The following is a 130,210-nucleotide window of genomic DNA, read 5'->3' on the forward strand; positions in this document are numbered from 1 at the left end:
GGTATGAGCAAAACTAAATATATTTAATCCATTATTATGACATTCTCGGGAATCTTCATGCATCAACATATTATTCGAAGATGTCCTTCTCTTTGCGACGGTGCTTCTTAGAAGTGTTTAATTTAGTATTTTTCTTTCTTTTTATACCATCGGAGGGTTCCAAAATTCGATCAATAACGCGAGTCCCAGCTGGGGGGCACTGGATTTGATGGAGTGTCCGTTCAAAAGATCTCTGGCTATCTCACCGCCGGTACGTAATAATTGTCCGCCGGCGTATTTCACAACAGGGGTCACGAAACGACCGAGAGTTTTAAACAAGCTGCCAATGCCAGACCCTGTTTGGTGGCCACCGGCGAACTTTCCAAATCCATTCCCTGATTGATTATAATGGTTGTATACCGAGTGATGATCGCAGGTGTACGCAACTTTTATATTTGCTTCCTGTGACTTGTAATTATTGGTTGTCTATATTTATAGGGTCACCAAAATCATTTCTCAGCGAAATACAAACGGAGTGTATTACATCTTGCGAGATCGGAAAATAATGTGGATTCGTTGATATCCAATTTTGTGAGATGGTGTTATTTTGTAACGGGATGACACGGAGTAAATTGTCTAATGTGTCTCCGACCAATCGCGGGTTGATAATATTACAATAAACAAACAAATATCGGCCTGGTATAGGTTTGGTCAACGTCAGATTCATTTCCGTAAGCGCTATCTCGCGGTATCTCGTGGTTTTCTATCGCTCATTCATATGGTAGCACTGAACACACCCCGCTTACCCTAGTAACAATACCATTTTCGTTTAGAAATATATTTTTTCCCCGAGTATCAAACCCTTTTCGTTTCAAAATATATTTCCGTTGGGTAACAATACCGTTTTCACTTAGAAATTAACCTTATCTCTGAGCAACAATACATTTTCACATTGTGCTCCACCGTTTACCAGAGTAAAAATACCATTTTCCTTTGGAGATCTATCGTTTACCAGGAGTAACAATACATTTTCACTTGGGGGTCTAGCGTTCCTACAGTAACAAACCGTTTCACTTGGAAATAATTTTTTCCCTGGGTAACAAACCCTTTTCGTTTGGAAAACTACCATTTCCCTGAGTAACAATACCGTTTTCACTTCGAAATCCATCTTTTCCTTTTCCCAAAAGTGTCGAGATGGCTCCAAGCAAACAGACTAAGATTGAATGCAGATAAGACCGAGATGCTCGTTTTAAATAATGCCAGTCATAATTTCACTGTGAACATCAATCATAAACAAATCTCAATATGTGGCTCAGCAAAATATCTCGGCGTCACCATTGATTCCAAATTGTCTTGGTAGCAGCATATTGAATGCACAATATCAAAACTAGCTCGGTGTGTGGGAATAATGACCCGTCTCCAATCTTTGGTTTCCAGAATTCGGACCCTGCAAAACCGCGCGATACGGCTGATCTCATCTGTACCTTTACGTACCAATTCATCGCCTTACTACCGCAAGCATCGAATTTTGCGAGTTGATGAACTATACCGCTTCGAAGTATCAAAAGTTGTTCACAAATATTTTTCCATTAGTCTGCCTCCTGTGTTTGATGACTTTTTCATACCTGCTAAACATGTCCATTCCCATTACACGAGATCCTCATCTAAATGAAACATCTACTTACCCCCCTCCAATAGCAACCTAACTAAGAGATCTATCGACTACTCGGGACCTATCATCTGGAATGCATTACCACCACATATCCGTGAGTTGCCTTATAATAAATTCAAAAAAGCCGTACTTCATCACATCCAGAGGTGGTCAGTAACGAAGTACTTCTACTTTTTGGAAGTACTCAAGTAGTTTTCCTCTACTTCTGGTACTTACTCAAGTAGATCTGATTTTCGCTACTTCTACTTCTACTTCTTAATATTTTGTGATCTACTTACTTACTTTTCGCTATTTTCAGTTTGTCAAGTAGAAGTAGTTCAATCTTCCAATCAGGAAGATAGCCTGAGTAATTTCGAAGCTGTTTTCACGGAGTATTAACATTTAATTTTCATAAAAGTTTAGTAAAGCACAGAATTTTCGACGCGCTTAGCGCGCAGTGGATGCGGAGTGGCCAGTATGATTTCACGAAAGTAGCGGTAATATAATTTAGGTGGAGGGTTGGCGGGGTTCCGTTCCCACCACATTGTCGCCCTTCACCCATGAAATAATTCATCCCAGTATGTATATATGGCTCATCATAACATTTGAAACTGATGTTTTGCAATCTAGCATTTTCTTGTCATTTCGTAATCTAGCATAAATATGTCCATGGCGTGTCGTAAGAGTGTTTTAGCATACCACCTTTGAAACTTTCTGGACTGAAAACATGAAATACATATTCTGCTTTTAGAAGCAGTATTTATTTTTCACTTTCAATTCTCAGTATCATATACTTTGAGTTATAATTAATATCAGTTCTATTGTCCAAATAACATACATGTTGAAGTATAAAAGCAAGTGCAGTAATGCCTTTAATTTCTGGAAATAAAGCTACACAATATGACATTTTTACGGTCCACCATATTTTTTATTAACGTTTACTAATCACGCAAACTGTTTACACCGTATCCTATACAACTTTTCCATATTGCTCTTCGACTAAACTACGGGCCTTATATGGGGATGGCGCCATACCATGCTATTTTCCAAAACGCGTTGTTCGAGAAAACAGAGGGCTAGTATTGCATTTCCTTATTAATACTATCATTTTCACCCCATGATGTGGACGAATGCTTATGCTATCGAAAATTGGATACCTGCCGGTATGCATCAATATGAATCAAGATCGTCACCTATCACATAGCTCAATTTGCACCTTTTTATAATCCATCCAATCAGGATCGTTTTCACAACTACTTATTTACTTGAGTACTTTTAAAGTCAGTCGATTCTACTTCTACTTCAAGTAGTTTTAGGTTGCTCATGAAATAAGTACTTCTACTTGTACTTGAGTAGATTTTTTTCGTCGCTACTTCTACTTCTACTTGAGTAGCTGTCTTGACTACTTTGACCACATCTGATCACATCTTGTCGTTACACTAACACTGTTGCCCTACCTCGCCCAGACATTGCTTCATTGATCATTTGCTACCATTGTTTGATTTTTTTTCTATTTTCCTTTCTCAACTAAACATTTTTTTACAGCCAGACTGTTCAGAGTCAAGTGTACCTGTTTGATGCTGGTGTGATCAGACTAGATGACCTTCACGGTCTTATCGATCATTCCTATCTAATACCGAATACTGTGCATGCATAATTTCTGTACCACCATCACTGCCGTTTGTTATGTAATTTGGTTCGATGAAAATAAAGACTCTCTCTCTCTCCCTGAGTAACAATACCATTTTCTTTTGAAAACTGACAACCACACCCGACAAGTTGATATTTTTGTATCTTGCTACAACGGATAGCGACAAATTATACACCAACAACGACTCCGATACATTTGTGGAAGCACATATTCACTTGTTCCAGTGCATCATATCAAAATCATCGGTTAACCGCATGCAATGTGCTCTTGTACATCGACATGTATGTTTTCGGAAATTGGACAATAGGTTGCGGTTTGTCTGTGATGTCCGGGTTCGAGCTTTGGATTTTCCAGAGGCAAAATGTCTGAATAAAACACCTCCTCGACTTTGGTAACTGGTTGGTACACGGGTAATGGTGTTCGGAAAACGGTTGAATTTATGTTCCCCATCGTGTTAACAACCCCGGGTTACTTGTGAGTTTTCTCGCACATGTTTACTATATTGTGTCGTTATTGGTCAATGTATGTCTCTACATTCAGTTTGAAATCAGAAACCCTGATAAAGTATGTACCGGATCCGGATATCAACTCTGAATCGATAAACCAATGAACAATATTCAAGTAAACATGTTGCACGCCGTGATTCTACGAAAAAACATCAATGCACCATCCACACATACTTCGCGCTTGTTTGCCCACGCAAGTAATCACGTAAACGAGGTGCACATTAGGGTTATGACTAGAAAAAAATTTCAAAATTTTGTGTGTCCTGTAGTCACAAATGATGAGCTTTTGTGTCCTGATTTCAAATTCACAAAAGTTAAGACTGTTTGAACAAAAACCTCCCGCACAAAAATTTTCCAGTTTTCACTGTATGGAGGATCGGTTTTTTTTTTGTAGATACAGACTATATAATTTATTTATCTACTGATTTGAATTTAACTGACGCAATTCCAATTGCGAAGATTTAAAATAGTATTTTGGTACATTTTGATCGCCCAGATTGAATTATTCTCATCCTGTTCTTGTTTACAGTCAATATTAAATAATTAATAAATAATTATTAATTCAGATTTTAGATGCAGACTGTATATATCGTCTAATTTCAATTTGTCTGGCACAAATCAAACTTGGTGTTCGAAAAGGCGAACGTAGAACAACTCTAGGTATTTTCAGCGGTCTAGAAAACCGCTCAGAAGAATATGATGTGCAGGAAAATTTGAAAATCTCATATATCATATGTGACACCGTAGCATCTGTTTATACTGGACGGCAGAATGGCGTTGTTTCGAAACTGCGAAATGCAATGATGAGCATGGGTTTTCATATCCCTTGCCAACATCATATTATCGATTCTTAAAGCATATATTAGAGTTCTTCGATCCAACGTCTTCATGAAATCCAACTCTCAGCTACAAATTTGGAGATGATGTGGTAAAACACTACGAAAACTAGGTGCAATCCACCAAGCACGAATTTCAGATGAAAATATTAGATAACCGAGGATGTAGGGATGATTTTAAGTTTATCTATGGCATGTGCAGAACATGCCGTTCTTTCAAAGAAAATAGTATAGATTACCACTGATCAATGGCATAAACTTCCATCTCTACGCAATGCGAGAGGTTGCTCAAGGGTTGCGTTGCGTACTTCCACTTCCCCAGATAGAGAATAACTCTGGAGATGCTTATTTATCGCAAATGCGTGTCAGGAAGACTGGTATTCTAACCAGATGTCTAAGGATGGAATATACTAGAGCCCGACCGATCATTTATCCTCGATAATATCGCGACGATATCACACTTTGAAAGAATTATCGGTATCGGCCATTGGAGTTGAAAAATTAACGGCAATTTACGTGTGACGTCACAACATGGCGGAAGGAAGCCAAAAACTATAATCTTTGATCGCTAGACTGAGAATATTGATACATTTCATATAGCTTACACTTTACAGGTGTCCAGATGCAGCCTGTCTAGTTCATTTCATGTTCAAGTGTAACAATGGCTGAAAAGATGTTCAAATAAATGCCCTCTGAAGATTTGATAATGTGCTGATGTATACATCCAACTTCTTTTGAATATAGGCTGAATGTATTGGGGTTATCGGCTAAGGTGTGAGATATTGGTTTTATCGGTATCGACCCAAAAATCCAATATCGGTCGGGCTCTAGAATATAACAAAGATCATTTGCTGCTATCTTTGCGGTCGAATGTCCTGCAGCGATAAAGTGCCCCAAAACCCCATTGGAAGTCGGATATATGCGTCGTAGATGTCCCTGGCACTAACATAATAACGGAAAGGGAGGTCAAATTGATGAATGAACTTTACAATAAGTGTAAAAGGACATATATTTGAAGATTAAATTTGTAGCAAAGAATATCTTTGAATTTTAAATTTTTTCCATATTTGGACCAGTGTCGAAAATTGATGTTAGTTTGTGCGGGACATTTTTTTCGATTTGAACAAAATGATTATGATTTTATTAATTTATACCAAAAAGTTCATCAATTCCTGCTACAGGCAAATTTTTTTTTTAGTCATAACCCTAGTGCACATGCAATGTGTCGGTATACAAACATCGGGGAATAAGCCGGGGTTCGATCCGTAGACCTTATCATAGACGATCATTTTGATGTAGATCAAACTCGCCCCAGACCAGGGCTTTGGAGCCGGAGCCGGAGCCCGGAGCCGGAGCCCCGGAGCCGTGCATTTTTATTAGAGCTGGAGCTGGAGCCGGAGCTCTACATAAAACTCAGCCGGAGCCGGAGCTGGAGCCCGTTATTTGAAGGAGTAGCTCCTGCTCCGACGTATTTCATAAGATGCTATCATATATCCAACAACCACAACTTGAACAGCAGGCCTGAATTTTAATGCTGTGCGCAGCAATGGCATATAGTAAAGTGCGTTCTAGTGCAACTATGATGTTATCAGCAATTGACAAGTATTCATTATGACGTCACCAGCCGGCACGGTGGGGCCCCTATGTCTTCGTTGCTACATCGGATGTTACTGACGGCTGACAGACTCTACATTACTCTGGATAACTAACCTATGGGTAGATTAGTAATCTATATAGACCAGGAAGAGCCAACCTTTCCGGCTTAAGGGGCACAACGGCACATGCAATTGACGAACGAGTGTGCGGTCCACGAGCTGCGCCAAGAGGGTAAAATTTACAAAGTTAAATATAAACTAGGTCAATAATAATGTTACTTGAGTATATTGCAGGTCTACTTATAGTGTATACCGTCCGCTAGGCTCAGTTTGCAAGGGCCCGACTACCCGGCATCTGGCCACATCGACATCAAAGGTCTCCGATAATATGCGACGATCATTTTGTGCCTACGTTTCACCGTCGACGATCTTTATGCGAGCGCAAACGCGAAAAGACTTTCTCCCGTAATTGCGAATACAGTTAGACTCAATTGGGTTGATTAGGTTTTTTTTAATTCTCAGTAGGGGGTAGGCTACCAAGCAAGAAATCGTGTGACAATTAAAAACGCGAAGAGTGAAGAAAAACTTCACAACTATTTTAGTTTATAGTAATGTATGACGATTTACAGAAAATGTGACTTTACTCTGGATCTGCCGATGTGTCGGAACTGATATTTTAGTCATCAAAATCCCAAGTGTTGCAGCCAGACTTGTAATTTTTGGTTGGCATTGCAAGTTCACAATCTGAGCAATTCATTTTCGATAATATGATAGGAAATTACATCGTGGGCCACGCAAAACCCTCTCGCAGGCCACATTTTGCCCGCGGGTTCGCCACCCCTGATATAGACAGGCCCATTCGGTAATTTCAGAGCCGGAGCCAGAGTTGGAGCTGGAGCAGTGGTAATAATGCGGCTCCGGATCTGGAGTCGTAGCTAATGTATGATAAAAGAGAGCTCCGGAGCTGGAGCAGTTTAAATTTACGGCTGCTCCAAAGCCCTGCCCCAGACACGATGTTCGAATGAAAACACAGTCCGAAGGCACCCAAGACATGATGTCCACACACACCCTAGACTCGATGTCCGAACACACCCTACTACTACTGCGTTTCCATGTGTAAATGAAGTGTGCTACTGAAACTGCAATTTCATCACGTTCAAGTCTCAAAACCAAATCAAACAGCTATGAACGAAGTCTCCTTGAAGGAAACTTTCATTTAAGATCTATTTTCAAAAATATTCTAATATGTTTATGAGCAATTCGCAGTCTTAATCGTGTAACGCCTGACTGATTTTCGACCATTGACCAAATTGGCCCTCAATTTAACCTTTGACCCTAACCTACAGGGCATTAAATTTCTCTTGGAATTATTGGCAACCAGACAAGCTTCAGATAAATCCAACTTCCGTATCTCAACTCAACTGTCGTCTAACATCTAGCTACAACTTCTTGAATATTGCATTGATAAAACCTGAAATATGCAGACCCGAAATGAGCAGAGAATTGTCAATTTTCAAAGTGACGTAACTTTTGACCCCAGAGTCCTATTTTCATAAAGTAAAGTTCATCCTGTTTGCAATTAGCTCATCTATCCGTGTACCAAATTTCGAAGAGGTAGTGGTGGGAACATCGCTTGTCTGTGCAGGGAATTGCCCATTTGCGATATACCAGCAGGAATTTCGAGATCGACGAATTGGCCACCCACGATATCGATGCTCAGATTGCTTTAAAACACTAGCGTTTGATAACAGGATCTCGCGGTAAAAGTACTAATGGTCTCATATCGATTACGAAAAGGAACCGAATGTTCGCATCATTGAATCGCATCCGGACACATACCGTGTCATCCATCGTAATCGACGTTTCTTAAACGATATCGCGAATATTTTATATGGTACTAAAGATACCAGCGATAAACAAGCCATGCAGAGCCCGTCAAACAGCAATCGGGTATAGTAAAGGACCGATGATAAGGTTTTTTGTTTACTTGAATAACGTTATTTTTCAAAACCGTTAGGTGGCTGGAGAAAACAAAGGATTCAACGGCACTCTTTCACGAAAACCATTATACGTTTGCGCGAGCCGCCTTTGTATTTGACTTGGGTTTTTAACTATTGTCTTTTCAACTGCTCGCTCTAGTTCCAGGTTTCGTAATAAATGTGAGTAAATTCAAAGAACACTGGCATGAAACTAAGTAAATATTTTATCGAGGAAGCGCGTGCCATTTTATTCTAAGCATTCTCTTTGTGATGTCACTGACACGCAGGGGTGAGACTTCTGCGATGTCATTGTACAGTACCTGAAACAGTCGAGCATCTTTTGCTGCACTGCAATTGATATGATTTTCATCGGAACTTTTTATTCGACAGGGCGCGCGAGCTCAAAATCACTGAACACTCGAAAATCTACTGATCGTCCCCTAAATGTTATCCCATGTTGCAGAATTTGTTATATCTTGTGGTACTCACTTGTAAATCGGTTATCGCCCATATTTTGGTAAATCACTCATTCTAGTCCGTGACGCACCTGGCCTTACAGGCGAAAAGCGTCACTCGTCTTTTCATCAATGAAAATAATAACTTCTGCGATATATGCATTACCCAGAAACATAAAGTCACCATGGTCGTTACAAACATGTTACATGGGGATCACAAATTCGGCCGTGTCTGTAAATTATCGCAGCACATCTACGCGCCTTACCCCTGCGTCTGGCTCACCGAACACCTGGCGTTAGATCAAACCTTGGTTAAGAACCACTGGAACGTAATGTCATTACGAATAGATGTAGGGGATATATAGATATATTAATCAGCGAATATGGAGTGGCAATTTACAGTGATTGCGTCGATTTCACCAATGCAAATGATCATTGGTATCAAAAGACGCTGCTCATTACTTCAACGATAGTCAAATTTGACAAGTGAATAATTCACTTTAAAAGTGCCAGGGTTGTTGTGGATGTATTGTGCAAGTTTACCCACTCTCAGGATTAACAGGATTTAGGCGATGGTCGTACAATCGAAACTCAATTACAAAACTAGCTTTCATCATGAGAATATCCTATCCGCATAACTCGATCATATACATTCCTAAAGTAACCGATTCCCACTCCTCCTTCGATTCTTTTGTTTCCAATTAAAGTGAACAGATTGATGGACGCCATTCCATTGTATCGCCTGGTATTTGCCGGCAGTTGGTTAGCAAAACTATGGAACGTCAAATACTCCTTCTCTTCGCTCCAGTTACATATCTTCTGTCGCGATCTCGTGTACAGCAATGTTGTTTTTCATAATAGGCGGTGTAATTTAACTGGCGTGTTGTCAACGATTTTCAGAAATCTCCGGGCGTTGGAATGATTTTATTCATAGAAGGGATCACGCTGCTATTTTGGTATTCAATATTATGAAATAAATTAAAACAGTTGGATGAGTGGCGCTTATCACATCGAAAGGATTTTGCGTCACAGACAACGACAAGTTAACGCTACAAAGCATTCATAATTATAACATATCACGCAAAAATAACATACCATACATTTAGAGATAAGCTTAAATAGGATTTATAACGTTCTTTCCGTCGATACAACATTCTAACACAGAGGTCTCAAACTCAAGTGTGCTCGCGGGCCAGTTTTCCAGTTTTGACGATGCCACGGGCCGCAGCATTTATAGGGGTATTCTATATCTTTCCAAGTATGCCATATTGGCGGGAATGAATTGTCCTATTGAAAGTGAGTCGATCCAGCAGACTATTAGTAAACACACTTCGTCAAAATGTGATTTACCCGTCTATAAATTTAGGCCTGGCAAGAAAGGAATCATAACATTTATAACTAATTGAATAGAATTGTTGTTGTACTTGGTATATATTTATTATAACATATAGACACCATATTGGCGTAAAAATGTATGATGTCATCATAAAAGCTATCGGGTTATAATTTTGCAGCTACTATGAATATTTTGAATTTAACAGATTGATGATAATAGAGACTGATTCGACATCAAAACATTTTTTGGTTGACCATTGTAATTCCAATCCAGGATTCGGGTATACTTCTGATAAGTAGGGTATTAATCTCATGGCCAAATATATTCAAATATAGGAGCAGAAACAAATATAAATATAATATAAACATATTAATGAATGTGTCCAAGTGATTGAAATGTAGGAACGCCGAACGGCCCGTTGTTCTTACATCGTTGGAGCGTACCACTACGGTAGGCTACTCGGTACCTGTAAGTGGCCATAATAACATGGTTTAGCGACCAAATATGTAACTGACAGATTGTCAGTGGTTGCCATAACTACTTGCTTAGGTAGCGAAATATCAAGCTGCAACCTTCTGATCCCTGATAGGCGATTAGTTTGTTGCGTGCATGGTTCTAACAAATTCACGGCATTCCGAGTCACCCCAAGTCCACTCGAGTCATTTTAATTTTGCCATCGAGCTAGCCCGAATCTGAGTAATTCTAAGAAAGGTCGCGTCCGAGTCCAACTCACAAATTTCAGTGACGATTCGTCTCTGAGGATCAGGTTGTGTCAGTGTGAATAGAAAATGTTGTGAAATAGAGAATCTTCCACTGCATGGTAGCGTTTGCAATTGATGTGATGGTGAAGTTTGATGAATAGTTCAAGGCTTTCGAGGCAATTTAAGAGGGGATTTTGACTTTATAACCTGAAAAGATATCTGCGAAACTAAACTATTTTAAAATTAATAAAAATATAAGATGTCGTCGCGGGCAGCACAAAATGCTCTGGCGGGCCGCGTGTTTGAGACCTAACAAGTTCACTGCTCAGTCTACAGCCACATATTGCAATAGCTTACGCATATGGATATGCACGGTGGTTCGACAGCAGTAGTCGACAAAACATTGTAAATAGTTGAAAACTTGACCACAAAAGATGGAAATACCTACAATAAGTTATGACGAGTTTCCTGTCCATATCGGGAGGGACAATACAAAAATGCGGTAAATTAGAAACTCCCTCATGTGCCGGCAATTAAGCTAATGAATTCGAATACCGCATAGTGGCGTTATTGACATTTCAAAACGTTTTGATGCCAGTTCACCCGCGCTTTGAACTCACGTGAACTCTCGTATTGCGAGTGACTAAGTGAGTGTTATGTCAAAAGATATGGAAATCGCCAAACGTTCTAAACTAAAAGACGCACGCGATTTCAAATTGGTATTTCTTTACTGGCAAATATTTTTTCTCAGCGGGATGGCATTTGTCCTGTGGGGTTCAGATCGCCAAGACACGAACATGCCGCGCCAACTATTTAGGCGCATATGGGAAATTAAACATGTACGTATAGCCTATATGTCGAAGTTTTTAGTCAGTACAAGGGCATTCTTCTTCGGCCAAGGTCTTTCCTCTGCCGATCGTTCTGGCACACTTCTCGGAGTCGCATGTTACACGGCCTATAACTTCATGTGTTGTTGCGTCGTGGCGCAGTAATTGCTGACGCCGAAGACTCGATATCTATAAATCATGCGTATTTTTTTTGTTGGCAAAGGGTGCCCAATCATCAAGATATTTTGCCGTATTGAATCGAACGCAGCCCAAAATATATTTGAAAAATTTGTATAAATTTTCAAGGAAATACTCCATAATTCATGCTAATTTGCGAAATAATTTTTGCACTCTTCGAGCTCGGGCCCCCCAATTGGGGGGTTTGGGGTGCGACAGTTACGTTCCAGTGAATGCGTACTTATGCCATAATTCGGACTTGAATTAATCCCTGTTATATCGACTTTGTCATGAATATGGATTAAGCCGGGCATCTGATACTTTTGGCTCGCATGCAGTAGAGTAGGGTCTTTTGGAACAGATTTTATTTTTCTCCGAAATTTCATCCGCATTTTTCAAGTATGGTCCATATATGGCCCACGGTCTGGCCTACGCTAATCTACAAGCCTTCGGGGACCCAATTTTCAATGAGTCACACGACAAAAGTCTACCACATGTGTGCATACCGTACGTGCAGTAATCTGTAAGATTGCCAGTAAAGCTACTCATACTCAGGTGGACTTCTCTAGTTCTAGTTCTAGTTTCTGATTTTGAATTTTGAGTAGTTTTAGGCTATTTCCAATCTGTAATCATCAATTTGGCGTATTCTTTATTGTATGCTTGATATACCCGTATTCTTAAATTGTCTCGCAATGTCACTTGTGAGGTTGTAGTTTAATACGTTAATGATTTGTACGGTGCTGAATAAAGTTGTCAAATATTGATGCAACACCAGATTATGAGTGGGACTAATTCTGAGCTTGATATGTTTGAAAGGGACCTTCTATTTTGGGTTTCAAGTATTTTATTCATCCATGTATCATGGGAAAGGAAACATGAAATTGAAAATAAATACATTCACGACTTAGGTCACCTCGAATATGAATGAATATAAACGGATCAATACCCGCCATTTACGGTGGCGGGAACAAGATTGAATTAAGCGATAAATATATAGGCGAAAATCACACACATGAAATGCGATATTAATTATAGAACAAGGTCAGGGAAGGACGGGACCAATTCGCCGGAAGAACATGAAAATTAGGCAAAAGACCCCCACCACAAACAACACGGTACATGGTGATGGGGGCCGACAAATAACAAAAAAAAACAAGAGGCGAACTGGTGAGGTCCGACTGCAGGCATTACAAAGTAGCCATTAGAGTGTTAGTTTTAACATATGAGGGGTGGAGGACTCCTCCCACTAGCATTTGGGAACCGCTATGGTTATCTAGATCAAACAAATCAATAATAAAGATCCCGTTTATGTTAATTTGGGGAGGAGCCCGTGACAAATCTGGTGTCCATGTGCCTGCAGTCGAACCCCGTGATGGCTAGTGGTAATCCAGGCTAAAAACAAAGAGCCACTCAGAGTGAGTGATAAGAAGGGAGAGCGAAAAGCACATGTGCGCGCCTAACGCGGCGCGGCAAAAAAACACAAAAATGACGTGAAGGAGAAGACAAGAAATTAGACATTGAGTGGAAAAGAAGAGGGTCAAGTCCTCTCGTTGCCTCGGAAACTACACCAAGCCTTCCAGACCCGATTTGAGCCGCGCTGAGAAGCGACTACGGCTCGCTCGGAGACCAGCCTGGACTCGAAAAGAGAAATACCCATCGCCCGTAGTGTGGCCAGGTTCCTGGGGTGGTAACTTCCCAGGGACCCGACCGCGAACGTGTGCATCTCCCCGGTCTTGGCCGTAGCAAGACGCAAGGAGTGACAGAGGTTCTCGTACTTTGCGTGCTTCAACTCAACGGCGGCGTCCATGCTGGCTACTCTATTCTCGAAGGGACACACCACATCGATGACCAAGAACCGGCGAGCATCCACTAAGATGAAGTCGGGCCTCAGCCGCCTGTTGGCCAATGTGGCGTGCTCCTCGCAAACGCGGTCCACATCGCATCTGGAAAAGGAAGAAGAGCTTGGTATACTATCCAGGAGCACCCCAAGTACCGAATTGTGTCTGTTTGTGATGATATCCATCACTGGCAGGCAGTAGTTCAGCACGTGGGGCAGGGTCTCGGTATGCTGCCCGCACTTGCAGCAGACCACACTTGGCTCCACACGTTTCCTAAACAGACCCCGGATCGACCGGAGCGGCAGAAGATTCAGACGAGCTTTAAGCATCCAGCTACGCTCGACTGCCGTCAGTACGTTGGAAGACCGGAGGAAGCGGTTGGAGCTCCCGTACCGGCTGTGGCACTCCACAGTTTTGCCCTGGTCGGGAAGCTCCATCCACCGTATCTTCCAACGTTGGTTCACCTTAAGGTGGAGGAATTTGGTTAAACGACCCAAATCCTGACAGCAGTCGGCGCCCAGTGCCAACTGATAGAGCCCGTCTTCGGTCACGAGCCAGCGAGCACCGAGTCGCTTAGTAACGGGTCGGACCTCGGTCCAAAGCCCGTGGGCGTCTCCGTATGCCCTGGAATCGTGCCCTGTTAGACTCACGCAGTTTAAAAACTCGACTGTCAGGGTCTCCGACGCCTCTGAGACTCGGCAAGTTCTCCGGACGACCAACGCCAACCTTCCACGCGCAACCGCCCGCACAGAGGGGTCAGTGGAATTGACCATCTTGATGGCCTGGGACAGCCTCAACACGTCCGCTTCGCAGCAGAGGTTGGGGATTCCCAGACCGCCAAACGTCAGCCCTGCATGGAAGAAAGGCTGACACGCTCTGTTCGGGAGGCGAAATTCCGCCTTCACCAGCGTGCGGATGCGCACATCCAGGCGACGCAGATCGCAACGGAAAAACCTGCGGATTCTCAACTGAAAAAGGAACTTTGGAATAATGAACCTCTTCAGTGCGAGCAGCTTCTGAAAAGAGATGAGGTGCGACAGAAAAAGCCTGTCACAATAGGCCTCTAGAGTTTTTATGGCCTCCCCACCTTTCTCGGTTGCCTGGTACCCCATGTTCTTGCCCAGGTATCGCCAGAAGGAGTCACGATCGAGGACCCGAACCTCGCCATGCACCGTCAAGGCGGAACGGGACCGAGTCCACGATCGATCGGCCTCCCTTGAACCCCAAGGCAAGAACACGACACAGCATGGAGCAACTAAAATTGTAATATAATTGAAGCATGCAAATGAGTAATTGTAATTTCAATATAATAGAATTAAATTAATGTAGTTGATTTAACTCTGCATGCGATAGAAGCCTGTGTTCGGTAGTCAATTTGCTTGCGTATCTCGTATACTTCCTTGAAGCAAGATGGTTGGAAGTGATCCAGGCACAGATATGATTCTGTCCGCACTTTTGGTCTTCACGGTGTTCAGTGTTCACCTATAGGCGTCCGGTCGGATGCCGGCATATGGGTTTGGAAAGCGATGTAAGGACATTTCGAGTACCGCATAATGCGTATTGGAGTAGCCATATGTAGCATATGCCTCCATTCCTCATCTTCTTAACCGTTTTCATGATCACACTGAATTACTCAAATCCTCAGCAAAAGGGATAAGCTCATGCAAACCAGGTAACAAGACTTTTGCTGTGTCAGTAACATGACGTCATTTCATGTCCGAATGATTTCGTATCCGTTTTTTAGGTTTTCGATTTATAATTGTAATTACCTGAAAACTATGCAGCAATTCCAGTTTATAATATTTTATTCATATTCCTATCCTATCCACATGAAGTGGAGTTACAGAAGATGCAGTTGACGTTTGCAATCTGACCAAGGTAATGGCACCCCCTCGAAAAACACCTCAAATCTGATAATCGACCCAATCGCAACCACTCAACGGTCATTATTATGGTCAGTGTGCGGCGTCGCTGCAATTATTTAGAACAATGAACAATGACGATTTGAAGAGCGTGAACGATCTACGCGTTTTCACGAATTCCCAGTTCGTCAAACTCGAGGTCTGGACCCTTTGGTAGGCGAGATAAACCGTCGGCGTTTCCGTGCTGATTAGTCGGTTTATAGCGAATATCGTATTGGTAAGCCATGAGCGTTAGTGCGAATCGCTGTAAGCGTTGCGCTGTAATCACGGGAATTTTCTTGTCTGGCGAGAAAATAGCTAAAAGCGGTTTGTGGTCCGTTACGAGCGTAAATTTTCTACCATACAAGAATTGACGAAATTTAGTGACTACGTGAATGATTGACAGAGCTTCCTTCTCTATTTGAGAGTAGGATTTTGGCGAATCGGAAAGCGATTTCGATGCGTGCACCATTGGTCTCTCTTCACCATTGTGCTCGATTGAGAGGACAGCGCCGATTCCGAATTGAGAAGCAGCAGTTGACAAAATGAGCTGCTTGTTTACATTATAATGAGCTAACTACGTAGCGTCGATTACGTCGTTTTTGATATTGCGAAAAGCTGCTTCACAGTCAGCATTCCAAATGAATTCCGCGTCTTTTTTAAGAAGACGGTACAAGGCAGCGGCTTTATTCGTGAAATTAGGAATAAACGCGCGATAATAATTGACTTCGCCCAGGAATGCCTGTAGCTGGCGAACATCCTGAGGTTTAGGCAACTGTTTAATTGCTTCAACGGATTTGTGAGACGGGCGTTTGCCATCCTTGTCGATTATATGACCAAGGCACTCGATACTACTTTTGAAAAATTCACATTTAGCGAAGTTGACGGTGAAACCGTATTCGGTGAGGCGCTTAAAGAGTAGCGATAAGTTGCGAAAATGATCGCGTTCATCAATGCCAGTAACGATTATGTCATAGATAAAACTAGCAACACCAGGTAAGCCGGCGATCATGGCATCAATACAGCGTTGAAAATTTGCGGGACTACATGCGACTCCGAAACACATGCGTCGATAACGGAATAGACCGAATTGCGTGTTGATGACACACAAATTCTTCGCATCATCATCTAGTTCTAGCTGAAAATAAGCATTGGCAAGATCAATTTTCGTGAATATACAACCACCCTGTAACTTGTGAAGAATTTCATCCAAGGAGGGCAGGGGATGTTGATCTGTGAAAAATTTCATCCAATCAGGGCAGGGGATGTTGATCTATCTGAATTTGTTGATTCAATGCTTTGCAGTCACCACAAATGCGTACTGATCCATTTGATTTAGTGACGGCAACAATTGGTGCTGTCCAATCACTGTAATTGATTGGTTCGAGGATACCTTGATCGACTAATTCAGTGCTTTACAACCTGTGTGACGGTTCGCACTTGTGCGAATGAAAAAATTTGCAGTGCGAATGACGAACATTGTGCGAACGATGCGAATGAAAATTTCTGATGAGGGCGAATGACGATAAGGTGGTGCAAACGGTGCGAATGAAAATCCCGGATGAGTGCGAATGAAAATCGTGAATAACAACTGCTTTTCAAATAAACATAATACGAAATTCAAGGGCAGTGTAACTTTAGTTGTTGCGACGCAATTGTAAAAGCTTGTTCAACTTACGACGCACCACTAGTCCTAGCTCTCACAAGCCGTAGTGAATTGATATTTTCGCACTATAATTATTACGTAACCAAAACCCTGGTTTGGAAGCTGGTGTAGTGACAGACATATAGCAGCCCGTCAGAGGCTGGGAAAATGACGTTAAATTCACTTTCTGCTTACTTTCGCTAAATAATCATCAATACTTCCGTAATACCTGTTCGATTAGTGCTAGGCACGAGGACAGTAGTAAATACTATCATTACAGACTGCCTTTTGCAAGTTTCAGTAACGCAAATTTTACCCTTTCAGGGGTTATTAAAGTATAGACCGCAAAGGGTATAATTTTGGGTCGACACGGTGCCAGGACTATCTGTCTGTTCGGCGTAGCCAGCCGAAAAAAGTGGAGGGTGGTTGAAATAAAAGAGCGGGTTCGATTTTTACCGAATTTAATAATATACATGGCCGTAACAGCACTTCGTCAGCCCCCAAAACGTTGGTCCTCGGCCCCCATATGGTGATAAACCGAACTTCAGTGAGCCAGCGCTAAGCGCGAAAATTTTCGATAATTCATGATAAAATCGGCCAATAAGATCTGGAATTGCATATGTATTGCTATCAATGTCTTGTCCTCTTTGCTCACGTAATGAGTTTTACCGGTAGAGCTGAGTGAGGTGTCTTTGAAACTGTACAGTCCGTAAATAATGATTAAACATCTTCGGGCGGGCGGACCCGTTGGTATGACTTCGTTACATGATGTTATTTCGTGACCCCCTGTCTGCTATATCAAAAATATAGAATCGCTCAAACGTACTAGACTAGGGTTACCATATTTTTGTAATCCAAATTCCGGACGCTTTTTAGCGCCCACTAGCGGATTTCAGAATGTGGTATGAGCACATTGTGGATAATATGACGTCACACCAGCAAAGCTTTGCCTATTGACTAGAGGTGGTCACGATCCGGTTCAGGAGTATGTTGTTCTGTGTTGTAGGTTGTAACCAGGGCCGAAGCCACATTTTCAGCCTCCTCCCGCCCAAATTATCACTGATCTTGAGCCCATCATAATCGATGCAACTTCTGGGGCTTTTACTATATGCATCTGGACGTTAAATGATTTGAATGATTTATGTCAATAATATTGGTTCTTCCATATATTACTATATAATTTTATCCTCTCTACGACCACATGGTCAGAGTTAGCGGCAGAGCAGGTGGAGGATGATGACTTCGAAAATGCAAGGAGCGTAATTGTACATCGTTAACTCATGTCCAAACGGCCTAAACCGACTCTATGATCATATCGTTATCTTGTAATTGCGATAACAATTAGACTCATTTCTGTAACTGAATGTTATTTTTATTTATTTTTGATCGCAGTTTTGCGAGGGTGGTAGTCGTAGTCCCCAAATTAAAAGCAATATACATGTTACTAAATCGCGCGCAGCGCGAAGAGAAATTTCATGTAGCGTAAATCTGCCCAAAAATAATATTGTTTATGTTGATTTAGGAAAAATTATGAGCTTACTTCAAAATTCCGGACATTTAGGCATATTTTAGAAATTCCTCCCGGACGCAGTTTTTACAGTGAAATTCCGGACATGTCCGGGAAATTCCGGACGTATGGCAACCCTATACTAGACTGAAAGATCACACGGTTTCGGATTGGTATTTCTTCACTGGCATATAATTTTTTCCTGCAGGATGGTATTTGTCTTGTGTGTTTGTCTCGCTGCGATCGTTCTGGCACACTTGGAGTCGCATGTTTTATGGCATAAAACGTTATATGTCTTTGTGCTTCGTGCCGCAGTAATGGCCAACACCGATATGCCCATTTCTATAAATCTTGCGTATTTTTTCTTGGGGGAGGAGCACCCAATAATCAAGATATTTGACGACTTGAAATTGCGCCTGGCGCGAAATATGTTTGAAAATATTGCATAAATTGGGTTTGGGGTGCGGCAGTTACGGCCCTGGTAATATAGCATCAATTCATTAGGGTTAAGTACATGCGTAAATAACGATTATACGCGTATGATAAGCCTGTCGACGAGTCCGAAAGAGCTGTTAATTAGCGACTCCCTGATCTGTCGTAAACAATTGAATACCCGCGCTTATCAAGGCATCGAACAATCAAATACGCGCGCTGACCAATGCGTCTTACGTAGCCCCGGCCAAAGTATGGTAGGCTCAAGACGCGGTAGTTAAGCTCTAGCGATATCTTTCGTATACTAGGCCTATTGCAGATGCGATTGTGCAGGCCAGCGATGATATCGTGCGCACCAAGCCAATGCAGATGCGATTGTGTAGACCAGCGATGATATCGTGCACACACGGCCAATTGCAGATGCGAATATTCAAGCCAGCGGAACTAGGCTTGTAGGAGACGCGATACATCAGGCTAGCGACGATTGCCGAGCGCGCGGCAATAAATGACCTGATTTCGCAATTATCTCAGCGGGAGATCGTGTCGCTCGTGTCACACGTTACATTTGCAATGCAATGCGCAATGACGAATCTCGCTAACTGGTATCACGCCTTTCGTTATTTGGCCGCGCGCAACACTGATAATACGACTTATTGAATTGCAACCGAGTATTAGGGTCTGAAGGGTCATTTCAAAATGATGGGGTTTCACGTTTAAGGAGAGGGTTTCGCGTTTCTGAAGGGAGAATAGCACATTTTGAACAACGTCGATAATATTTTTAAACAGAAATGAATTTCAGTACTGGGTGTTCTTCTGAAAACAGATCCCGGGCCGCAAAATATGACATCGCGGGCCTCATGCGACCCGCGGGCCGCATGTTGGTGACCCCTGCTTTAAGACATGACCATCCAAGCACTCGTTAACTAGTAAAAAGGTTTTAGCCTAGTGAAATAGCTGAAATCAAAACGAGCGAAAATAGTAGCATTTTTCATGAGACACTTGATTGCTTGAGATATAATAGTGGCCAATTTGTTGCACATCTGAGCAAATAAATGTTGTATTTTAATCTTCTTTTTTAATATCAATATTCCGTTAGTTTGTGCGAATGAAATTTATTTTACAAAAAAAGTGCGAATGAAGCTCAAAAAGGTTGAAAAGCACTGGACTAATCTATTCAATTCGGTTTGAACAGCGATTTGCCTTGCGAAAGGCAAAGGACGTGGCTTGTTGAATACGGGCTTGGCATTCGGTTTCAAGTGCGAATAGTCACCTTTGTCTTGGTGCATCGTCCCAACACATTTGAGTAAACGGAGGGAAATTTGGACTGAAAAGATACCAATTTGTCGTTCGAGTCAGAAATGTCAATAGTATTACATGATTGCGATTTGACCTTCTGCGAGGAAATTGCATCCAAAGCAGAAGTTCCCTTAGCGGTCATGGAGAAAGCATCGCTCCAATCGAGACCAAAAATGTTTTGCCCACGGTGTTCGTCGAGAACTACCAATTTTAAGCCAACTCGAACTTCAGAACCCACCTGCACGGTTACAGTGCAAATACCTTTCACTTTCAGTGGCTTGTCGCCATACGCTACGAAAGAGCAATGGTATGCTGAGAGTTTAGGAGAGCTCTAAGTTTTGTACCCAGTCAATCCCACCATGGCGGAGGGTGCACCAGTGTCCCACAACGGAATGCCGTTGATGCTGGAGTTGATCCAGAGCCGGTTTCCTACGCGTCGATATAGTTGATCGGTGTCGAAAGAGAGGAGCGGCACGGAGCAAAAATTGACGGATGTGACCTGTTGCGTGATACTAGGTTTGGTAGACATGCACACAGGTTTGATATGACCTTCACGATCACATTTCTGACATACTGAATGTCGATATTGACAGTCTTTTATCTGGTGATCGTCGAAACAGCGGCTGCAGGATTTCAGTCTTTCCGGGAAGTTGCCTTGGATGGATTTGGAAGGTTTTCTCCCCTTCTGATAACTGCCCATAATTTTGTTGACGATGGAAGTGTCTTTACCGCTACTCTCGCCCTGGATAACCCTATCGGTTTCCAGCGTTCTCACGTGTGTTGCGGCTACTTTGAAAACGTCGTCGAGGAATGGATTGGTTTGTGTTACAGACAATGCCGTCTCACATCCGCGTGCGGCGTTGCTTTAATGATGAGATCGCGCATTAGCTCATCAACGTAGCTCTGATCACAGCCATCTCTTAAGCATATGAAGCTGCAGTCCTTGGAGATTCCGCGTAGAGTTGCGATCCAATCGGCGTACGATTGCCCTGGTTGCATTATGCAATTGTAAAATTCGTACCTGGCTGCTTGCACATGAATGGAGTCCTTGAAGTGTGTAGAAAACAACGCGTCAAAGGTTTGCGCACTGACATCAGCAGCCCTCAACAAATTACGTAGAAATAACTATGAATCCGACTTCTGACACCAATTGTTATGTTCTTGATCTTGTTTGAACAATAACTCAATACGACGAGGTTGCAATAAGAATCAGTATATTATCAGCAAAATAACTTTAATACATGCGACACGATCCAGAGTGCAGTTAAACGAAAGACGAAGTAGACAACAGAACACAGGGTATAAATACGAAGCACGACACACGAAGAAATAATGATTGGCGATAATTACTAATCCTAGACAAATAAGATACAAACGATACCAACGTAAAATGCACGAACACAACACTACCATAATTCGTGGTGTAACTGCTGGGCCAGATATTGTTAAAATAAGGTTTTTTCATGTCAAAATTTGTCATCTTGCAGGTCAAAAACGCTTTTTCGTCAGGACAGACAGTCCCTACCAGAAATGAATATAAGTAGTACAAATTTAACATTATGTGCGAAGAAACCTAATTTGCGTATGTGAAGGCAAAATGTTGTCAAAATCAAGTGTTTTGTAGGTCAAAATCCTCCGATTTTTAGGTAAAAAATCGCCCTAGTTATAACAGCTCACATAACTAAAATACTTGAGTATGACGTCATAAATGGTGCAAACATTTTGACCGCCAACGACGTGCGTAGGCTACCATATGTAGGTGGTACGCGAGCACTTCATAAAACCTCGAAGTGTTACGTGGGTGGAAAAAGGTTGAGAACCACAGCCTTATAGTAGTATCGATCATTCCTACCTGTTAACGAATACTGTTCAGGCTCATGCTAAATTTCTGTACCATGTTTTGTTATATACTTCGGTCGGATGTAAGAAATAAAGACTCTCTCTCTCTCTCTCCCTCTCTTGAGCCACGTCTGGAAGTGGACCGTGCTCCAAGTCACTAGATGCGGAATCGTAGTAACGAATATCGGACTAATGTAAATGACCATTGCAGTACAAAAACATCATGAATGCCACAAACAACAGCGACCGAGAAAGCGCGTATACACTCAGGAATTCGTTTATTACATCGAACACAAAGAAGTTATGAGTAGATTGCGTTGCCACGGTTGTTCACTGATTATGACAACAAATCGGGCTAGATTGCTGCGTTTCCCGTTTAACGTTCGCAAAGCCTATGCAGAAAGAATGAATTTCAATCTCATGCATACGCAATAACTGTAGATAACTAACTTACGGATAGATATGCAACACCCGTCGTCACGCTTGCTTGCTCAGAGGAAATCACAGCTCAGAAATCTGAAAGCAACATAGTTTTTAATCCCACAGCTGACGACCCTTATCGCTCAAGGTAAATAAAGTTGATCTTATTAGAAAGCCACAGTCGCGTTGATTCTCAATATATACATTGCAATTTGATCAAGGCAATGAAACCACCCCGAAATAAATTTGATGTAGTACAACGAAATATACTTTCTTACATTCTCTTTGAAAATCAAACGTTTGTGCTCTCAATAACCGATATAATATATCTTCCTTGTACAGTGTTCACGAATGTTCAGTTTATGTCACAGTCCTAGCTTTTACAAATAAAAAGTAATCGTTCTTTCACAAAGAAATCGATAACGATTACGATTACTTCAGAATTTTTTCGAATGTAATCGGTTGCGATTACGATTACCTGAAAATGCTGTAATCGTCGTAATCGATGACGATTACTAATCGCGATTACCCCATGTCTGATGCCAACGTAACCATAACACACCGCGCGAGAGATGCCCAATTGCCCCTACCCGGAGGTCAACACGAGTTTGCGAACGATCCGTATACTGAAAAGGGTTACCAAGCGACCACAAGACACAATAGCCGCATGCGAGCGACGAGCGGTCAATAAGGGTGGTCGTGCGAACACGGGTTTTCGAAGCCGCGGGCGAGCGATCCCTATACCGAAAAGGGTTACTGTGCGAGAGGGTCCATAAGACGCAATAGCTGCGTGCGAGCGATAGGTGGGGTCAAAAGGGTCACCATGCCACCACGAGTTTCGCGGCACCATGCCGCCGCACCCATAAGCCACAATGGCGATATGCAACCGATCATAATGACCACTTTCTGCTGTATAGTTTTTCAGACATTCGTGGTGGTGTCGGTGTTTGCACGCTATACAACACATTCATTGCTACGATACTACAACTTGACGACTAGTGGAAGATGAACGCTAAAGGGATTTGCTGACCTGTTGGCTAGCGCTTCATTGCTGATAAATGACAAATGACTCTTCATTCGAAAATTATTCCTTACAAAAGAAATAAAATTCGATCAAAACGTGTGTTATATGTTTGGGTAAGTGGTATCACACGTATATCGACTGATATAAGTATGTTCGAAACGTTTCTAATGTATAGGGTGATTTCGCGAAATTAAATGTATATTTTTACAACTGTAGAATGTGCTATCGTGGCAAACTATTCTTTGGGTTACTGACAAATGTCATAATGATTTACACTGCAACCTTTAAATTTGGTTGACATAATTTGTAACATGAAACCAACTCAAGCTTCTCATAGACACATGTTCCATATTTACGTAGTGAATCAGTATACCTTTCGATAGTCCGATTAAATTTCTTGATCATACCTCGAATTACTCTCGAAAACACCCTTACGCGAGCACAAGCATCTGATTCGAATTGTTTGGTATTTAGTGGAAAGTGGCTTTATGATAGTTGAGTCGCGGCATGTCTTACTGATTGCACCGCGTCATCACGAAGTCCGACTACAATAACTACGTCGCTTGGTTGATACCAATGTCGTAACACAACAACAGAAAAGATGGCGCACTTCGATTTCGCGTCACCCTGATGTCACGAATCTTCAATATTGACGACCGGTCATTGACATTATTATATAGCTCCGTTGGAATTACAATTGGGAATATGGCTCCATTCACGATAAAGGTTTCCGACCCCTGTACTACAAATTGAGCTTTTATGGCATCAGTGCCCAATGGCCATATTTATCACTATAGGTTGGTTAGTATATTCAAAAAGGATTGCAACAGTACTTTAAGTGAGATGGTTTTGAAATCTCATCTATAGCCTACCATACCCCGTATAGTACTATATTTCTTGTCATCGATTTGACTCATTACACAAGCAAAACGTATATAGTGGAAAAGTGGTGATAATTATGGTATATTGCTAAGCAAATCTACCACGTATGCCATGTCATGGAACTAGATTGATCTTCGCACCAGAAATTCATCTGTCATATGCTAGTTGATGTTTTCTTTTATTGGCCAAATAAAGGTTTCAGGAGGAAATCGGATCCGTGCGACTGTAGATATGGAATCTAAAATTATTTGTGTGTGCCCTTATCATGTGAAATATGTTGCATCCTATTTTAACCATTCACCTCTTTCCTCGTGACAAACGTGCCGTGATCCATTTCCAGCACATGGCATAGTAAATGCTTGAACCGTTTGATTGCGATATGTCAATGTAATAACAATAATCAGACTTGTACAAATTATTGGATTTTCGAAAAGCGCAACTGGAACTAGTTCTAAAACTTATCAATTTTCAAAACTCGCAACTATAACTAGAACAAGAACTACCAACTTTTCAAAATCCGTAACTAGAACTAGGAGTAGAACTACTCACTTTTAAAACTCGCAACTGAAGCTAAAACTAGAACTATACTGACTTTTCAAAACCCGCAACTAGAGCTAGAACCAAAAAACTAACGACCTTCAAAAATCCGCAACTATAACCCAGCAAACACGAGATATATTTAGGACATGTTCGGATATCTTTTTGTTATCCTAATTATCCCAAAATTGTGTTTGTGCATATCTTGTGCGGAAACGTATCTTGAATACATCTTTTTCTTATCCAACAACTTTCGTCAAAATGCCGAAAATATATTTGTGAGGAATCAAATTCGATTATTGTTTCATTTTATGGAATAATTTATCTACTATCAATTTTATAGATGTCTTACTCTTATGGAGTGATATGTCACCATAATTGCCACTATCGAATCATAGCAATTTACATCGTTGTAAATTGCTATGATCGAATGTTTTTCCTTTTGTCACACGCCGCTTTCGCGTGATTTTGCGGATATTTTTATTCTTGGCCATCCCAAATTATGGAATCCGAATCCATAATTACTGCTCCTGGCGGCAATTTGAAAGTCTTATGAATTTCCAATTCTGGATAATCCGAAAAACTGCTGCCAAAATAATGCTACCCGGTATACTATTTCATAGTTTAATAGAAAAATCCTGCTACAATCGGACTGTCGAAGCAAATTCATAATCCGGATCCACTCCAGCTACGCTGAAAACCATCTAGCCGTCTAGCCGTCGTAGCCGAGTGACTAAATGGCTTAAGGCACTTTCTCCCCACGCGAACACCCGTTTCGGCGCGCAGGTTTCAAACCGCCAGACAAAAGACAGAAGCGCTCTGATAATGGCGGCTTGCAGTGCAGATATCGTTGTCGTTTTGGTTTTAGTTGCGTTCAGGGAAATCGCAGTTAATTGAGGCTAATCCAAGCATATTTCTATAGAAGAATACCGAAAACTGCACTGTGCAAGGTAATTTATATATATGCTTCTTATATAATCATAGTTAAGGACTTGACTTGTTGAGGTAATACGATATAACTTCATAGAACTAGTCTAGTCTTTATGGTAATATGGTGTGTAGCGGTCGCTGCAACGGATTGTTGCAAGACACGCTGATATAGTGCTTGATTGGAGTCGACGCTACAGCTTACAGTTCCTGTTGTACGCACTAGTCACTGACTAATGACCGCTCTGAGTACTCTGGCAATCCTGATCACACACGCAGATCCAAGGAGCTTTCTTTACTAGCACAGAACAGCCAAATAGTAGTAATTAGTGGTCAGAAACTTGTAGATTTACCAGGTTCAAATACTACTGTGGTTAAATAAGAAATAGAAAGAATACATGAAGCGAAATGGAGCCAATTGTCTATCTTACGACTGAAGCGCGAGCGCGCCGACCTCAATATGCGGGTTCTGAGAGCACGTGCCTCGCAGATTGCCTGTGCCCGTGTGTGCCGTCACGGTTTTGGTTTGCTTGCGGCCTACTTATGCTTTCGCGCATGACAGGCGTTTACACTCCCCCCTTAAGGACATTTTTGTGCAACACAAAATGTCTTTACAACTATTTTCGTAAACAATGTGGCTCCACGTCGGGGTATCGGACTTTTACAAGCATTGCATCGAACACAAAAGAAATAGACCCTAACAGGCAACAAAGACAGGCAAATGCTAATAACATACATCATACTGCGATAATACAAAACAGACAAGGATAATCTGAGACCAAATCACAAATTATACTATCATTAATCACTTACAGTTTCATGCTCGGACACTTCAATACAATTCGAAACAGCGGGAGCAGAGCACGGATGCAAGCTAGTTAAATGTAACTTGTCACATTTCCTACAAACTACGCGGTTTGGACAATCTTTACCATGGTGCATTCTAGTACACCTTTCCCCACATCCATAACATAAAAACTTGTCACTTATAAACGATATTCGTTCAGAAAACGGTAAATTCTCAAAATCCACACAATCTGGGATATGGTGGTCATTTTTTCCACAAAACATGCAATTATATTCGCCTGACATAACACAAATGACACAAAATACTCAAATGGGGGGTAGCAATTTACATCATTCATCTGTGCCTTGTACTTTGACACTTTACAACGCCACTTATCAATAAGTGACGGAGGTAACTTTTTCACAACGTAAACATGATTTGACGAGTAATCAAGAGTGCCCAACTCTGGCACAAACCTTTTGTTCACAAAAACTTGCTCCAAGAAATCAGAGAATTCTTGCAGCCCAAGTCTATCATTTTCCTTTATATGACGCCAACCTTTTAATTTATCTAGAAAGGCCTGCCCAACAACGACAGGGCTTCCATACCTACTTCGCAAGTCACTTATTGCTTTTCGATAAGATTCCTCGGTACCATGCAAAAAATAACATTTCACAACTTTCAACGGGCCCGGACCTAGATGTTGTTTCAACAAATTCATCTTTTCATGAACACAATACACTCTATCTTCAACTAACGCTTTAAACGAATTTTCCCATTCCATGTAATTAGTTTCATCGCCATCAAATACCCAAACTTTTATATCAGGTATTCGCGTCAACGGTTTCATGTTGTATTGACGATCAATTGGTATGTCAATAGAATGATTAACGGGCATCTTTACAAACGTGTTTTGGCCGGTTTCTTCCGGTTCAACATGTGGGACATTGTTCATTTGCACAGGAGTTTTATCAATAACTGGGCCGTAGGATACGGGTTCACTAGATTTGACATTACATTGCCCTACTTCAGGGTACACATATGGGTTACTAATAACGAAGTTTTGTACCTTCTCTTCCGAATTCAATACGGGAACCTTACACCGTATATCTGTATAACTTGGTTCTTCACGTACGACATCTTCATCGTCATCAAAACCAAAGAGGTTTTCGTTTTCCTCCCTTTCAATTCGCTCGCAAACTGCGATCACGGCTTCTTTTTCAGCAATTTGACTCTTCAGAGCCAATTGCAACAACTTTGCTTCATCTTCAACTAACTTTTTTTTCATTTCAGCTTCATCTTCAACCAACTTTCTTTTCATTTTAGCTTCTTGTTCTGCAAATTCCAGTCTTGCTTTCAAAGCGGCTGTTTCTTTTTGGTGATCATAAATTTGCTGTTTGTGACTGGTGCGACTGTTCTGCGTGTGACGGCTCGATCTCGAGCCGGCTCCAGATCTCGCGCGGCTACAGACGGATCCATTTTCGGATGGAAGCATCACGAAATCCGTAACGGCTTGCCGGACTTTTTCAAATTTCATTTCAACTAACCTCATGCTGTTGGCGAATTCCTTGGTTTCCGTATTCTCGGCGTAGTTCGAAATAATCTCTTCAGTAATTCCCTTCAACTCGTTTCGATGGCACACAACTTTTTTCATTTCTTCACGCACTTCCTCCTTATTTGTGGATAGCGCTATGGCAGTCTCAGTTGCATCAAAACATCTTTCAACTTCTCTTTTTGTTTCACGGAACTGACGTTCAAATTCAACCAATTTCTGATCGAATCCATGGAAATTGCCGTCACTACTGGTTGGAACATCAGAACCCACTGACTTGCTCTTCGCGGGGATCTGGTCCACAATTTCTTTCTTGACACTTCCACGTTCATCTTCAACATTTTCCGAACTTGGTGGAGCTGGGCAGTCAGCACTCGTCCCTGACGTTGCCACAGTTTGACTTTGTACGGCTGAGCAGTCAGCTTTCTCTGGCGTTGCTGCAGCTTCCATTATTTTAAACGTTTCCGACTTTCAACTTTTTGACTGGTAAAGTTTCTGACTGTAGCGGTCGCTGCAACGGCTTGTTGCAAGACACGCTGATATAGTGCTTGATTGGAGTCGACGCTACAGCTTACAGTTCCTGTTGTACGCACTAGTCCCTGACTAATGACCGCTCTGAGTACTCTGGCAATCCTGATCACACACGCAGATCCAAGGAGCTTTCTTTACTAGCACAGAACAGCCAAATAGTAGTAATTAGTGGTCAGAAACTTGTAGATTTACCAGGTTCAAATACTACTGCGGTTAAATAAGAAATAGAAAGAATACATGAAGCGAAATGGAGCCAATTGTCTATCTTACGACTGAAGCGCGAGCGCGCCGACCTCAATATGCGGGTTCTGAGAGCACGTGCCTCGCAGATTGCCTGTGCCCGTGTGTGCCGTCACGGTTTTGGTTTGCGTGCGGCCTACTTATGCTTTCGCGCATGACAGGCGTTTACATGGTGTCCACATCATAACTGGGCGGCTATGTCTGAATATAATTCTTTGATTCATATCAAACCAACTAATAAACTATAGAACTCGTGCGGCTAATCATGAGCACATTTTCTGGATATCAACTTACTCCAACCTTACTTTAAGGATTTGCTGTAAATGAATATAGGTGGGTATTAGTCGATCAATAAATCGAGCAATCATTTGCTGTTGTGCTTTTTGTTTAACAAGAACAATCGGTTGCTGTTGCTGTAATACATAATAGCTGGAAAACCGATGTAGAAGTGATCTCATTGATTTCTAGCTTATATCTTATGAATTGTGTGAAATTGTTTGTATCTATAATAGTATTGCATGGCTGGTGGTTGTGTAAGAATGCAAATAGCACGGTAAGGTCAAGAACGGAAAGCAACCATAATATGATCATCGCAGTTGGTCTCTGTATAAAAGATACAGATGAAATGCTCATCCAGTAAGTTATAAACTCAGAATTAGCGTACTGTTTTCCAAGTGGGCCTACCTTGCCATTTACATTATCCATCTGTTTTAGATGTATGGAAGGTAGATTTTAGTGATCTAATAAAAGCTGCGGAGAGTAGTGGCTTGCTCACATCTTTGTCATTGTCTGGACTGAAAATGAAGCGCAGCGGGCCAGCGGCCAAAACGAAAACGTCAGCTGAACAAACAATTTTTGAATAATTCGGCGTCAACTGATGGTCAAGGCGGTATACCCTTTTTATTCTGTGCAATATGGTATATATATGCAAAACGTTTATAATTTGTAGATGATGTTTTTGCTGCATTGCAAGGAAGAAACATAATCCAAGTATTCAGATACAAGACATGCTAATTTCAAGAATGCGGTCATCTTATGATTCTGGCAATGAAAGTGTGGCAAGCAGGAGTGATATCAATGATGCTCGCAATGCAAGTTTGCCATCATTAAGCGAAAAGAGTGTTCAAGAATGGCATGATCCCAACATTGAATGTAACGGCCAGAGATCTAAGTCCTACAGTAAGTTCCTAGCACTTTGATGCGTTCTCGAATTTGAGAATAAAGTCTCTCTGTTTTTCAGATGTTCCTTCATTTGAAATCATCGCTGAACTACAAAATTTTGACCATCAACAACGTGGCCTGTCATAAAGTAATGGTAAGTTTATCACATATGATGGTCAATCCAACTTTCTTGTAATCGAATCCATTTTAGCTTGTGCATCAAAGACATAAAGTTGCAGAAAAACCAGATGATTGATTTCCTCAGACATCATTTTGACAATGACTCCAAAAGGCCTCAGTCGAGTGCCCCAATTTTGCTGGAAGATATAATTGAAGATCCCTGTGAAACCTTGTCACAGCTGGAACACCTTAACATAAGCAAAGTCTGAACTGGTATGTTTTTGTTTCTCATTCGAACAAAGCGATTGACAGTCTAAATCAGGGGTGTCTGCCGACACCAAGGAATCATTTTCAGACATAGCAGGGGTCCTTTTCGAAATTAGTTCTATTATCAATGATTGAATTGCCAATGTGATTTATTGCAAAATCGCAAAGTCAACCAAGCCTTTGATTAGCGTGACCATGAAATTTATGGTGTGGATGGTTTTATCTAGAATGCCCATAAATGTTATTGTTAATTCTGGTGCAAACCATTAATGCAAGACAATGCCATCTGTGTTGTGTACCACTAATATAATGTTTTACAGGTAGCCGCTTTAATGGGAATCCGGGGTGTACAATTGCCGGAAACTGTCGGAAATATGATGACCAGCATAGCTGTAAAGAAAGTATGAAAATCCTAGTCTTAAGGGTCAAAAAACAAGAGTGGCACTTGAAAAGACTATTAGACTTAAGTTATCAACGGTGATTGACGGAAATTGAACGTAATCAACGCAAAAAAAGTTGAGCCATGGCCTCGTTTTTTTAACATGTTAATCGTTTGACGTCATATATGGTAATAAGAATACTGATGTCGTGATGTGCAAAGTTATCTACTTTTGTACTCTAGTTGTTAAAGAGTTTTAGCAGAAAATATTCAGCTTTATTGCAATATGAATATAATATTAAATAGTATATTGGAATTCTATACCTCCAAGAGTCTCTCATATCAATGAAACTTGTTCGTTGTCTGATGTATAATACACCATGACTGGACAGTGGACGTCTTCATCTAGTTATATCTCTTTTAGGAGCATGCAGATCGGCTCATCCTGACCTCGAGATCCCAGATAAAAGAACCAAAGATCAGGTTGCATGATCTCTAACTGTTGCTGGATCTTGCAAGGTAATTTTGTTTTCAAGTTAAGCCTGTGTGGTGTGACAGTTGTGTCTTTGATGATATTATTGAACTGTAAGTGAATTGTTTTTACCGCTCATCTTCAGAACATTGTATATCAGTGGTCCCCAAACTTTACAAGACAGGCCTTTGACAATTTCCCTCCGCGAGTCGCATTTGTCTCGCACGAGGGAGATTACAATTTAATTTGAATAACTCTACTTCGTGTTGATTTACAAAATAACTTTAGGCAACTTCGATTTTGGTTTAGACAATAACCTGTCTAAAAAATTTTATACTCAAGGAATTGAAATCTCTGAAAATTTCTGGATCGTGTGAATTTCTGGAAGGTACTACGCAGTCATAAAAATTGTCTCGCAGACCACAGTTTGGGAACCACTGCATATATTTGCTGTGTCGAGCATGGAAGGAGCGATCAATATCACATCAGCCTCTCACAGGCAACTATTACCATATTAATATTAAAATGATAATGTAAAGAATAATCTTCACCCCGTGCCCAAACTATAGGTTTTGAAATCCGTTTCCAGCAGCAGCCACTTCATGACGCCAATAGCATGAAAATCCTCTCTATAATGACAGGCATTATTGAACAGGTTTTGGTGTCTCATCTTGACATCGTAACTGCGTTGATTATATCTTCAGTGTTAAAGTAAAGGTCATGTCGCTTTTGAAAGAGGACTTCAAGTCTTTTGGTGAATGTGACTTGGATCACCATCCCACTTCACTCACAACCAAACGCAGAACAACTTTTGTTCCACAGTGATAATAATCAATTGTACTGATCTACTCGTTTATGTTATAGGGTGGCGATAAAGAAGATAACACGAACAAGGCTGTCATCACAGAATCTGACAATTCCGACAACGATTTCGAACTTATGCCTAGGCAGTAATATTTGCTGAAGTGATTGCGCAGTTCTGTGCTGATTTAATACACGAACAAAGCCATGCATGATTTGTAAAATTATCAGTCAGTCTACCTTGATAAGGGCAGTGCAGGATGTGGCAGGTCCAGGTACCTAACTAGGGTCAGGGGTCACCTAGGGTCGGGGTTCATCTAAGGTCAAGCAAGATATCATGACAATGTCATACAGGTATCTTTGAAGCAGGGCTTTGGAGCAGCCGTAAATTTAAACTGCTCCAGCTCCGGCTCCGGAGCTTTCTTCTATCATACATTAGCTCCGGCTCCAGCTCCAGAGCCGCATCATTACCACTGCTCCGGCTCGGAAATTATCGAATGGGCCTGTCTATATCAGGGGTGGCCAACCCGCGGGCCAAATGTGGCCCGCGAGAGGGTTTTGCGTAGCCCGTGAGGTAATTTCCTATTATATTATCGAAAATGAATTGCTCAGATTGTGAACTTGCAATGCCAAGAAAAAATTACAAGTCTGGCTGCGACACTTGGGATGTTGATGACTGAAATATCAGTTCCGACGCATTGGCAGATCCAGGGTCCAGTTACATTTTCAGTAAATCGTCGTACATTATAATAAACTAAAATAGTAGTGAAATTTTTCTCACGTTTCGCGTGTTTAATTGTCACACGATTTCTTGCTTCGTAGCCTCCCCTACTGAAAATGAAAAAAACGCCTAATTTACCCGATTGAGTCTAACGGTATTCGCAATTACGGGAGAAAGTCTTTTCGCGTTTGCGCTCGCATAAAGATCGTCGACGGTGAATTGTAGGCACAAAATGATTGTCGCATATTATCGGATACCTTCGATATCGATGTGGCCAGACGCCGAATAGTCGTGTCCTTGCAAACTGAGCCTAGCGGGCGGTATACAGTAGAACCGCAATATGCTCAAGTAATAATATTATTGGCCTAGTTTATTTATAAACTATAAAAATTTTACCCGCTTGGAGCGGCTAGTGGACCGCGCACTCGTTCGTCAATTCCATGTGCCCCTTTAGCCGAAAAGTTTGGCCATTCCTGATCTATATAGATTACTAATCTACTCTTAGGTTAGTTATCTATAGTAATCTCGATTCTGTCAGCCGTCAGTAATATCCGATGTAGCAACGAAGACATAGGTGCCGCCGTGTCGGCTTGTGACGTCATAATTAATACTTCTCAATTGTCGATAACATCATAGTTGCACTAGAACGCACTTTATTCCATGCCATTGCTGTGAACAGCAATAAAATTCAGGTCTGCTGTTCAATTATGATAAATCAGCAGATATGGTTGTTGCATAGGCCTATATAATAGCATCTTATGAAATACGTCGGAGCCGGAGCTACTCCTCAAATAACGGGGTCCAGCTCCGGCTCCGGCTCCGGCTGAATTTTATGTAAAGCTCCGGCTCCGGCTCCAGCTCCGGTGAAAATGCACGGCTTCGGGGCTCCGGCTCCGGGCTCCGGCTCCGGCTCCAAAGCCCTGCTTTGAAGATATCCTATATATGTGCAAATGTGTCGACAGATTTATATAAACAATACATATGACTAGATCTATTTTGAAGTAGTTGAGACATATACAAAATATATCTGCAATATATTCTGTGTTTGCTGGGAACTAAAAGACAACTAACTAGATCAGTGGTTCCTGACCGGTGTTTCCGGGCGCCCAATGTTAGTACCGGTAATGTAATAAATGTGTAGCTATTTGGGTAATGTGGTGGATTTTTGTTTTTGTGACTCATTGAAAATGCGGAGTCTCCCCGAAGGCTTACAGATTAGATTAGCGTAGGGCACATCTGGGCATTTTACGATCTGCGGACTAAAGTCGGACAGCGAAAAGTTGCTTGAGATTTTGAATAATGCATTTGATAGGCACTAATTAAAATCTGGGGGTGTATAAATTGAAGCGGAAATGTGTTTTCTTTGAAGTCTGTTTAGTGTTTATTCATGAATCGTGGTTACGTAGCATACGTTTGTCGTATGCGTAATAAAGATTCAAAATATAGTCGATATAAGACGGATTAGTTCGAGTCGGGATTATGACATAAGCAAGCAGTTACCCGACTTGGACTGTATCTTGTTCTCAGAAAAATAATTGCCGACCTCTGGGGTTGGGGTTGCCAATTCATCAAATGTTAAGAACCGTACTAAACTGAATTTGATTCCTCCGAGAGACACATTGGTTTTTGTTTTATTGGAAATATCAGACACGGAATAGACATTTCAAAAGGATTTGAAATTAGAGAGATTTAGACCCAACAAATCTACCGGCTGGCTACGCAGCTGTTAGTAGTGATGGCTCCTGAGCTAGATCAATGGCTGCACGAACATCATCGAACAGGACGCCGGTATCTATAGATTCGCGCAAACGACGACACGTGCTTTTTAGTTGTTTGGCAACTAATTATTTTTTTTCAAATGTGCAACTAGAACTAAAATTACTCAATTTTCAAAATACGCAACTAGAACTAGAACACTAGAACTACTCAAAAAACCGAGAGATAGTTGACCTTCAACTAACTATAAATGGGCAGTTTGTACAGGTCAGGCTATGATGCTTTTTCAGCCTATGAATATTGTAAATATTTTTGAAATTATCTTATACACTCACCAGCCCTGTGCGGTATACCGATAAGAAATATAAACTGTAACGTACGTTCAGTCGCTGCCTAGCCATGGCCACACATTATATTTTGATTGGATATTCGGCTATATAAAGTCTGGCTAGCCGAGATGCTTGCCAGCTCAGTCGCAACCCTGCCTTGCTTGTAATGACTTCCGATCTATAGAGGCCTACCGCTGACACCCTGTCAATATAAACCACTGGTTTACAGATAGAAAATTTATTTATTGGCTAATTAACGTTCACGCCCATATAAAGGTATACCAGTCGCAAAATGTTAACCGCAGTCAACACTTAACACTCTGAGAGAAAAGAGTGTGTATTCACACCCAAAGGTCAGAAAGGGTGGTACACAAAATGAGTACCTTACCCAGAATTATATCGCTGTCATACGTGCCTGGTGCCTACCTTCCAACGTTCCTACGTGCATCCATAATTTTGATTAAATTGTTGTACTCGATTTCTACCGCGGTATAAGTCCGAGTTAGGATCTGGTGTCGTGTGTCATGTTCGTATATTCACACCCTTATATCAGGGGTGGTGCAAAGATTGAAATACGGACTACTTTCTCTAATTGTGTAGGGCAGTGGTTCCCAACCTTTTTTCTTTCATTCCCCATCATTTGATTATGCTGGTCTTTAAATCCCACAAATTTAAATCCCTCTATTGAACCCTGAAAAATGCTCCATTCAATAAAATTCGGTTATACTTTGTTTCGCAACGTCTGACAATAGGCATGAACAATCACCTTTCACTGCAACATAAAACTTCTCGTGTTTGTACTAAACGTGTTTGTGAACCCAATTTTGGTTATCCAGAGTTTTCAATGAGTTTTTGTGGACAACAGGCGATAGAATTACCGACCCATATATTTCAGACCAGTGTACTAGTAACCGTAATCGTGGTGTTATGCCTGCGTACATATGTATATATTGCATGTAGTCATTTTGCAAGTGCGTCTGTTCCCCGCCTGAAATCTCTGAATTCTCCACTAGTGATACTGAATTCCCTACAACGATTGGGAACCACTGGTGTAGGGTGATCTTATGTCGAAATACTATAACGATGCAATCAGCAGAACAATATCACATTTCGACATAGTCAATCACCCTAATTCCTAGCTCAAATACGATACAAGTAACTCGATGAATCAAATAAATTAGCAACCGACTGGGGAAAATATGACTCTGAAACCACGAAGGCAATGGCGCCACAAAAGGCACCAGTGAGCGTGATGGCTCATGTACAAAACGAACAATTTGTCGTGTTACATAGGCAACACCACTGATGGAAACGTATTAGGACAAGCGCGATTCATCAAAATATAGCGTTTGTGTAATTTTCTAAATTTCATCACATCATTTGCAATCCTGGTGAGTTAAGACCAACATGAACTAAGTAGAATGTGTTATACTAATACCTTTTGTAGGGTAATTGACTGCACAAAATTTGTCAAGCGTAATTCACATCGCCCACAAATCCATTATTTTTCTCCCGCTTCGTTGGAAAAGGATGGTCCTCTCCAAAAATGTGCATGGAATACGCGTCGTGTACCCAAGCCGATTTTTTAATGATCGGCCAGACCTTCGCCGTCAGGAAATTGATGCCCACCATGTATTCGTCATTTCCCTTATGGTCCGCGATGAGTTGTCTCATGTTGGGAATGGAATTTCCGTAACCTCCCCATATCTGACCGTTGATCGGAACCTTAGAATGGTTTGGGTGATCCCGCATGACATGAAATTTCCTGCCGGATTGCAGCCATTCTTCTGTGGCCAATCGTCCTCTTTCGAGCATACGATAGTCGACGTCTAGTATCGTGAAGTACTTAACGGGTTCGGTGGCGATAAGGAACCGCCAAGACATAGCCTACGATTTCCGACAGAGTTCCCCGTCATATTCACGAATTTGACGCTGTACGAGCGAAGCTCGTTTGCGATTTCAGGGTCCACGGTATTATCGACATACATCCATACCTTCCAGCCGGGATATATCGTGAACACCCTTTTCACGTTGTCAAGCGGACCATTCACATATCTCGATTCGTTTCCATAGAAAGAATAAATTAATGCGGATCAAACCCAAGTACGATTTGCAATACTATGCATTCGGCTCAAATCCGGAGAATACCGCTCTTGCGAATCAGTGCAGCGGTCGAAGTAAAATTCGATGCCGTCCATAATCCAATTTGGAAAGTCACACAGACGGAAACCGTACGGGACCTCATTCTCCCCACAGTACTTCCCGTCTTGGTTTCTTTGTCCTATTCTGATCGCCAGCGATTTTGCCGGGAAAATACCAGTGATATTCTCTTTCTTCAATATTTGATTCCATTCCAATCGATCGACCAGTTCCCGGTAGCGAGAAAGTAATATTTTCGCAAACTTTCTATTAAATGCAATGCCGAATTTGCCAGACACAACGCCTTCGCATACCCCGTCTGTCTTGATGTCACAATCCTTTTGGGAACTGTGAAGGGTAGCCGAATGATATAAGGACAGGAATTTCCGGTTGTTTTTCCGCACGTGTTCGACTAAGAATTCCCTCCAATTCGACATGAATATCATTTCACTGTCCACAAGGAACAGTATTTCGTAGCTGCTGTCTGTAAATATCTCCAATATATGTCTCATTTGTGATAATTGTTCTGGTAGTATTGTTATTTCATTTCCGTACCATGTATTCAACAAACCGTAGGTCTAGGTGTTCTTATTCTGCGGGAAAACATATATATCCACATCTGGAATGTCGTGATATCTTCTTACTACAGATGCGGTGAATCTGGAGTATCCTATTCGTTTAGTTAGGGAGACGGCCAACATGATATCTCCTGAATTTGCTCTCTGTTTCTCCAACTCCAATTCAATTACCGAATCGAGCAGGTCACCATCAGAGAGGTGGTGGAACACATCCGTGAAAGGACGAGACTTTAGACGATGAGGTAAATGACAATAACAAATGAAACCGATAATATATCCATCCTCTTCGGTAATTTCATATTGAATTGCGTAATGTCTGATAATGATCTGTGAATACAATTTAAGGTCTGTAAGTTTATCTGAATTTACCGGAACGTGAGATATAGTATGCAATATTCCGACGTATACATGAAGTTTCTGCCCTTGGAATGCCTTGCGGTAATCAACTCTAAGATCCTCATAAGCCTCATATGTTATGTCGGGCCGCAGGTAAATGGCGGAAACCCGGGCGTTCCAACAAGTTTTGCGATCTCTCGCGAATAATACGTGAATAATACTACAATAGCTGGTTACCTTGAGATTCATGTTGGACTGTTGGTGTAAAGATGTCGTTTCAAATTCTCAGCACACTCGCTGAATTTTATTATGCAAGTTGAAATCCTCACCATCATTTGTATAACTCTAACTATAAATTTTACTCGATTATTCTCATCGAGGTATTAATTGAATCGAGAATTATTAAGCAGATGTGGTGAAACTAGTCGAGAATTCTACTCACGTAATAGAAGCAGACATAGTGACGTAGAATTTCACCCACCGAGAGAAGTTGTGCTTTTCTAAGCAGGCCAAAACTACTTCGAGTTCGTAAATTCAAATGCGCCTACTTGGATATTACTCAAGGAAGTAGGTAATTATGGTTATAGTTATAAAACGCTCGTATGGGCTTACAATTCTGGAAACTGGCGTTTGAGGATGATTTGGAGAGCTGGATTCGTGCTACTACATACCAGGAGGTCGCATCTGCAACAACATAGGGAATTCGACCGAATTCTGAGGTTCCTATATGTATTGTATACATAGCTTTCAATCCAACGTCTATTGTAGTAGAATATTTATTGAACGCGAAGATTTTGTGGGCGCCTATTTTCAAGAGTTAACGGCACACTAAAGGGCAACATTTAAGTGAAAACCTCGCCCGTGCACACTGCTCACAACACTATAATGACAATATGTTCACTGTCATTGCGCGAGTCAGATCTGTGTTTCATTTAAAAGTGTTGGAGTCTACCATTATTCAATTGACTTAACCTATTTTATGCAGACAAAATGACTTTCTCTATAACTTACAAATTTCTCATTAGTTATTTTTCTTTCGTGTTTGTATCTTTATTTACAAATTGCGTTGTTAATATAGTACCGTAGGTTGCCAGTAAATTCGGCCCTCGGTAAATTTGGCCCTCGATAAATTCGGCCTCGGCAAATTCGGCCCTTGATCTATTTTGCATTATAAATGCATTTAATACGAATTATTATTCTCAGATATGGAAGTTTTACGTGCTGTGGGTGGGTAGGGGAACATCAGGGTTGGAATTGGGTTGGGGTCCATGTTGGGGTTAAGGTATCCCAAGACAATATCGACCAGGTTCAAAGGACAATATCATGAATACCAAAACAACATATAACGGCGCTGCTGTGAAATCGCATTCCAGAAAGCTAGTTATCAGTGGGGGATATATTTAAGTACAATACGAAATACGCTTTCGGCCCTGATCATACGGGTGAATACATAGCTTACGGCAACTTTCCTGATAGAAACGATGCAAATGGTTTACCATAGCAAACTGTGATTTGTCTACGATGATATTTCATGCCGACCTACGAGATTACCTTAAATTATGGTATTTAACCGTACATACAATCGCAATTGATATATGATATTGATAAGCAATAGCGACTGATACTTCTAAATACGCTCATGCACTATCCCTGGGTCATACATACTCCCTCCAGCGAAATAAATCGTTTCAACGCATCGGGGTTTTCTAAAGTTAAAATGAATAGCGACGATATCGTTTTCAACTCACCTTAGAGGTTACCAGGCTCACGAACATCCAACATTAGGAGTGCTTGAAGACTCTTGGCAGGAGATATATAGACTCATGAACCCAAAATTCATTACCTTCAACATCGCCACCAATGTCGAGTCTCTGAATAACCTAGTCTTGGAAAGAAAAAAGTCTTCCAAATTTGCCTCCATGGCTGATTCAATCACCTAATATTGATTTAGACCTTGCAAAAATCATTAAAAAAGATATCGCACCTCTGTCGCATAAACCCATAGTCCTGGACTTCATATTCGAACGATATAGGGATGCCACTGAAATATACACTGACGGCTCCAAATCAGCAGAGGGAGCCGGTTTTGCCTTTACCATCCCGTCGCTGATGATAAACTTTTCCCAGTCGTGTTCCACTCTTAAGTCAATCTTCTCCATAGAAGCACAAGCCATTCTCCACGCTCTAAAATGGATCTGCCAGAATGGCTCATACCAACAAACATATCTGATTCTATCGGACAGTCTGAGCGTGCTATCTGCTATGACCAACCTGCAGGCACCGCAAACGCAGAATGTTATATTTGAATGTGGTCGCTTGCTGAATCAAGTGGTTCAGAAAGGCGCCATTGTTGTCCTGGCCTGGGTACCGGGGCATGCTGATATCGGTGGTAATGAATTAGCTGATAAATTGGCTTGGCAAGCTGCCAGGACCAATATCGAAAATACCCCTTCTCAGACGCTTCCAGAAAAAATTAGCCACGCTGAGGCGAAAGCCGAAGTACGTCAATACTGTAGAGCGACCTGGAACGCCGAATATCAACGAAATGAGCGTGGAGGTCACTATCGAAATTTCCATAGATCATTGACTGATGGCCACTTTCCATCGATGCATCGACATAGGCTTTACGAACGAATAATATTTCGGCTTCGTTCAGGCCATTGCCGCCTGAAAGCGCATTTATATAAAATTGGATGTAGCGACACCGACCTATGCGACCATTGTACAGTACCTGATACAGTCGAGCATTTTTTGCTGCACTGCAATCGATATGATTTTCATCGGAACTTTTTAATCGACAGGGCACGCGAGCTCAAAATCACTGCAACACTCGAAAATCTACTGATCATCCCCGAAATGTTATCCCATGTTGCAGAATTTGTTATATCTTGTGGTACTTACTTGTAAATCGGTTATTGACCATATTTTGGTAAATCGCTCATTCTAGTCCGTGACGCACCTGGCCTTACAGGCGAAAAGCGTCACTCATCTTTTCATCAATAATAATAATAATAATATCGTTTTCAACTCGCCGGTTGAATCGCCTGTTTTGAAAAATTACAATGAGATATACGAGATACTAAAAGAGGTGTGACTAAAACTCAGGGAAGGGTGACCATTGTCGGTACGCTCTCTAAAGAAAAATACCAAACAATACAAAGAGATGGCATCAATCATCGTGTTCATTGTAACTTCACACGAAGCATTGGAGGTAGAATGAGCAACCGTTAATTTTCGAAATGTATACAACGGAGGGGTGATGTGAATAGGATGCTGCTCAGATAACGAACGCGAGCTCAGTAATTGATTTTAGATTGTAATGCCTCATTAGCCGTCAGGATATGTAAATAGAAATATGGTAACGCTCAATGATTAATTTCTATGCTGATCTTCATGAGCTGCTAGTTGCGGACATATGTTTGGAACCGAAATTACGCAGATTGAATATTTATTGTTTCGAAATAGGGCTGCAGCAGGGGTAAGGCAGACATCAGCAAAGCCGCAGCCGTGTCCATGAACAAAGATTATGCTGCATAGAGGATGGGCATGTCACATCAGTCAATAGTGTATTTACAGAAACTAGTTGCTCATGTAAACCCGGAAATCCACCTCCATAAAATGTCTCAAGGCATTCAAGTGTAATAGCGAAATTGGTTTTAACGATGGGACATGGAACGGTAGTGGAGCTCTCGGCTAACCAGCCCTCTCGTACGTGAGTCGTGAGTCGCAGATTGCATGTTGCAACTACGTGAAGACCACGGCTCGGAATTTATACCTGGTATCAATCGAATGATATTGTCTCATTGATTCCGAAACTATATATAATATTAATAAGAATTCCAGACCTCAAAATGAAATGTGAGAAACTGTGGCGATGAAAAATAAACATTGTACCAATAGTCAATAGTCATTGGCGCTACATGGATCGTAAGCAAAAAAACCATGAGACATATCCAGCAGATTCCGAGAAACGTTCGATTCGACATGATCCAAAAGATCGCCTTGTTGGGCACCTTCGGGAGGCCTTGACTACTGGCCACTGGACTAAAATTATACGCTTGAGCAAGTGAATCACAGCATAATTTCTGTAACTTCGATTCTTCATGTTCAATCATGTCTACCTCTGCTCTGCAACCCTCGCCAATTCTTCATCTACCGCAATTCTGTAACCTGACCTCTTGATGTAGGCTATAGCAAAGGAATAACAATTTGACTGTATTACTGAACTTTCAAAAATTTACTACAATCTCGCCATTTTTCTTTGAGAGCAGGTTGCTCCCCGGATTATGTGTGTATTTACCAGTTTTACTGTGAATAAAGAATATAATAATGTAAGGGCACCAGCATCGCCAAAATATCAGGAAACGTATAAATTAAACAGTAAGATAGACTTTGTTGTTCGCAATGACTGCGCAGTGAACTACGAGGCTTGTATAATGTATATACAAGTTAAACTGGCGCACCGAATGATGACCCAGTAATGTGACAATGGCAACACATTGAAACTAAAGACAGTACAGGCCAAGGTGCACCCTTCTTAGCGAAAAGAGTGTGTGTATATTCACATCCGTATATCAGGGGTGGTACACAGGTAGAAATACATTTTTTCGCTAAGCGTGTGTATGGGCTGAGGTGGATGTCGGTCTAAAAGGATCGCAACTTTGTGTCGTTCGATATCCTCCTATTTGTTCATTACATCGCATTGTGTCTTATCGCATTGTGTCTTATCGCATTGTACATGTACATTGTGTGTGTCTCGCAACTCAATGGAACTAGCAAACGGGATATGTCAGTAGTATAGTAGATCGGTCGCGAATCGCCATTGGTTCTTATGGGCCCGCTCGTGACTTGCCGCGAAACTCGTGTTGGTGACCACACCCTTTTGACCCCCCCTTCCGCTGGTGACTTGCCATTGTTTCTTATGGGATCTCTGGTGACCCCACCCTTTCTGGTATAGGCTTCGTCGGTGATGTGCCGTGAAAACTCGTGTTGGTGACCACACCCTTTTAGACCCCCTATCGCTCGTGATATGCCCTTTTTTGCATGGGGTAGTATAGGGCCCGCTGGTGAGGGGCCTGAAAACCGGGGGTGGTGAGCGGCTATTGCGTCTTATGGTGGGGGCGACATGCGGCTATTGCGTCTTATGGATGCGGTCGTGATTCGTACTTTCGGGTATAGGCTGCGGCGGTGACTCGTATTGAAAACTCGGGGTCGTGATTCGTACTTTCGGGTATAGACTCCGGTCGCGTGATAGCGTTATGGAGATAGGGCTCGGTCGCGTGCTAACGTTTTCGGATAAAGGCGGTGGCGGTAAGTTTTGTGATGGTGTTTATTTCGCCCGATAGAAATGAACTTGTATCAATAGTAACGCGAAACGCATTTATCATTTTCGGTGTTGGTTGTGTTCCTGATTTCTTTGTTGGTATGCACTCTACAAATAATTTCTGCATACTGAGGTATGATGCGTTTGACGAATATCATAGAAATCGTTTTTTGTGTTGGTAATGACTTTGAGTAGTTTGGTTTTATCATTACAATTACTTCAAATGATAATGCATGATCGCTACTAGCAACAATACAAACACATTTTGTAGATTTCAGTGTAGCACATATTTTGATTTTATTAATGCTGCGAGTTTTGTCTAGTAGAATAGGTTGCAGCCAGTAAAGATATTCCAAATTGCTCTTGTGCTGATCAAAGTCTTAGAGTTTAACCTCGCGATATTTTACATTTAGCACGTACAACAGCGAGTCACTGAAAGGATTAAGTATTGTTCACCCACTTCGACTGGTACTCGATGCCAAAAGTGATATTTTCTAATAACCTTTACCACAACACCGGGTCTAATTATCGTGAATAATTTAATAATCAAGTCGTGGTCGAACATTACAAAATCTCATATATCAAATCAATGTGTCAATCCTTATGTTTACAGTATGATACCTTTCAATGTAACACCGGCGTTTGATTGTAAGAAATGAATTCTCAACTACGTTGGTCAGACATTCAAATCCGGTATACTCAAATGTAATATGTTAATCTCAAACCACACACCGAGTAGTATTTACTTTGGTTTATAAAATATACCGAGTAGTAATTACTTTATCTTACAAAATAGTAACGACTTTTACAGTTGAACAAATAAAAATACGATTTGGCGGTATATGATTACAACCGAACTTGTTATGGATTTTGGAGTGTGGTGATTACTCGCGTAGTCTTGTCTACTTTTCATAAGGATACTTTTTGCTTTGGTTGGGTAAGTTACAAACGGATTGACTTGACAAGGCTTTTTGTATTTTACTCTTTTGTGTATGGGAAGATGTTAAAATTGTTGAGCCGTAATACTATTTCCGTTCACTCGATTGCAACAAAAAATAACCTGCTAGTTTGTTCAAGGTTTCGACAAATAGATTGAAATATTCCGATTTAACTCACCGCGTCACAAGTCGATCGCGGTATGCACAAGTGGTTGTCAAGTTAGAAATATTTACAACAGGTGCTATTTCATTGATTGATTCTATTGTGTGTAGTAACACATTAAAATATCGCGATAGTATTTACTGAAACTCTATTTGGTAAACGGAAAACTCAGTCGTGAATAGAGTTGTAAGTTTCAACGATTGTTTCAAAGTACGATCTTGAAATGTGACTGGATCAAAGTTGGTAGTCATGTTTGTCAATATATTTCGATTCAGACTATGTCAAAGTCCAAATATTTCATTTTGAATTATCTGGATTTATCTTTAGTACATCCCCCGAATTGATTCCGACGCCGCGCTATAACATTTTTGATGATAAGGACTCGAGGATTTTCATGATAGAGTTGACGAGTGATAAGATGGGTGTTTTTGTTAAGAGTTTGATTTCAAGTTAATAAAGACAATAACTGTGTAATGCACATACGTGTGATTCTTGATTCTTGTAGAATTATAGTTGGTAATAATTCTATGGGTGTGGAAACGGCGGCGCGGAGTGTGCGAATAATTCGATGTGACTGAAAGTCGGTGTCAGTAATATTCAGGTTACAGTCGAATCAAAAGATCACGAAAAGATTTCTCAAAATAATTAGAATTGTACCGAATTAACACATTCAGATACGAATCAACTTGAACTGTGTAGTGAATTTCATTTCGAGTTGACAAATTGATACATTGATTGAATATTCTCATAATTCTTATCGTGCAACTAAAGTCAGCTGCTGTTCGAAGTATCAAAACATATAGCGACCACCAGAAAGTGTCAAATTGTTGGTTTTCGAATCACCGTCTGCGACGGCTCTGTGACAAACTAATTACCGAAATATTACCTTGTGTGCGATCGGTATGTTTGTAACACCAAGTCACTAAAAATGGTTATGCCCGACCCGAGACATTATCTTGTTAGCGGTCGCGGGATTTGCAATCTATTTTACACTTTTTGAAGTGTTAATTTACGAGCGTAGTTATTTGTTGGTCGCTTTTTGTGTCACTGCTGAATACTGAATACTCCTGAATGTGATAGTGCTGACTGGATTAGTGTAATAATCGATACGATAGTGCGCGCTGCGTAATCCTCACATCAGGTCGCGTTTCCGAAACGGGTGTGTTTAGTGGGTCACAAATGTCAAAACGCAAGCGCAAACATCTGTTTTTCAAAATCGCACAATGCGCTGCGGTTTAGTGAATTTCCCCGTCGGAAATCAGTGACAATTTGTTGCTATTCAAGTCTCACCGGTGGTGTATCTGTTATTCGACACTTATTACACTTATCATGAAATTAGAGTGAGAACATAAAGCATCAAGTTGTTGTTTTCGAATTTTGATGTCGAGGTGATAAATTTACGCATTCAATTACAATTCAACTTCGGTTGTGTATTGAGCGATAGATCGATATGCCGGAAGTGGTATCTTGTGAGCGATCGTAGGATTTTACAAATATTTCACATATTTTTGAAGTGTTAGTTTGCGAACGCGACTATTGTTGATATTCGAACCGCCGTCTACGCCGGCTCTGTGGCAAACTAAATACCCGAGAGTACGACTTACCGCCACCGCCTATATCCGAAAACGTTAGCACGCGACCGAGCCCTATCTCCATAACGCTATCACGCGACCGGAGTCTATACCCGAAAGTACGAATCACGACCCCGAGTTTTCAATACGAGTCACCGCCGCAGCCTATACCCGAAAGTACGAATCACGACCGCATCCATAAGACGCAATAGCCGCATGTCGCCCCCACCATAAGACGCAATAGCCGCCCACCACCCCCGGTTTTCAGGCACCGCACCAGCGGGCCCTATACTACCCCATGCAAAAAAGGGCATATCACGAGCTATAGGGGGTCTAAAAGGGTGTGGTCACCAACACACGAGTTTTCACGGCACATCACCGACGAAGCCTATACCAGAAAGGGTGGGGTCACCAGAGATCCCATAAGAAACAATGGCAAGTCACCAGCGGAAGGGGGGATCAAAAGGGTGTGGTCACCAACACGAGTTTCGCGGCAAGTCACGAGCGGGCCCATAAGAACCAATGGCGATTCGCGACCGATCTACTATGCTACTTATGTCACCTTTCTAAGTAGGAAATCGAATCTCAAGAAAGAATTGCTTAAAAAATATCGTAGGTCGAGAAGTCAACCGTATCAGCCAGTGTTCCTGTCCAATTGTTCGTCAGTTGGCTTATTTTTCTCATTTATGATATAAATGAACACGGCGAAGAACACCTCAGGCGGTACCTAATATGTGTTATAAGTTTATGGCACGATTACTAGGGGCGGCCGAGTGACAGCAAAATGTAGCAGAGTTTTCGAATTGAGCTCATATTGTGAATCGCCTATGCAGTGCGCTTCAGTCATCGTTGAGCACCATCGATGTAGATCAAGGATGGCCAACCCGTGGCCCGGGGGCCCTATATAGCCCTCGAGATAATTTACGAAATCAGTATTAGTATCAAACAAATGAAATGCCAAGGTACTTCTTTGTAAACTTGCAAGGCGAACCAAAATATCATTATCATGACCGCAAAATTTGGTATGTTGATGACTAATAGATCAGTTCGGAATCATTCGAGTAGACAGTACAGTAGTGAGGGTTGAATCGTTATACGCAGGCCAATCAGAGAGCGCCACGTCATCCTAATTGTCACGCCCATTTTCATGCCCGCAGGGTACATTCATCTGCTACGTCATCTGTGCCACATCATCCATCCATTGCTATATCATCGCTGCATTGATTGCCCATCTAGATACTTTTCTCAGATATTCCATTATGTGTATTTACGACTAATGTCATCCCTCCATATATTTTAAACATGATTTTATGTGTACAAGTCACGGTATCTCGGCGTCTTATAACGTAATAATGTAAGCTGCGTCGGGTGCTGCTATAATGCTAGGAGCGAATATAGTAGAAAGTCCACGTCTGGACACCTGCAAGCAGGTGCGCATACTACCGTAGTAAAACGCATAACAGATTTCACGCAAAAGTCGATATTGCTTTGTGATGATGTTGATGTTGTTAGAGTATGTATGTTCACGAAGACTGCGATATCGCACGGATAAATGCATCATCACTAATTAATTACTTAAATGCGACTTGATAATAATAATCCCTAGAATAATATAAAATGCGATTTTGAGTGCAGACAGATCGCGGTTTCGATTTCCGTGGTCTCAACATTTTAAGCCTTATTATCAGCTCGCAGTACAACCGCTACCTGTATAATGTTTGCATGTCGAGTATAAGGGTATTTAACTCAGCACTAAAATGCCAACAGACTAGCCGTAGGGCCCCGGTTCTCGTCGCTATAATTAAACGAACACCTTCGCCGCAGATACGCGATCCCCGACGTTATAATGATAGGGACATATTAGCCGCATGAAAGCGAGTCTAAGGAATATAACGACAGACAACAAGTTAGTTGAAAAGTAAAACTAATCGTGATCGATGCAAGACGGCGTGAAACAGCGCTTTCGCTCGATTCTTGTAGTGACCACATTTCATACGATTCAGTCCTTTTCATGTCACTAGAATAAGGGTGATTAAACCGACAGTGAAACGCCGCCGGCGTCTTATAACGTAATAATGTAAGCTGCGTCGGGTGCTGCTATAATGTTCACGCAAAAGTCGATATTGCTTTGTGATGATTTTGATGTTGTTCCATACCGATCGGGAAGATAGGACTCCTAATTTCCTAACTAACTACATAATCCCTAGTAACGTAGTCAGACGCATAACGGAATTTACGCAAAATCGGTATCGCTCTGCGATAATTTTGACCACTATGTTTTGATAATAACTTGCTTCCGAGAAATAAATAACACTCATTATAGGTTAGATGATACTTTTCCTTGATATTCTATTATGTGTATTTAGGGCTAATGCGACATCACTATGTTGGCGACAGGTCTGATTTGAACACACTAATTTTGCGAAATAAACTTATCGCCCAACACGGGCACTCAATGAAGAGCACCCTGGAGACCCACATAAATGCTCCACAATTCTTGACATATAATATACTGAGCATATAATAAGCTGACAAACCCTAGACTTGAGTACTCCGAAATGTACAAGAACTTTTCCTTTACACGACGTTTTTGTAAAATGAATACTACTTTTGAGGAAAAATAAAAATTATGTACTCTAGTAGGTTTTTGACTACACGCACCAACTACTCAAGTGTTTATGTCACAGGAATGATTCATTAAGTATAGCGCAAGCAGGCCAAACCTATACTTGAGTACTCCAAAATGTACAAGTACTTCGCTATGTACTCCCTCCACGTAAAAAGTGACTACGTTTTAGACTATTTTATCGATTTTCGATGTTGCGCAAATACCACAAACTTTGCTTGCTTTCAGAGCTGGCAACTAAATGCAAGACAGACTTTACGCAAAAGTGTCTATTCTGAAAATTTTATCAAGTTAATACTTTAAAAACTTATACTTGAGCACTACGAAATGTACAAGTACTTTACCTTTACACGACGTTTTTTTTTGTAAAATGAATACTAATTTTATTGAAAAAATAAAAAATAAAAAAGAGCGAAAAATTACATTTTATCGCGGAACGCAACAAGATAAATCGTATGAATTTGTAAACTACTTATTCATGACATAATAATAATTCTACTTTTGTACTTTTTCATATTTTGTAACAATTTTAGTAGTACTTAAATAAAATTCGGAATATAAACTAATCGAAAAATTCGGTAACCAATTTCGCATAGGCTATGCATACAAATGAGGAAAGTTGCATCAACGCGTGTTAACTAATTGTATTATGTAGCTTGTAATTCATGCAAGTTTCGAAACTTCTACACTGAGTCTTTTAAAGTAGATAGAATCGAAAACACTAATCGAAAATATTTACGAAGTTTGGATGCGACATATTTGGGTTTTTAAAAATTATTCATACCCATGATTCTTGAGAAATGACATAACGCACCTTTAGGGCTGTGCAATCTGTTCCATCACTATACGCTTGTAAGTCGCCCCGCGCATGCGTGTGTCAACGAGTATGCAGTAATCATATTCTTCGCTACCTGAAATGGAACGATTTAGCTTCAAACTCAACGCATTAGCATAGCGAATTCAAGTATAGACGATAAATAATATACAGTATAGCTCTACCTAATTAATTCATAACATTGTAACCACAGCGAGATTCGAGTAATAAGCGGGGCTAGATAGTCTACCCTTAACAGAGAACTTGCATATACATTCGAATTTATGCGACTTCGGCTATATTGCCGGTTAACATTATAGCCGCGCACAGGACTCATTATTACGTTATAGCTATTTAAATGGTACGATATAGGAGAAATCTCGGTACGCTGGCGATATTTTCATAATAGTTGAGAAATGATATAACGCACCTTTAGGGCTGTGCAATCTGTTCCATCATCATACGCTTGTAACTCGTCCCGGGCTTGTATGTATCTGCGAGTATATGCCGTGATCATTTTCTTCGCTACCTGAAATGAGACGATTTAGCTTCAAACTCAACGCATTAGCATGCTAAATTTTAAAAAATAGGTCGTAAATAATATAGCGAAGCTCTACTTAATTAAATCTTAATATTGTAATAGCAAAAATTATGACGTAGCGTGATCTAGGTATTACTATAGATGTAATATTAGCATTATTCAGTATTCGAAATGATAAAGCTTCAGCCATGATACTTTGGTGATTTTTTCAATATAATGGAGAAATGATATAGCGCACTCTTAGGACTGTGCAATCTGCTTCATCATTATACGCTTGTAAGTCGTCCTGGGCTTGCGTGTGTCAACAAGTATGCAGTAATCATTTTCTTCGCTACCTGAAATGGAGCGATTTAGCTTCAAACTCAACGCATTAGCATACCGAATTTAAATATAGACGATAAGTAATATACAGTATAGCTCCACTCAATTAATTCACAATATTGTAACCACCGCGAGATTCGAGTAATAAGCGAGGCTAGAGAGTCTATACCCTTAACGGAGAACTTGCATATACATTCGAATTTATGCGACTTCGGCTATATTGCCGGTTAACATTATATCTGTGCAGAGAACTCATTATTACGTTATTAGCTATTGGAGAAATCTCAACGTAATTCAATCTGCGTGCACAATCCACGTAAGCTAATACCGCATCGAGAAATTATAGCTAAATTTAGTTTAAATCGACACAAAAATACATGGATCCTACCTTACCTGTGATGCCTTCCTCATTCGCTGTGCACATGACAATACTTGGAACAGAAATGTGAAGTTTTCAGAATGCGAATTGCTGTATGTCGGAAGTAAACATTCTAATTCGTATCGCCAACGCGGCATTTTCTTGGAAACGCAACTTGATTTATAATGTTCTAATTCGCATTGTCGATGTGGCCCGACTTCTTGGAATCGTAATGAACTATATTCGTGGCACATTTACACGCGTCAATTTCTTGGAATAGTATTCGGCAACATGCGCGGCGCCAGCAATAATTGCGCAGACCTTAATGTTTTTGAGCTGCATAGCAATGAAATCTTTTGACTGCAAGCACGAGTTCACAACTGACAGATATGTTAGATCGCACGAAATAATAGTCCCGAGTTGCGTAAAGTTAATGCTCATTCAAAAGTCAAAACACGACGTTTTTTTTTTGTAAAATGAATACTAATTTTAATAAAAAATAAGAAAAAAAGAGCGAAAAATTACATTTTATCCCGGAACGCAACAAGAAAAATCGTATGAATTTGTAAACTACTTATTCATGACATAATATTAATTCTACTTGTACACTTTTTCACATTTTATAACACTTTTAGTAGTACTTAACAGTTTCAGTTTTAAATAAAATTCAGAATATAAACCAATCGAAAAATTCGGTAATCAATTTCGCGTAGGCTATGCATACAAATGAGGAACGTTACATCAACGCGTGTTAACTAGTTGTATTATGTAGCTTGTAATTCATGCGAGTAAGTCGGACAAATTCGTCGCATGAACACGACTCTAATGGACATGAACAAATAAAAATTTTGTAAAGTAGATATTTTTCGGTATGCTAAATTCGGCTACGCGGTGCTAGTCTTCTTGGCCGCATGAAATAGGATGTTTTAGCTTCAACCTCAACGCATTACCACACCGAATTTAAATATAGGCGATAAATATATACAGTAGCTCCAATTTTAATGAAAAAATAAAAATAAAAAAGCGCGAAAAATTGCATTTATCCTGGAACGCACCAAGAAAAACAGTATGAATTTGTAAAGTAGTTAGAAAACTACACTATTCCGCTACACTAAAGACTTTGACAATCCGGATTTTGTATGGTGTATACTAATTTTACATTGCGGAGTATTCATTATTATGTAGCTTGTAACTCATGCAAGTAAGTCGGACAAATTCGTCGCATGAACACGACTCTAATGGACATAACGAAATGAAAATTTTGTCAAGCAGATCTTTTTCAGTATGCTAATTTTGATGTTGTTCCATACCGAATAGCACTCGTCAAGGTTATACCAGCATACCCCTGGTTTCAACACTTTTACAACGATTCTTCTTGCTTCCTATAACATCCCACTTGAAGCCCTCGTTATTAGGCTATGATCTCAGCCTGAGCCATGTCTTGAAACCTACGGGACTCTGCAATTTATTTCGATTTATTCTGCTCGTTTTAATTTAAGGAAGCCCATTTCACTCAATGTATCGATGCCTACGGTAGTCTACAAAATTTTCTGATTAATTCCCCCTATGTTAATTCACCATAAGAAAGACAATTTGACTCCTAAAGTCCGAAATACTTGTTCGGTTGAGCTAGGCCGCAGCGCCTGGAGTGGAATTTTATAGTTCTTGTAAAAGTTATTTGTACACAATATATGTTTAAGGTAAGTCCTACGCATTCATGATTTCTTCCGAGTTTGTATTTTAGTAGTATATACTAATTTAGGATACCGCGTTTGTAACTTGTGCAAGTACAGGAATATCATAGTTCTTGAACCGTGCTCAATCCTTAATAGACCATTTTTGCTATTTTTCATCGCCATAAGTCATTCTGGACCGCGTAAACACATTGTACGATATAGATGAAACTTATGCAAATCCCCGGAACGCAACAAGAAAAATTGTATGAATTTGTAAACTACTTATTCATGACATAATAATAATTCTGCTTGTACACTTTTTCACATTTTATAACACTTTAAGTAGTACTTAACAGTTTCAGTTTTAAATAAAATACGGAATATAAACTAATCGAAAAATTCGCAACCAATTTCGCGTAGGCTATGCATACAAATGAGAAAGTTACATCAACGCGTGTTAACTAGTTGTGTCGAGTTATCGAATAATTTTTTCCTTACATCAAAACAACTAGAATGTGTAACTACATTAAAAACGTATCTAAATGAGCTCCAGGGCATTGTGATTATGCAGCATACCAAATTGCATCACACATTTACATTTCATAATGGAATAACTTTAAAACTAACGCAGTTCTATAGCAACTTTTGCCTACATCTGTTTTCGGTAGCGTGTACATTAGGGTTGCCATACGTCCGGAATTTCCCGGACATGTCCGGAATTTCACTGTAAAAACTGCGTCCGGGAGGAATTTCTAAAATATGCCTAAATGTCCGGAATTTTGAAGTAAGCTCATAATTTTTCCTAAATCAACATAAACAATATTATTTTTGGGCAGATTTACGCTACATGAAATTTCTCTTCGCGCTGCGCGCGATTTAGTAACATGTATATTGCTTTTAATTTGGGGACTACGACTACCACCCTCGCAAAACTGCGATCAAAAATAAATAAAAATAACATTCAGTTACAGAAATGAGTCTAATTGTTATCGCAATTACAAGATAACGATATGATCATAGAGTCGGTTTAGGCCGTTTGGACATGAGTTAACGATGTAGAATTACGCTCCTTGCATTTTCGAAGTCATCATCCTCCACCTGCTCTGCCGCTAACTCTGACCATGTGGTCGTAGAGAGGATAAAATTATATAGTAATATATGGAAGAACCAATATTATTGACATAAATCATTCAAATCATTTAACGTCCAGATGCATATAGTAAAAGCCCCAGAAGTTGCATCGATTATGATGGGCTCAAGATCAGTGATAATTTGGGCGGGAGGAGGCTGAAAATGTGGCTTCGGCCCTGGTTACAACCTACAACACAGAACAACATACTCCTGAACCGGATCGTGACCACCTCTAGTCAATAGACAAAGCTTTGCTGGTGTGACGTCATATTATCCATAATGTGCTCATACCACATTCTGAAATCCGCTAGTGGGCGCTGAAAAGCGTCCGGAATTTGGATTACAAAAATATGGTAACCCTAGTGTACATGTACATATACATAGTCAGCTTTAATAACAGAATTACCATGCTAATATGTGACTCCTCACCTTGAAACTTGGTACGTAGTTGTAGGACATTGCGACTATGCAGCATACGAAATTTCCTCACGCATTTCATAATGGAACAACTTTAAAACTAACGCGGCTCTACATCGACATTTTGCGTACATCTGTTTTGTGGTGGCGTATAGTACGTACCCATACCTAGCCAACTTTAATAACGGAATTACCATGCTTAACATTGAATCCCAACTCTAAACTTGATACGTAGTTGTAGGACATTATGGCAATGCACCATGCTAGATTTCATCACACATATAATGATGGAACACCTTTGAAACTATCGCAGTCGAATACCGACTTTTACGCATATCTGCTTTTCGTGAACACAGCATATACCCATACATAGTCAATTTTATTAACAGAATTTGTATGCTAAACATTGAATTCTCACCTTGAACGTTGGTACGCAGTTGTAGGACATAATAAGAATGCACCATACCAAATTTCGTCAGACATTTCATGATGTAACACCTTTAAAACCAACGCAGTTCTATACAGACTTTTGGCTAAGTCTGTTTTTCCGTAGCGTAGCACGTACCTATGCATAGTCAACTTTAATAACGGAATTATCATGTTAATAATCGACTCCCAACCTTGAAACTCGCTACACCGTTGTAAGACATTATGACAATGCACCATGTCAAATTTTGTTACGCATTTCATGATTGAACAACTTTAAAACTAATCCAGTTCCATGCCGACTTTTGCGGGAGGGGGGGCGTAGCACGTACCTATGCATACTCAACTTTAATAACGGAATTACCGAGCTTAACATTGAATGCGCAACTTGAAGATTGGTTCACAGGTGTAGGATATTATGGCAATGGAACATACCACTGCGCTAACTTTCAGAATTGTTAAGTATAGTACTCGCACTTTGTGAGAATACCCAAGTAGGTTTTTTGCCTACATGCACCAAATACTCTCAAGTCCTTATGATATTGGAGTACATCAACTTCATGATAGCTAGAGTATTGAACAGAAATGGACCTAGAGTACTAACGTTTTACTTACTCGGAAATGACTACTTCTACCTTATTTTAAAGGATACCTCGTTCGAAGCGAAATTTATGTGGTTTTGGATAATATCCAAGATGTAGGCTCACTTTGAAGGGTACTTCCTAAAACTCAAATATTGCGCAAAAGTACAATCAGGGATCTAGAAGTAACTAATATAGATGGTTATTTTCGTAGATTACTTACCCTCTACTCAAGAGGTTTTTCAGGTGGAACTACCTACTTTTAGGACTGTGTATGTATGTGTAGTTTGAGCTTACGTTTATATCACCTTGACAAGTGACATTATCAGACATGAAAATGATATTATCACGTAATACCAGAAGTTAACACACGTCAATGTGTTTCGGAATTCACGGGAAATTGGTTACTAAGAGAAGTATATTCTTGTGTACACAATAGCGGAGAGAATATTTAAAATGTAGTAAGCAGGCCGATGGGTATTCATTGAGTTGTATAAGCATAAAAAACACTCCCGTGCGCTCCTAAACCCTATGACACAACCGCTCTGAGAGACTTCAAATTCCACTCACAGTCTCGCGGGCAGCGCATCGTTCGTAAACCTTCATTTCCGAGCAACACAGGATGGCGCCACGATCCCACCACCAGATTCCCTTCTCGCTTGTTTTGTTGTAGTTTCCATTCAGGTTGCTGGAACCGTCGTACCACCAGCCTCCTTCGTACTTAGAAGCGCTAAGGTCTTGAGAGTATCTGGTGCATGTAGGCAAAAAACCTACTTGGGTATTCTCACAAAGTGCGAGTACTATACTTAACAATTCTGAAAGTTAGCGCAGTGGTATGTTCCATTGCCATAATATCCTACACCTGTGAACCAATCTTCAAGTTGCGCATTCAATGTTAAGCTCGCTAATTACGTTATTAAAGTTGAGTATGCATAAGTACGTGCTACGCCCCCCCCCCCCCCCCGCAAAAGTCGGCATGGAACTGGATTAGTTTTAAAGTTGTTCAATCATGAAATGCGTAACAAAATTTGACATGGTGCATTGTCATAATGTCTTACAACGGTGTAGCGAGTTTCAAGGTTGGGAGTCGATTATTAACATGGTAATTCCGTTATTAAAGTTGACTATGCATAGGTACGTGCTACGCTACGGAAAAACAGACTTAGCCAAAAGTCTGTATAGAACTGCGTTGGTTTTAAAGGTGTTACATCATGAAATGTCTGACGAAATTTGGTATGGTGCATTCTTATTATGTCCTACAACTGCGTACCAACGTTCAAGGTGAGAATTCAATGTTTAGCATACTAATTCTGTTATTAAAATTGACTATGTATGGGTATATGCTGTGTTCACGAAAAGCAGATATGCGTAAAAGTCGGTATTCGACTGCGATAGTTTCAAAGGTGTTCCATCATTATATGTGTGATGAAATCTAGCATGGTGCATTGCCATAATGTCCTACAACTACGTATCAAGTTTAGAGTTGGGATTCAATGTTAAGCATGGTAATTCCGTTATTAAAGTTGGCTAGGTATGGGTACGTACTATACGCCCCCACAAAACAGATGTACGCAAAATGTCGATGTAGAGCCGCGTTAGTTTTAAAGTTGTTCCATTATGAAATGCGTGAGGAAATTTCGTATGCTGCATAATCGCAATGTCCTACAACTACGTACCAAGTTTCAAGGTGAGGAGTCACATATTAGCATGGTAATTCTGTTATTAAAGCTGACTATGTATATGTACATGTACACTAGGGTTACCATATTTTTGTAATCCAAATTCCGGACGCTTTTCAGCGCCCACTAGCGGATTTCAGAATGTGGTATGAGCACATTGTGGATAATATGACGTCACACCAGCAAAGCTTTGTCTATTGACTAGAGGTGGTCACGATCCGGTTCAGGAGTATGTTGTTCTGTGTTGTAGGTTGTAACCAGGGCCGAAGCCACATTTTCAGCCTCCTCCCGCCCAAATTATCACTGATCTTGAGCCCATCATAATCGATGCAACTTCTGGGGCTTTTACTATATGCATCTGGACGTTAAATGATTTGAATGATTTATGTCAATAATATTGGTTCTTCCATATATTACTATATAATTTTATCCTCTCTACGACCACATGGTCAGAGTTAGCGGCAGAGCAGGTGGAGGATGATGACTTCGAAAATGCAAGGAGCGTAATTCTACATCGTTAACTCATGTCCAAACGGCCTAAACCGACTCTATGATCATATCGTTATCTTGTAATTGCGATAACAATTAGACTCATTTCTGTAACTGAATGTTATTTTTATTTATTTTTGATCGCAGTTTTGCGAGGGTGGTAGTCGTAGTCCCCAAATTAAAAGCAATATACATGTTACTAAATCGCGCGCAGCGCGAAGAGAAATTTCATGTAGCGTAAATCTGCCCAAAAATAATATTGTTTATGTTGATTTAGGAAAAATTATGAGCTTACTTCAAAATTCCGGACATTTAGGCATATTTTAGAAATTCCTCCCGGACGCAGTTTTTACAGTGAAATTCCGGACATGTCCGGGAAATTCCGGACGTATGGCAACCCTAATGTACACGCTACCGAAAACAGATGTAGGCAAAAGTTGCTATAGAACTGCGTTAGTTTTAAAGTTATTCCATTATGAAATGTAAATGTGTGATGCAATTTGGTATGCTGCATAATCACAATGCCCTGGAGCTCATTTAGATACGTTTTTAATGTAGTTACACATTCTAGTTGTTTTGATGTAAGGAAAAAATTATTCGATAACTCGACACAACTAGTTAACACGCGTTGATGTAACTTTCTCATTTGTATGCATAGCCTACGCGAAATTGGTTGCGAATTTTTCGATTAGTTTATATTCCGTATTTTATTTAAAACTGAAACTGTTAAGTACTACTTAAAGTGTTATAAAATGTGAAAAAGTGTACAAGCAGAATTATTATTATGTCATGAATAAGTAGTTTACAAATTCATACAATTTTTCTTGTTGCGTTCCGGGGATTTGCATAAGTTTCATCTATATCGTACAATGTGTTTACGCGGTCCAGAATGACTTATGGCGATGAAAAATAGCAAAAATGGTCTATTAAGGATTGAGCACGGTTCAAGAACTATGATATTCCTGTACTTGCACAAGTTACAAACGCGGTATCCTAAATTAGTATATACTACTAAAATACAAACTCGGAAGAAATCATGAATGCGTAGGACTTACCTTAAACATATATTGTGTACAAATAACTTTTACAAGAACTATAAAATTCCACTCCAGGCGCTGCGGCCTAGCTCAACCGAACAAGTATTTCGGACTTTAGGAGTCAAATTGTCTTTCTTATGGTGAATTAACATAGGGGGAATTAATCAGAAAATTTTGTAGACTACCGTAGGCATCGATACATTGAGTGAAATGGACTTCCTTAAATTAAAACGAGCAGAATAAATCGAAATAATTTGCAGAGTCCCGTAGGTTTCAAGACATCGCTCAGGCTGAGATCATAGCCTAATAACGAGGGCTTCAAGTGGGATGTTATAGGAAGCAAGAAGAATCGTTGTAAAAGTGTTGAAACCAGGGGTATGCTGGTATAACCTTGACGAGTGCTATTCGGTATGGAACAACATCAAAATTAGCATACTGAAAAAGATCTGCTTGACAAAATTTTCATTTCGTTATGTCCATTAGAGTCGTGTTCATGCGACGAATTTGTCCGACTTACTTGCATGAGTTACAAGCTACATAATAATGAATACTCCGCAATGTAAAATTAGTATACACCATACAAAATCCGGATTGTCAAAGTCTTTAGTGTAGCGGAATAGTGTAGTTTTCTAACTACTTTACAAATTCATACTGTTTTTCTTGGTGCGTTCCAGGATAAATGCAATTTTTCGCGCTTTTTTATTTTTATTTTTTCATTAAAATTGGAGCTACTGTATATATTTATCGCCTATATTTAAATTCGGTGTGGTAATGCGTTGAGGTTGAAGCTAAAACATCCTATTTCATGCGGCCAAGAAGACTAGCACCGCGTAGCCGAATTTAGCATACCGAAAAATATCTACTTTACAAAATTTTTATTTCTTTATGTCCATTAGAGTCGTGTTCATGCGACGAATTTGTCCGACTTACTCGCATGAATTACAAGCTACATAATACAACTAGTTAACACGCGTTGATGTAACGTTCCTCATTTGTATGCATAGCCTACGCGAAATTGATTACCGAATTTTTCGATTGGTTTATATTCTGAATTTTATTTAAAACTGAAACTGTTAAGTACTACTAAAAGTGTTATAAAATGTGAAAAAGTGTACAAGTAGAATTAATATTATGTCATGAATAAGTAGTTTACAAATTCATACGATTTTTCTTGTTGCGTTCCGGGATAAAATGTAATTTTTCGCTCTTTTTTTCTTATTTTTTATTAAAATTAGTATTCATTTTACAAAAAAAAAACGTCGTGTTTTGACTTTTGAATGAGCATTAACTTTACGCAACTCGGGACTATTATTTCGTGCGATCTAACATATCTGTCAGTTGTGAACTCGTGCTTGCAGTCAAAAGATTTCATTGCTATGCAGCTCAAAAACATTAAGGTCTGCGCAATTATTGCTGGCGCCGCGCATGTTGCCGAATACTATTCCAAGAAATTGACGCGTGTAAATGTGCCACGAATATAGTTCATTACGATTCCAAGAAGTCGGGCCACATCGACAATGCGAATTAGAACATTATAAATCAAGTTGCGTTTCCAAGAAAATGCCGCGTTGGCGATACGAATTAGAATGTTTACTTCCGACGTAAAGCAATTCGCATTCTGAAAACTTCACATTTCTGTTCCAAGTATTGTCATGTGCACAGCGAATGAGGCAGGCATCACAGGTAAGGTAGGATCCATGTATTTTGTGTCGATTTAAACTAAATTTAGCTATAATTTCTCGATGCGGTATTAGCTTACGTGGATTGTGCACGCAGATTGAATTACGTTGAGATTTCTCCAATAGCTAATAACGTAATAATGAGTTCTCTGCACAGATATAATGTTAACCGGCAATATAGCCGAAGTCGCATAAATTCGAATGTATATGCAAGTTCTCCGTTAAGGGTATAGACTCTCTAGCCTCGCTTATTACTCGAATCTCGCGGTGGTTACAATATTGTGAATTACTTGAGTGGAGCTATACTGTATATTACTTATCGTCTATATTTAAATTCGGTATGCTAATGCGTTGAGTTTGAAGCTAAATCGCTCCATTTCAGGTAGCGAAGAAAATGATTACTGCATACTTGTTGACACACGCAAGCCCAGGACGACTTACAAGCGTATAATGATTAAGCAGATTGCACAGTCCTAAGGGTGCGCTATATCATTTCTCCATTATATTGAAAAAATCACCAGAGTATCATGGCTGAAGCTTCATCATTTCGAATACTGAATAATGCTAATATTACATCTATAGTAATACCTAGATCTCGCTACGTCATAATTTTTGCTATTACAATATTAAGATTTAATTAAGTAGAGCTTCACTATATTATTTACGACCTATTTTTTAAAATTTAGCATGCTAATGCGTTGAGTTTGAAGCTAAATCGTCTCATTTCAGGTAGCGAAGAAAATGATCACGGCATATACTCGCGGATACATACAAACCCGGGACGAGTTACAAGCGTATGATGATGGAACAGATTGCACAGCCCTAAAGGTGCGTTATATCATTTCTCAACTATTATGAAAATATCGCCAGCGTACCGAGATTTCTCCTATATCGTACCATTTAAATAGCTATAACGTAATAATGAGTCCTGTGCGCGGATATAATGTTAACCGGCAATATAGCCGAAGTCGCATAAATTCGGATGTATATGCAAGTTCTCTGTTAAGGGTAGACTATCTAGCCCCGCTTATTACTCGAATCTCGCTGTGGTTACAATATTATGAATTAATTAGGTAGAGCTATACTGTATATTATTTATCGTCTATACTTAAATTCGCTATGCTAATGCGTTGAGTTTGAAGCTAAATCGTTCCATTTCAGGTAGCGAAGAATATGATTACTGCATACTCGTTGACACACGCATGCGCGGGGCGACTTACAAGCGTATAGTGATGGAACAGATTGCACAGCCCTAAAGGTGCGTTATGTCATTTCTCAAGAATCATGGGTATGAATAATTTTTAAAAACCCAAATATGTCGCATCCAAACTTCGTAAATATTTTCGATTAGTGTTTTCGATTCTATCTACTTTAAAATACTCAGTGTAGAAGTTTCGAAACTTGCATGAATTACAAGCTACATAATACAATTAGTTAACACGCGTTGATGCAACTTTCCTCATTTGTATGCATAGCCTATGCGAAATTGGTTACCGAATTTTTTGATTAGTTTATATTCCGAATTTTATTTAAGTACTACTAAAATTGTTACAAAATATGAAAAAGTACACAAGTATAATTATTATTATTATGTCATGAATAAGTAGTTTACAAATTCATACGATTTATCTTGTTGCGTTCCGCGATAAAATGTAATTTTTCGCTCTTTTTTATTTTTTATTTTTTCAATAAAATTAGTATTCATTTTACAAAAACGTCGTGTAAAGGTAAAGTTCTTGTACATTTCGGAGTACTCAAGTCTAGGGTTTGTCAGCTTATTATATGCTCAGTATATTATATGTCAAGAATTGTGGAGCATTTATGTGGGTCTCCAGGGTGCTCTTCATTGAGTGCCCGTGTTGGGCGATAAGTTTAATTCGCAAAATTAGTGTGTTCAAATCAGACCTGTCGCCAACATAGTGATGTCGCATTAGCCCTAAATACACATGATAGAATATCAAGGAAAAGTATCATCTAACCTATAATGAGTGTTATTTATTTCTCGGAAGCAAGTTATTATCAAAACATAGTGGTCAAAATTATCGCAGAGCGATACCGATTTTGCGTAAATTCCGTTATGCGTCTGACTACGTTACTAGGGATTATGTAGTTAGTTAGGAAATTAGGAGTCCTATCTTCCCGATCGGTATGGAACAACATCAAAATCATCACAAAGCAATATCGACTTTTGCGTGAACATTATAGCAGCACCCGACGCAGCTTACATTATTACGTTATAAGACGCCGGCGGCGTTTCACTGTCGGTTTAATCACCCTTATTCTAGTGACATGAAAAGGACTGAATCGTATGAAATGTGGTCACTACAAGAATCGAGCGAAAGCGCTGTTTCACGCCGTCTTGCATCGATCACGATTAGTTTTACTTTTCAACTAACTTGTTGTCTGTCGTTATATTCATTAGACTCGCTTTCATGCGGCTAATATGTCCCTATCATTATAACGTCGGGGATCGCGTATCTGCGGCGAAGGTGTTCGTTTAATTATAGCGACGAGAACCGGGGCCCTACGGCTAGTCTGTTGGCATTTTAGTGCTGAGTTAAATACCCTTATACTCGACATGCAAACATTATACAGGTAGCGGTTGTACTGCGAGCTGATAATAAGGCTTAAAATGTGGAGACCACGGAAATCGAAACCGCGATCTGTCTGCACTCAAAATCGCATTTTATATTATTCTAGGGATTATTATTATCAAGTCGCATTTAAGTAATTAATTAGTGATGATGCATTTATCCGTGCGATATCGCAGTCATCGTGAACATACATACTCTAACAACATCAACATCATCACAAAGCAATATCGACTTTTGCGTGAAATCTGTTACGCGTTTTACTACGGTAGTATGCGCACCTGCTTGCAGGTGTCCAGACGTGGACTTTCTACTATATTCGCTCCTAGCATTATAGCAGCACTCAACGCAGCTTACATTATCACGTTATAAGACGCCGAGATACCGTAACTTGTACACATAAAATCATGTTTAAAATATATGGAGGGATGACATTAGTCGTAAATACACATAATGGAATATCTGAGAAAAGTATCAAGATGCGGCAATCAATGCAGCGATGATATAGCAATGGATGGATGATGTGGCACAGATGACGTAGCAGATGAATGTACCCTGCGGGCATGAAAATGGGCGTGGCAATTAGGATGACGTGGCGCTCTCTGATTGGCCTGCGTATAACGATTCAACCCTCACTACTCAGTCCCAGTCATATTATTCTTAGATCTTTGTATATTACCATCAAGTAGAATATTTCGCCGCAGATCCGTGACGACTGTTACGGGCAAGCCTTCGATATTAAAGTCTTCTCTCAAAGCGTTGACTATACACACGGTTGTGGTAGATCCGACATTCATTACTTTAACGAAAGGATATATCGAATGAGCATCAACGATGACAAGATACATTTTTTTTATTGGACCTGCGAAGACCAAGTGGTCAAATCTTTCAGAGGTTTTGGGCCATTCGCGATGCTGACGACCAGGTGCTTTTATTATCTTACGGCAAGCGTCGCAACTCTTCACGAGATTTTCAATGTCGCGATTAATGGAAGGACATGCGATGTAACGTCGTGCTATCTGCTTCATCTTCGCGATACCCCGATGTCCTTCGTGCAAGACGATAAGGCTCGCGATCGAAGTGACTGCGGAAAAACTACGCGCTGAAAACCATCGTATTAAGCATGTCGTCGTGCAGAGAGAGCGAATGTTTGCGAGATGAAAACCAAGAAAATAATCAACCCGCGTCTTTGGAATCCAGTTAACACAAGTGACAGATAATTTTACTAGTTCCATGGTTTTGTCTTTCAGCATCGCGTCGCGAATTTGATTGCGAGTTAACCGTGGGCCGTTGAATACAATATTCATAGCGTGAACGATCTCTGCGTTTTCACCAATTTCCAATTCCGAATGGAGGCGTGGGTTCGAATCCCACTTCTGACACCAATTGCTATGTTTTTGATCTTCTTAGAACAATAACTCATACGACGAGGTTTCAATATGAAATCAGTATATTATCAGCAGAAAAACTTTAAGACAGGCGACACTATCAAGAGTGCAGTTAAACGAAAGACCAGTAGACAACAGAACACAAGGGTATAAATACGACACACGAGGAAATAACGATTTGCGGTAATTAGCCTACTAATCCTAGGCAAATAAGAGACAAACGATAATTCCGTAAAATGCACGAACATAACAAACAGGAGAATATAACTTTTAAAAAAGAATGGAAGCAAGAGCTTGCATTCAGTGATAATGAAGGTAAGACACTGTGCTTCATCTGCAAAGACTCGCTCAATAATTACAAAGCTAGTAACTTGAAACTTCACGAAAAAAACAAATATAAAAACCTTGCCACGAGTTACCAAACGAAGACAGATTTACGGAGTTACAGAATTACCAATCTGAAATCTTCTTTAAATGCTCAGAAGCACTTGAAGCGTACTGGTATGGAGCAGTGCTTACCAACCCACTGTTCTGTACCCCCGTCATTGCCGTCTGTTTCTTTATGTATTTTTGTTGGATGAAAATACAGACTCTTTCTCTCTCTTTGATCCAAATTTAATTGTGCGGCCGATCATGAGATATGACCACTAATGAAAACGTTATTCTACTCACAGTGCGTCGTTGTTATTGTTTCGTGGTATTCCTGGTGTTTTACAACTTTGATGGTCATTTACACCACACCGATATCCTGTAATTTGATTCCGTAGCTGCCGACTTGTAGCACGGTCCACTTCTAGACTTATTTAAGACAGTATTTACGCGGATCAGATGACGAGGAGGAGCCTGGATAAACCTCAGAAACTTGAGTCGACCTCGGTCGGACTCGAGCCCACACCACTCGCGGCAATTATTCGATCATTGTAACACCAAATCGGACTGGATTTGATGCATCCTCCGCCAAGGTATAGGCAAAGCCTTTAGAGGAAGGAATTAGTTCCAATTATCAGGCATACACAACAACAAACTGTCCAATTTCGCGCTCCAATCAAAATGACTATACCGAAATCCGGTTCATTAATTATTGCGAGCACGAACACCTGGCTTGCGGCCATTACAGGCTCAAAAACAATTCCATTTTTGTCCATCCCATTTTTGTCTCTTACTTTGTTTTATACTATCTTCTTTACTTTTCATTCAGTGTGCATGCCTCCTCTATACATCGCCTATAGGCCATAAGGTGGGTGTCTGATTCCACAGACTACTCCAAGTCGCTTCGACACCTTCCTATCTTTTCATTGTATCGCATTTTGTGGTGTATTGAACTGGTAAAATTGCTAATAAGAACGTTTATTTGCTCGTCTAATCGATAGAGCATGGTGCCTGGTCTATTGAATAGGCCACTGTAACATTTAGAAAATATTCACGACCCACCGGTTGGGAAGTACTGGCGTAAGCTATGGTAGCCAATTTGTTGCACACATCTGAACAAAATATTGTTCAGTATATCTTCATCTTCTTTTTGTATAACAATTTTCGGTGAGTTTGTGCGCAGGAAATTTATTGTCCAAAAGAGTGCGAATGGAGTTAAAAAAGATTGACAAGCACTGTATCTCAACTTCTCCAAGACTCGCCGAGATATATACGAGCTATTGACGACGAGCAAAGTCATGCCATCCGACAGATTGATAAACCTCGATCGCCATTACCGAATTTCGACACAATTACACGGATTTGAAAAACTATCCCTTTAAAATGGTTTCCGCTTTAAACATGGTTGGAAACAAATGTAAAACAAGTGTGTTATGAAATATGTTTGTTTGGAATACGACTTGCAAAACCAGGCGTCATTAGCATGCATCTTACGTAGGGTTGCATTTAAAACAAAGGCATATAAAAACACGTTTTTTCAAGTTGTATAATTGTGCAAATGCTTTCCAAAAACATGTTGTATGAGCTTACGGACGATTAGTACCCGATATAGTCGACGTATATACGATATGGGATGGTTGGAACCCTCAAAATAGTCGGTTCAACAGCTGTAGTACGAATATATTTCGTCAAAGGAGCTATATCTACCCTCTATTTTCAATTACCAATATCAATCAACCTTGACGTCACAATTGAATATCCGTGACGTCAAGGCTTAAAAAAAACATAATTTAAGCAAGGTCCTTGTTTTAAACATGCTTGTTTTAAATTGATTTTTGTTTTAAATGCAACCCTATTCCTACTTCTCCTTCGCCACTCTCGATGCGACACGAAAGCTGTTTCATTTACGCGGAGTGATTCCACCGTCTTAGAGAAGATTTACCAATAAATAGCAATGCCACAGCGCAATGTCATTGAAATTCGTCCTTTCATAACAGAACAGTCATATCAACAACACATGATGTGAATCAGGAATATATAGAGTTTTATATATCCCTGATGTGAATAAACAGATCATCGGAACAGAAACCCAGGCTATGCTCGTAAAAAAACTGATCCGAGTGAAACGAAGACGGGCGTGGAATGCCACAGTGTCACATTCATTTCTTGTTCTCAACATACAACACAGGCTGTATCCATATGTTGTCAGTTGCTGGATTATACATTTATCACTATCGACCGAAAGGTTTCAGTAATTAAAGCTCTGCACGATGATACGATGCAGGAAATATCCGAAGAAAAACATCATTTTCGCAGGAGTTTTTACGATGATTGTTACACTTATCGCGACCATAGTGTACGAGTAAGTGAAATATTGGTATACGAAAAGTCTCCAACAGTAATTAAATAGTGGCCCAATAAAGATGGTCATTAGGGCTGTTCAAAAATAACTTTTTTTCCTGAATCTTGCGGGTTACGTGATTAAATCGTTAGGTTGCCTTAAAAAACGACGCACACCAAATTTGAATTCATTCCAACCAATCTTCGCGGATTTCGTAGAGTTTGAAAATTTCGAATTTGCTTATGAATGCAAAAAAAAAAATTTTTCAAATTTTGCTTCCAACCCCATAAAATTGTCGCGCTGTCTTCAAAAACGATACAAAACAAATTTGACTCAATTCCAAGCTGTAGAAGCGGAGTTATTTGAGTTTTTCGATCGTAATTCTGGGATTATTCCCCAATCAAGGATAATCCAAGAATTATCATCGAAAAACTCAAATAACTCCGCTTCTACGGCTTGGAATTGAGTCAAATTTGTTTTGCATCGTTTTTGAAGACAATTTTTTGGGGTTGGAAGAAAATTTGAAAAATTTTGTTTTTTGCAATTATAGGCAAACTCGAAATTTTCAAACTCTACGAAATCCGCAAATATTGGTTGGAATGAATTCAAATTTGGTGTGCGTCGTTTTTAAGGCAACCTAACGATTTAATCACGTAACCCGCAAGATGCAGGAAAAAAAGTTATTTTTGAACAGCCCTAATGGTCATGGTGTAACATAGTTACTGCTGATACTTTCGCTTACGCCGACCCGACGAACACTGTTATGCACTATATACTGTATTGTTCTCATATCGAGCAAGTGTTGGGATAGCCTGAGTCAACTATATCGTATGACTTGCCTTGACTCGACGTCTCAGAAATTTATAGATAGATTCGTGACACGGAGATAAATTTCCGAGCAACTATCAAGCCATCAAGTATTCGGTGTCGAGTAAATCGCCGTATCGTATGTTCGGATTGTTCGCGATACGGCTACATTAGAAGTTGTTGACTTTGAATCAACCCGCATACTAGGAATGGTGTGAACGTGGTGTTCACGTTCGCGTTCTGTGTGTGAACCTCAGAAAATTAGAAGTTCACGTTCACAAACGAACCTTGAAGGTTCTGCACAGCGAACCTTTTTAATGCATTGCAACTTTTCACGTCATTATAACATCTTTGGTTGAAATTATTTGCAATGTAACTTCGGACACTTTATCAACACTCGGCGAGCATGCATTTGATGGCTCTATAAGTAGTTGATACGTTTGGCGAAGTTTAAAAAGTCAGCATGTAGCCCAGGGGTGGGCAAACTACGGCCCGCGGGCCGCATGCGGCCCGCAACACCGTTCTGTGCGGCCCGCAAGAGTCTAAAGAAACTTTTTTAAATGTTGATAAAATGCTTACTAAAAATCGAATTAATGCAAGAACTTGATTAAACTTTTACTTAGTATATTTCACCATGATAATTCTAAGACAGTGGCTCTCAAACTGGGTGGCGCGCCCCCCTTGGTGCGTGAAAGCATGTGAAGGGGGACGCGAAGCTGAGCTGAACTGAAAAATTTTTTGGCGCTCGGCGCGATTTACGTCCGATTCGTAATTGCTGCTATGTATTTAGTCTCTATTTCATATTTCAAAATCTCTCATCCACATTCGTAAACTTCCATGCTATCAAACTATCCGTTAGGTTTGCTAGCAGCCTGGTTGCGTTTTGTGATATGACGATAAGTGGGCGCGAAATATTTCACCATCATAAGGAGGGGGGGAGTGGCGTATCTTAAAAAAATTGAGAACCACTGTTCTGAGGTAAATTCTTCCTATATTCTTTTTATGTTTAATTTCTGGCGCAACAGCCCGATCTCGAAGCCAACACAGTTTCAAAGGTTTCAACTGCTAAACATTAGAGAAATCCTAAACGAGATTGACATAATTCGGATCACGAGTGTGATTTCAGATTTGCCACTCCAGTGCGTGTCTTAGGTAGATTCGTTCTCTGTATTCGTAGAATTGGGGTACTGATATTTTATCTACACATAGTAGAGGCGTGTGTGAAGCTAACATGGTTATGATGCTGTTAGCATTGTGTGTTATGGAAGTGAACCGAAATTGGAGTTAGTAATATCTATTAACATATCGCTGCTCACAGATTTAGATTTCAATCCTGTTCTAAGAATCGGGACGACCGACTTTCATATCTATAGTTTTGACAAATTGGTTATTGAGGTTGACCAGCCTATGAAATTTCGCCACTGTTTCTGACGCGTGTACGATATCATCAAAGCAATGTATGGTTCGTTTTAAATAAGCACATATATTATCTCTATGTCCTCACTATATAATCATATACCAATATTGCGTTTTGATTTATAATCCCAATTTTATATAGTGCGGCCCGCAAATGGATTCAGAGGTTGAATGCGGCCCGCGAGCGCAAAAGTTTGCCCACCCCTGATGTAGCCTATATCAGCATTGTGGCTTAGTGTGGCTTGAATCGTCACTACTCACTATAGGTATCGTGTGTACATTAATATATTACTCCACTAAAATGTAGGTTTGGAATTAGCAATATGACGTCTGTGACGTCATAGATTCACGCTCGCGTTCACACAGAGCCTTTCAAAAAGGTTCGCGTTCACACGAACCTGAACCTTCCAGGGGTTCGCACCATCCCTACCGCATACTTCGAAAATTCAGTTTGACCTGAATTGTGACTTTACTCGTGATGTCAATTGACGCCGTAGTGCGTAGTGGTATAATCCACAGCTACAACACCAATGGGTTGCGGGTTCGAGTCCGACCTAGGTCGACTTCAGAATTCCTACCTAAGTGTTGGAGGTTTATCTGGGCTCCTCCTCGCCATATCATTCGCGTAAGCGGTGTCAGCCTGGTGTAAATGACCATAGTAGTCGACAAACACCATGATTACCACAAACAACAACAACAGCAACACGAGATGACCTGTGACTCGAAGGTAGTGACTTGATCCCAACACTGTATCGAGCCCCATTGCTTGATAACATTTATCCATTCTCTCTTTTTATTGTATTTTTGTATATCCATCGCACCGCATCGTTAACTGGACCCTTCTCCAACTCTAGAGTTTGTTTATTTGTTTTGTGTATTCGTGGTGTTTGTCAGCTACTATATGGTCATTTACACCAGGCCAATTTTCTCCATTTTTTATTCCGTAGCTGCCAACTTGTAGCACGGCCCACTTCCAGGCATTTATAAAACACCGCTTACACGAAGTTACACTAGAGTTGAATACGTTCTTTCATGAAGTCTCACATTTTAAATATCACCAGCAAGTGTGATTTCCGTGGCAGAGTGCGACACGTCTATCACGTCCTGATTACTTTATTAAAATTACCTTTTACTTATTTCACGCAGACCAACAATGAATTCGTTTGTTTCGGTTTCGTTCAGTAACACCCCGTTTCCCCCAGGTAAGCTATTCAATTTACAAAGCAGAAGATATATTAATACTAGAGAAGCTTAATTTATTTTGCAACGATTAAAGTTGAACGTATAATTCGAAATCTTGGTCAAGGAGAATGTTTCTCCAAATTTCGGTGTTTGCTGTATCTGACAAGGTTGGGCATTAATCTGATATTCAGGGACTATTGACGCATGTGTATGAATGAATACCAAAAAATGTTACAAATACTCCAATCATGCATTCACGATTCCACAATCCAAAACTTTATGGTCAACTATAGTTGTGACTTGGTGCGAGAGAAATAAATTCACTTTCATAAACTCTTCTATATTGACCATCAAATTGATAATAATTATTCTTAACATATGCGATGATTTCTAATGGCTTATGCAAAGAGATAGATATAATATCAAAGTCAAGTTTTACATGCCAAATAACTTGTTCAGGTTGTGGCAATAAATGGTACCGTGTAAAAATAATATTGAATAATAACAATTATCTCAGTCATATGTCTGATTATCGTCAGAATGTCCTTCGTTTGGTTCACACCTAGCCAGTGTTCGCAAACTCTTTTCAGGGGATCCAAGAAAGACCACTCAAAATATTCGAAAATAAGCTAATTAAAAACTAAGTAATTAAATCCTCGATGTATGGAAGAATTGTTCAATAATCAAACCATGAATTGGGAGGTAGATTCAGAGGTGGTCAAAGTAGTCAAGAAAGCTACTCAAGTAGAAGTAGAAGTAGCGACGAAAAAATCTACTCAAGTACGAGTAGAAGTACTTTTTTCATAAGCAATCTAAAACTACTTGAAGTAGAAGTAGAATTGACTGACTTTAAATCTACTCAAGTAAGTAAGTAGTTTTGAAAACTATCGTAATTCGTTCGCATGGACTGTCAAAAGCTGCAAATTGAGCTATGAGGAAGGAGTATAGAGCTTGATTTATATTGATGCATCCCAGGAGGGCTCAATTTTTGACAGAATAAGCAGTCGTCCATATCATGGGATGTAAATGATAGTATTGATATGGAATGTGATACTAATTCTTTGTTTACTTGAACACCCCGTTTTAGATAATATTATGGCATGGCGCCCTCCCTCATATTATAAGGCGCCTAGTTCAGTCGAAGAGCAATACTGACAAGTTGTGTCGGATACGGCTTGAACACTTTGCGCGATTAGTAAACGTTAATCAAAGATATGACAGATCGTAAAAATGCCATATAGTGTATAGCTTTATTTTCGGAAAATACCAGGCATTGCTACACTTGCTTTCATACTTTAACATGTATGTTTTCAAAATGTTTACACAATAACTGAAACAATGATTAGAACTCAATGTATAATACTCGTAATTTAAAGAAAAATACCAAGAAAGCGGAAAAAATATTTCATGTCTTTTGCCCAGAAAGTTTCAACACTGGTCTCCTAAAACGGGTCTAACGTTAAAAAAAAGTCAAAGTCCACTTTTCCAGATTTCGACACGTCATGGGCTGCTAAGTATAATAGGTTATTGCTAGATTGCGAAACGATAGTATGAAACGTTATGGGGGGCCATACTTACTGTGATAAAATATTTGGTATAGGTGACAATGCGGTGTGAACGGAACCACGCAACCCGCTATCTTAAATTATATTCAGTGATACTTCCGTTAAAACATATTTGTCACGCCATATCTACTGCGCGCGAAGCGCAACGAAAATTATGGTAGGCTAGGTGTGACATGACTTTTATGAAAATTAAATGTTGGTACCACGTGAAAACAGTCCCGAAAAACTTCGAACTATCTTTCTTATTGGGGGATTAAACTACTTCTACTTGACAAACTGAAAATAGCGAAAAGTAAGTAAGTAATTCACAGAATATTACAAAGTAGAAGTAGAAGTAGCGAAAAACAAATCTACTTGAGTAAGTAGCAGAAGTAGGGGAAAACTACTTGAGTACTTCGAAAAAGTAGAAGTACTTCGTTACTGACCACCTCTGGGTAGATAATACAGTACTATTCCCGATAGTAATCAGAATATTTTCAAATCTCTGAATCTGTGAAAGAAAGCCCTAATCTCTGGATTGGACATAATTTGAGCAGCGATAATATTATCCCGCGGTTACGAAATAAGAACATGTCAACAAAGTAATTAATACCAATAGGCCCTCTTGAAGCTAACCCGGAGCTAAGACATGACCTCCATCAGCTATATCTATAAATCCCATCACATGGGCTGAGAGAGGATAAAATTTATATCATATTTTTTATTTCAAATATTCATATTTTATATATTATTGTCCTTGATGCTCATTCATAGCATGAGTGCATGGCTTGTTAAGTCTTGCACCACCCCTTCATGCTATCCCGGTAATGCTGAGCTCCAAGCGGGGAAGCCACAAATGTCAATTTTACTGAGCCGGTCTATGGTGTGACCCAGTCGGGGCTTGAATCCACGACCTTCCGATGAAGCAGTCAGACGCTCCACCATTACGCTTTCTTGATAGAAATGCATGGAAGTCCAAAACCATTATCTATTGCGGCTCGTTCGTGAATCGCGTAGTATACCGGATTTGTTTTGATACGGAGTTATTGTGTTTGTATGTTATTCGTATGTATAAGTGGCAGCGACCAAGTTAACGGCAGAAAAAAGTAGGTTTGTGGCGATGTCCAAAGTTGATTGCATTTTGCATTATTGAATTTTGGCTCGGCAAATTCGCTCTCCAACTTGATTGTGAATTATTTACAAATTTATATACGCACACAAGTTTCTGCCGCGAGTGGACATTTTACTGTTCTGTGCACAACAGCGCGTCAAATCACCGTGGTTGCATGCAGACTGATTTTGCAGCATCCAATGCGCTACAGTTATAGTCAGATATCACAAGCTGTGCTATACCTTTACTTGAATCTTGAATAGTCTTGAATAATGATTTACTTGAATCAACGACCGTAACAATGGCAATAGATATAGCGTGTTTTATGAATTACTTCCGATTAACGTTCTGCTAGCGGCCCCCCGAAGGCTTAAAATAAAGTTTATAAGTACCTGCATTAAGCTCGGTCATTCGTGTTGTTTCAGGACGTGGAATCACAGAAAAAGTTATTGATTTTCGATATCCCCACCTCAATGTATCGCTGAAGAGAGAGTTGGGTAGTTCGGACTTGAGTGACGATATCGCATCATCACTGATGACATTTATGAGGAAAATAAGAAGTCGATGGTTACATGGACGGACAACATCTAGCAAGGATTATTTCGAAGATGAATTCGTGTGAGTTTATACGTGAGAGACTACTGTACACATGAAATATTGTACAGTAAGGATCCAGCATTTGAAACAAACGTAACGTGAATTACATAGCACGCCATACGTCTTGCACATAACGACGAACATGACATATTTGCAGCATATATATAATGTAGGCTTATAAAGTGCAGCGGTTAAGCTGCCTCCATGACCAACATATTACTTAGTTATTATTTCGCGTATATGCACCTACAATGAATTTATCTGCGTTAGGGATATTAATTACGACACGGTTTCTAGTCTAGTCTCATGAGTTAGATAACAGGGCTACGTGATAATATTTTTTTGTAGTTGCAATCACGATGACAGATATTTGGCAATCTGTTACCCATAGAATGTAACAAGTAACTATAACTGAACAAAAGTGGGAGATCGCATTTCAAGACCTTTGAGAACAAAGCCTAATCGAGAAATATGGAAATGTACAAGTATGCGTCATCACTATCAAACCTGATTCTAATCTAAAGATAAATAGATATACAAATGCTAGAAATATTAATCAGATTCCCACGGTCATGGGATTGGGTTAGTTGGATCGACTTTCCAATTTCGCATTGTAAAGCACCTTCTGTCTTCTGCAACATGTGCGACACAAATACGCCTCTTCGTACGAAGAAGTTGAATTAATTTGCATCAATATATGGGTGACACACACAACATTCCACTAATGACAGAAAAAAGCAGCTATCTGGAAGTTGGTTGCCAAACAGAGGTATATGTCATGAGTAGGGAAAGTTCTTGTTGCACTAAAATCGTGGGAAAGTTGCACTTAATTTCAACAAAAGTTGCATTTATAATTTCTAGAATTGTTAGGGTATGAGATACTTAAATGGTGCCGCTGTATGACCCAAAAGTTTAAGATTTTCAGGATATCTGCTTGTCTCGTTTCTTTCTTCGTTATTTAATCGATCATGCATACACTTATGTTATTTAGGTTTGAAAGCTACATGACAGCACTTCGCTGTCAGCTCCTGCAGACGCAGAGCTGCCAAATATACGGTACTTCTCCATTTTACGGATAGCCTGGCGAGGCCACCGAAAATTACATTTTCTTCCGGTACGAAGCAAGAAAATAACGCTATGCGGAAGTATTTCTCCGCAAAAAGCGAAACAGCAAAGCGATAGTCCACAAAACAAGTCAAATTACCACACCAAAAACCCCCTATAGGTCTGCGAACTTGGTCCAGGGCATAGCAGCAAAACTCAATTTTTCGACTTTAACAAAATCAACAGCCGGACCCTGGAAAGGTGACCCAGTGAAAATGTAAACGTTGGGCGGTCTCGCCTGGGCGTCCGTGAAATGGGAAGGACCTCAAATTTAAGCGACGGCAAATCAATCAAGCGATCTATTTACATATAGTTCAGATAATGTCGTGCTTGGCTTGGGTTATTGAACTTCTAGCTTGCAAGCCTTTGCATCATATATAATATTGAGATGCAGCTTATCCATAACATAGTTAGTTGTTCAGAAAATCAGAAAAAGTATACTAGAAATAGTTTTATAGCATGTTTTTTAAAATTACTCCTTTCACATTTTGTGCAATACTTGATAAAAGTTGCACTAAAAAAGTCGTCATGAAATAATAGGAAAAGTTGCAAAAAGTTGCAACATAAAATTCCTACATCCTATCACAAATATTCAGAGTATTTAGGAAGCTCCCGTAAGCTGTAGTTGCAAAAACTTGCCCAAGTAATGAGATGTCACGTCACTGTCAATGCGATAATAGAGCCAAACTGATTATGTCATGTAATAATGACTTTGCGTTAGGTCCGCGATTTCCGCTTGGGTATATTGTGTTCCAGAAATTCCAATCTTGCCAACAGCAAATGTTTGGCGACGTTACTTCGAAAATTCAGGTATTTCTAAAAAAGTTTGAGAATGAAAGTGATAGTCCCAGATGGAAATGAACACAAAACATTGATAAAGACAATTCATACGGTGAGGTATGTTTTGAAGTAGAACTTGTGATGTCTAAATCTGATCAGAGGTGGCTAGTGTAGTCAGTATCGTTACTGAAGTAGAATGAGAAGTAACGCTGTAAATTTATACGCAATGACTGGTAGACGTATAGGGCCTATAACGATTCCCAGGACATGCAGGACTGTAACAGCACTTCGTCAGCCCCCCTCCCCCAAAAAAACGTTGCTCTTGGGACCCCACAAGGTCAGCATAAGGGCAGTACTTTTCGGCCCAGGTTTTCTCGCCGCCGATCATTCTGGTACACTTCTTGGAGTCGCATGTTAGATGGCCTAAACTGTATATGTATTGGTGCGTCGTGGCGCGGTAATGGCCGACGTCGAAATGCCCATTTCTATAAATTATGCGTTTTCTTTCTTGGGGGGGGGAGGGTACCCAATAACCAAGATAATTGGTAACATTGATTTTTTTTAAGTTGCTCAAATTTCCAAAAATAACTATAATATATGCTAATTCACGACATTATTTTGGGTCCCTACGAGCTCAGCACCCCCTCAATTGGGGGTTTGGATTGCGGCAGTTACGGTCCTGAAGACATGCCGAAGCTGCTTCAAGCCGAAGTAGATAATCAAGGAATCAAACATATTCAAGTATGTATTTTGAAACTGTAGGTTTGGTCGGACTCTCACTTACTCAACGCTAGTTAATCGCCTACGTTCAAAATATCAACATGCTTCTTCGCGACTAACGCTAAATGACTAGAGACCGGGGCCTACGTTACTTAATTATACTGAATACTTTTTTCCTCAAAATGGGAGGCGTCTGGTATTTTCGAAAAGCGAAATCAAACCAATCATTGGGCCAATCGTCAGGTTTGTAACGTGAGCGTCGGTCTCCTATTCCCTGAAAATGTGATGTAGCACAAGGCCGTGAGTATCGGTGGTCCCCGCTAGACACACCACCAATAGATGCCCTTTTCGAGTATAGTCGGCGCAATTTCGCCGAGTTATTTGGACGATTACACTAGTAAATGGGATTGATACATATTTAAACTAGATTGTGCTTCACTAAATCCGCAGGGTCGGCAGTTGGTAGCATTGCCAGAATAAAAGTAGAAGTAGAAGTGTATCTAGCTTAAAAACATAACCCCTTCAGTGAGTAGTGCGAAGAAACCAACCATATACTCGAGTACTGCTTGATAGTGCGGAGCGGATCGACAAATTCTCTGGTCCGGCTTCGATCCAGTTGTGCAATTCTCTGGTCCGGCCCCAATCCGGCTCCGGCCGCATCAGGAAAAGTACTGATCCGGCTCCAATCCGGTTCCGGCCAAAAATGAAAAAGTCCGGCCAGAAATCCGGCCCTACTCGGTACGGAGGTTCCGTGAATTGATAAATATGCCTCGTTTATGTTCACACTGGCTTGGTGGTTATTTACGTGTGGTTGGTTGGTAGTTATATAGTTATAAAAGTTATGCTTATCCATAAAGATTCTGGCCGGATCAAAAAAGTAGTGATCCGGCTCCGATCCGGCTCCGGCCGTAACAGAAAAAGTACTGATCCAGCTCCGATCTGGTCCGGTCAAAATTGTAAAAATCCGGCCGGATATCCAATCCGGCTCCGGTTCATGATCCGCACTACTGCTTGACAGCTTTCTAGGTTTTTATAAACTGAAATTCGGCTACGGTCAATTACACAAAACTAATAAGGCATGTACTTTACAACACAGATAAGCAACTGATGTACGAACGGAATGAACAGCGCGAAGTAAACTAACTACAGTAATCAGTGCTTACACCAGGGGCGGGCAACATACGGCCCGCGGGCCGGATCCGGCCCGCGACGGCATTTTGTCCGGCCCGCTGATAGATTCCCGTCTTACATGATGATGTGGCCCACGGCCCATCAGTCTGCCGGAGATTCCCCACTACTTGCTTACTACGTCAAATCTTAGTGACTGTATGTTGTTATATCCTGGTGTGCGCACTGCGCAGTGTGCGAGAGTGGAGCTTACGGGTAAGTCGAAGCAAGAAGACTTGCATTGTCAGCATTAACTATGTACTCATCCCTATTGCTGTTGTGGTAATCATAGTGTTAGTCGTCCACAATGATCATTTACACTAGGCCGATATTTCTTATTTCTGATTCCGTAACCGCCAACTGCTGGTAGCACGGCACACGTCTGGGCTTTCGTGAGATATAGCTTAATAATTATGCCGATGAGATGGCGAGGAGGAGCCTAGATAAAGCTCCAACACTTAGGTAGGAATTCTGGAGTCGGACTCGAACCCACTACATATTGGTTTTGCAGCTGTGGATTATACAACTACGTTGTCTCGCCACCTACTGAATTCATACCTTCGTAAATTTGGGGTAACGGGCTTATCGAACGTCTTAAATAATAATTTAAGATTGCACCTTGTGTTGATTGATCAGAGAGAAGCAGACATGGCAGTGCATGTATGACAGCGATTCTCAAGCTGGGGACGGGAAAGCATCTGAAGGTGGCGCGAAGTCACAGTAAACTGAAAATTTTCGCGCTCGGCGCGATTTACCTCCAGCTTATGGTGATTACTCTGTCTATTGTACGAATTTCATATTTGAGAACTCTCTGATCAATAGCCATAACCTTTAATGCCATCAAACTATCCGTTGGGATGGCTAGCATTCGGATTTATCTCTCATATTTTGTGATATCACGATAAGGGGGTGGGGGGGGGGGTGGTGGCGGAATCTTTCACTATCAAAAAGGAGGCGTGTTTGAAAAGTTTGAGAACTATTGCTGTATGAAAATGAGGTTCTCAACTCCACATTGTAATCGTCATTATCGGCGAGAAATCGCTTTGAAATGGCATTGCTGTCGTTAAAATACATTCTTTAAATACGATTTATTCCTTGTTTAATTGAATAAATGGGCGAACAATCTTTCGATTCAGCAATCCGGCCCGCGAAGTACTTAATTTTTATTTATCTGGCCCGCCGACTGGAGAAGTTACCCGCCCCTGGCTTACACAATCACAACAATCACCACAAGTAGCCTACTCGAAAAATATATTTCTTTCCTGATCACATCTGCATCTGATCCGTAGATGAGACGTTAAATCTATTGCTCTACGATTCCCCGTGTGTCATTACCGTTGATTTACGATGAGAAGAATGGAAATTTGTTGCAGAGATGCCAGCAATCGGATACGAACGGTGTTGCTCATGTCCGAGAGTCTCCGTTGGTCACGCCTGAAAGAACTCTCGAACGCAATACGTGAGCGAATAGTCGAAATACAGGTAAATTCCATATTGAGAATGGTCCCATCAGCGATTGAAATACAGTTGACTTCTACGCAGGGCCGAAACAGCACTTCGTCAGCCACCTAAATCGTTAGTCTAGGGGCCCCCCATAGGGAGGTAAACCAAACTTATTGACGGCTTCGATGTCCAGACCCCCATCACGATATACGTTTTCACATCTACGCGAAACGCGAACAAATTCTATATTTCAAGCTTGTATCGGTCAATAATATCGAAAACTGCTTATATATTGCTATAATTTTTTTTCTCTCTCTGCCCACGTAATCAGATTTACCGGTAGATCCGAGTGAGGTGTTGTCTTGGGAAAATGTAGGGCGCGTAAATAATAATTCAATATGTTCCACAAAAAGATGAACAGGATTTCAAGTTGGTATTTCTTCACTGGCAAATAATTTTTCTCTGTGGGATGGCATTTGTCTTGTGGAGTTCAGATTGCCAGGACTTTCTGCGCCAGCTATTACTGCGCCTATCGACAAGTATAATTGTATATATATCGAAGTTTTCGGTCAGCATAAGGGCAGTCTTTTTCGGTCAAGGTTTTTTCGCTTCCGATCGTAGCTCGGAGTAACATGTTGCATGACCTATCACTTCATGTCTTTTGGTGCGTCGTGGCATGGTCATGGCCGGCGCGGAAATACCCATTTCTATGAATCATGAGTATTTTATTGGGGGTAGGGTATCCAATATTAAAAATATTTGGGGACATTAAATCGCACCTAGCCGCGAAAAAATTTGAATAAAGCTGCATAAATTTTCAAAAAAATACTTTAACATTTATGTTCATTCGCGAAATAATTTTGGGCCCGTCGATCTCACCCCCCCCGGCGGCAGTTACGGTCCTGCTTCCACGTCATCCATACTAGGGGCGTCTCGTAGGCGACATAAATGGCGGAGTTGCATGAGTTTGGTAAAGTCAAATTTCTTCAGTTCTTCTATTGTCACTGATTTCCATTGCTATAAAAACAATTGTTTGCTACCTTTTTGCGCGGGAAAACGCTTTTTGCATCGTGAAATTCACACATAACACCAGAACGCACTATGTTCACGAGACCCGTGAAAAGTTCACGTAAAGAAACATAGATACAGTTTTGGTCAATACGATGCATGCATGCCTCTGTTTTGATATGCTCAAGGGTAGGGTTGGTGTGAACGAGAGGTTCACGTTCCCAAACGAACTTTGGTAGGTTCTGCACTGTGAATCTTTTTATATATTACAATTTTCACGTCATTGTAACATCTTTGGTTGAAATTGATACTGCGTTTTAACTGCGGGCCACTCTATGCATGGAGCTGACAGCATACCAAATCAACACTGGACGAGCATGTACGTCGACAATCTAAAAAATTTAAAATTTTACTTGCTTCGTTACAACAGTTTGCTCGAAATATCCAGCTTTCCGTTTCTGAATATTTAGTGACGGTCTGCTGTGAGCTTGACCCGCAATCACACAACATCAAGTGCGAAATACCGTGCATGTAGGTAGTCAGCAAATAATGATTATTCAACCAATCAATGAAATTATAATATCATTGTCTGATGTAAAAAAATCTAGCAAGCGTACTGGGTGCATCTCGATTTCATGTTTATTGTATCATAAAAAAACAAATCCGTGCGATTAGCGTTAGCTACTGCTGCATAACTTGTTAATGAGGTAATATCGGTAGCAAGTATAGAAGCTCGTTTTACACTCTGATCGATATCAACGTAGCAACACTCAGACGTCGAATATATTGTCCGGTCTGGCCAGGGGTTCTCAAACCGTGGTACACGAGAGAATTTTGGGGGGTACGCCAGTAACGTCATGTTTCCTGGCACCGTGACAATTTTCTGCAACAGCGAATTTAGGAATTTTGTGAAAATCGAGAATTGAGTTTAGGATCATCAAATGCAGCGATTATCAGGGCTTAGGAGTTAAGCTACCCCTCGAATGGGAAAATCAGTCATACACCTATAACTTTAATACTGGGGAAGCAATGTTTCTGACATTTGCGCACAATGTGCTCAAGTGGATATATCAACGTTTGTTGAAATTTGGTGTGAAATGGCCGACTACGTTTTTGACGTTTACCGTTTTTCCGTGAATTTTGAAAGAAATTTTGGAAAAAGTTCTTGTGGCAAAAAGTTTTCAGCCAAATATTTTCATGTTGCTTTTTATAGATTTCAATTACTCCAGATTAGTCAAAAGTTTTTTTTAATCATAAGGGTTAATTTCAGGAAAAACTTTTTCTCCGAAAAATTGAAAAGTATTGGAATTTTTGACTGCGATGAACATAAAGGTAGGGACCCCTTAATTGAACAAAAATATAAACCTTTTTACGGTCTTAAGTATCCCAAGACACTTCAGACTTCAAATTTCCACGTTGATTGGACGATTTTGTCTGACGCAAAAATGATATCAAACTTTCAATGTACGAAAAATAAAATTTCGAGAAAAAGTCACTTACTTTCTTCACATGTATAATTCCCAGTATTACTCTAAAAATTCAAAATTTCACACAGTTGACAGTCTAAAAAGAGCCACCTGGGAGGATACGTTCTCCTCCTGCATTACCGAGTTTTCTGCTTTTGATATTCTCGTCCATTCTCACAGAGTTCTGAATGAGTGGATATCCATTATTTGAAATCATTTTTCCTCCATGATTTCCCACGATTTGCAGTATTCGTTCAATAGTCGACAATATTACGGTGAATGGCTCGAACAAAAGCCGATGCCGTGCTTGGTTGCATGGGTTCGCAAATCCCATGACCCATAAAATGACACTATGATAGATGTAAAACTCTAATCCGACATAAACCAGTCATCAATATCATCTTTCATCAACAAAAAACAGTCACCAAACCGTGTCACTGAGAATATACCAACCACCAGCTGCAAAGTGCTAAACCGGCATTACCGGACACCGGCATACTGCTTATTCTGATCTTTTGTAACGCATCATTGATTACACCAGTACTTTTCAACCTCTGTGACGGTTCGCACATGTGCGAATGAAAAAAATTGCAGTGCGAATAACGAAGGTTGTGCGAATGAAAAATCCGGATAAGTGTGAATGAAAAGAATTGCTAATTTTTTTAGCGGTGAATTATTCAAATAAACTTGATAGGAAATTCAGCGACAGTGTAACAGTTGTGGTTGAGACGCAATTGTAAAAACTTGTTTAACATATGACGCACCACTTATCGTAGCTCTCACAAGCCGTAGTAAATTAATATTTTCGCACTATTATTATTACGTAACCAAAAGCCTGGTTTGGAAGCTGGTGTCAGTCATGACTCGAGTCATCCCAACACTGGTGTTGGGTACTGTAGCCAATAAGTGAGACACGCAGAAAATATGACTTTATCATGAGAATTCATGATCAGATTTGTCCGACTGTTTTTCTGAAAAACATGGCCGAAGACCGTTGGGATGAACTAGTGTTTGGGTGAGTAGCGAGCGAGTTCAGGCCTATGAGAGCGGCGACAAAAACCTTGGCGAAAAAATGACCGATGCTGGATGGCAAAACCTTTCGATATAGATAAACTCCGTTGTCGGCACGGAATTATAGTCCCGTTCTTGCAATCTGAGTAGACAGTAATTACAGTAGTGCAACTGCTACACGCAGAGGAATTTAATTCACCATATTTTGAAATCGCGTGCGTCAGACATGTTTTGTAGAGCTGTGTTGGGTATAGAATTGTGGTGTGCGCATTCTGTATGTCATACTTGTCCGTAAAATCGTAGCATACTACTGTAATAATGAAAATGAAATCCTTTTCATGGGTGAGGCTCGGGTCGCGAGATGCCACAAAAACTCAGATTTTGGGGGTAGTATAAAAAGCTGCTTTACCGATATTAAACTGCTATGAATTCACGGTATCGTGAGATTATTTACTCTTCTCATTCACTCGCGAGACAGAAAATGGGAAATCGGAAAAATAACAGAACGTAACTGGGAGCAACGTATCATAAGGTAGCGAGCTCTAATGTGCCTACTATCCTGGATCGTTTTGGACCTTATTTTCCAAGACATATAGCAAAATCCTCAACACAAACACGTGAATTGTTCACCCTTGCAACAAACTGGAGCCTCCAGACAGGGTTATAACCTAGTCACAAGGCTCTGAGTCACAAGTCAATGTCACTTTTATAGGTAGTACTCGAGTCAAGTCTAGTAATTTTCAATTCACCACCGAGTCAATTTTGAGTCCAAGTCAGCGATCAGAGCTTCGAGTCCGAGTCATGGTATGATGACTCGAGTCCAAGTTCAAGTCATTGTGTGTACTGGTCAGTTCCCAGTTAAACTATTTGTTAAGCCACTCTTTTAACTCTATCTGGTGAAATCGAATGGTTTGCATTTATAATATACTACTTTTCCTCACTTCCATTCAGTTTCTGGTCACATTTTCTAGTACCAGTACCAATAGACGAAATTCCAATAGTGTTTAACTTTATTATTCTTCGAAATTGCAATGAAATGTCGTTCTTGGCCGTCTGAGTCACGAGTCATGTGACTTGGTTTGAGTCATGCGCAATGACTCGAGTCCAAGTCGAGTCAATACACAGATTGACTCGAGTCGAGTCGAGTCATTTCTAAATTTTGCGAAAATGACTCGAGTCAAGTCGAGTCATCAGAAAATCGTGACTCGAGTCGAGTCATGACTCGAGTTATTACAACCCTGCCTCCAGGGCCTTTGTGTCATCTCTGAAAAACGATTTCTGCCAGCAAGCATTATTCACTCGTGAAAAATACGCTATATTTTGGATAGGAGTGCAGAACAGATTTAAGACCTGGCCTTCTAATCACTATTAGACGTTTTTGTACAAAATCCAAAAACTTGTTTGGCCGAGAAGGGTTTTAGTGAAATAGTTGAAATCAAAACCAGCGAAAAAAGATGCCTTTTTATTTAGACACTTGATAGCTCAAGCCACACAGTAGCCAATTTGTTGTACATTTGAACAAAATGTAATTCAGTATCTCCACCTTCTCTTTGTATAACAATTTTCGGTTAGTTTGTGCGAATGGAATTTACTTCACAAAAATAGTGCGAATGGAGCTCAAAAAGGTTTAAAAGCACTGGATTACACCATAGATGTCCTTAATAGCATGCAGATAGGGAGCATTTAAACTCCCAAAGAGCCATACATGTCAATCAATTGTCCCGTCACAATTGAAAATCTGTGACGTCATGGTAGCACTAATTCGAACCCACTACATGGGATTCGTCGTATGCACCACATTATCTCCGTAAAACGATTACTAATCATGCTGGTTGCCTTATTTAAGCATGCGAAGCTTGAGTTACGAGAACGTAAGATATAATCGTGATGCTCCTTTTAAATGTGAAAACCTATGATAAGCTGTGATGCATCGTTGGCGTCTGGTGAGGGGAGGAAAGTGAGGCAGTACCTCACCTGTCGTCAGGATGAGTGAACAAAAAATATGAAACCTTCAATTACTATTGGTATTTTCTATCGATATTCATGAATTACGAGATTTTGAACATTTTTCTCCCAAGATCACAAAATTTGCATATTTATTGTTCGAAAATGAAGCGCAAAAGGAGAGGTGAGGCACAGACTAGCCAAGATTCGCCATTGATAACGCAATTCATCGTAAATAGCCGAACTGATGTTAATCGAATATAACTTTGGCATTGATTCCGAAAATCTAAATACTGCTCGAATTCTCAATTCTCAAGAGTATTCGTCGGTAACACATAACGTTGCGCTACATGCCTACATTTTATCGTCGGCACTACAGAGGTAGTTACCAATCAAGAACGTTGGTAGCTATGACATTGTTTGTAATTGTGAATGCAACGTCCTCGGCAGTTCATTTCGCGCCGTAGATCAGGAAGATAATGCGTATTTGAAAACTGCGTTTTCAACGTATCGTGCAATCCTAGATTTCACTTCAGGTGCATCGAATTCGCGAGTGATATTGGTCGCCTGCGCGACAGTAATTGAAGGATTTTGAAAAGAGGGGGCCCGAGCCCCTAAACCTGAAGACGGCATTGTCTTTACCTCTAAAAGACACGTATATACTGTCACGAGAATAATTATTCGGGCCCTGATGAAAATTTACTAACAAGTTGCTGCAATATTGATCAACTCAGTACAAAAATAAATATTTGGCTTGTACCTAAAATAGCCATATATGGCTCGTGAGCCATAGGTTTCCGACCACTGTCATATACCACACCAGCATTGTGGCAAAATGTGGCCTAAGTCGTCGCTAGGTATCGTGTTTAACTGTACATTATATCACTTCACTTAAATGTAGGGTTCGAACTAACAATATGGCGTCAAGTGACGTCATGAGGTTCACCTTCACGTTCGCGTTCACACAGAACCTGTCAAAAAGGTTCGCGTTCACACGAGCCGGCACCTTTGAGAGGTTCACACCATCCCTACTCAAAGGCTGGAATAGCAAACAGACAATCGTAAAGTTTGTATCGGAAATATTTCTTTTCATATTTTTCATCACAACGTTAATGTCAGTCACCAATGCGAAACACCCAGAAACATATATGTCAGTCGGCATTGGAGCAATGAGGTCATTTTGGTACCTTTGACCGCACCGAGAAGCCATTACCCCAAACTTTTTCAAGTTAAGTCAGAATGTCACACTCTTACCGTGCTATCGTAGTGTGCGTGTCACGTCTTAGTCGTATGTGTCTCAAGTAGGCTAATTGCAAGATAAATATAACAGTTATCGTTTCATAAAATTACGAATAGATATTTAATTTCTCAATCCTTACGTTGGTGTTCAGGTAGCGCGGAGACCAGGTCCACAGTTACTGATACTTTTCAAATGCATGAAAGCGTGAAGTTCCAGAGCCATCATACCTTTACACGGGAATAATATTTAGAATCCACCTGATTGCGATACGGCCAAGCTGCTGGTATTCGATGTGTCGGATGAGCCATCGGGATTCGGAAGCAAGATGCACATTATGATCAGGCATTTCATACGCTCCATATACGCCAATCGAACATTTGTGTTCAAGACCAAGGGTTGGGGATACGTGGAAAAAGAGTGGGAATACTACTTGGAGCCACTTGGGAAGTGCAAATACGAAAATAAATGGAACACTCTACCGCTATTATCAGGTGAATTTACGTTTGGATGTTCAATTCTAATGAGTTGGATATCCAATCAAAAGGCGGTAAGTCTATAGGTCCCGGTTCGGACCGATGTCTATTTGTTGGAGGTTTATCTGGGCTCCTCATCGCTAACCTCGCTGCGATCGCAGTGTATGAAAAAGCCCAGAATGAAGGTGAGTCGAGTCAAAAGTCAGCAGCTAAGACTCAAGAGGCGGACGCACGAAAACCGAGAGTGACCGAAGGTGGGCGAGGGCGTGCTTGCAAGTCGACCACAATCCGAACAAAACACCTCAAAATAAACGAACTTATGGAATTACTGTGCGGGTGCAAATGATCAAAGTGTTCATAAGCGCCAATTATGTGAATAAAACAAACATGCACTACAGTTTATATATCCGTACTATAGTCAGTGTTGGTCAAACGCTGTAAATATCTACTAAATTACAAGAAGAAACGATATTTTCAAGACGTGTCAAACTCAATTCAGGTGAAAGTATAGAAAATTATAGTATGACGCGTACTCAAGTAACGGCTTTCAAAGTATGCCAAAGGCCTTCAAAAAATGTTTTTTTAAGTTGCAAAATTATGCCATAATTGTGTAAATACTTTCTCTAAACATGTTGTATGAGCCTACGGACAATGATCACCCAATGCAGCCGACGTATACGATATGGGATGGCTGGAACCCTCATAACAGTTGGGTCAACAGCTAAATAGTACGTACATATTTCGTCAAAGGAGCTACATTACCCCTATAGTTTCAATTGTCAATGTCAATCCACTCTGGCGTCACAATTGAATATTCATGACGTCATTGCTTGAACAAAAATTGATTTTTGTTTTAAATGCAACTCTACTGTATCTATTTATATAATACTTTATGGTTTTTGAGAACTTGTTACAAAGAGTTTAGACCAGGGGTTCTAAACCTTTTTTTGGGCTGTGCCACATTTCCCGGTTTGAAAATATTCTGTGGCCCACCTCATATCACATAGTCATAGTCCTGTTCAATGCGTGGTAATCGCAGCCACCGATACGACTTTTTCTCTAAAATATGCGCATTCTTTTACTAATATTTAATTATAGACCCGTATAGGGACACGAAATCGCGCCAAGCACGACGATAATGTTCAAGCTAAATTTATCTCCTTCAACAAACAACCAAGGGAAAAAGTTTGGGCCTTTTCGAGCTCCCCGGTGCGACAGTTAACGGCCCTGGAAGATCTTATCCCTTTTGCGTACACCCGCTGTTCCACTCACGTCGCGAAATCCAATGATCCAATTGCCGCATCCACTGTGTGATTGGGGTTTCTGTACCACTGTGGTTGGGTATAATATCACCATTCTGGGCCTGCTTCAAAGAATTCTTTAGTGAATGGGGGACTATAGAAAAGTGGAGAACGAATTTTTTAATATGCTAGCTGTATAATGTAAAAATGTTTTGTAGCCTACCTATTGAAGTTGCGATGTCAGTACATTTAATCCAATGATGCCGTCAATTCATGTGACTCTTACATTATGTACAATGATTTCAAGGCCGGACATTTTTAGATCGATTCCAAAGATTATTGTGCTGCGCTAACTCCTCAATCCATTACGATTCGTTGCGGTGGTGCCGTATTCTTTCAAAGGAAGTTGAAAATTGATAATAAATGGCAGTTGTGGCTATTTTTATGTTACTATAACACGATCTGCCGAAGTACTGTAAATCTACATCAAATGCACTTCAGTCCAAGTTTATGCACACCCCTGTTGACGGCATACGACGTATGACACTGCCGGAATACTTGGTCACTTCAGCTTTACCTTCTAGTTACTATATAATCGAAATTATTTTCGTTGCTGTTGGCCGTGGGTTGTCATAGTCGGGAGGACAAAAGCCGCCGTTTCCCTCGCATTTTCGACTTGTACACATTGTGACTCCATACGTCTAACTAAGTGTCCTCAGAGTCGGATCAAAAGCTTTATGTAGCATACGTATAATTCGATTACATGAATTTATTTCTGAATAGATGAATATAACGAATATAACTTAACTTTCACTAATTATACAATTTCCCAAATGTGGCCCACCCATCGAGACACCCTGGTTTAGACTTGGCGATTGAAATTATAGGGGCAATGCGCTTTAGGTATGATTAGGTCTTAAATTAAAGTTAAAAGCATTAAAGGCATTGTACCAGCAGTCATCTATCAAGTATGCTACCACATACGTACCAGGGCTGTAATGACTCGAGTTATGAATCGACCCGAGATGGACTCGTGGTGTCGCAGTTTTAGTTGACTAAATTGACTGGAGTAATTATATTTAAAATGGAAAATGACTCGACTTGAGGCAATTCGTGTACTGACTCGATTTCAATCCGAGTCATTGCGCATGACTCGACTAAGTCACACGACTCGAGACATTCCCCTTGACTTCATTCATGTCTCATGTATCAGTGGACCCCAACCTTTTTGGATGTCGCATTTCAAGCTTTAGAGTAGGTTACGTATGGAGCCACACGAAAGCACTCGAGTAGGCTACTCATAACGAAAATGCAAAGGTAGCAAGCCTACTTCTGGATTTACCCATCCAGCTATTTCAAAAGCATACACAATTTCACATAGACTGTAGATTCTATATAGGATATTTTAGTGTTGATAGACGCAGAGTGACGAGTGCTATGCATTGAAATAAACTGTAAGTGCATTTCATTACTAGAACACACTATTATGTCGTTATGTGATAGCTTTTCATAGAATACAGCACTTAATGCCAAAGTTTGCGGGGATTATACGCTGAGTAATATCGGACTCATTGCAGTTTATACTCCACTATGAGCCGTATTGTGATGTTAGTAAAAATTTGTCGAAACGATATATCACCCTCATTTTAGCATTTATATAAAAAAAAAACTAACAATAACTATTCATAGAAACAAACAACCAATGTTGTCTAATATATTTTGTGGCATATTTAGATGTCAATCAGAGCCATCAGAAGGCTACCTTAGTAGTATAGTAGATCGGTCGTGACCTGGCAGGGGCTCTTATGGGCGTGGTGGCATTGTGCCGAGAAACCGGGGGTGGCATGGTGACCCTTATGTCTTATGGCGGGGGTGGCATGGTGCCATTGTGTCTTATGGCTGCGGTGGCATGGTTACCTTTTCGGGTATAGGCTGCGGCGGCACGGTGTCGTGAAAACTCGTGGTGGCATGGTTACCTTTTCGGTATAGGCTGCGGTGGCATGGTGCCGTGAAAACCCGTGGTGGTATGGTTACCTTTTCAGGTATAGGCATCTCTGGCATATCGTATTGAAAACTCGTGTTGGCACATCGTACTTCTAGGTATAGGCATCTCTCGCACTTCGTTCTTTCGCGTATAGGCTGTGGTGGTGATTCGCCATGGGTTGTTATTGGTGCGTCGGCATATCGTACTTTCGGGTATAGGCATCTCTCGACCGGTGTTGAATATGTATCAGGTATGGTAAATAGTCACGTGATTGATTCTTAGTTGATGTGTATATCCCAAATTATTATGTATGACCGATTCGAGTTAATCCTAACGTTTACGGTGAGTGCGACAATGATATATCGTTATTCTTATGGGTGCGGCGATGATTCTTACTTTCAGGTATAGGCTGCGACGGTGTCTCGTACTCTCAGCAAAAAGGGTGTGAAATAGTTTGCTAAATCTAGGAATCAGTCGCATGGTAATGTTTTGGTAATTAGTTTGTCACAGAGCCGGCGTAGACGGCGGTTCAAATACCAACAATAGCCGCGTTCACATACTAACACTTCAAAAAGGTGTGAAATATTAGTAAAATCCTACGATCGCCCACAAGATAACACCTCAGACATTGTCATCTTTCACGACTTGGTGTCATAGCCATACCGATCGCTCACGCGGTGAAATTTTAGTAATCAGTTTGTCACAGAACTTGATTTCGCTGGTAAGATTTAATCAGTAACGACTAACAGAACCGCCAGTGTCGGTAACTTGAATAGCAACAAATTGCCACTTATTTCCGTCCTAACCCTAATCCTTTGTGAGGTTACCGCATACTCAAATAGGTGTGAAATGATTGTAAAATCCCACGATCGCTCACAAGGGTAAGGAATAACAGAACCACAACGGCAACGACTTGAATACCCACAAATTGTCAATTGTTGGTATAACTCGAATCTTTTTAAGAGTATAATCCTTTTGAAACTGAATATTACTTGACTTGACCCACTTTCAACTCCGTGTCCGGATCATTCACACATTCCACGCCGCTGTTTTAACACTTATAGAATCAATACCAACTATCTATAACCCGATAATATTCAATCATTTTGGTAATTTGCCAACTTTGAATCCGTTCGTCAGATGTACTACAGGTAAACTGAGATAATCAAAAATGAAATATTTTGACTTTGGTATAGTGTGAATTGAAATAGGATTGACAAACATAACTACCAACTTTCAACCTATCCATATTTCGAAATTATACGCACATCGATTTGAAACAAGTAATGAAACCATACAACTGTATTCGCGAGTTGGTTTTCCGTTTGTCAGTTTCAGTAAATACTATCACGATATTTTAATGTGTTACTACACAAAATAGAGTCAATTAATGAAATATTGCTCGTTGTTGAAAACATTTCCAACTTGACAACCGCTTACGCATAACGCGATCGAGTTGCAATGCGATGAGTTGAATCGGAATATTTCAACCTACTTTGTCATATCGCGATTTGAAGTAGGATTGCCAGACAGGCTGGGTAAACTTTCACTCCACTGCGTTTCAGATTAATTTATTCACACGATCACCATCTCGCTGTCTTCACACTTACACAGTCACGTACTGTTCCCACTCGCAACTTCGGTACGATATTTCAACTTGTCACAATTACTGATTATTCGCATGTTGATTTGAAACAAAAGAAGCCTTGAACAAGTTATCTGGGTATTTTTTTGTCACAATTGAGGTAATGGAAATAGTATTACGCCTCGAAATTTTAACATCTTACCGTACTCAAAAGAGTCAATCATGAAAACCTTGTCAAGTAAATCCGTTTGTAACTTAGCCAACCAACTAGACAGTACCCGTACAGAAAGAAGACAAGATTACGCGAGTACATACAATCGCTACAATCTAAAATCAATAGCAAGTTCGGTTGTAGTCATATACCGCCAAATCGTCTTTTTTGTTCAACTGTAAAAGTCGTTACTATTCTGTAATATAAAGTAATTACTACTCGGTATATTTTATAAACCAAAGTAAATACTACTCGGTGTGCGATTTGAGATTAACACATTACATTTCAGTATACGAGATTTGAATGTCTGACCAACGTAGTTGAGAATTCATTTCTTACAATCGAACGCAGGCGTTATATTGAAAATTTTCACAATGTAAACATATGAATTGACATATTGATTTTGACATGAGATTTTGTAATAGTCGATCATGACTTGATTATTAAATTCTAACATTATTAGACCAGGGTTGTGTTGAAAGTTATTACGATACCAACAAACTTTTCAGAAACATTGTTATTAACATATTGATTTGTAAAACTAGATTAACATGTCTGAAATGTTTTGATTGGGAAGATTAAGCCGTGTTCGTAAAAACCACGCAGCGTATTGTGGAAATCAGGAAATAATTTACAAATGTAATTGTCGCCAGTAACCAAGACTAAAGATGAAACAACAATTTTCTTTGTTGAACAATAACCGGTACAATACTTTATCGTCGTAATCTGCGGTGGGAATTGAAACACTTTCGCACATTACCCGGTGTCAAGATATCACACTAGGTGAATTTACATACCGCCGCTTGATTAATGCTTAATCCGTTCGCACCATTTCACACACTTTGATCATTACAAAAACAAATTGGAATATGTTTGCTAGACACCACCTATTCAACTATACTTGAGTAATACAGAAATCCTTTAACAATAATAAAATTGATATACGCGCTACACTTAAATCTACTAAATGTGTTTGTATTGTTGTTCATTAGTGATCATACATTATCATTTAAATATTCTAAAGTAATTATAATCATAAAAACCAAACCGCTGAAAGTCATTACCACCACAAAACCAATTTGTATGATATTCACCAAACGCATCCCAACTCAGTATGCAGAAATTATTTGTAGAGTGCATACCGACAAAGAAATCATGAACACAACCAACACCGAAAATGATAAACACGTTTCGCGTTACTATTGATACAAGTTCATTTCTATCGAGCGAAATAAATGCCACCACAAAACTCAGAGCATGCAAAGGTCTTGATTGATATGCATTTCGATTTGTGTCTTATGATACCAGCAAGCATTTTAGAAATATTATGATTCGTTAAACCAAAGTCGTAAAACAATTTGTACGACGTTTATTAAATGTGTCCTATACTTAGGTGTACTAGAAATGTTTGTAAAACAGACTCCGGTAAAGAAATCGACCAAAAGATATCTTACACCTAAATCTGGTGAAACCGTTTTGTGCTTTTTGTTCATTAGTAATAGTATCCACTCGAATTTTTCAGTTTCATTTCATCAAAGTAAATGTAATCATAGTCACTAAAGAACTTACTTGGATGTGTTTGAATTCTAGACATAGTTCTGATTGACCCGACGCAAACATATCCAAAATATCGCACACTCCACTATTCCTAAAGCGTGAAACCCGATACAAAATATTACTTGATGTGTTGTTGTGGTGTCATCTTCACAATATCGCACACAATACAAATGATGGTTATGTGTAACATGCCGCTGATTTGAATCACACCAAACTCGAAGAGGATTTACTCACTCTCTATATAATGGATATTGACCAATATCACGTCCTCGGCGTGTATCGTTTTTTCTAGATACGAATTATGTTAGTGTAGCAGAAATATTTTAGTGTAACAGAAAAAAATTTCCACTCTCTTGGATTATGAATCCGATGTGTTAGCGTTCATTCAATATTTTGTCTGTGTCAACTAGTTACTTTGCGTGATACGACTGATGATCCCTGCGACTTTTTCTGATCACAGTATGAAAAATATTTTCATGACGCAAAATACTCCACTCTATATTCTCATACTACTATACTATGGAATGATTGGTCATGCTTTCAAACTATAGAATGATTGGCCAGACTCTGCAAACTGTTTTTAATGTCACAAGAACTTTTTTACACGAATGGTCACGCATCTAAATATTCCAATAATCCAACACACAACTATAATACTTACAGAAATATCATAGTTCTTGTAACAAAGTTGTATGTGTACAATACATGTTTATCGTAAGTCCTACACAGTCATGATATCCATCCGAGTTTGACTTTTAGAAAACATTATACCGACGTCGCGACATCTTTCAAAAACAAAACCATGGTCACTGCTTGAGAGACCTACCAACGTCATCGCAGTAATCTTGTTACTTCCATAAAAGAGTATGTATTCGACTTACGTTCCAAAAATCTAACGCCGAAACAATTTACTTTGCTAACGAAGAGTGCTGAGTCATCATATGATTGTCCTCACAACAATACAACTAAAACCTACTATCATACAAAATGATCGTTATAGTTTGCACACCAACGATACATCGTACAAGTAACAAGTCTCGAGAATCCAGTTATTGAAAAAACGTTAAAGTGTTTCTCATGCACCAAGTCGTTATGTTGACGAAAGCGTATATTGTAGTATCATGATCGATTTGCATTCATTGGTCACAAAACTGTCACTACTCTGAATAATTATTTTTCACTCAAACACAAAAGCATACTTGTCACCATTCGAGAAACTTACTTTTTACGACATGAATTGTTATTTTTATGTTGTGTAAATAGGTAATAATTAATTTTAGTAACACTATATCAACGTCATCGAGTTGAGCGAATAGATTTACATGTAGCCTTGTGGATTTAATCGAAGCACACAGCATGGTCTAATGCAGTGGTTCTCAGCCTTTTTTGACACGCGCCCCCCTTGGAGATGGTCAAAAAAATCGCGCCCCCCCTGACCCCCTTGCATTTATCGTCATGTCAAAAAGAGCACATCATCTAATACAGAGGTGGGCAACGTTTTTGATAATCATGGCCGCATTTCGATTGCTTATGTAGCGTAAAACCGCATTCCAGGGCATAGCCGCAATGAACGATCTGGACGCAAAATACCTATGGTAAACTGTCCATATCCATTCCCGGTGAACTCTGGACTTCTACTTTTCACAATGGCCTATTGTGCGCACCGAAATCGCGAGTGGCAATGTTATGAATATAGTTGCCGGGAGGCGCATATTGTCGCGCGGAGCGCGAAAATTTTTCAGGGCCGCGAACGAATTGTTATTTCTTGCCAATTCCCATTCCGGCTCAGTATAAAAAAAGGGCGCTACTGCATTAAAATTGAAAAATGAAGTCTTTTTGAATTGCGGAGAGGGCGAAGAAAATTTCAAGATTAATTAAAATCTCTCGAAAATGCGGGAGTGAATCCGTAATTGCAATTTGCATGTCTAAGGCCGCCAACACATACTAATTGAATTAGGCGTCGACGGCCACTCCAATTCCCTTCTACGGCTGCAGGCTGCCCACCCCTGATCTAATAGTATACATAAGGTCTATCTTACGCCAATTTTGAATCTGCATTCCAGTTGTTGAGTCTTTTACATTGCTGACAAATTTCTCCAAACTTGTTTGAAAATAACAAATAAACATCGAACAAGACATCCATTAATTAATTTCAAGGTAGGTCACCCTGAGACTAATCCTGATGCTGGTAGTGAGTACAGAGAGCAAGGCGTCGTTCTGTCCTGCCCGGCTAAATTTGATCAGTTTTGGAAAGTATTTAAATTGTATTGATTTAGAGTAGCCTAATTGAGGGCGAAACCGGGCAACCTATGTTGCATCTAAGTCTGTCTTAGGCAGTGAAGTTCGCAAGCTACTAACAAGAGCTGCCCGGCGCGACAAGCTTTAGGCTACTGTCAAAGCTATGAAGCAATGAATGACTTACACGTGGGAATTGCTCTCTGTATCTCCGAAGAATTTCAAAAATTCGCCCAAATGAAGTTGAAATCAGACTATACTGCGTTGAGCGCGGTTGTTAGAGTTTGTATTTTGCAAACTTTCTTGAATATGGAATAAATTTCATCTTCATTAATCGTCTTCTCATAATCGATGTGAAACACATGTTCAGACACGTACAATTTATACTGACTTTGTCAATTTCTCGCGCCCCCCCTATACTGACTTCGTCAATTTTTCGCGCCCCCCCTGAGAGCCTCCCGCGCCCCCCAGGTTGAGAACCCCTGGTCTAATGTATAGTCCTCTCTATTGTGCAGCAACTCGGTAATCGAAATGCATGCATTAACATTTAAACAACGATCTTGGTTCATCACGCGAAAAATATCTTTACCGTCGCGACACTCTGATACCCTCCACAAAATGTGTAAATCCTTTTCACACTCATAATAGTACACTAACGGGATACCAACGTCAAGCGACAACGTTTACCAACATCACTGACACTCAACATACGATACCTACTCAATTAAAATCACCATTTTCACTTGGAGGTCAGCCGTTACCTGAGTAAAAATACCATTGTCCTTTGGAGATTTATCGTTTACTCAGAGTAACAATACATTTTCACTTTGGGTTCTCTCCTTTCCTAGAGTAACAACCCCTTTTCGTTTGCAAATCTTTTTTTTCCTACAGCAACAAACCATTTTCACTTGGAAAAATACTTTTACCTAGAGTAACTAATTATTTTCTTTTGGAAATATATTTTTCCCCCTGGGTAACAAACCCTTTTCGTTTGGAAAACTATCATTTACCTGAGTACCAATACCGTTTTCACTTGGAAATCTATCTTTTCCTTGGGTAACAATACCGTTTGGGTAAATGGTAACAATACCATTTCCCCGGGTGGTCTATCCGCAGATAGGGTCATGACTATCTTGTAATGTTACAACACGATAACACCATCGAGTAAATCAGTGAACGGTGTCGAAATATCGATGAAACAGCGCGGACTCAGAGTCATTGCAATGTGTCTTATTGGTATGACATTGTTATCGGGTGTGCTTGATGACATTCGATCTGCATCAAAATTACCGGCTATGATAATGTCTGTGGATCGAAGGCTTACTCCCCGATGTTTGTATACCAACACATTGCATGCAATGTCACACACCTCCATTTACGCGTATACCTGTGTGGGCAAACAAGCGCGACATATGTGTGGATGGTATTTTTCGGGGAAACACAGGGTGTAACATGTTTACTTGAATATTGTTCATTGGTTTATCGATTCAGAGTTGATATCCGGATCCGGTTACATACTTCATCAGGGTTTCCGATTTCAAACTGAATGTCGAGACATACATTGACCAATAAAGACTCAATATAGTAAACATGTGGGAGAAAACTCGACCCGGAATTGTTATCGCAATGTGTGACATAAATCCAACCGCTTTCCGAGCACCGTTATCCACGTACCAACCAGTTACCAAAGTCGAGGAGGTGTTTTATTCAGACATTTTGACTCTGGACAATCCAAAGCACTAACCCGGACATCACAGACCTATCGAAACCTATTGTCCAATTTCCCAAACATGCATTTCGATATACAAGAGCACATTGCATGTGGGTAACCGATGATTTTGATGGCATGCGCCAGCACAAGTGAATATGCGATTACACAAATGCATCGGAGTCGTTGTTGGTGTGTATTTTGTCACTGTCCGTTGTACCAATATAAAAAATATCAAATTATCGGGTGTGGTTTTCAGTTTTCAAAACGAAAATGGTATTGTTACCCAGGGAAAAGATAGATTTCCAAGTGAAAACGGTATTGGTACTCATGTAAATGATAGTTTTCAAAACGAAAAGGGTTTGTTACCCAGGGGAAAAAATATATTTCCAAAAGAAAATAATTAGTTACTCTAGGTAAAAGTATTTTTCCAAGTGAAAATGGTTTGTTGCTGTAGGAAAAAAAAGATTTGCAAACGAAAAGGGTTTGTTACTCTAGGAAAGGATTGAACCCAAACTGAAAATGCATTGTTACTCTGAGTAAACGATAAATCTCCAAAGGACAATGGTATATTTACTCAGGTAACGGCTGACCTCCAAGTGAAAATGGTGATTTTAATTGAGTAGGTATCGTATGTTCAGTGTCAGTGATGTTGTTAAACGTTGTCGCTTGACGTTGGTATCCCGTTAGTGTACTATTATGAGTGTGAAAAGGATTTACACATCTTGTGAAGAGTATCAGAGTGTCGCGACGGTAAAGATATTTTTCGCGTGATGAACCAAGATCGTTGTATGTTAATGCATGCATTTCGATTACCGAGTTGCTGCACAATAGAGAGGACTATACATTAGACCATGCTGTGTGCTTCGATTAAATCCACAAGGCTACATGTAAATCTATTCGCTCAACTCGATGACGTTGATATAGTGTTACTAAAATTAATTATTAACTATTTACACAACATAAAAATAACAATTCATGTCGTAGTAAGTAAGTTTCTCGAATGGTGACAAGTATGCATTTGTGTTTGAGTGAAAAATAATTATTTAGAGTAGTGACAGTTTTGTGACCAATGAATGCAAATCGATCATGATATTACAATATACGCTTTCGTCAACATAACGACTTGGTGCAGGAGAAACACTTTAACGTTTTTTCAATAACTGGATTCTCGAGACTTGTTACTTGTACGATGTATCGTTGGTGTGCAAACTATAACGATCATTTTGTATGATAGTAGGTTTTAGTTGTATTGTTGTGAGGACAATCATATGATGACTCAGCACTTTTCGTTAGCAAAGTAAATTGTTTCGGCGTTAGATTTGTGGAACGAAAGTCGAATACATACTCTTTTATGGAAGTAACAAGATTACTGCGATGACGTTGGTAGGTCTCTCAAGCAGTGACCATGGTTTTGTTTTTGAAAGATGTCGCGACGTCGGTATAATGTTTTCTAAAAGTCAAACTCGGATGGATATCATGATTGTGTAGGACTTACGATAAACATGTATTGTACACATACAACTTTGTTACAAGAACTATGATATTTCTGTAAGTATTATAGTTGTGTGTTGGATTATTTGAATATTTAGATACGTGACCATTCGTGTAAAAAAGTTCTTGTGACATTAAAAACAGTTTGCAGAGTCTGGCCAATCATTCTATAGTTTGAAAGCATGACCAATCATTCCATAGTTTAGTAGTATGAGAATATAGAGTGGAGTATTTTGCGTGATGAAAATATTTTTCATACTGTGATCAGAAAAAGTCGCAGGGATCATCAGTCGTATCACGCAAAGTAACTAGTTGACACAGACGAAATATTGAATGAACGCTAACACATCGGATTCATAATCCAAGAGAGTGGAAATTTTTTTCTGTTACACTATAATATTTCTGCTACACTAACATAATTCGTATCTAGAAAAAGCGATACACGCCGACGACGTGATATTGGTCAATATCCATTATGTAGAGGGTGAGTAAATCCTTTTCCAGGTTGGTGTGATTCAAATCAACGGCATGTTACACATAACCATCATTTGTATTGTGTGCGATATTGTGAAGATGACACCACAACAACACATCAAGTAATATTTTGTATCGGGTTTCGCGCTTTAGGAACAGTGGGGTGTGCGATATTTTGGATATGTGTGCTCGGTTAAAACTAGGGTTGTTCTTGGGTATTGCGTCGGGTCAATCAGAACTATGTCTAGAATTCAAACACATCCAAGTAAGTTCTTTAGTGACTATGATTACATTTACTTTGATGAAATGAAATTGAAAAATTCGAGTGAATACTATTACTAATGAACAAAAAGCACAAAACGGTTTCACCAGATTTAGGTGTAAGATATCTTTTGGTCGATTTCTTTACCGGAGTCTGTTTTACAAACATTTCTAGTACACCTAAGTATAGGACACATTTATTAAACGTCGTACAAATTGTTTTACGACTTTGGTTGAACGAATCATAATATTTCTAAAATGCTTGCTGGTATCATAAGACACAAATCGAAATGCATATCAATCAAGACCTTTGCATGCTCTGAGTTTTGTGGTGGCATTTATTTCGCCCGATAGGAATAAACTTGTATCAATAGTAACGCGAAACGTGTTTATCATTTTCGGTGTTGGTTGTGTTCATGATTTCTTTGTCGGTATGCACTCTACAAATAATTTCTGCAAACTGAGTTGGGATGCGTTTGGTGAATATCATACAAATTGTTTTTGTGGTGGTAATGACTTTCAGCGGTTTGGTTTTTACGATTATAATTACTTTAGAATATTCAAATGGTAATGTATGATCACTAATGAACAACAATATTAATGTATTCCAATTTTATCAATGTTAAAGGGTTTCTGTATTACTCAAGTATAGTTGAATAGGTGGTGTCTAGCAAACATATTCCAATTTGTTTTTGTAATGATCAAAGTGTGTGAAATGGTGCGAACGGATTAAGCATTAATCAAGCGGCGGTATGTCAATTCACCTAGTCTGATATCTTGACACCGGGTAATGTGCGAAAGTGTTTCAATTCCCGCCGCAGATTATGACGATAAAGTATTGTACCGGTTATTGTTCAACAAAGAAAATTGTTGTTTCATCTTTAGTCTTTGTTACTGGAGACAATTACATTTGTAAATTATTTCCTGATTTCCACAATACGCTGCGTGGTTTTTACGAACACGGCTTAATTTTCCCAATCAAAACATTTCAGACATGTTAATCTAGTTTTACAAATCGATATGTTAATGACAATGTTTCTGAAAAGTTTGTTGGTATCGTAATAACCTTCAACACAACCCTGGTCTAATAATGTCATAATTTAATAATCAAGTCATGATCGACTATTACAAAATCTCATGTCAAAATCAATGTGTCAATTCATATGTTTACATCGTGAAAATTTTCAATATAACGCCTGCGTTCGATTGTAAGAAATGAATTCTCAACTACGTTGGTCAGACATTCAAATCTCGTATACTCAAATGTAATGTGTTAATCTCAAACCGCACACCGAGTAGTATTTACTTTGGTTTATAAAATATACCGAGTAGTAATTATTTTATCTTACAGAATAGTAACGACTTTTACAGTTGAACAAAAAAGACGATTTGGCGGTATATGACTACAACCGAACTTGCTATGGATTTTAAATTTTAGCGATTGTATGTACTCGCGTAATCTTGTCTTCTTTCTGTACGGGTACTGTCTAGTTGGTTGGCTAAGTTACAAACGGATTTAATTGACAAGGTTTTCATGATTGACTCTTTTGAGTACGGTAAGATGTTAAAATTTCGAGGCATAATACTATTTCCATTAACTCAATTGTGACAAAAAAATACTCAGATAACTTGTTCTAGGCTTCTTTTGTTTCAAATCAACATGCGAATAATCAGTTATTGTGACAAGTTGAAATATCGTACCGAAGTTGCGAGTGGGAACAGTACGTGACTGTGTAAGTGTGAAGACAGCGAGATGGTGATCGTGTGAATAAATTAATCTGAAACGCAGTGGAGTGAAAGTTTACCCAGCCTGTCTGGCAATCCTACTTCAAATCGCGATATGACAAAGTAGGTTGAAATATTCCGATTCAACTCATCGCATTGCAACTCGATCGCGTTATGCGTAAGCGGTTGTCAAGTTGGAAATGTTTTCAACAACGAGCAATATTTCATTAATTGACTTTATTTTGTGTAGTAACACATTAAAATATCGTGATAGTATTTACTGAAACTGACAAACGGAAAACCAACTCGCGAATACAGTTGTATGGTTTCATTACTTGTTTCAAATCGATGTGCGTATAATTTCGAAATATGGATAGGTTGAAAGTTGGTAGTTATGTTTGTCAATCCTATTTCAATTCACACTATACCAAAGTCAAAATATTTCATTTTTGATTATCTCAGTTTACCTGTAGTACATCTGACGAACGGATTCAAAGTTGGCAAATTACCAAAATGATTGAATATTATCGGGTTATAGATAGTTGGTATTGATTCTATAAGTGTTAAAACAGCGGCGTGGAATGTGTGAATGATCCGGACACGGAGTTGAAAGTGGGTCAAGTCAAGTAATATTCAGTTTCAAAAGGATTATACTCTTAAAAAGATTCGAGTTATACCAACAATTGACAATTTGTGGGTATTCAAGTCGTTGCCGTTGTGGTTCTGTTATTCCTTACCCTTGTGAGCGATCGTGGGATTTTACAATCATTTCACACCTATTTGAGTATGCGGTAACCTCACAAAGGATTAGGGTTAGGACGGAAATAAGTGGCAATTTGTTGCTATTCAAGTTACCGACACTGGCGGTTCTGTTAGTCGTTACTGATTAAATCTTACCAGCGAAATCAAGTTCTGTGACAAACTGATTACTAAAATTTCACCGCGTGAGCGATCGGTATGGCTATGACACCAAGTCGTGAAAGATGACAATGTCTGAGGTGTTATCTTGTGGGCGATCGTAGGATTTTACTAATATTTCACACCTTTTTGAAGTGTTAGTATGTGAACGCGGCTATCGTTGGTATTTGAACCGCCGTCTACGCCGGCTCTGTGACAAACTACTTACGAAAACATTACCATGCGACTGATTCCTAGATTTAGCAAACTATTTCACACCCTTTTTGCTGAGAGTACGAGACACCGTCGCAGCCCATACCTGAAAGTAAGAATCATCGCCGCACCCATAAGAATAACGATATATCATTGTCGCACCCACCGTAAACGTTAGGATCAACTCGAATCGGTCATACATAATAATTTGGGATATACTCATCAACTGAGAATCAATGACGTGACTATTTACCATACCTGATACATATTCAACACCGGTCGAGAGATGCCTATACCCGGAAGTACGATATGCCGACGCACCCATATGAACCCATGGCGAATCACCACCACAGCCTATACGCGAAAGTACGAAGTGCGAGAGATGCCTATACCTAGAAGTACGATGTGCCAACACGAGTTTTCAATACGATATGCCAGAGATGCCTATACCTGAAAAGGTAACCATACCACCACGGGTTTTCACGGCACCATGCCACCGCAGCCTATACCGAAAAGGTAACCATGCCACCACGAGTTTTCACGACACCGTGCCGCCGCAGCCTATACCCGACAAGGTAACCATGCCACCGCAGCCATAACACACAATGGCACCATGCCACCCCCGCCATAAGACATAAGGGTCACCATGCCACCCCCGGTTTCTCGGCACCATGCCACCCCCGCCATAAGACATAAGGGTCACCATGCCACCCCCGGTTTCTCGGCACCATGCCACCTCGCCCATAAGAGCCCCAGCCAGGTCACGACCGATCTACTATACTACTTACCTTGGAGCCGCGGTTGGGAATCACTGATAAGGACGGATACTTCAAAAACAGTCGATAAACTGACTTTTATCTGTTTGAATAAGCATGTGAAGTATGAAATGATGACTATATTCAGAGTGCGAGTTAGTCGATATCACCCGAGAGTTTCACAGGATTGAGTCGAACTCGTCCTGCACTCGAGTCTCAACACTACAACTCGAAATCGACCCGTTGGTCGGGAGTGGATTGAAAATGACTCGAATTGATTCGAGTCAAAACTAATAACGTATAATTGACTAGTAACTCGGAATTCTATATGGGTTATCAAGGTCTTTTTTTGTCACCCCGTCTTGCCCTTTGCAAAATTTCCTGATTTATAAGCTATTGCACTTACACGACACGACACGATCAAGCATGCAGCATTAACACTAGGGTTGGATTATCCGGATAACGGTTAACCGGTTAACCGGTTAACCGCAGGTATTTTCACTATCTGATATCCGGATATTTTTCTGCCGGTTAACCGGATAAAAAAGAATCGTTGCTAATGCATTTTACACGTTTTAGTAAGCTTCAATAAGTAGTATTCAGTGTTGGCGCGGCCGATTAACGAGAAGCGTGTTGCCAATTAGCGAGATGCGTCTGTACACATTGCACAATGTAATGTGACGCGATCTCCTGCTGGGAAGATCGTTAAATTAGGTCATTGATTGCCGCGCGCTCGGCTATCGTCTCTGGCCTGATTTATCGCGTCTTCAACAAGCCGATAGTTCCACTGGATTGAAGAATCGCATCTGCAATAGGCCATGTGCAGTGTACACACTATTCCATCGCTGGCCTGCACAATCGCATCTTCATTGGTTTGGTGCTCACGATATTATCGTTGACCTACACAATCACATCTGCAATAGGCCTACGAACGATATAATCGCTGGCCTAACCATCTCGGACCCAGCATGCATTGGCTCCTATCTCTCGATGGCTTGTTGACGATATGCCGTTAAGTGTATTCTAATCAGTGATTCTGAGAGTGACACCGCGAAACTGAATGACATCGAATGTTCGCAAAAATGTGCGTGCGTGCAAGCGTAATTGATTTCCGCTGATGATTAATTCGAAAAAAAAAATTGAAACCCCTGATTTTATTTCAATCCCCCTACATTTTCATCTGGCTGCGTGCCTGATCACGTGAATTAGAGCGAGGTATCATGTCGGCATTAATTCCAGTATCAGCTAGTCGTTCTTCTAGTACTCCAAACCTAAACATAAGGATGGTCAAAAGGATGTAAAGCCGTTGAAGTTTCCGGCGTACGACCTGCCAACCTTTTGACTCTCTACGAAGCGCTGCTTTCTATTCAGCCCACTTCTGTGGAAGCTGAAAAAGCATTCAATGAACGTGGACTCTTTGTTACAAAATTCCGGTCCCGGCTACAGGATCCCACAATTGATGCATCTGTGCTTTATAAAGAGGGCATTGCAGAAGCAGTGAACATTAAATTTGCGTGGTTTTTCTGGTATTCGCTCATACTGCGCGCGTAGGTAGGTACTCTACAATAACACTGTGTAATGATTTTGCGATCCGTTCTACATGCAGACCTAATGAAATCGATTGTCTCACTTAGCAGCTATTATCCGGTTTACCGGTTAGATAAATTCCAAAATATCCGGATATATCCGTTATCCGGATAGTGAAAATTATTGATATCCGAACTAACCCTAATTAACACTAAACGAAGTTCATTCACCTATATTTGTGTACTAAGCTAGTGTAAAAATCCGACTAATGTTATCGTCACTCCACAGACTCCATTCTGCCATTACGCTTCTCAATCGTAATACATTGATATTGTAAGCTACAATGAGATATTCTGCGTTTCACGCAAATATATATCTGGCTAATAGTAATAGTCGTCCGTTCAGCGCCGGTGGCGTTCGAATACTCAAGTAACCAGACCCCCGTGGTTCGTAGGACGCAGTTCATTCATAATGTTGACTGACACTATATAAAAGTATATTCTTTGGTAGACTGCTTAATCTCCTCGCCAACGTGCAGCAGGGACGAAAAGTGTGGCAGGTATTTCGCAAAAAGCGAGGAGGCCATGACCCTATGAGTGTCCTCGATACCACTAAGACGAGGTGGAATAGTACAGCTGATGAATATCTTTCAGCTGGAGTACGGTGACCTCCAGGAAGAAATGGCTGCTGGCAAAATATTTTTCATACGTTCGATTCCAGACCACATATTTAGTGCCGCTTCAAAATTTATTTGGGATATTAAACCTTAACATTGAACGCATACCTATCATTCTTATCCAGACAACACACAAAACGAAAGAATCGTCCGGACAAGTCGCAATATCGCCGACATCGACTGGTCAGTTCCCGAGAACATATTGGCAGTCCTGGATAAAATACATGATGATCCCTACGCTTGGTGGGTTTCGCAGTTCGTCAGTTACGCCTTTCGATTCCAACCCACGTTCGAAACACACGTTCAATCTATCTGTAATCGAATCGGTTTCACTCGCAGAGTAGCTGGGTGAGTTACGTATGTATTTTCAATGTGGGGAAAGAGGTAATGATCTCAAGTCTTTGGAGTATAGATCTTTGTAACATTAGCATTGGGCGCTTGACTATTGACCAAAGAAATTCCACCTGCATGGTGAAAATTCGCAAAAAAACGAATAAAAAGTAGCTCGCAACCAGGGTTCATGAGTGCAGTTTAAATCTACTGAATCACATATTTTGTTTATTCATTTGTTTTATTTATTATTCATTTTATTATTCAATCAATATCTATGATCGCATTTCTTTCGTATTTATGGAACGAACCCGATTAAGTGCCACTCAATATTAAGGAATAATTAGCATAATTCCACTTCGAAGTATTCAATTCTCCATGCATTTCGAGCCTTATGAAAAGGGCCTTGTATAGTGAGCTTGCAACTGGCCCGAATTGGCTATGTAGATTTAGCCGGGACTCGATCTGAATGTTGACTTCATGCATTTACACCGCGAAATATGAGCATGAAAAACTACATTTGCCAATAGGAGACCCATGGAAATGTACGTTCGCATAAGAAATGTGCCTCATAAAAGTTGAGATCTCGAATGCAACCTACTTTTCCCATCATGAACAAATAGCTCATATTTTGGCAAGAATAGCAATATCTGTATCTATCTGAAATGCCATAATTATCCAGGAATTACAATTGAAAAAAGGCTTACCTCAGGCGACACAATGAGGCAATTGATAGAAGTTCTCGCATTCTCTATCATTTTTATATTTACGGTTTGAAAATGGTTCAATTATTCAGTCATGTTCTATACTGGGGTTCGGCAACCCGTGGCTAACGACCCGCTTGCTGCGCAGTGGCAAGATAGCGTAGTGGTATAATCAGAGGTGGTCAGTAACGAAGTACTTCTATTTTTTCGAAGTACTCAAGTAGTATCCCTCTACTTCTGGTACATACTCTAGTAGATCTGATTTTCGTTACTTCTACTTCTACTTCGTAATATTTTGTGATCTACTTACTCACTTCTCGCTATTTTCAGTTTGTCAAGTAGAAGTAGTTTAATCCTCCAAACGGTAAGATAGCCTGAGGAATTTCGGGGCTGTTTTCACGCAGCATCGGAGTGGATACGGGGGTAACCAGTATGATTTCTCGATAGTAATGTTGAATATAATTTAGGTAGCGGGTTGGCCTGGTTCCGTTCACACCGCATTGTCGCCCTTCGCCATACCAAATATTTCATCAAAGTATATAATATTATGGCTCATCATAACGTTTTAAACTGATGATTCGCAATCTAGCATTTACTTATCATATCGTAATCTCTAGCAGTCCTGGCGTGTCCTAATCTGGCAAAGTGGACTCAGACTTATTTTCAGTTTTAGAGCTATTTGAGCATACCAACCTTCGCAGCTTTCGGGACTAAAGACATGAAATACATGTTCCGCTTTTAGAAGTAGTATTTATATTTCACTATCAACTCCAAGTATCACTTTGATTTCTAATTAATATCAGTTTTTTTGTCTGGATAACATACATGTTGAAGTATAAAAGCAAGTGTAGTAATGCCTTTAATTTTCGGAAATAAAGCTACACAACACGGCATTTTTTACGATCCGGCATATTTTTTATTAACGTTTACTAATCGCACAAAGCGTTTACACCGTATCCTATACAACTTCTCCGTATTGCTCTTCAACTAGACTACAGGGCTTATAATATGGGGGAGGGCACCTTACAATGATATTTTCTAAAACGTGCTGTTCGAGTAAACATAGGATTAGTATCGCATTTCAATATCAATACAATCATTTTCATCCCATGATGCGGGACGAATGCTTATTCTGTCGCAAATTGGATACCTCCTGGTATGCATCAATATGAATCAAGCTCGGCTCCTTTCGCATAGCTCAATTTGCACCTTTTGACAATCCATGTGAACGAATTACGATCGTTTTCACAACTACTTACTTACTTGAGTAGATTTAAAGTCAGTCAATTCTGCTTCCACTTCAAGTAGTTTTAGGTTGCTTATGGAAGAAGTACTTCTACTCGTACTTGGGTAGATTTTTTCGTCGCTACTTCTACTTCTACTTGAGTAGCTTTCTTGACTACTTTGACCATCTCTGGGTATAATCCACAGCTGCAACACCAATGGATTGTGGATTCATGTCCGACCGAGGTCGACTCCAGAATTCCTACCTAAGTGTTGGAGGTTTATCTAGGCTCCTCCTCGCCATCTCATCCGCGTAAGCCGTGTCTTGAAAAAGCCCAGAAGTTGGCAGTGCTACGAGGTGCTGCAGAGGTGGTCAAAGTAGTCAACAAAGCTACTCAAGTAGAAGTAGAAGTAGCGACGAAAAAATCTACTCAAGTACGAGTAGAAGTACTTCTTCAATCAGCCACCTAAAACTACTTGAAGTAGAAGTAGAATTGACTGACTTTAAATCTACTCAAGTAAGTAAGTAGTTTTGAAAACAGTCTTAATTCGTTCGCAAGGACTGTCAAAAGCTGCGAATTGAGCCATGCGGAAGGTGCAGAGAGCTTGATTCATATTGATGCATCTCAGGAGGTATCAATTTTCGACAGAATAAGCATTTTTTTCCATCATGGGACGCAAATTATAGTATTGATATGAAAATGCGATACTAACCCTTTGTTTACTAGAAGACCCCGTTTTAGAGAATATCATGGCATGGCGCCCTACCCGTATTATAAGGCACCAAGTTTAGGCGAAGAGAAACACGTAGAAGTTGTATCGGATACGGTTTCATCACTTTGCGCGATTAGTATACGTTAATAACAAATATTGTGGATATTAAATGTCATACTTAGTGTAGCTTTATTTTCGGAAAAAAGAGGCATTACTACACTTGCTTTTATGCTTCAACATGTATGTTCTGCAGACAAAAGAACTGAAATTAATAAGAACTCAAAGTATGATACTCGCATTTGAAAGTGAAATACAAATTCCACTTCTAAAAAGCGGAAACTACATTTCATGTTTTTTGTCCATAAAGCTTCAAAGGTGATCTGCTAAAACAGGTGTAAGGTTCAAAAAAGCTGGATTTTCCAGATTAGCAAGACACGTGATACGGGCTGTTAGATTACGATAGATTGGTAATTGCTAGATTTCGAAGCGGTAGTTTCAAACGTTATGGTGGGCCATATTTACTGTGATGAAATGTTTGCTATGGGCGACAATGCGGTGTGAGCGGAACCAAGCAATCCGGTACCTAAATTATATTCACTGATACTTTCGTGAAAACGTATTTGTCACTCCATAACTACTTTGCGCGAAGCGCAACAAAATTCCTGGGCTTTACTTGACTTTTATGAATATGAAATGTTGATACTCCGTGAACACAGCCCCAAAATTCGTCAGGCTATCTTTCGTATTGGGGATTAAACTACTTCTACTTGACAAACTGAAAATAGCGAAAAGTAAGTAAGTAGATCACAAAATATTACGAAGTAGAAGTAAAGAAAATCAGATCTACTTGAGTAAGTACCAGAAGTAGAGGAAAACTATTTTGAGTACTTCTAAAAAGTAGAAGTACTTCGTTACTGACCACCTCTGGCAGTAACGGAATCAAATATAAGGAATATCGGCCTGGTGTAAATGACCACTGTAGCCGACAAACACCATGAATACCACAAACAACAACCAGCTTGCTGCAATTTCACACATCTGCTGCGGCATTTCGTACCGTACAAACAAACTGAATCTTTGTATTTCCAATGATGACCTTACATAAAATAATTTTTCTACTTAGTGATTTTCCTTCCTCGGTCCGAACGTTATGCGCGCGACCCGTATGTGATCAATTTCAGTGTTTTCAATCAATATTACACCTACAAATATGGCTTGCGATGCTTCGGAAAGAGATTGCTGGGATTCTGGGATTATATAAAATTACCTCGAGTTTACCTCCACGTACTCGTATCGTACATAAGTCCGGTTTCGTCGCGATACATGTTTCAGAAGTCAGATTATTTTGAAAGGAGACACGTTACTGGTAATATAGGACATATTAGCAGGTGTCTATCAAGGGTAACTGCTCTAGTTTCGTTTTGAATATCGTGCTCGTGACTCGCCACTGGTACGCAGAATAAACCCAGAGAGCGACTGAAACAGTGCTGTGATATTTTGGTAGTTGTTTCCTGCATTGGCATCAACAACCAACATTAGACACGGTGTCAGCTGTGATCGAGAAAGGTTCAAAGTTGCTTCGTTAGTATACCAGAGTTTCCACGGGTTTCACTTACAAGATGTCAGTTGCGGATCCTCGCCGGTTCAGTCTGTGATTTCATAAGTATACTTGGGCATGAGTATATTGATACTGTGAGATGATCGTCATTTTATATATCAAACACAGCATGCGGTTCATGATTGGTTTGTGTGATGTGAAATGGGATGGCTTTTTGTATGCCAAAGGTCCCCGATCCCTGATATACAATCCGGCTTATTATAAGCAATGAATTCGCATTTTGAACGAGTTCCTGTCTCTTGTCTTCGATATTCTGGAAGATAGCCTACATTAGGGTTACCTTATTTCAGCAACCCCAATTTCAGACACTCTTTAGCGCCCAATAGTGGATTTAAAAATAAATTATGACGTCACGATAGCAAAACCTTGCTCATTGACCAGAGGTGGTCACGAATCACGATCCGGTTCTTGAGTACGTGGCTGTGTGTTGTGAAACCGGGACCGAAACCACGTGTTTTCAGCCCCCTCCCGCCCAATTAAACAATGATTTTGAGCCCACACATAAGGGTAATCGATGCAACTTCTAGGGGGGGGGGGGTGCTTGCTATATGAATCTGTTTTCTATATACATCTGGTCGTTAAAGTATTTGAATGAATTCTGTCAATAATATTGGGCGTTTCATATTTTACTATATAGATACTACTCTCCGCCCACATGATCAGAGTTAGCGATAGAGCTAGTGGATGATGATGAGTTCGAAAATACGGGGAGCGTAATTGCCCTTTGTTAAGTCATGTACATGTCCTACTGATAAAATGGTTCATCAGCTTTATGCCAGTGTGCACCACGGAGCTTTATAAGCACCCAACATCCACTGGTTTCCAACCTTTTATGGTCGCGACTCCATCTCCAATTTGAACATGTTCAGTGGCCCAGATCAAAATTTGACGAGCTGATTACTAAAAAAAGTCAGCAGCTTTGCCCCGACTTACTCACGGGCTATTTTGGAAGCTGATTACGTTCAACATATTCGCAAATCCCAGAACAAAGGCAAACCACCCCCGTTTGGAACCACTATCTTTGAATAAAGCATTCAAACGGCCTTAACGATCTCTAGGAATATACCGTTCTCCTATAATTGCGAATACAAGTAGGCTTATTCCAGTAAATAAAGGTTGTTTTTATTTATATTTTATTGCAGTTTTTGCGAGGGTGGTAGTCTCCGTATTAAAATCTATCAACGGGATAGTAAATCGCGCGTAGCGCGAAGAAAAATATCACGCATCGGCATAAATATCCCCAAATATGATTGTTTTTATGCTGATTTGCGAAAAAATTATGAGCCCACGTCAAGTCTTGAAAATTCCGGACATTTGGCATATTTTAGAAATTCCTCCCGGACGCTAGTTTGAACAGTGAAATTCCGGTCATGTCCGGGAAATTCCGGACGTATGGCAACCCTAGCCTACAACTACGTAAACCATGTGAATAAGTTGTTGTTTTATTCACACACAACATTAGTGCTCATCGTCTAAAGGTCATTTGCGCCTCGCACAGTAATTTCATAAATCATCAAGTCTTCAGGTCTTTGTCATGTTACGGGAAACTTCCGTGCTTGCGCTCTTCCCCTATCAGTCTCTCTCGTTTTTTATGCGCCCGTAACTTGATCTAGACCAGTGCTTTTCAATCTTTAAGAGCTCCATTCGCACTTTTTTAAAAATTTCATTCGCACCAGCCGGCCGTAATTTATTACACCAAAAGAAAATGAAGAAGCTTATCACTTTTGTATTCGAAGAGCTTCATGGAGGTACAGAGCTTCATTATTTTACACTCAGCGTATCGTATTATTGATTAATCAAGTACTAAAATCACTGCAGTAGAAAAATCACAGATATCACACTCCCGTTGTTCTCAAGGTGCTCGTTGTTTTTCCGGGGGTATCGTGCAGTGATTTCCGTCGAACACAAGAACAATATTCACTCGCAGCAATATTACTTTTCCACTAAATCGACATCGCAATGTGAATGTGTTCGCATTTAGAAAGCACAAATAAGTGTAACTGCACTTGAATCGTAGCATCAACGTTGCGACTAGCACCTTTGGTTCATTTTCTGACAACATTCGAAAAAATGCTCCACCGTACGAAGGTATGCTATCCGATTGGATGGTACGGTGGGCTTTAAAACCAGGAATGCATTGTTATACAAACCCACACAATCCGAGTAATTGATGACAGTTATTTCTGGATATGCTTAGGCTTCATTCACTTCTTATCTATGCAATACACAAATCAACATATCTTTCAATAACAACGTGTGGTATCCTTGTGGTTGTCAAAGCCAACACTTACACCTGGAATAATTTTCACTTACATAAGATTCATGATTGACACACAATTCTATCGGCCAGGGTTGCCAACTGCGGGATGGCTCTTAGAGCAATCGTACAATATTGGCAAACTGACTGAAATAATGCCAAATTATCTTTAATATCCTAAATGTCCTTTTAGATAAAGAGGAAACTATTTCAACAGTCTAATTAAGCTTCAATTAGGCTGCAAAAGGAATATCGCTAGAAATGCGTCTTAGTAAATTTGATTTTGCTCAGCAGAGGGTGCTCATTAGGGGTGTTCAAAAATGACTTTTTTTCTCAAATCGTACTGGCTACTTGATAAAATTGTTAGGTTACCTAATTTAAGCCTACACACCAAATTTCGTACAATTCCAGCGAGTAGCCGCATTGCTACAGGAGAAGAAAGTTTATATTTAATTGTAAAAATAAATACCAAAAAATTTGAAATTTTTCTGTTCACCCCGTGAAAGTGTTACGTTGTCTAATGAAACGATGTTCACCAAATTTGGTTTAATTCCGACCACTGGAACCGGAGTTATTGCCGTCAAAAAATTTGGATTTAAATAAAATAGTATTTACGGTGGGCACCACCATAATAGATATTTAAAGAATTGGTCACCATAAATACTATTTTGAACCAAATTTGGTGTGTAGGCTTAAATTAGGTAACCTAACACCTTTATCAAGTTGCCAATACGATTGAAGGAAGGAAAGGACTTAGTTTATTTTTGTCCTTGATGTTTTTGCGGCATATACACCGACTCATGATATACATACACACGATCTGTGCATATGCAATGCATACCATGAGTACATGATGTGCATTCGCCGCTGGACAGGCAAGGTGCAGATATAGCCTTTGACGGCTTTCTAAGTCTCGCACCACCCCTCCATGCTATCCCAGTAATGCATGAGCGCCAAGCAGGGAAGTCATGGATACCAGTGTTACTAATCAGGTCTTTGATCTGACCGGTCAGGAATCGAACCCACGGCCTATACCGATCAAGAAGCCGGACGCTACACCATTACGCTACCTTGTCGGTAGAGTGGAGCAAAATAGTCATTTTAGAACACCCCTAGCGCTCATGCTCAAGTTAATTCGGTAGAGTTCGCAATATTACAAAGTTTGTAGTACTAACAAAGGCGGTACGAATACGAACTAGGCAAATTTTTCCTATGGATCAGCAAGCTTAGTGGCATCACCAATTAATTACATATAGGCCTATGCCTTAACGAACTAGACTCGGCCTGAGATCATCTGTCCAGGAACAGGAAAGCTTTTCTAAGTTTTAATGGTGAAGTTCGCATTACAAACTGGCTATTGCAATGGTCAGTAGATAAACTGCCCAGTGACTTAATAATTCGATGTAATGCAAGATAAGATGACATAAGACACCAATGTGCTTACTCTAATTTTATTTTTAACAGCCTCTAATCATAGTGTCCTATATGGCGTGGACACAAGCAAATCTCACGGCTCAGTGAGATTGATCTACGTCACACTTTCCATTTGGTCAAAGGCAACTTTACGGCCATTTTTGGCCGACTTGCCGATTCGATAAAACGGGTATCAATGGAAAGCTGCTGCTGTAATGAATACTAAAATATAAGTTATTCTGCTCATAGTCCTGGAACCCCCTCAAAATCTGGTTCGAATGTAGCTAAGAAAAACAGCACTCATCCGCGGGATTTTTATTCGCACTGTTCGCACCACGCTTGTCATTCGCCGTGAATTTTTCTCATTCATACAAGTGCGAACCGTCCAAGTTGAAAAGCACTGATCTAGGCCAATGACTTTTTTGGTTCGGATCGCCATCACTCTGGGATTTGTGAAAAACTTTTATGGCTAGGGTTGCATTTAAAACAAAAATGAATTTAAAACAAACATGTTTAAAACAATACGCCCTTGTTTAAAACATGTGTTTTATTGGTTTTTTTGTTGTTTCAAGTCATGAAGTCACGAATATTCAATTGTGACGTCATGGTGAATTGACATTGACAATTAAAATTAGAGGGTAAATATAGCGCCTTTGACGAAATATCTACGTACTATAGCTGTTGAACTGACTATTTTGAGGGTTCCAACTATCCCATATCGTATATGTCGGCTATATCGGGTGGTAGGCTAATCGTCCGCATAGGCTCATACAACATGTTTTTGGAAAGTATTTATACAATTATGGCATAATTATACAACTTTAAAAAACACATGTTTTAAACAAAGTGTTTAAAACAATCATTTGTTTTAAATGCAACCCTAGATATGGCAGTGATGTTAGCGATGAATAGTCCAGATAAACCTTCGATACATGCCGTGACGGTGGCGCTGTCGAGGCGGTGCCGTGACGGTGACGCTTAGCACACTACGCTATATTCGCTTTTCCATTTGACTCGGAGATCATTTATTACTGCACACATTTTGATAAAGTTAACATTGTAGAATTCAAGTTCGATGGGGTGACAAGGTGGGCAGAGAAGCAGCGAAGCATGGAGTAAGCGAATACATGGATTTGGTGGAGACGTTTTTTCGCAAAGAGGGAATTATTGGGAATGAAACCCGACGAGTGGTTTATGTTGCAACTGAGAGCTCACAGGCATGGAAGCACTTGAAGTCCAGGTATTTCTGTATATACGTGTATTTAGTCGACATACACGGCTGCAATCGAATATCTGCGAATCTCAAGCTGTTTTTGCGCACTCATCCAGAGTTATAATTTTTAGGTATCCGTATTATCACTTCATAGGGAGCGGCTTTGTGGATGAAGGTAAAAACATGGCTTCATCCCATTTCGTACCATATCAGAAATTAAAATCAGCTCTTCCTTCGATATTGGCCGACATGTATTTCCTGTCCAAATGTGACTACGTCGTTTGCACGTCATCGTCAAACGTAAGTTTCCCGAGATATTATTTGTAGATGGATAAAATGGCCCTGTACAAGCCTTGCGATAATAACCTTTAGGTCATGGGAAGTAGCCTAAGCGTCATGCGTAGGGTTGCATTTTAAACAAAAATCAATTTAAAACTAACATCTTCAAAACATTTTTTTTAACCATGACGTCACGAATATTGAATGGTGACGTCATAGTGAATTCACATTGACAATTGAAAATAGAGGGTAAATATAGCTACTTTAACGAAATATCTACGTACTGTAGCTGTTGAACCTACTATATTGGCTTCCAATCATCACATATCGTCAGGCCACTTTAAATTGTACTTTTGGGTCTCAAAAGTACAATTTAGTATAAAATAAAATTTCTGTCGAGTATAAAATAAGGATTTTTTCTTTGTTTACCGTTTTTCGGTGTTTGTCAGTTCACCGGAGTCTCTAAGAAACGCATTGGCGGGTTTATCGCTTCCTTTCGGGCCCTGCTGGCTCCCACAGGTGCTGCCTGGCGGTTGGGTGGGGAGACCGGCAGCGGCGGGGGTGCAGATGCTGCACCGCACTGGGGTTCTTCCTGTGCAGCGCTGTGTGTGTGGCTTTGCTCGCACGGCGGGATTGATTTCCGCTTCATTCTATTCCACGCTCAGCTCATCTTCCTCTTCCTTTGTTCATTTTTTTTCTGTTTTGTGATCTATCGCAGCTCAAATTAAATTGCCATAGTAGGCTTCCAAATTTCATCTTTCTCGCTCGCTATAATCTAAACTCTAGTGAGTGAGTGAATTATCTCAACTATAGGTTGTAACTTGGCACGGCTGACGATCCCTGCTGAACTGGACAAGACCGGAATATACTGTTGCAGTGCATATACCGGCAGTAGGTTGCTTGGTTGAATCAGTTCTTAAGGGGGGAAGGTAAACCCAGATCATCATGCAAAACAGTTTCAAGAGCTGCAGAAACTTGTGTGATTTTTGGTTAGATCATTAAACTTGAAACACCGGCAGGTGGAGTGACGCAACGCACGAGCTTGTTTTCACATAAAAGTCTCAGTATCGTACCCTCCTACGTCAGGAAAGCCATTTTTCATAAAATATAATTTAGTATAATTTACCATTCTGGTTGAGTATGAAATAAGATATTTTTGCTAAATTGTACTTAGTACAAATTAAAGACCCCTGCATATCGTGTACGTATTTACACAATTATGGCATAATTACACAACTTGAAAAAATCCGATTTTGTCTTTTCAAAGACCTTTGTTTAAAACACTGTTTAAAAATTGTTTTAAGCAAAGTGTTTTAAACAACCAATTGTTTTGAATGCAACCCTAGTCATGCGGAAGGTAGTTTAATATTGCGAAGGTCGTCTACGTTTTCGTTCAGCAGTTTCCTTAAAGACTTGCAGTTTCGTATTGTACTACTATGTTAGATGTCATTTTAGCTACATTATGTGCCATAATTCACACTAATCGGTCACAACCACGGTCGCTCTTCCCAAACTATTGGTTACATGGTAATTCAGTGGTTCTCAAACTTTTTAGGGGCCGCGACCCAAATCTGTTTTGTGGCACCTCGCGACCTAAGCCTCACACATCAAAACGAACGCATTTTTTCATATTAGCATGCTATAACATTTTTGCGGGCACGTATGATATTGAAAACGCGCTGACAACAGTTGTTGTTTCGACGCGACCCTCCAATCCTAACGAGTGTCGATTTACCAGGCGTCGAACCCTGTCTGCTCAGCTGAATATGCTCTTTGGACTCGACACCTTGCGCATCAGTCTTATATTCAATATAACACCACCAAGCACTCCTAATTGAACAACGCTTTGGTCGGTTGAAATACGAAGATGCGTAATCGCGATTCGCAATAGTGCTCGCTCGTCAGTTGCTCGATAGAATGGAGGCGGATGCAACGGCAACGAGGAAAATATAAAGGCAAGCAAATCGGAAAGTAGAACAGTAATAATCAAATAATTAGGATTAAAATCAGACAATCAGAATGATTAGAAAAGCGAGATAGAAATAAAGGACAGTTGAATTGGAAACTGATTCCTCTAAAAACATCAAATAGAGAACAAGTAAAACATGCGCAATCGCAAAACACTTCCTCATTTGACTGAACACAGTCAACAGAATTGCACCAATGTACTAAATGTACAAGTTGACGTTCAGACCAGTCAATACTCGGAAAGCATACATCAATCTAATCTTTAACCACATAAATTCGGAGTCAAAACGTTCCTGCGTGGTCGTGTAACATTTTCCGAGAACCATGGGGTTTAGAGTAAAAGGGAAGGAATGTTTATCAAGTCTGCATATCACGTTTATTCGAAACAGAATAGTCAGATTGAACAGCCTATTGAAGGCATCGAGATAAGAGCTCGATCAGAGAAGAGCTCGATCAGAGATCATCTAAATTTGGTCTAACGGCGCACGGGCGATTCCATCCCGACTAATGACAGAGTCATCATTTCAATACTTGAAGACAAAAGATAAATGACTAATTACCCTCGTATTAGATCCCACGGACGTTCGAAAAATCACTTTGAATGGTAAAGCGGCGTTCAGCAATCCTACTAGCGAGAGCAAATCACCTTAAATAGGAGAGAGGCTTTCAGCAAATCTGTACTAGTGACATGAATGAATGACCTTCAATCGTACAGAGGCATCCAGCAACTCAAACTAGTGATGAGTATAAATCACCTTTAAATGGTAGAGGCTTCCAGCAGCGCTATAAGTGGTCAGAACTGCCGAGTCATGTTCTCAATACACAAGCACAGAGTTAAATGACAAATATCTTTCGTATTAGAAGCTATAACCTCCGTTAACACGAACGTTCAATGGATCACTTTGAATGGTAAAGTAGCGTTCAGCAACCCTACCGGCGAGAACATATCACATTAAAATAGCAGAGAGGCGCTCAGCAAATCTATACTAGTGACATGAATAAATCGCATTCAATCGTACAGAGGCGTCCAGCAAATCTGCTAGTGACGAGAATAAACCACCTTGAATGGCAGAGAGGCGTCCGGCAGCTCTGCAAGTGTTGAAAACGTTGGTGTGACGGAGAATCGAATGCGACTCCAGCGCGAACGTTTTACCCAAGTGATAGATGACGGTAACCAATGTCTCAAGAATCGTCACTGTTGGTAAATTCCGTGACCATCGGATAAGTTGAACTAATCGTCGCAATCGTTGAGGCGTCTCTGACAGCATTCAACTTCGTAACACCATAAGATGTAGTAGCAGATTCGATACGAAGCAGAGGCGATCAATCCATAATGGGCAGCAGGGTCCTGAATGTAGACTGAATGCCTGCGCCGCTATTGCGAAATGATTCCGGACAACCTTATTGCGAATTGTTTCGACGCGACACTCCAATTCTAATGAGTGTCGATATACCAGACGTCGAACCCTGTCTGCTCAGCTGTATCTGCTCTTGGACTCGGCAAACCTTGCGTATCAGTTTTATATTCAATATAACACCATCAAGCACTCCTATTTGAACAACGCTTTAGTTGGTTGAAATACGAAGATTCGCAATAGTGCCCGCTCGTCCGTTGCTCGATAGAATGGAGGCGGATGCAATGGCAACGAGGAAAATATAAAGGCAAGCGAATCGGAAAATAGAAAAGTAATAATCAAATGATTAGGATCAAAATCAGACAATTAGAATGATTTGAAAAGCGACATAGAAATAAAGGACAGTTGAATTGGAAACTGATTCCTCTAAAAACATCAAATAGAGAACAAATAAAACATGCGCAATCGCAAACAGTGGTATGCAACGCAGCTCCATTAAATATATCCACCGCACTCGCTTAAAAAATTGGGTTGCATTATTTTTCTCTCTGGGTCACATTTTTACTACAGTGTCTTCAGATTGCAACGACGGAGCTGTGCCGGTCCAGACCATTTCGACGACTGGCCGTATTAATATCCAAGGTTTTGGCCAACCAGCCACGGTCATTTTTGGCCAAGTTTTATCCCCACCGATCTTCATGGTAACGCACTTATCCCAGTCGGATGGTGGCCAAAACTTGATGTCTTCATGTGATCCGGCGCAGAAGGGCTTAGTCTCGACCCGACACAGAATTGTACCCTTCTCGATACATACTTGAAAAACCGATGCAAAGAGATATTAGATAACGGCGGACGTGCTGATGACATCAATAATTTAGAACAATGGTTCTCAAACGTTTTCAGACACGTCCCCTTTATGATAGTGGAAAATGTCGCGCCCTGTTATCGTCATATCACAAAGTGCAACCAGAATGCTAGCAACCCCAAAGGATAGTTTGATGGACGGAAAGTTATAACTGTTGATGAAAGAATTCTCAAATATGAAATTCGGACCATACACAGAGCAATAGCTATGAATTGGGGGTTAAGCGCGAAGCACGACTAAATTTTACAGTTGACCGCAGCTTCACGCCCCCTTCGGGTGCTTTAACGCCCGCCAGTTTGAGAACCACTAATTTAGGAATTAGCATATATTGGCGGTATGTGCGTTCTGTAGGAATCGAATGAAAAATTCACTTGTGTCTTTAGCTCGTTATAATTTACCTCAGTGAAAGTAGAAGGAACAACGAAACAAGGCAAGGGTTTATCATGTTCGTAGTGATTGCATCAAGTAAATGTTTTTATCGCCCTGTCCATTTGAGAGGCTTGCCCCTTCCCACAGTCCACCCTTCTGAATTTTGGAAATAACGCAGTGATTGGCTGATTCAAAATAATGGGCTTTGACAATGACACCATATAATATATGCAATTGGCTGCTCAGACAAGTGGTAGATGTAGCTATTCTCAAATCTGCGCCAGCCTTACAGTATATATACTCACTCCCTACTTGGCCTTTTGATACGATAGTTTTGTCTATTGTACGTTTCAAATTGTTCTTTTTTTTTAACTTTGTGACCATATGAAATAATTTATCTGTCTATCTGCTCAACACCATAATGGAGTTATTAGTCAGTTTGAAAAGGATGCTTGTTGTGACGTTCCGCTTATTTTAGTTGTGGCTTTTTTCGCGATTGTGGAACAATACTTTGTAATGTGCTTTGTATATTTTGGTGAACTGAGAACCCACGAACGGGCGAGGGCTGCTGCACAAATTCTTCGAAGAAACAGCACTGTTTCAATGTGTTTCAGATCTGTCGCGCTATATACGAACTCATGATGTCTGAGAAAGCTATGCCATCGGACAGACTGCAAAGTCTTGATACATTTTACCATTTGGCTGCGGCACCTCGATACAGAGTGATTCAAGATCACAAGAAACTCCATGACACCGAGCTTGATATGGAAGAGGGAGATGAGCTGATGGCAGCATATGAAATTTCATACCGATTCCCTAATGGATTCCTCACAGGAGTCAATTTGCGAACGGGACAAAAAGGGAATTTCCCTCCGTACAAGACAAAGGTTATAGTGAGAGCTCTCAACAGTACCGTGTTTGAAGACTTATAGCGAGCAAATCTTGATAAAATACAACATTTTTGCCGACAGCGATATTTACCATTTGGAGTCATTCTTATTCGCAGGTGGCCAACCGGTGGCCGGCGATGTATTATTCGAAATTACAGTCATATTATCAATAATGAATTAACCGGGTAATTTATTTTTAACTGGAATGGCCAATCAAAAATTTGATTAGCTTGACCGCGAAATTTAAGATGTCGATGACTACAATATCAGTTCCGGCACATTGGCGTAGCCAGGGACCAGCCGCATCTTTTGTTGATCTATCCATACGAATATACCGTAAAGTAGAATATTTCACGGCATAATTTATTCAGCTAGAAAGTTTCCTTCGCATTTTGAGAGATTTGACGACAGCAACAGTATTTTATATATGTTTCAATTATTTGGCGATTCAAAATTTTCCAAATTTTGAGTCTTCAAGTGGTAGTCTCGGAGGGCAATAAATACTGCGTTGAATAAATAAAGTTATAAACATTCGGTGATGTATGCTTTTGACTAGAACGTCTGTCGTGTACATCTGATCGGAGGCGGCGAAACTAGTCAGTGTTCGACCCAAGTAGTAGTAGAAGTAGAAGTGGTAAAATTACAGCGATTCCCAAGACATGTCAAAACTGCTTCAAGTGGAAGTATACAAAATCAAGGTCTGAGACGTGTTCAAGAAAACAGTTTGAAAATGCAGATTTTGTCGATGACTCGCATACCTTTCGCAGTCATTATTCGGTTATACTTTCAAAAATTGCGAGGTGTTTCCTCGCGACTGACGAAAATTACTAAAGACACTGCCAATATTGGTACAATAATGTTCGAAAATATATTAGGCATACATGGTACATCAGCAGGTACAATTAAGCCGAATTATTATGAAAATTTCACTCGTAAAATGATCCAAATATATCCATCACCACCTGTACTTTACAAAATCCACAGTGTCAAAAGTTTGTGGTTTTGCCTAAAAAAAATTCAAGTAGAAGTGGAACTAGCTTAAAAGTATAACCACTTGAGTGGGTAGACGACGATACCTACCATGAGTAGCCTACCCCGGAAAAGTATTTCGTTACAGACTACATCCGCATCTGATCTATAGACGCGATGTGAATCTATTGATCTGTGAGTCCCCGTATGCCGGTAACGTTACTTTCAGGACCGTAGTAGCACTTCGTCAGCCCCCAGACGTTTGTCTTGAGGCCCCATAGGGTGATAAACCGAACTTCTGGGTGGTTTGGCCCCGCAGACCCCGCTCAGACTGTACGCCTTTTGCCGCTGCATATCATCTACATTTCGTGTCCGTTTAGTGAGTGAGCAATGAGCATGTATCGCGTGAACGCGCCAAGCGCAAAAAATATCTATAATTCATGATTGAATCGGTCAATATGATTGGGAATTGCATATATATTGCTATTAATTTTTATCCTCTCTCTGCTCACGTAATCAGATTTACCGGTGGAGCTGAGTGAGGTGTGTTGGAAAAGTAGCCTACGTCGGACCTCTAAATAATAATTAAACATCTTCGGGCGTAGGCCTACCCGTTGGTATAGTGACTTCGTTAATGATGCTATTTCGTGACCTTCTATTCAGTGTTGGGATGACTCGAGTCAATTTTTTCGTATGACTTGACTTGACTCGAGTCACTATGCATAAATGACTTGACTTGACTCGGCGCTTCAGAAATGCGGATTGACTCGGAGCAAAATTGACAAGTCATCAATAGGTAAACGGTGTCGACTAAATCATTGTGTCGTGTGTATATTCGAAATTCGGATTATTCGCGATACGCCGGTGACACTTGCGATAGCAACCAGTCATTCATTTATTTTACGTTTCACTGGTCCTCATTTGTTACGTCACAAATAAATTGGCCGCAAACGAGATGAATGCAGCTTACGTTGCCGTAGTAGTAAGTAGATTAATAGCCACGTATCTGTTTCTTAGACGGCTCAGAGCTTACATTGCGCAGTGCTCGCATTTACCAACTTTCTTGTATGATTTGATTCGAATAAATATAGTTTATGCATTTATATTCTCACTAATGTGTAGAGGGGTAGTGTATTGTACCATATCAATTTGTTTAAACTTATCGGGTATTCGTATTCGATCCTCTATTTTGGCTGATAATAACTGACTGTAGCATGTAACTATACAGTTACTCACGTATTTTATTAGCAGTTCTACGTGTGTGTGTGTGTGATACAACGCCTTATAGCATGCACATGTCGCTTTATATTCGTTATTTGATTTAAGATAAATGGCTAATCAATCTGTCTTTCACACCAGAGTTGGATCAATTGTAATTTGTAATTGAGCTGAATGTAATTATTACATTTTTTCATGTAATTGTTATAGTAATTGTAATTGAAGCATTTCTATTTTGTGTAATTGTAATTGTAATTTGATAAAATTTTTGCTCAATTACAATTTCAATTATATTGTTATGGAAACCTGACAATCACAACATAAAATAATTAATCAATCATTTATTCGTCACACCAGTGAAAATCCGGTACGGACCAGGATGATGACGAGGGGCCGCAACCCGCAAGGACTTAATGCCTTAGTACACAGTCGCCACCTGTAATAGTTAGCCTATTTACATCGGTGTTCTATGCGTACCACATTACAACTAGATAATTCAGCCATGCTAAACGGTTTCCCATACTACAGTAGCAACAGAAAACTTTGTGAATTACTATTATAGGCTAAACCAGTGGTTATCGAACTGGGGAACGTGCCTCCCTTGGGCGGCGTGAAAGCATCTGAAAGGGGGCGCGAAGCTCTGGTAAACTGAAATTTTTTCCGTGCTTGGCGCGGTTCACCTCCTTTTCATTGTTATTGCTCTGTGTATAGTCCGAATTTCCTATTGGAGAATTCTCTCATCAACAGTCATAACCTTCCATACCATCAAACTATCTGTAATGATTGCTAACATTCTGGTTTCATTGTGTGATATGACGATAAGGGTGGCACGAAATATTTCACTGTCTTAAAGAGGGGCGTGTCTAAAAAAGTTAAAGGACCAGTGGGTTAAAGTAAATCTTAATATTTCAAAAATGAATGAACAACAAATAAACTCTTCTGAAACCTGTGCTGAACCATTTCCTACGCCACGGTCACAGGTCTTCTCTCGCTGCAGATCGTTCTGGCACACTTCTCGGAGCAGGATGTTGCATGGCCTAGAAGTTCATATGTCTTGGTGCGTCGTGGCGCGGTAATGGCCGACGCCGAAGTGCCCATTTCTATAAATCATGCCTATTTTTTGTTGAGAGTAGGGTACCCAATAATCAAGATACTTGACAACATTAAATGGCGCACAGCGCGAAATCTGTTTTGAAAAAGTTGCATAAATTTCCGAAAAGATACTCGATGATTTATGTTAATTCACAAAATAATTTAGGCCCCCTTCGAAGTCTCTCCCCGCAATTGAGGGGGTGCGACAGTTACGGTCCTGGTTACTTTACAATAAGAAGAAGGTAAATTTGTTGCAGAGATGCCATCAATCGTGCACGAACCGTGCCGCGCATGTTTGAGAGCGTACGTTGGCCATGCATGAAAAAAGTCTCAAACGCAATACGTCAGCGAATAGTCGGAATACAGGTGGATCCCATACTAATAATGGCGGAATCACGCAGAACCGGCTTAGGCAATGTCAACAGCATTCCACCAAGGGAGAATCAGCTGATGTGTATAGGCGTATTACTGTGACACAAGTAGTATAGTAGATCGGTCGCATGACGCCATTGGTTCTTATGGGCCCTCTCGCACGGTGCTTCGAAACTCGTGTTGGCACGGCGACCATTTTGACCCCCCCCCCCCTATCTCTCGCACGGTGCCATTGTGTCTTATGGACCCTCTCACATGGTAACGCTTTTCGGTATTGGAACGGTGCCTCAAAAACTCGGGATGGTGAGTCGTACTTTCAGGTATAGGCATCTCTCACACGGTGACTCTTTCAGGTATAGGCGCGTCGACATGGTGACCCTTGTGCAGATTGTGTGTTGGTATCAGGTATAGCTTTGGGTGATGATGGGTGAACTAACGTATCAGGCATATGGATCTCTGATGAAGTGACGTTGTAATTTTTTTTTTCATTATACATATATATATATATTATATCATATATTTTATATTATTATATATGACCGATTCGAGTTAATCCCAACGTTTACGGTGATTGTGACATCAATATATCGTTATTCTTATGGAATCGGCGGCATGTTAACGTAGGATATAGACGCGGCGACATGATAGCGTTCCAGGTATAGGGATCGCTCACACGGCTCTAATATTGAGGTGTGAAATAGTTTGCTAATTCTAGGGATCAGTGGCATGGTAATATTTTGGTAATTAGTTTGCCACAGAGCCGGCGTAGACGGCGATTCAAATATCAACAATAACCGCGCTTGCAAACTAACACTTCAAAAAGTTGTGAAATAGTTTGCAAAATCCTACGATCGCTGACGAGATAATGCCCCAGACATATCTATATCTCGCTCAATACACAACCGAAGTTGAATCGTATCGTTATGCGTAAATTTATCACCTCGACATCAAGATTCGGAAACAACAACTCGATGCTTTATGTTTCAACTCTAATTGATAAGTACAATAAGTAACGAACAACAGAACCGCCACCGGCGGGACTTGAATACCAACAAATTGTCACTTATTTATGCTCTAACCCTAATCCTTTGCGAAGTTAACGCTTCTTCAAAAAGGTGTGAAATAATTGTAAAATCCTATAATCGCTCACAGGATAACACCTCAGACAAAGCCATCTCTCGTGACTTGCTGTTACAGACATACCAATCGCTCGCAAGGGTAACGAATAACAGAACCGCCACCGGCGGTGACTCGAATACCAACAAATTGTCGCCTGCTGGTCCAACTCTAATCTTGAGTCTATAACATTTCCGTAACCTTAATATTACTTGACTACTTGACCAACTTTCAGGTTCGTTTCGGAATATTTGCGCGACTGCTATATGTTTTCACACCCCTGGAATAGAGATTGACTTTAGTTGTGTGATAAGAATCATGAGAATACGCGATCAATGTGCTAATTCGCTAACTTGAAATTCGAATATGTTAATTTACCGCTTTGACATCAAGATATTATTATTATTGTTTCAGATCCATCAAATAGATTTTGTCACTTGTCTGTTTAATTATTCACATATTGATTTGAAACACGCAAACTCATGAATTCTTACCACTTTATTACCAAGCCAGTTATTTTTTTCGTAGCTGGAAATCTAATCGTTAGTAGATCTTACCATACTCAAAAGAATTATTCACAACAACATTAACAAGTAGTAAAAACCTAGTTTTCACTTACTTGATTATATCACTACAACTTGCAAACGTGAATTAACTCATCCTGGTTATATTCATATGAACGGTCTTTTTTATTCAACTGTAAAAGTAGTTAATATTCTATAACACAAAGTAATTACTACTCAGTGCATACGGCGAGATTTGAATACTCAGCCAATGAGAGCAATCCCCGCAAGTGAATCCACATGTTCTAATGTAAGACATCGGGATGTGAGAAACTCTTCGCAGGCGTATAGTTATTACCACATTGTTTGTTTGTGTTGGGGTATTCATGGTGTTTGTCGACCACTATGGTCATTTACACCAGGCCGATATTCTTATTATTTTTCCGTAACTGCCGACTTATAGCACGGCCCACCTCTAGGCTTTTGTAAGACAACGCTGACGCGGATGAGGTGGCGAGGAGGAGCCTAGGTAAACCTCCAACACTTAGGTATCGGAATTCGGAAGTCGACCTCGGTCGGACTAGAACCCGCACCCATTGGTGTTGCTATTACCACATTGATTTAATACCTTATCCGACTTGCTCAAAGAAAAATTGACACGATTTCAGTAATGAACACAATCATTACAACTGCAAACCATATTAATCAATCTCGGTCGTATTCACATATCACAGACCTGTGTTTTCATTCAATCAGTAAATTGTTCTCGTATTAATTTGATGATAACGCACACACGCAAGAAACATTACCGCGATTTTATAATTGATCACCCAGTTTAAGGTACCAAAAACATTGCCGAAATTTTTATAGACTGTGCCGGGCATATTACTCAACACATCTATCAATATCAGAACGCAAATCCAATACCAAAACAACAATACTTTTTTAGTTTAATAAAAAACAAATCATTCGTCTTCAACTTGTGTTTTTAAGATTTGTATTCAGAAATTCATTACGAATGAGTTGTAACGAACTTACGAAAGAGTTATAAAGCAAACATTTTAGAAACATCATTATCATCATCTCGATTCGTGTCTACCAAACACAATCATGATCGATGTATTCAAGTATATCACGGACGTATTAAACTCACTAGAGTTATCAACCTAAAATTGTACACGCACACTCGATTTTCATTTTAACTGCGGGAGCGAAGTTTAGGAATCGCTTACAATGACATATGCAACAACCCACACAAAACCTATTGTCGTAATCTGCGACATCGAATTGAAACATACGCACATTACACAGTATGAAAATATCACTTTGGATATCGGAGTACCATTTTAAGTGTGGTAAGCTCTTGCAAGTCGGATAAGGTATTAAATCAATGTGGTAAAAACTATACGCCCGCGAAGAGTTTCTCACATCCCGATGTCTTACATTAGAACATGTTGATTCACTTGCGGGTATTGCTATCATTGGCTGCGTATTCAAATCTCGTCGTATGCACCGAGTAGTAATTACGTTGTGTTATAGAATAGTAACTACTTTTACATGTACCGGATCCGTCCCGCGACGGGATTTTGAGCGGCCCGTTTAGAGTTTATACCACGAAAGTATTGAAAATTTTATGCGTAACAGAATGAATCCTAGTTTGCCAACCCGAGAAAGATGATCATGAAACTACTTGTTCTGTTCGGGTCTATTTTATGGTTATGACTTGAAAAAAATTGCCTGTAGCAGAAATTAATGAGCGTTTTGGTATAAATTAATAAAAGTATATTTATTTTGTTCAAATCGAAAAAAATTGTCCCGCACAAACTAACTTCAATTTTCGACACTGGTCCAAATATAGAAAATATTTACAATTCAAAGGTGTTCTTTGCTACAAATTTAATCTTCAGGCTCTAGTAAATTCCCTCTTTAGACATCTGGTTAGATCAGCAGGCTTCCTGACACGCATTTGCGATGAATAAGCATGATATATTCAGAGTTACCCTCCATATGGAGATTGGGAAGTACGCAATCATGGCCCTTGAGCTCCATCTCGCATTGCGTAGAGGTGGAAGTTTATGCCATTTGATGAGTGGTAATCTGCTATTTTCTTTGAAAGTGCGGCATGCTCTGCACAGCTCATAGATAAACTTAAAATCATTACTCCATCCCCGGTTTATCACATCATCTCCAAATTTGTAGCTGAGAGTTGGGTTTGTTGAAGACGTTGGAATGAAGAACTCTAATATATGCTTTAAGAATCGATAATATGATGTTGGCAACCAATATATTGAGGTTTATGAAAACTCTTGCTCATCATTGCATTTTGCAGTTTCGAAACAACGCCATTCCGCCGTCCACTATCAACAGATACTGTGTCACATATGATTTATGACATTTTAAAATTTTGCTATACATCATATTCCTATAATCCAGAGGTGGGCAAGCTCGCGGGCCGCATTCAGCATCTGAAGCCATTCGCGGGCCGCACTATATAAAATTGGGATTATAAACCGAAACGCAATATTGGTATTTGATTATATAGTGAGGACATGGAGATAATACATATGCTTATTTAAAACAAACCAAACATTGCATTAATGATATCGCTCACGCGTCAGAAATAGTGGCGAGATTTCATAGGCTGGTCGACCTCAATATCCAATTTGTCAAGAGATGAAAGTCGGTTGTCCCGATTCTTAGAACAGGATTGAAATATAAATCTGTGAGCAGCGATCTATTCATAGATTTACTTATTCCACTTTTGCTTCAGTTTCAGGACATACAATGCTGACAGCATCATAACCATGTTAGCTTCAAACACGCTTCTACTATGTGTAGATAAAATATAAATACCCTAATCCAGTGGTTCCCAACCTTTTTCCACCCGTGTACCATTTCGAGGTTTTATGGATTGCTCGTGTACCACCTACATAAGTTACGCGCGCCGAAAAATGTCAAAAAATGTTTCCGCCGTATTAAGCTGCCGAAGGCAGCGAAACAGGGAATAAACTGCCCATTTTACGCCGCAGTATATGATTTCTGTAGGGGATCCTTTTGGAATTCTTGAGGTCAAATGTATTAACACGGAATTTGGTTTGGTTAGAATCCCAATGCTTTACGACTAGATCTCTTCCCTGTAGACCGTCATTGGTGGGATTGCCCCTACTCACGACGACGACCTTTCCACGATGACGACGGCTTCAAAAAACTCAAAATCGAAAAAACAGAATCTACTCGCGTACCACCAGGAAGACCTTCGCGTATCACTAGTGGTACGCGTACCTCAGGTTGAGAACCACTGCCCTAATTCTACGCACACAGAGAACGAATATACCAACTTACCAAGACACACGCGAATCGTTTTTATAAGCACACCACTGAAATAATTAAAATTGTAGTGGCCAATCTGAAATCAAACTCGTGTTTCAAATTATGGTGGAGGTGAAACCTTTCAAACTGCGTGGGCCTTGAGATCATGCTGTCGCGCCAGAAATTAAACATAAAAATGATACAGGAAGTATTTTCCTTAAAACAGTGGTTCTCAAACTTTTTACGACACGAACACGATATGATTAAATTAATCTGGCCAATCACAATTTACCAAAATACTATTTTAAATCTTCGCAATTGGAATTGTGTCGGTTAAATTGAAATCAGTCGCTATAAATATTATATAGTCTGTATCTACAAAAGAAAGCCTTTCCTTCATAGAGTAAAAACTGGAAAAATTTTGTGCTGGAGGTTTTTGTTTAAACAGTCTTAAATTTTGCGAATTTTGAAATCAGGACACAAAAGTTCATCAATTGTGACTACAGGAAACACAAAATGTTGAATAACCCTAGTCCACATGCATTTGCTGGCCGACATTTTCGGCCATAAACAATGAACATGAACAAGACAATGCTGTGTTCAAATATAACTGATGTTCGCGTAAGTAGTTGGTATAATCGGTCGTGACCTGGCAGGGGTTCTTATGGGCCCGCTCGCACGGTGCCTCGAAACTCGTGTTGGCACGGTGACCCTTTTGACCCCCCCCTTCCGCTCGCACGATGCCATTGTGTCTTATGGGGTCTCTCACAAGGTAACCCTTTTCGGTATAGGGATCGCTCACACGGTGCCTCGAAAACTCGTGTTGGCACATCGTACTTTTAGGTATAGGCATCATTCACACGGTGACTCTTCCAGGCATAGGCATCTCTCACACAGTGCCTCGAAAACTCGTATTGGCAAGTCGTGCTTGTGGGTATAGGCATCTCTTACACGGTGTTGAATATGTATCAAGTATATTGATCACGTGATTGGTGCTTTGTTAATGTGTATATTCGAAAAATATTATATATGACCGATTCGAGTTAATCCTAACGTTCACGGTGAGTGTGGTGATTGGTGAACATACCGAACGATACACATCCACCTCCGAAATACGGAGTTGATCTTAATTTCCATCATCGTCATAATCGAAGTACATTTCTTTCGAATTCGTAACAACCGGCTTTTCTATGACATGATAAATTTTTGACAAGTTATGTTTAAAAGACTGGTTGCATACCGCGAAAAATAATATACCACTCATATTGATACTGTTACTCCATTGATCGATATTTTCAAACGAGTAAAATTTTTTACTTGAGTTTCTCTGCTTACTATATGTAAATGTAAACTCAGCCGTCTTTTAACATCACAAAGACATTGATAAAAAGTAGGCAATCAAACGCTACAAGTTTAAATTTTGTAGGTTGTGTATGATTACCCCACGCAGCTCATTTCTTACCAAAGGTATATGAAATATATTCATGTTACACGAAAATACTCGATATTCCGATGCTACGAACCTGTACAATGATTGGTGGCGCTTTCAAACTGTTTCGATACCTCAAGACCTTTATTGTCTGAATGGATGTTCATGTATCTTAATAATCAAATAGTTCAACACAAAACTAGTATTAACAGAAACATCATAGTTGTTTACACAAAAGTTTGTATGTGTACAGTATGCGAATACCATGTGTAAGTCCAGCACAATTGTGGTATCATCCGAGTTTAGTTAACACAATTTACGACAACGAGGTCGCCTCATCTTTCGTAAGACAACGAACCGACCAAGGCTTCAGGATATGTCCATGTCATAGCAATAAATCAGCTATTTCAACAACAGAGTACATATGTTTTCTAGTTACGGTGCTTACATCTTACACACAAATCAATCTACTTTGCTAACGAAAAGTGCTGAGTCATCACATGGTTGTCCTCACAACAATACAACTAGAACATACTATGATTCGAAATGATCGTTATAGTTTGCACACCAACGGTACATCGTACAAGTAACAAGTCTTGAGTATCGAGTTATTGAAAAAAAACTTTAAAGTGTTTCTCCTGCACCAAGTCGTTATGTCGACGAAAGCGTATATTGTTATATCATGATCGATTTGCATTCGTTGGTCACAAAATGTCTCTACTCTAAATAATTATTTTTCACTCAAACACAAAAGCATACTTGTCACCATTCGTTTTCATCAAGCACGAGTTCAAGAAACTTACTTACTTCGATACGAATTGTTATTTTTATGTTGTGTAAATAGGTAATAATTAATTTTAGTAACACTATATCAACATCATCGAGTTGTGCGAATAGATTTACATGTGGTCTTGTGGT

At 40.0% G+C, this 130,210-nt stretch overlaps 2 protein-coding genes and 4 long non-coding RNA genes across 7 annotated transcripts; 3 read left to right on the top strand and 3 right to left on the bottom strand.

Annotated features, from left to right (window-relative positions):
• Nucleotides 1-13,230: 13,230 nt before the first annotated feature.
• On the bottom strand, nucleotides 13,231-14,643 carry LOC145439977 (uncharacterized). The gene has a single exon (XM_080317645.1). The coding sequence runs from the start codon at nucleotides 14,641-14,643 to the stop codon at nucleotides 13,231-13,233; it is 1,413 nt and encodes a 470-aa protein (XP_080173771.1).
• Nucleotides 14,644-29,660: 15,017 nt separating this feature from the next.
• On the top strand, nucleotides 29,661-31,090 carry LOC145440034 (uncharacterized). Of its 2 annotated transcripts, none has more exons than XR_013915407.1 (4): nucleotides 29,661-30,230; nucleotides 30,292-30,366; nucleotides 30,424-30,605; nucleotides 30,920-31,090. It is a non-coding gene; the product is annotated as an uncharacterized LOC145440034 (long non-coding RNA). The 2 variants fall into 2 exon arrangements; XR_013915408.1 differs by having other exon boundaries at nucleotides 29,661-30,222; nucleotides 30,276-30,366.
• Nucleotides 31,091-40,050: 8,960 nt separating this feature from the next.
• LOC145438775 (uncharacterized) lies at nucleotides 40,051-41,085 on the bottom strand. Its single transcript, XR_013915024.1, has 2 exons — nucleotides 40,342-41,085; nucleotides 40,051-40,254 (listed from the first exon to the last, which is right to left on the bottom strand). It is a non-coding gene; the product is annotated as an uncharacterized LOC145438775 (long non-coding RNA).
• Nucleotides 41,086-47,325: 6,240 nt separating this feature from the next.
• Nucleotides 47,326-51,028, bottom strand: LOC145438776 (uncharacterized). The gene is made up of 3 exons (XR_013915025.1): nucleotides 50,285-51,028; nucleotides 49,936-50,034; nucleotides 47,326-49,602 (listed from the first exon to the last, which is right to left on the bottom strand). It is a non-coding gene; the product is annotated as an uncharacterized LOC145438776 (long non-coding RNA).
• Nucleotides 51,029-59,572: 8,544 nt separating this feature from the next.
• Nucleotides 59,573-62,572, top strand: LOC145439674 (uncharacterized). The gene is made up of 4 exons (XR_013915313.1): nucleotides 59,573-59,844; nucleotides 60,223-60,319; nucleotides 60,570-60,668; nucleotides 61,002-62,572. It is a non-coding gene; the product is annotated as an uncharacterized LOC145439674 (long non-coding RNA).
• A 487-nt stretch (nucleotides 62,573-63,059) lies between these two features.
• Nucleotides 63,060-119,824, top strand: LOC145439653 (alpha-(1,6)-fucosyltransferase-like). The gene is made up of 9 exons (XM_080317176.1): nucleotides 63,060-66,550; nucleotides 69,899-69,954; nucleotides 73,015-73,207; nucleotides 78,331-78,439; nucleotides 85,320-85,560; nucleotides 104,211-104,433; nucleotides 113,409-113,585; nucleotides 113,690-113,858; nucleotides 119,009-119,824. Exons 1-9 carry the CDS (start codon nucleotides 66,459-66,461, stop codon nucleotides 119,324-119,326), a joined length of 1,578 nt encoding a protein of 525 aa, XP_080173302.1. The 5' UTR covers nucleotides 63,060-66,458; the 3' UTR covers nucleotides 119,327-119,824.
• The last annotated feature ends 10,386 nt before the right edge of the window (nucleotides 119,825-130,210 follow it).

Source organism: Botryllus schlosseri, chromosome 5 (genome assembly GCF_051294905.1).
Source record: "Botryllus schlosseri isolate E-star chromosome 5, Bs_hap1, whole genome shotgun sequence".
In the NCBI taxonomy this organism is placed as follows: Eukaryota; Metazoa; Chordata; class Ascidiacea; order Stolidobranchia; family Styelidae; genus Botryllus; species Botryllus schlosseri.

What these genes read in the sequence shown, in the direction of transcription:
- LOC145439653 (XM_080317176.1), top strand. Translation starts at nt 66,459, where the DNA reads ATGATACGATGCAGGAAATATCCGAAGAAAAACATCATTTTCGCAGGA. An exon ending in TAACACCCCGTTTCCCCCAG is followed by an intron (nt 69,955 to 73,014) that starts GTAAGCTATTCA and finishes GTGTTGTTTCAG; the next exon opens with GACGTGGAATCACAGAAAAA. An exon ending in TTCACTCGCAGAGTAGCTGG is followed by an intron (nt 104,434 to 113,408) that starts GTGAGTTACGTA and finishes TTAACATTGTAG; the next exon opens with AATTCAAGTTCGATGGGGTG.
- LOC145439977 (XM_080317645.1), bottom strand. Translation starts at nt 14,643, where the DNA reads ATGGGGTACCAGGCAACCGAGAAAGGTGGGGAGGCCATAAAAACTCTA.